The sequence below is a fragment of the Aquarana catesbeiana genome, linkage group LG02, assembly GCF_042186555.1.
Source record: "Aquarana catesbeiana isolate 2022-GZ linkage group LG02, ASM4218655v1, whole genome shotgun sequence".
Taxonomy (NCBI): Eukaryota; Metazoa; Chordata; class Amphibia; order Anura; family Ranidae; genus Aquarana; species Aquarana catesbeiana.
In genome coordinates this window covers 79,107,879-79,252,057 of record NC_133325.1, presented here as the reverse complement: position 1 = coordinate 79,252,057, position 144,179 = coordinate 79,107,879, and the positions used below count along the sequence as shown (strand labels likewise).

Here is a 144,179-nt window from a genome sequence, read left to right as displayed (position 1 = left end):
GTGCCATTGGCTCCCGCTGCTGTCAGTCAAACTCAGCCAATCAGGAGAGAGAGAGGGGGCGGGGCCAAACTGCAGCTCAGTGTCTGAATGGATACACAGAGCTGCAGCTCAGCTCGTCAGGGGCCAAATTCATCCTTGTTCTGAAAGAAAATGTAGATGCCAATATGGTTTGGTTAGAATACCCATATGGGAAAGGGAAAGTAAATTAAAAGTGAACGGCCATGCCAAAAAAATATACTCACATGCAGGGCTTTTTTTCTCAGAGAATAGGTGCAGGAACTCCCCCCGTCTGAGTCACCCCTTGTCTCTGCCCCCTACCCACCTCTGACCACCGTCCCTTGATTCCACCACCTACCAGTACTGCCCCTTTTAGAGAATACAGAACCAAGTATCATTTTGTGGTGCTAAATCATTTGTATTTTATGTTAATGATAAAAAGAAAAGCAGTAAAATATATCCCCTGCAGCCAGCAACAATAGAATCCCAGCAATAGATCCCCACACAATAGACTCGCCCAGCAACAATGGACTCCACCCCAACATCAATAGATTCCCTGCAGCAACAGCGTACCACCCACAACAAAATATCACACTCAGTAACAAAATATCCACCCAAGCAACATTAGATGCCCCCCCAGTAGCAACAACAGATCTCCCAGCAGCCAGCATTAATGGTTCCCCTAGCAGCCAGTAAAAATAGACCTCTCCCTCAACAGTAGATCCTTTACAGCAACATAAGACCCCCCCAGCAACAATAGATTCCCCATCAGCAACAATAGACCCTCACACAAAATCAGATGCCCACCAATAACAATAGATCCCCCAGCAGCCAATATCAATAGACCCTCCAGCACAACCCACACCCCATGCTATTACATATATTTAGTGCTGGAGGTGCCGGAACTGCTTTCCCCCGCGTTCCCGCTGAAAAAAAGCCCTGCTCACATGTAGCCACAAAATTGGACCATGCGATACCACATGCCAGGGGTCGGACATTTGAGCCTGGCCCGGGAGCTGAGAAGGGGACCCAACCGGAAGTCCGGGAACACACATGCCATCCCCCATGAAAGAATGGGACTTCTAGGATATATGAAGTAAAAAAAAGGGGTATATGTCTATAACAATATATTTAAACCCAGAGGTAAAAAAAATATATAAAGTGGGGCCCATGGCCATAGTGATGGAAAAAGGCTGTGGGTTTCCCTTCCCCATATGGGTATTCTAACCAAACCATATTGGCATCTACATTTTCTTTCAGAACAAGGATGCATTTGGCTCCTGATGAGTGGATAGAAGTCCATGAAATGCGTCGAGCCTACCCTGGATGCATCCTACATATATTGATATATTTTATATGGTTTTACCCTCCTTGAGATTCCAATTCATGTTATGGTCTGCCCCGTTACATGGAGGATCACGATGTACAACATTACTTGTTCATGCCATGTTGTGATATATACCTGTGTTTTACACAATAATACTTCGTATGTTCAATGCATGCAATGCTGTTTTTTGCCATGTCGATCATTGGTTATCAATAAACATACAAATGTTTGTACCTATGTAAATTTGATTGGTTCCACCATACACACCTCATCTAAAGTCCCAACCTCCCCCCTCTTATTCATATCGCATACCAGCTCATTATGAAAAACTTTCCTTAAAGCGGTGTTCCAGCTGAAAAAAAATTCTTTTTAAAAGTCAGCAGCTACAAACACTACGTCCATCGGATCGGGTCCTGGCGCCGCCATTCGAACTAAGGGAAATAGGCAGTGGAGCCTTGTGGCTTCACTGCCCGTTTCCTACTGTGCATGCGCGAGTCGCGCGGCTCTTTGTGAATGGCCGGCTGTGTTCTGAGACACCCACAGGTCCCAGAAGACAGCGTGCCCCATTCCCCAGAAGACAACGCGAGGAGGAGAAGAATGAAGACTACCGTGGAATAGGAAGTGACAGATTAGGACGATCTGCCTAGCAACAGCCTTTTCTGGTAAGTAAAAATTTTTTTTTTCAATTTTTTTTTCACATTTTTAGGAGCCTTTTTGTGTAATTTTTTTTTTTTAGGGTGGACCTCCGCTTTAACCACTTCCGGACCGCCCCCCATCGTTATACGTCGGCTGTGGAAGCTAGCTACCATAACCCCGGTAGCCTCTTCTTCAGCGGGTGGTCCACTTTCAGATTAAAGTGGTCTCTGCAGTGAATTCACTGAGAGATCACTTTAATTGGTGACAGGAGAGGGACCCCCCTCCTGCCGCTCTCCGGAACCCTCCGTCACTTACCGGAGCCGCCGGCAGCGGCGGAGGCGATCGCGTCTTTCTCCCCGTTAGGTATGGCGATGAGTGAGGGGAAGATGGCCCCCACCCGTCTCCATACCATAGCAGGGCAGAAGCGACTTCAAAACGTCACTTCCGCCCATAGCTCTTAAAGCAACATTTTTTTTTTTCAAATGACATTTCATTTTTTTGTTTTTTTAATTGCATTTTAGTGTAAATATAAGATCTGAGGTCTTTTTGACCCCAGATATCATATTTAAGAGGTTCTGCAATGCTTTTTTTCTATTACAAGGGATGTTTACATCCCTTGTAATAGGAATAAAAGTGACACAATTTTTTTTAAAGAACAGTGTAAAAAAAATTTAAAAAAAAATGGTAAAATATTAATGAAAAAAATTTCAACGCGCCCGGTCCCGTCGAGCTCGCGTGGAGTAGCGGCCAACATATGAAAACGGAGTTTAAACCACAAATGTGAGGTATCGCCATGATCGTTAGAGAGAAATAATTCTAGCCCTAGACCTCCTCTGTAACTCAAAACATGCAACCTGTAGAATTTTTAAACGTCGCATATGGAGATTTTTAAGGGTAAATGTTTGTCGCCATTCCACGAGCGGGCACAAGCGTGACATGTTGGGTATCAATTTACTCAGCGATACATCATCTTTCATAGTATAAAAAAATTGGGCTAACTTTACTGTTGTCTTATTTTTTAATTCAAAAAAGTGATTTTTTTCCAAAAAAAGTGAGCTTGTAAGACCACTGCACAAATACGGTGTGACAAAAAGTATTGCAACGACCATCATTTTATTCTTTAGGGTGTTAGAAAAAAAATATATAATGTTTGGGGGGTCTAAGTAATTTTCTAGCAAAAAAAATGATTTTAACTTGTATACAACAAATTTGAAAAATAGGCCCGGTCCTTAAGTGGTTAAAACAAAGCCCTACAGTGGCGCTCGCACACCGCTGAGACAGCTGACATCTTCCCCGGTGTTTCTACAAAAATAAACAGACACTCACCTGTCTAAGAATCCAGCCCCGTCCTCATCCAGTCGGATTCTTCATCATTCTTCAGGTCCCTGGCACCAGCATGTTAACTGTGTGTAGCCAGTGGTGGCTCCTTGTGGCTTCACAGTCTGCTGCCCACTGCACTTGTGCGAACCATGCTGCGCTGTGTGAATGGTACTGCAGCCTTCTAAGACCTGTGACATGTCCCAGAAGGTTGCGGGCAGAGAGGGAAGAAGGAGAACTTCGCCTAGAAGTGGGAGCAAGTACCTGCCAAAAAAAGGTAAACCCCCCCGCCCCAAAACAAAATTCAAAGAGGGTGGGGAGGGGGGAGAGGAGGCAGAGCGGAACTTCCCCTTTTTCAGTGAAGTTCTACTTTAAAAGGAAGAGTTTCAAACAAAATTCTACTAGTGTATGACCAGCTTTATCCTGTGTTTGATCCCTCATTTTGGTGTCTCCAGCTGCCTATGAACATGGTAGGGGGATCTCTAGCAGCCATAAGGGTGGCATGCTTTAAATATGGACTCTCACTAAGTCTTACTGGGTTACCCACTGAAACAATCAAAAGTCGTATTTATGCTTCAAGAATTCCCATGGTATTATTCCCAAATTCATTGGAATTTTTCTTTCACTTTGTTTTTATTGAAAAGAAAGAGGAGCAGTAGTACTCAATTCAAGGTAGTTGTCGTGCGAGTATACAAACATAGTCCTTACATAAATAGAGAACAAAGAGTGCAACAATAACTAAATGCTCTCTCCATGATGCACTACGCATGATGCACTACGCATAGAACATTAAACAAACCGTAATGGTAGCGGACAAACTCCAATAAGACAGCATTATATGCAAATATTACTAAACCTTAAAGTAAAGTGTGTATGCAAGATAATGTAACAAGAAGGCCCCTGAGGAATTAAATGTCTGTAGGGAATATATCTCGATCTGCAAAAATTATTGGGCGGGCGAGGGGAAAGCAAAGCTTTCCCCCACGCATGTAGCATCAGAAACGGAGGGCTGTTGTTAGCAGGTGAGAGTCAGGGGAGAAGTTGTAAAGGAAAAATCAAGAAAGAGAGGGTGCAGAAAAAGAGAGAAGGGGAAAGGTAAAGAAGAAGAGAGAGATACCCCAGAGGTCTGTAGCATTGGTGGTAAAATTTGGCAACATGTAGGCAGGTGGCCTACTGTATGTTTAGTTATCATCCGACTGCCCAGGTTAGGGGGAAAGGGTTAATGTTTTTGCAGCCTTTCCCGAGTGTCTTCCTGGGCTTTCTCTGGGGTCCAGCCTCCTTCCTAGGTTCTATAAAAGGGAAAAGGTTTGGATACTAGGGAGAACAACATCAAAAAGAGATGCTTAAAAAGTATGGGACACAAGCAGAGGCTTCCTGGGACCTCTGCTCCACTTTGGAGTGCTGAATTGTCAGGACACCCCAAGAACATGGACTTCTCCGTTCGGGTCTTCCCAAGTATGGACTTTCCCCAATGATGCGTCACTTATGCTGGTAACCTGGGGCAGCCACAGTTAGATTAAGTTAGAAGAAAGACATTATTCCATGTCATACATGTTGCGCCTAGTTTCTAGTAAAAGTTGTTTCAACTGCTCAGAGCCTGGTCTGAAGATATTTAAGAGGTGCATGTTGGGTCTTGGAGTATTCTAAAGAACCTGGGTCTGTAACAGAACTATGTGTAACACCACTACAACAGAGGTTTACTTGGCAATACAAGGAAGAGGAGGTAAAAGCCACGGGTAACTGCAAGGAAGAACAGCAACCATCGTTGGCGTGGTACCTGGTTTAGGTGACAGGTCCTCTGGTAGCGAGGGGGTCGGTGCTCTGACTTCCTCTCTAGCTGTCTGTCTCCACTGGTCACTGAGAGCAGACTCACCTGATCACTAGGTAAAAGAAGAAAATATTTAAGTGGAGAACACGCATAAGGTCAACGCTATGTGCTTAGAGGGACCTCATTCTATTACTGGGAGTGAGCTAACAGAGTTATGCTGAATGGTGGAGTGGGCAGTGGCTCTTCATGTCCCTTCAAATGCAAAACATATATCGGTACAAGTGTGTAGGAGATGGGAAGAAGCATCTTATGGATTGTATTTTTGTACTATACACAAGAGGCTAATCTGAGTTGGGGGCCGCCTTAATGTTTGATTTTTCACATGACCACGGCCTCCGCTTGGTCCAGGGCTTTTGTGAACATGCCTTCGGGCTAGGTGTTACCCCAAGTACAGCGCAGTTAGAGCACGCCCACAGACATATAAACTACATGTCTAATAAGCATGAAGTTGGTTGTCAAGAGGAAATCTGATCAAGCCAAGGTTGCCAAGTACACAAAAATGTATCATGAGTGTCATTAAGGGCCACTATGAGTTTCTTGTTGATGAGCGTGCCCTGTATATGTTCATTGGAATTTTTCATGGTAATCAGAGACTCACCACTGATGCCCCGCCTGTTAACTAAGTAAGTGAAGGTAAGCCACAAAAATTTTGTTTTGGTGTTATAATAAATATTGCTCATTAAGAATACCCACACTAGTTTGATTATCTTTTTCACCTCCAATGGTGTCCACAAGCACTAACACCATTTCCCATTCATCAGTGGACACCTCTGCTACAATGTACTGTAAACACATGGACCTAGGACTGGGCTTCCACCCAAGCGTTGAGAAAGACCTTTATCTCAGGGTGGAGACAGGTATATTCCCCACAAGTGCCATTGGAAGGTTGCGTTACCATTATCCTATGGTTTCTCACAACCTCAGCAAATGTATGTTGCACCACTCTTTATAGCTATAATACAATATGTTCATCTACAGTGCCTTGCAAAAGTATTCACCCCCCTTGGCTTTTTACCTATTTTGTTACATTACAGCCTTTAGTTCCATGTTTTTTTAATCTGAATTATATGTGACTGATCAGAACACAATAGTCTAAGTTAGTGAAGTCAAATTTGAAAAATATATACATAAAACTATTTTTCAGAAATAAAAAACTGATAATTGGCATGTGCGTATATATTCACCCCCTTTGTTATGAAGCGCATTAAAAGCTCTGGTGCAACCAGTTACCCTCAGAAGTCACATAATTAGTGAAATGATGTCCACCTGTGTGCAATCTAATGCCCTGTACACACGATCGGACATTCTGACAACAAAATCCATGGATTTTTTCCGACGGATGTTGGCTCAAACTTGTCTTGCATACACAGGGTCACACAAATCTTGTCGGAAATTCCGATTGCCAAGAACGCGGTGACATACAACACGTACGACGAGCCGAGAAAAAAAAAGTTCAATAGCCAGTGCGGCTCTTCTGCTTCATTCCAAGCATGCGTGGAACTTTGTGCGTCGGAATTGTGTACACACGATCGGAATTTACGAGAATGGATTTTGTTGGCGGAAAATTTGAGATCCAGATCTCAAATTTTGTGTGTCGGAAATTCTGATGGAAAATGTACGATGAAGCCTAGATACGGTCGGAATTTCCGACAAAAAGCTCCCATCGAATATTTTCCGTTGGAAAATCCGACCGTGTGTACAGGGCATTAGTGTCACATGATCTGTCATTACATATACACACCTTTTTGAAAGGCCCCAGAGGCTGCAACACCTAAGCAAGAGGCACCGCTAACCAAACACTGCCACGAAGACCAAGGAACTCTCCAAACAAGTAAGGGACAATGTTGTTTAGAAGTACAAGTCAGGGTTAGGCTATAAAAAAAAAATACAAATCTTTGATGATCTCTAGGAGCACCATCAAATCTATCATAACCAAATAGAAAGAACATGGCACAATAGCAAGCCTGCCAAGAGACGGCCACACACAGAGACGCAGCACAGAGACCTAAGGTAACCCTGGAGGATCTGCAGAGTTCCACAGCAGAGACTGGAGTATGTATACATAGGACCACAAGAAGCCGTATGCTCCATAGAGTCGGGTTTTATGACAGAGTGGCCAGAAGAAAGCCATTACTTTCAGCAAAAAACAAAATGGCACGTTTGAGTTTGCAAAAAGGCATGTGGGAGACTCCCAAAATGTATGGAAGAAGGTGCTCTGTTCTGATGAGACTAAAATTGAACTTTTTGGCCATCAAAGAAAATGCTATGTCTGGTGCAAATCCAACACATCACATCACCCAAAGAACACCATTTTTTCAGCAGTCGGGACTGGGAAACTGGTCAGAGTTGAGGGAAAGATGAATGGTGCTAAATACAGGAATATTCTTGAGCAAAACCTGTATCACTCTGTGTGTGATTTGAGGCTAGGACGGAGGTTCACCTTCCAGCAGGACAATGACCCCAAACACACTGCTAAAGCAACACTTGAGTGGTTTAAGGGGAAACATGTAAATGTGTTGGAATGGCCTAGTCAAAGCCCAGACCTCAATCCAATAGAAAATCTGTGGTCAGACTTAAAGATTGCTGTTCACAAGCGTAAACCATCCAACTTGAAGGAGCTGGAGCAGTTTTGCAAGGATGAATGGGCAAAAATCCCAGTGGTAAGATGTGGCAAGCTCATAGAGACTTATCCAAAGCGACTTGGAGCTGTTATAGCCGCAAAAGGTGGCCCTACAAAGTATTGACTTTAGGCGGGTAAATAGTTATGCACATTGACTTTTTCTGTTATTTTATCCTATTTGTTGTTTGCTTCACGATAAAAAAAAAAAATCATCTTCAAAGTTGTGGGCATGTTCTGTAAATTAAATGATGCAAATCCTCAAACATTCCATGTTAATTCCAGGTTGTGAGGCAACAAAACACGAAAAATGTGTGTGAATACTTTTGCAAAGCAATGTACATCTAGATCTAACCTATACTACACCAAGTTCTTCAAACTTTTTAAACAAGGGAGATTAAACAATGCCTAATGCCCTGTAGACACAACCGGTTTTGCCATTGGAATAAACTCTGAAGGTTTCTCTGACGGAACTCCGACGGAATTCCGCTCAAGCGGTCTTGCCTACACACGGTCACACCAAAGTCCGACCATCCAGAATGCGGTGACGTACAACATGTACGACGGGACTAGAAAAAGGAAGTGCAATAGCCAGTAGCCAATAGCTTCCGTGAGCGGTTTTCCTGATAGGAATTGGTTCCGTCGGAAATATTTAGAACATGTTCCATTTCTAGGTCTGCCAGAATTTTCGAAAAAAAAAAGTCCGATGAGGCATACACATGATCGGAATAGACAATGAAAATCTTCCGTCTGACTTTTTCTGTCAGACATTCCGCTCGTGTGTAAGCAGCATAAGGCTTGGTTGTCAGTGGGATTAAAATTACATGGCGCCCCATCATTGGTATTGGTAGGAGGAATAGTGTCCAATCAGTGGTGTGAGTGGAAGGAATAGTGCCCCATAATTGGTGTCATGGGGAGGAATCGTTGTCAGTGGGAGGAATAGTGCCCCATCCGTGGTGTCATTGGAAGTAATAGTACCCCATTGTTGGTGCCAGTGGAAGGAATAGTGCCCCATCAGTGGCGTCTGTAGAAGGAATGGTACCTCATCAGTGGTGTCAGTGGGAGGAATAGTGCCCTATCTTTGGTGTCAGTGGGAGGAATAGTGCCCCATCGTTGGTGTCAGTGGGAGGAATAGTGCCCCATCGTTGGTGTCAGTGGGAGGAATAGTGCCCCATCATTGGTGTCAGTGGGAGGAATAGTGCCTTGCAGTGGCGTAGTGTGAGTTGTCAGCGCCCAGGGCAAGGCAAGTAATTTGCACCCCCTAACTTGTGGACTTTTAGCACTCCCCGAGTCCTGTCCCTTCCCTTCCTACAATAGTACTAACCAACCGGATTCCTATACTGACCACTACACTACACTTCCCACTATACTGACCACTATACTATCCACTACACTATACTGTCCACTATATTGACCACTATACTCTACTGTCCACTATACTGACCACTATACTGTCCACTACACTACACTGTCCACTACACTAAACTGACCACTATACTATACTGTCCGCTACACTGTCCACTATATTGACCACTACACTCTACTGTCCACTACACTGACCACTATACTGACCTCTATACTGTCCATTACACTATACTGTCCACTATATTGACCACTACACTCTACTGTCCACTATACCGACCACTACAGTACACTACACTGTACACTATACTGTCCACTACACTGACCACTATAATGTCCACTACACTACACTGACAACTATAATGTCCACTACACTATACTGACCACTATACTGTCCACTACACTACACTGACCACTATATTGTCACCTACACTATACTGGCCACTATGCTATACTGTCCACTATACTGACCACTACACTATACTGTCCACTACACTATACTGTCCACTATACTGACCACTAAACTATCCACTACACTATACTGTCCACTACACAGACCACTACACTATACTGTCCACTACACTATACTGACCACTACGCTATCCAACCTACAGTATTCCTTTACTGACCACTACACTTTAAGACTCTAGCTGCTCTTCTACTCTCGCCCTCTTGCTGCTCCCTATCCCCAGACCGTGTCCACCCCCCCTTTTCACCTTCTCTTCTTTTTTCTCCATCGGTCTGGAGGGGGGAGGAGGAGGAGGATGAGGAGGAGAAGACAGCAGCTGGCTCGCAATCTCCATTTCTTGTGTCCCCCGTGCTCCACCATGTTTAGTCTCCGGTGCCCTGTGATTGGGCGTATGGGGTCATGTGCGGCGGCGGGGCTGACCTGTTAATGATTGCGGTTGCTCCTGAAGTCCCGCCTCCGCACATGACCCCATACGCCCAATCACAGGGCGCTGGAGACTGAACATGGCAGCCAGAGCGTAGGGACGCAGGAAAATAAATTTAGGAGGAGGCAGCCAGTAGTGACAGACACTGGCATGGAATTTATACCCCCTAAATGTTGCACCCGGGGCCACGGCCCTCTCCGCACCCCCCACGCTACGCCACTGGTGCCTTGTATCAGTGGGAGGAATAGTGCCCCGAGGCCCAGATAAAAGCAAGCAAAGGGCCCCACCAGGCCCGGAGACCACTGTACTACATCATAAGGGCTCTTCCATATGTCCTCTTATCTCTTTTTTTGCTGGATACTGGTGGATTCCTTCTTTTTTTTCCATACTAAAGACAATCCCCCAACATATACAGTATTTTCATTGCAATATACCCCAATACTTTTGTTGCACCTTGATTTTCATTTCCCTGTAGATTATAACTTGAGTACTGATTGTAAAAGCCTTGCAGGATAAATGCAATTTTTTATGTGTGCGTTGTAATCTGTTTTATAAAAAAAAAATATGACACACGAGGGGGCGCCAGCTAAGTGCAGCATCAATGGGTTTATTACAATTAAAAAGCCAAATGCAAACTCACAGAAATATAAAATCAAAGAGCAAAGTGCAGTCATGCCACAATGGATGGAAGCCATCCACCGGCAGCAAACAGTGTGTTGTCAGTGAGGAAACCAAGTCCAATGTTCCCGGAAGTGAGGAGAGGCACTGTGGAACACAGGGCAGGATGTGATGTCACACCTGGGGCGGGCTGGTTGCTATGGTAACATGTTTCGGAGCTCCTATTGGACTATCATGGTTTGAGAAAGGAGCCTTGCTGTCACAAGCGGTGGACGGCTTCCAGATAAGCTCTTTGATTTTATATTTCTGTGAGTTTGCATTTGACTTTTTAATCATAATAAACCCATTGATGGTGCACTTAGCTGGCGCCCCCTTGTGTTCCTTTTTTGTAATTTCAGAGATTCGTTCCTGTCTCAGGTGGAGCTGCCTACTGAAGTACAACACCCTTCCTATGTGATCTCTATGAACTCCTTATATACGTTTTATAAACTACCGATGCTGCAAAAGCGAATCTTCATATTTATCTAGGGGGTAGAGACTAACTCACGTGGATGCTGCATTAGCGTTTGTTTGCGCCACAATTTCAATTTGTTTGCACAGAATGAATGTACTTGTTGTCAGGTTTGGTCTGCATAAACCTAAGGTACAGCCTGTGTTTGCACCAGTGTAATCTTTTCCATTTCCATGGTAAATCTGAACATCGTGTCTAAACAACCCGCTTCCCATAGATCACAATTCATTGTTATGCTCCATAGTAAAACAAGTCACCAAAAGTTGTTATTTCCTTTGAGAGATTTCATCTCCCAGGACAAATGATGGATTGTGTTTTCATTTTTTCCAGCTCAGACTGACACTACAAAGACACCAAAGCACATTTCATGTCCCATAAAAAGAACTGCTTAATCTCCCCGCAATTTGTCCACATCAGTGCTAGTTAAGCTGATTTATTAGACAGAGCCACATACCTGCAAGCGATGTTTCCTGTGGGTAAGTGTGATGTTTGTGGTGTGAGGGGATCCACTGCGGTACAGGATGTGTCATTGGCGTGTCCGGACCTGAGCTCTGATCATTGTGCTGCTTGTTTAGAAATTTCCAAATTAACAGTCTCCCACGTAATTCGCTGCGCGGAGCGCCTTGGGGGCACCCCACCAAGACGAGCCGAGTCGCGTTGGCTTCGTCAGGTGTGCAGGATGGAAAATATCAGTTATTACTTTCAGGAACAGCTCAGGTTTTTGTTGTATTCTTTGTAAACACAGAACATAAAGTTTAGGTTAAACCCAATCGGTAAAATCAGAGGCATTTAAATGGAATTTCAAATATCATTTTTAGTCTTAATAAATCTGCAGCTTTTTATTAAAATAATGCCTGGTGATCCTGCCATTAGATACCAAACTTCAGCTTGGATGTTCCCATTCTCATTGTGCAGTATGGGATGTCCATGACAGCCCAGGCTCACAGGAAAAAAATTGTGATCAACATTGTTCAACCCAGAAAAGGACAAATTGCCTGCCTGCAAACAGAGGGTGCACAGGGCAGGGCTGGAGTCTAGAGATAGTGATAGGTGCTTAATCCCAGAGCATGGAGTTGGACTTTACAGTTGTTTAAATCTCCCAAGTACACATTATAATGGCTACAGTGCCTTAAGAAAAGTATTCATACCCCTTAAAATGTTCCACATTTTGTCATGTTACAACTTAAAGCATAAATGTATTTTATTGGGATTTTACGTGATAAACCAACACAAAGTGGCACATAATTGTGAAGTGAAAGGAAAATGATAAATGGTTTTCAAAATGTATTACAAATAAATATGTGAAAAGTGTCACATGCATTTGTATTCAGCCCCCCTCAATACTTTGTAGATTCCCCTTTTGCTGCAATTACAGCTGCAAGTCTTTTTGGGGATGTCTCTACCAGCTTTGTACATCTAAAGAGTGACATTTTTGGCCCATTCTTCTTTGCAAAATAGCTCAAGCTCTGTCAGATTGGATGGAGAGCGTCTGTGAACAGCAATTTTCAAGTCTTGCCAGAGATTCTCAATTGGATTTAGGTCTGGACTTTGAACCTCCACCTCCACCCCAGTTTCAAGTCTTTTGCAGACTCTTACAGGTTTTCTTCTAAGATTGTCCTGTATTTGGCTCAATCCATCTTCCCATCAACTCTGACCAGCTTTCCTGTCCCTGTTAAAGAAAAGCACACAACATGATGCTGCCATCACCATGTTTCACTATGGGATGGTGTGTTCAGGGTGATGTGCAGTGTTAGTTTTCCACCAGACATAGCAATTTGCTTTTAGGCCAAAAAGTCTCATCTGACCAGAGCACCTTCTTCCACATGTTTGCTGTGTCCCCTATATGGCTTCTCGCCAACTGCAAACGGGACTTCTTATGGCTTTCTTTCAACAATGGCTTTCTTCTTGCCACTCTTCTATAAAGGTCAGATTTGTGGAATGTACGACTAATAGTTGTCCTGTGGACAGATTCTCCCACCTGAGCTGTGGATCTCTGCAGCTCCTCCAGAGTTACCATGGGCCTCTTGGCTGCTTCTCTGATTAATGCTCTCTTTGCCCGTCCTGCCAGTTTAAGTGGGCAGCCAGGTCGGTTTGCAGTTGTGCCATAGTCTTTCCATTTTCGGATGATGGATTAATCAGTGCTCCATGAGATGTTCAAAGCTTGGGATATTTTTTTTATAACCTAACCTTTCTTTAAACTTCTTCAGAACTTTATCCCTGACCTGTCTGGTGTGTTCCTTGGCCTTCATGATGCCTTTTGTTCACCAAGGTTCTCTATCAAACCTCTGAGGGCTTCGCAGAACTCAGTATTTATACTGAGATTAAATTACACACAGGTGGACTCTATTTGCTAATTGGGTGACTTCTGAAGACAATTGGTTCCACTAATTTAGGTTAGGGGTATCAGAGTAAAGGGGGCTGAATACAAATGCACGCCGCAATTTTCAGATATTTATTTGTAAAAAAAATTGAAAACCATTTATCATGTTTCTTCCACTTCACAGTTATGTGCCACTTTGTGTAGGTTTAACACATAAAATCCCAATAAAATACATTTACGTTTTGGTTGTATCATGAAAAAATGTGGAAAATTTCAAGGGGTGTGAATACTTTTTCAAGGCACTGTATGTAGAAGTAATTGGTCCTTTTTCAAGTCGCAGTGGTGTGACGAAACGCATCAAAGGGTGTGGCCGATGACGTCATCACGAATGGAGCTGGAGCGATCCCACACGTGTAACTGATATTGTTTTCTTAAGGGGGCAGTAAGCTTGTTAAGGAGGCGTGCATACCGTGTGCATTGGGGTACAGGGAACCTACTTTGTGAGTGTTTTTTTATTTTGCTTTAATAAATGATTGGGGTTTATACTCTATGCTGCGCAATGAGAGATCTTTTATGTTTCTGAACTGATCCTCCTGGAGGAGCAAGTGGAGCAAACCGATATGAGAGTGTGATATCTGGTGCTGGAGAATTTATTGGTGGTAAAAAGCAGAGAGAAGATTTGGAGCCTGGTTTGTCAGATAACAGCAGCCCTGCTTAAAGGGGAAGGCGCATTAGACCTTACTGTAAAGTGGGTCATATATTTAGGTAAGCAGGCTGTTTGGAAGGTGGAGGAGCACGGCACGAGATGCATTCACATTTTAGGAGTTATTTGAACACTATTAGTGGCTTATTCATGATTTATTGAAAAGTGTGGTGTTTTATTGGAAAATTACACAGAAGACACATGGAATGAATTTGGGACTTTTTTTATTGAATAAATACACTCACCGGCCACTTTATTAGGTACACTTGTTCAATTGCTTGGTAACACAAATTGCTAATCAGCCAATCACATGGCAGCAACTCAATGCATTTAGGCATCTAGACGTGGAGAAGACGAATTGCTGAAGTTCAAACCGAGCATCAGAATGGGGAAGAAAGAGGGTTTAGGTGACTTTGAAGGTGGCATGGTTGTTGGTGCCAAACGGGATGGTCTGAGCATTTCAAAAACTGCTGATCTACTGGGATTTTCACACACAATTATCTCTCGGGTTTACAGAGAATGGTCCAAAAAGAGAAAATATCCAGTGAGCAGCAGTTGTGTGGACAAAAATGCCTTGTTGATGTCAGAGGTCAGAGGAGAATGGGCAGACTGGTTTGAGATGATAGAAAGGCAACAGTAACTCAACCACTCGTTACAACCAAGGTATGCAGAATACTATCTCTGAAATCACAACACTTTGAACCTTGAAGCAGATGGGCTACAGCAAAAATGTAGCATAGTGCTCCACTCAACCGTGCTTTTGGTGCCCCACATGGACTCTCTCTCACCATCTGTAAGTGACCAACTATCTCTAGTGTGGTCAGTAATGCTTGTGAAGCATTCCCCTGGTTGATCGATTTTCACAAGCCTTACTTACTGACCACACTAGAGATAACTAGAGGTTATATTGAGGGGCCAAATACTGTAGCTGCTGACTTTTAATATTAGGACATATACCTGTCCAGGAAACCAGCGATGTCCTTACCCGAGCCGATTTTTTGTCTATTGGGTGCTGCCATCTCCACTAAGGGAAACCAGCAGGGAAGCCTTGCGGCTTTCCATCCAGTTCCCTACTGCACAAAGCGCGCTGCTCTCTATGAATGGACCGGCTGCGGGGGGAGGAGGATGGGGGCGAACTTCTTGCTGAGTTTGCTGCTGGAAGTGGGAGGGGGTACCTGTCAAAACCAGGTACCTGCTCCCCCCCTTCCCCCCCAAAAGGTGCCAAATGTGGCAGAGTAGGGGAGGGAGGAGGCAGACAAGCGGAGCTTCCCCTTTTGCACCATTTCTCTTTTATTTCCATTAATCAATACCTAAAAATCATTATGCTGAATCTCTGAATTCTCTAACCAGAAATTAGAAATCTCTGCCCCTATGAAGGAATGATTGTGGTGTAAACTCTGTTACATTTCTGTCTGGGCATTGCAGCAAGTGATAGGTATTTTTTTTAAAGGCCAGAATTGCAACAGCAGGTGCAGGGGAATGGTGTGTAGTCCCATTAAAACAAGTGGTGGTGGCTACCATATGTATGTGTGTAAAGGGTAAACTGTTCAGATGACTGGCCCCAGTAACAGTCACTCCCAGCCTTCTGGTACTGTTGTTGTCCTGTGAGCTGGAAAATCCCTGTGCAGGGTGAGTCTGAGAGTATGTACGTCACACTTGCCCTTTAAGAGTAATGCACAGTTTTCTTCAAGAAGGGTCGAGAGGCAACAAAGTCAAGTGGGTGCGTCCATGAGGCTGGAATTACCAGTCTGGCAGCCCTGAGGGCTGAGGCCCAACTCTAACATTAAGGACAAGAACTTGACATAACTTTGCCTAGAGGAAAAGGCTTGTACCATTGTCTCAGTCTGTTAGAATAATATAAATTGCTAAACACTGGACGTTTTGCTTACAGTATCCTGTGTATAGTTATGTGTTTATTATATTCTTCATCCTTTGCACATGATCTCACCCTCAAATTCACTCTATGCAAATTAAATCTGCCCCCTCAGTTGTTTAGGCCACACAAACCTCAGGGTGCCCTGCATTCTACTAGAAGAGAAAACAGCCGATATGGCATTCTGGGATTTGTAATCCCTTCTGCACATCTGGGTGGTAATTGGGGGACCTGGTCTGTAACTCCTTCAGGCTGATTCCGTTCCATTGTTTTAAATAGCATATTAGAGACAATGATGAGACAATTCAGAAGACTCTGGACAAAACAAAAATGACCATACAGCTGCAAAAGGGCCCTCTGGGATTTGGGTACATGAAACGTGGGCCAGGCACATGCTAAGATCACGTCCAGTTGAAGCTACGTAACCAATGATGTTGCGAAATGCGTCGACGTAATCACGCTGTGCAGACGCCGACTCTGCCATCTCCCCCTCGGCATGGGAATTGAGGGATGCTGCCGACAGGAGAATTAACATGCCTCCTAAAGGAACCGCCAAGCAAGTCGCCATTAGTAGCAACTGTAGTCTGGGTAGTCTGGGTCTACAATAGGAATGGACTGTTATCCACCACGTCCCCATAGGAGCAAACCACAGCAGAAGCTATCCAACTAACAAACGGGTCAACTACGGTATAACTCAGCTACCAGTGACACTTAGGAGAAGCTGCCCGGACCCCCTGCAAACAAGAGGTGGTAACGTAACTCTACTGATTTCAGTCTCAACTCCCCCTCTTGTAGCACTAGCAGTGTGGTTGTGCTTTGTTTTAAACTGATTATGGGACACTTTGACATGTTGGAGCAGTTCCTGCTGATCTAATGATTGACTTTTGTTTCATCAACCAAGTCATCCCCAGCTAATCAGCTGTACCCTGCGACTTGTATGTGGCGGAGACCGCAGCAAAAATTCATGTGATTTTATCACCCCATATGCCCTATAGAGTTTTCTTCGCGTTATGTTCCATTACACTGCAGAGATGGATTCCTTTGGATCTCTTTGATATGCTTGGAGCATGTGCATGCAATGATTTTTGGTCCATTAACTTTATTTTTTATTTATTTTTTTGGATCCTATTTAGCAGTTGGTGACACAGCCAGTGGGGCCCTCTCAGTTGGGTGTAATTAGTATATTTTCCCATCTAGAATATCTTCCCCCCGGGGGACCACACATGCACAATGCCTCCACATCACTAGTTCAGACTCCTTTTTTCGGATAAATTTGATGTGGCGATTAGCCGTAGGGACATTGTGTATCTGTGGGAGTCTAGGCGCCTACACTTTGTTTGTTATATGTATCTGTTTGTCATTGTCTGTCAATTTTGTTCATCTGACTTATGTGCATATCGGGTGCAACGAGCACCCGGTGAGCACATTTTTCAGTGTATGGTGGATCATATTTTTTCGTACATCTGATGAATTTAATATTGCAATTTTATATATGTAATGCTAATAAACTATCAACTATCTTTTTAACACTACTCTCCCATTTATGTCCACTTATATCCATAGTAACTGTCTTTGGGCCTAGGGGAGTCACTTTCTTGTGCCTTCCTTAGACCCTTTCTTTCTATTTGAATACATGCTAAGATCCCTCCACTGTTTTCTTCTGGGGCCAGTGAGAAATTATTACCATATATACTCGAGTATAAGTCGTTCCGAGTATAAGTCGAGGCCCTAATTTACCACAAAAAATTGGGAAAAACTTATTGACCCAAGTATAAGACGAGGGTGAGAAATGCACAGCTACTGTAAGTGGAAAAGAGGGTCAACAATGCCCATTTGCAGCCTCACTGTGCCCATTTGCATGCCTCACTGTGCCCATTTGCAGCCATAGGTCCCCTGAACTTCAAACTCGGTAGTTAAGGGTTCCTAGGTGCCCCCTAGCTGCAGCCAAAATTTGGGGTCTCTGAACCCAAAGGGTCCCGAAATGACATTGCTGCAGGTGGACACAGTTGACCGAATTTGGGGCCCCGTATCTTGGGGCCACTTAGTGCTAAGAACCCCAAATTTGGTGTGCAAACCCAGTGGAACTAGCACCATAAAATATCCAAAGCTGGGGTTTCTAGCACCAAGTGGCCCCGAGATACAGGGCCCCAAAAATCGGTTCAGAAAATGTCAAGCACTTTTCTGTAGCAGAGAATGACATTTTCCGAACCAGCTTTGGGGCCCCGTATCTCGGGGCCACTTGGTGCTAGGAACTCCATCTATGGACATGTTATGGTATCAGTTCCACTAGGATTGCACACCAAATTTGGGGTTCCTAGCACTAAGTGGCCCCAAAGTCAGTTCGGAAAATGAAATTTTTTGCTGCAGAAAAGTGCTTGACTCGAGTATAAGTCGAGGGGGGCACTTTCAGCACAAAAAAATGTGCTGAAACACTCGACTTATACTCGAGTATATACGGTATACAGGATTTATATAGCGCCAACAGTTTGCACAGCCCTTTACAATGTAGGGAGACACTACACCAACAGTACAATTCAATGAGAAATGAGGGGCAGTCTGCTGAATGCCCTAACCACCATGCTCCTGGTGCTTACTATACAAGTGGCGTTAAACAACGAACACCTCTTTCAATCTCTGCCTGACCAGCAATAAGACAGAGAATGCTACTCCCCATTTCCTCAAAATTACATTTAAACAGGAGATAAAGGGAATGTTTAATGTCTGACCCCCGGGGCTGATTATGGGCCATGAGAGAGTTAAGGTCTTCAAAGAATCTAGTCTTGCATCTATATACAGGGAATAAGTTATTGTACTTGGTTACTAATTGAAAGTGTGGCTCAATATACACTATACTGTCAAAAGTATTGGGACACCTGTCTTTACACACACATGAACTTTAATGGTATCCCAGTCTTAGTCCAGAGGGAAGGCTGACCACAAGGTTTAGGAGTGTGTCTATGGGAATGTTTGACCATTCTTCCAGAAGCACATTTGTGAGGTCAGGCACTGATGTTGAATGAGAAGGCCTGGCTTGCAGTTTCCGCTCTAATTCATCCCAAAGGTGTTCTGTCGGGTTGAGGTCAGGGCTCTGTGCAGGCCAGTCAAGTTCCTCCACCCCAAACTGGCTCAACCATGTCTTTATGGACCTTGCTTTGTGCACCGGTGTGTTGGAACAGGAAGGGGCCATCCCCAAACTGTTCCCACAAAGTTGGGAGCATGAAATTGTCCAAAATGTCTTAGTATGCTGACGCCTTAAGAGTTCCCTTCACTGGAACTAAAGAGCCAAGCCCAACCCCTGAAAAACAACCCCACACCATAATCCCCCCTCCACCAAATGATTTGGAGGGATGGCCCAATACTTTTGGCAAAATAGTGTGGATGAGTGAGTTTGGGGTGGAGGAACTTGACTGGCCTGCACAGAGTCCTGACCTCAACCCGATAGAACACCTTTGGGATAATTTAGAGTGGAGAGTGTGAGCCAGGCCTTCTCGCCCACATCAGTGCCTGACCACCAGCGCTTCTGGAAGAATGGTCAAACATTCCCATAGACATACTCCTATACCTCGTGGACAGCCTTCCCAGAAGAGTTGAAGCTGTTATAGCTGCAAAGAGTGGGCCAAATCAATATTGAACCCTACGCACTAAGACTGAAATGCCATTAAAGTTCATATCCGTGTAAAGGCAGGTGTCCCAATACTTTTGTCAATATAGTGTATGTTGTTGCACAGAGGCCCTTTACTATATCAACCACTGATCTCCATCACTGACAGCAAACACATACTGAGTAGTACATTCCTAATTCTCCCATGTGTGTAAAACCGCTAGAGCAGTGTTGCCAACCGTCAATGTTCTTATTGGCAGCCAGTAAAAAACTGTCACTTTTCTCCTTGCAGTAAATGCCAGTGACAGAAAAAGGTTGGCAGTTAAAAATATGGCTGTGATGCACAGTTCCAGTCCAGAGCCAGCCGAGACCATCCGAGCGCCTGCTACAGTGTTGTTCGTGTGGCGCGGGTCTGGTGGAGGCAATGCCTGAGCGTAAGATGTCATGGTGCAAGAGATACGAGCGGAGCAGCTGGAGCCTTGTGTGTGGTTCTGCGGGACGGGAGCAAGGCAAGCCAGGAGCGGGACTGTCAGTGCTGTTTGGACTGAAGGGACCACCTGGCATAGAGAAAGACTGTCACTGTGACTCCGGAGGGGACGTGTCATCATCATCTGTGCTGCTGCACACTGCTGTCATTGTCACTGTGAGAGTCAATTTCATGTGTTTTTACCTGCCCATCCTGATTTCTTGCCCTCCGGAGTTGTGTCCCTAAACTACTTACTATAAAATAAAATATATTTTTTGCATTAATATCTACCTTAAATCACATTGCTAGGTGCATATTATACTTGTTTGTAGCCTAAATGCTGAAATTTGCACTTAAAACTGTAATTTTGTAACTTTTGGAAATAACAGTAAAATCTTGGCCTTGCCAGTAATTTTTTGGGTGTCGTGTCAGAAAATTTATTTCCGGCAGGTTGGCAAAACTGCACTAGAGCAATGAAAGTCCAAAAATATGTTTTTTTTTTAGTTAATGGAGGTCTTCTAGTGCAATTTTTTTGGGGGCAGGGCCTGGCCTTGGCAAATCCTACAAGAACATCTTCCCACTCACCATCACTATTTTTATGCTTTTTTTTTTTTCGTTATTTACTAATTTACATATTTATGTTTTTAAATATTTTTTAACAGGCTATCCCTAGCCTGGTTAACCAAACAGGGGCAGGGACAGCAAGACTGTAACTAAAATGCTTACAAGCAATCATACCATGGGCTACTGGGTGCCAAGTATATATGGAGGTATCCCAATACGCACTTGAGCTACTAGCCTGCCCTGCTGCAGATGATTTTGTGACCGAGAAGCTGAATTTGAATAAATCAGACCTGGATCACAGAGGACTACTAACCACCCTCTGTAGATGTTACTAATAAAATCGATACTCAGGGTCGGTTCACACTACAACGACTTGGGATCCGACTTGTAAGCCCTCAAGTCGCTTTACTTTGAGATTTGCATTATAGTCAATGAGAGCGTCTTAATTTACTCTACTTAAGTCGCTCTGACTTCAGAAAAGGTTCCTGTACTACTTCAATCCGACTTCTAGGCGACATGTACCCATAGAATTCAATGGAAGTTGCCTCCAAGTCAGATCTCCATCTATATTGAAGCGACTTTACAGGAAAAGAAATTAGTTTACCCAGGCAAACCCCTCCCTCCCAGAGAGCTGATTATTCTGTGATTGGCCACAGCCAAAGTCGCCTGTCCTTGAGGTGACTTGAAGTCGCGTTGTAAGCTGCTTAAAGTCGCGCTGAAGTCGCCTTGCAAAGTCGCGCTGAAGTCGTGTTGCCCCTGTGTGAATCAAGGCTTAGTGTCTAGAATTCCAATTATATTCAGTGATGCTTGTTTACACCTAAGCTTGTTGCTCAAAGCTTGAAATAGTACACTAGCTATTTTGGGGCAGAGGCGTGCATTTTCAGCTCCCGTAGACTTTAATGGGTGCTCCTGAAAATGTGCAGAATGCATTTTTTTTCTCACGCTCAAGTGTTAATGAGGCTAAGGTGTAACCTAAAGTAAATAGCCCATAAAAACACATGACAAGTGTCTTATCTATGATATTTAATGACTACAGATTAAGGTCTTATTTTTTACTGTCTTAGATAATAAATGCAGAGATCCAGCTTGTTAAGGTAATAGCACAGGGGATTGTACCAAGAAGGACGACGTGTGCGTGGTGCCCTGTGGTGAACCGCCTGCAGGGAGGACAAAGTTCACAGCAGTCAGTGTGCAGTGGCTTGAAGATGCAATCAATCCATTCATGTTACAGCCTGTCCTTCCTAACATCATTCTCACATACATGACTGCTCGGAATACATCAACAGGGCCTGATAATGCCACGTTTCCACATAAACGCTGAACAAACAGATTTCAATCTGCCAGCAAAGTAAAGAAGTAAAGGCTAAAGTAGAACTCTTAAATGGAACAATGATTATCAACAAACACTTACATATGAGATTTTGGGAACGTTCAAGTGTTTTTTTTAATGTATTTTAATCAGTTATGAGCAGAAGTACCTATATTGAAGGATCTACAGTGCCTTGAAGAAGTATTTATACCGCTTGGAATTTTCCACATTTTGTCATGTTACAACCAAAAACGTAAATGTATTTTATTGGGATTTTATGTGATAGACCAACACAAAGTGGCACATAATTGTGAAGTGGAAGGAAAATGATAAATGGTTTTCAACATTTTTTACAAATAAATATCTGAAAAGAGTGGTGTGCATTTGTACTCAGCCCCCTTTACTCCGATACCCCTAACTAAAATCTAGTGGAACCAATTGCCTTCAGAAGTCGCCTAATTAGTAAATATAGTCCACCTGTGTGTAATTTAATCTCAGTATAAATACAGCTGTTCTGTGAAGCCCTCAGAGGTTTGTTAGAGAACCTTAGTGAACAAACAGCATCACGACGGCCAAGGAACACATCAGACAGGTCAGGGATAAAGTTGTGGAGAAGTTTAAAGCAGGGTTAGGTTTTAAAAAAATATTCCAAGCTTTGAACATTTCAAGGAGCACTGTTCAATCCATCATCTGAAAATGGAAAGAGTATGGCACAACTGCAAACCTACCAAGACATGGCCGTCCACCTAAAGTGACAGGCTGGGCAAAAAGAACATTATTGAGAGAAACAGCCAAGAGGCCCATGGTAACTCTGGAGGAGCTGCAGAGATCCACAACTAAGGTGGGAGAATCTGTCTACAGAACAACTATTAGTCATTCACTCCACAAATCTGGCCTTTATGGAAGACTGGCAAGAAGAAAGCCATTGTTGAAAGAAAGCCATAAGAAGTCCTGTTTGCAGTTTGCGAGAAGCCATGTGGGGGATACAGCAAACGTGGCAGAAGGTGGTCTGGTCAGATGAGACCAAAAATGAACTTTTTAGCCTAAATACAAAAGGCTGTGTGTGGAGGAAAACTAACACTGCACATCACCCTGAACACACCATGAAATTCTGCAGCAGGGACATGGAAGCTGGTCAGAGTTGATGGGACGATGGATGGAGCCAAATACAGGGCAATCTTAGGAGAAAACCTGTTAAGAGTCTGCAAAAGACTTGAGACTGGGGCGGAGGTTCACCTTCCAGCAGAACAAGGACCCTAAACATACAGCCAGAGCTACAATGGAATAGTTTAGATCAAAGCATATTCATGTGTTAGAATGGCCCAGTCAAAGTCCAGACTTAAATCCAATTGAGAATCTGTGACAAGACTTGAAAATTGCTGTTCACAGACGCTCTCCATCCAATACGACAGAGCTTGAGCTATTTTGTAAAGAATAGGCAAAAATTTCACTCTCGATGTGCAAAAGTGGTAGAGACATACCCAAAAAGACTTGCAGCTGTAATTGCAGCGAAAAGGGGTGGTTCTACAAAGTATTGATTCAGGGGAGCTGAATACAAATGCACACCACGTTTATTGTTGGAACAAAGTGCATTGTAAAGTCCAATACACAGAACCAGGATGTGTAAGCCAGGCCTCACTTACCGACAGGCCCAGAACAATGCAAACTATTGTAGCAAGGTCCTGGGCCTCTTTTAGTCTAATGAGAACCTCCAGAGTTAGGGACAGCTGACATCCATCTGTGTACAGTGGGTCACAAGGCATAGTGGGTGTAATGCAAGGTAGATTCATGGGTGCTAGACACTTCTTGGATGCAAAGAGATTTATTTTCTCTTGAACAGAACTGTGGGAGAGAGGGTTAGGGCCAGGACACCCTTAGGTAATTGCAATGTTAATTGGCAGACTCCAAGACATCTACAGGTAGACAGCCACGCAGGGAAAGGCATCCAGCAAGACACCACATCTGCATGTGTAGGAGCATTGTCTCCTATGGCAACAGTCTTATAACAGTTGCTAACACAAGTTGTAACAAACTCCTTTACTTCCTCTACAATAACCAATCACTTCTTGTAGATTCTCAGCCCACTGAGCTCCCAGTCTCTCTCACTAGACTTGCTGGTTCACTGCCACTGAACCCCGTGAGCTCTTCCAATCGTCATACTTAGTATTTTCCTCAAGCGTTTCCCTGCTTCCCTGCTGGGTCCCTGGCTTGGCACTCCAGATACTCCTCAAGCGTCACCCCACTGACTAGGTCCCTGGCTTGGCACCTGCTGAAGTTTCCGGATTCTTCACCGTCCCTGGTTGATGAGAATACTGCTCCGGTACTTGCTTCAGCTACTCACTGTGGTTCCTGTTAATAAGGTGGTTGGTCCCTTAGCGGCGACAGCTTCCCCTCTACCTCCGACCACAGGTTCTCTCCGGCCAGCAGAACTGTCACTTTTGGCTGGACTGCAAGCCGCAGTCCCAACCCTACACTGCTCTCTTGCTTCTGATCACCTGACTCCATCCAAATATATAGATTCTCCCAGCAGTCTAAGGGGCCAAGAAAACCCCTGCCCATTGGCTGAGCAACCTCATATACTCCTAATCTGTCCTTGCATCGCCCTTATCTTATCTAATGTCACCAGGTACCCGGCCACCCAGCGACAGAAGAGAGAAGTGCAGCAATTCCAGACTTAGGGTGAAATCAATTTCCCTTAACAATTGGTCAGGGCAACTATACCTGGCAAATAAATTTAGGAGCAACCCTGCCTAAACATCAGGGTGCTACATCCTCCCCCTGCCTACAAAACTACGTCTCAGAGTTTGCAGAAAAATAATTTGAGCTCTCAAGCTTGAGAGCGAATGTCCTGCCAAAAACTGGGATGGGTGGGGAAAGAATAACAATTGCAAACAATGCATGTTGTGGAATAAACATACTCAGATACTTGAAGGAATGGTAATCCACGCAGGGTAGTTAAATATCAACATTACGTACAATTTTAAATGCAGCATACCATTCAGATAATTAAAGGAAATATAAGCAATGACTAACTATCCTATCTATCTAATATATACAGTAATGAAAGGGTATAAATGGTTAACGTTGTCATCATGTGGAATCCCTGTCTCTCCTTGTCCAAGGAAGGCGCACCGGTGCAGCAACACCTGAAAGAGAAATAAACAGCAATGCAAATGCATCCTATCCCTATAATAACACACACATATATATATATATATATATATATATATATTGCACCATAAGTGATTACATAGTTGTTAATTGTCCTTAGCCAAGGACAGCATAGCAGTGTAAGTACACCCTATAATAGGTCTGAACCATATACATATGGAAGTGGCCCCATTCTCAGCGGAGAATGCCACCCCCTTTCCATTGATCTAAAGAACTTTGCTTAGCATGTTCTATCAAGTACTCATAATACGAATAGATAGAGGTACACTCGGGTGTGCTCACGCCACCTGTGACCAACACTAGTTTTGATGCATGGGTTAGTCCTTTGTTCACATGGAAGATAAGAATGTTCCGCTTTGCCAAAGCTCATTCTATCTGACTATCTAAATACCCCAGTGTTCTTGACGTATCACAGTCCATCAAATTTTCACTTGGGTGGAACAATAGTTCCGAGCAGTTTCCCTTCTTCTTTAAGGGTAACTCCGGGGACAGAAAGGCACAGCTGCATTCAGGCAACAAGCAGCCAGGCCATGGTGCAAGGGACCGCACCCTTGAACACAGGTCCCCTTGCAATAGTAACCTCAGTCTGTCCACATGACAGGCCGGGGATTGAGGAACACTTTCTCTTTTGTTGAGGAACAAACTTGCTGAACGTCACATCAGCAGATTACTTTCCAGGGGGAGGCACACTGGCAACTTTCAGAACACTGGCCAGTATGACTCAAGTGGGCACTCCCTGTATCTGCTGGCAGCATTCAGTCCAGCAAAAGCTCAGCAGTACAGCCAGCAAGAATATTCTCCACTAGCAACAACTTTCGTGCAGAAATGAAGTGGCTTCCAGCATAGCGTCCTTAACTTCACACAGCACACATTTGTAATCCAAGGAAGTAGTAAATAGATACACTTCCATCAAGCTTACCAGTAGTACCGGTCTGGCAACTTCAAATCTTCTCCTTTTTTAGTTACCGTAGTAACAAAGAGTTTAATGTCCTTTTTGTCTGGCCTGCAGATAATCACACTGTCCAGATTTTACGGCCATAACCCCAGGTGTGCAACACTAAAACGTACCTTTCGGCCACCCTGGGTGACAGTTTCGGAAAGTCTATCTGAAGAGGGATCCGGAGGAAACTGCGCACAGCTTCATCCACCCATGGATCTCTTTATCCCAAATTTCCTTTTCTAGGCGGGGCGGTATGTAGGGATACAAGTTCCTGTATTCCTCACCCACTTTTTTATAATGATCCATTGTACCTTAGACGGCCGAGGCAGGGTCTTAGGGTCTCCATACCCAGGTAGGACCCGTGCCTCTGGAGCATGCTGAACCGGGTACCCAGCAACGACATTTGGCTTGCAATTAGGTTTGGTCACAGGCGAAGGCTTAGTAGTATGTACTTTGGGGACCCATCGGGCCCAACGATCCTCTTCAAAGGACCTGGTAATGCGTACTGATGGAGCTGCATTGGTAGACGGCTCGATTTTTACACTAGCAGCAGTAGCAATGGTAACTTCATCCTCCTCTACTTCACATATTTGCTCCTCATCACCGTCACTCCACTTCCCTGTCCAGGATAAAGTGTTCGAAAACAGTTCAGATAATCCTTCAGAGGGGACGTCTGAATTTGTTATGGTGGAGCACTCTGCAGCTGGAGGTAGTTGCGCTTGGCACTGGCTTTAACCGCCACAACCACGTTGTCTCCCTTAACAGCCACAGGTATTACCTCCCCTAGAGGCACACTGCTTTCACTTCTTGCAGGCTTACCCAACTCCGGTACTCTTTTCCCTGGTGGCTCGGACATCAGGGCGAGCAGATGGGCCCGACCACGGCCTCGAGGGGTGACTGGAGCGCTGGGTCCTGGGGCAGCCGCCGAGACAGGGAAAGCAGCTTGCTGCACGACTCGGGTGATGGCAGGTGGACTCTTGATATCACACTCCCAGCTGGGATAGCGACATTCTTGTCCCAATCTGCCTGCAGTATCCGCGGACGTTGAGCTGGTCAGACTACTTCAAGCAGGTGTCAGTCAGTACAGGTTTGGACTCAGGCCAAAACCAACGCCCGGAGCATACTTTCTCCAATCCACCATCTCGCTTCCAAACTGCGCCATCTTCCTCTCCAACCCACAACCAGGCACAGGTGGCAGCACTTCCTTATCCTCCCCTGCAGAGCGGGGACTCCTCCCCCTGCCATCGGATTGGTGCAGATGCTTTCTGGAAACTTTCACGGCCGCCTTCTTAACACTGCGGCACGCCAAAACTGTAATGAAGTCTGTTTTAACCCTCACAGCTCTGGTGGGAAGTGTCAAAAGACCAGTCTGATCCTCTCCCATGAGCAATGAGACTTTTTGGTTCTTCCCCACGTTGTTAGAATGCATAGTAACACAGTATATGAGAACTACAGGTGTTATTTGCCACTATCCCACAGAGCCAGACGAAATCCCGATGGTGCTGGAGCCAGCTGCCATGGGCAACTGCTGTGAGGAAAATGCCTTTGCCCCACGTTGGGCACCAAATGTAGCAAGGTCCCGGACCTCTTTTAGTCTAATAAGAACCTCCAGAGTTAGGAACAGCTGACATCCTTCTGTGTAGAGTGGGTCAAAAGGCATAGTGGGTTTAATGCAAAGTAGATTCATGGGGGCCAGACACTTCTTGGATGCAAAGATAATTATTTTCTCTTGAACAGAACTGTGGGAGAGAGGGTTAGGGCCAGGACACCCTTAGGTACTTGCAATGTTAATTGGCAGACACAAGTTGTAACAAACTACTTTATTTTCTCTACAATCACTTCTTGTAGATTCTCAGCCCACTGAGCTCCCAGTCTCTCTCACTAGACTTGCTGGTTCACTGCCACTGAACCCAGTGAGGTTTCCAATCGTCTTAGTATCTTCCTCAAGCGTCAACCCCACTTCCCTGCTGGGTCCCTGGCTTGGCACTCGATACACCTCAGGTTTCACCCCACTGGCTGGCTCCCTGGCCCCTGATTTAAACCTCGAATTGCCATGCTACCACATTGCAATTGCATGGCAATCATGGATTTAAATTAGGCGGTGAGGAGGCGACATATCACTTCCTTACCACCTGTCAAACACACTCAGATCACTTTTTTTTGTGGAGGTCAGTACCTGCTGCACTTATAAATGAGCCCTTAGTTGCATTCGGCAGTGGCAGCCTTAGGTCTCGTTAACACATAAAGTTGGGGTATGGTAAAACCCTGCTGTTGCGACTCAGTTGTACTGCCCCCAATCTCTACCTCCTTTTGATGCTGAGGCAGCAGCCAAAGGTGAACACATGCCGCAGCAGGAATTAAACCTCATGTTTGCTTTTGGTGGGTGCTAGCACCTGCCAGTCACAACCCATTCAAGTAAATAGGGCCACTCTGCAAGAACTCCACACTGCATGCTTTTGTGGGGTCCAAGGGGTTAAAGCAGGTGGTGAGAAAGCAACAAAATACTGCCTGCTGTAACCCCTTATTTGCTGTACAAGATTGCAGGTCAGCAAGCCCAGACTGCAATTTACCAGTCACCTGATCGTGATCTACATGGTGTTGCTGACCCCCAGTGTAGGGTGAACCTCCCCAGCAGGAACAACTGTCATTCAGCAGAGTAGGGATCAGCTCCATTCACAGAACAGGCACTCACAATAGAAGGGACCTATGTAACATGCACTTGATCCCCTGGGGATATAACAAATTTATTTTTTTATAACAAGGTTTTTGTTACAGTGTGGCAATACCTTTTCTTCTAAAAGTTTTGGCTTTAGGGACACAAACCCAATATGGCAGTGTTAAAAACAAACAAAACTCAATTTTGAGCTAAAATACATTGCACTATTCAAGTTTATGATGGCCACCTTTACGCTATGTGCTGGTTTCTGTGCTACCTTGCAGTGTTCTATTAAACCCAAAATTTTGAAGAAGAAAAAAAAAAAAAAAATCAGCACAAGGGACAGTACTTACATTTAATATGAAATGTCTCTTGTGCAGGTGTCAGCAAGCATAGAGGAAATCCAAAGTCTTCTTCGCATATCCTGCAGCTGTAATCTTACAGTACTGTGCGGGTTCATACAGCTGCTGGACCTGTCATATGCACTCCTCAAGAGTCCATTCATAGAATACTTTTCATTCATGGAAGCTACAGTAGAGCTTCTATGAATGGAAGAGTGGGTGGAATAGGCAGGCAAAGTCCGCACTCCTATTGAGTGCATATGGCAGGTAATGTGCTGGTACTAACCAATGCAGAAATGAAAGATTATAGCTGGGGGGTATGGAAAGGAGCAGAGGATTTCCAATATGACACCAGGCACCAGCACAAGGATCACTTGGCATTAAAAGGGTAGTAAAGCGCGCTCTGTAATTTTTAAGGCGTACCTGTAGGTAAAATGAATATCTCTTAAATATGCAGTTTAGGAGATATACACCCTGGGTGCAGCCAGTGACATCACCGACGCATGCACTCTGAAGTGCCAGCATACCTTGCCGGAACAGGGGGCTCTCGCGTGCATGCATAGGAGTGACATCATCACGGCCCCTGCCAAACACACAGCTGGAGCATGCGAACCTGGAAGAAAGACCGGGGGACAGCAAGTAAAAGCATCATCAGCTCGCTCCTCATCATATTTTGCCCTGCCCCAGGGCTTAAAGTGGTTATAAATTTTTTACCTTAATGCGTCACAAACTCGCCCCCTCACCCGAACCCCACTGTGATCCAGCACAGTGCATGAGAGCTGCGGCTCTCCTGGCTTTGTCCCTCCTCCATGGGAAAAGCAAGAGCAGCGAGAGCCATTGGCTCAGTGACAAGAGAGCAGGGGTGGGGCAGGGCTGAGCCCCACTGTTTGTGTCAATGGACACAGCAGCAAGGCTCAGGAGCAAACCCGAATGAGTGCCCCCATGGGTATCAGCTTTCTATTGTGCACCCCACAGCAAGAGGAGGAGCCAGGATCAAACTACCTGCTCAGTGCAATTCTATTGCACAGAGCAGGCAAATAGGCAGGTTTGTTAATTAAAAAAAAAAAAAAAAATTCCTGCTTTTACTTGGTGATTTCATGAGCAGGAAGGGTGTGCGACTGCTGGAATATCCCTTTAATTCTGCAACTAATTTTCAAAGATGAAGCACACGAAGGGCAAAATTATAACCAAAATATCTGATGAGCAACTTGAGAATTGTTACTACATCCATCAAAGCAGATATTGATGCGTTTGTTTTTGATAAACTGAGTCAAATATCACATTCGTTTTAGGCTGTCCTTTTACTTTTATAATAAAAAATATCCCAAAAAATGTAAGTTTTATTACTCAGATTGGTACATTATCTATACCAGTGATCGTTAACATGTGCTCTGCCCTACTTTTTCTGCTCATCAGCTATCCATGTTGCTAGTGTTTTATGTGTGGCTCTAGACCAGTGATCTCCAAACTGTTGACACTACTCCCACTGAATCCAAAGATGGGGTCAGTAGGAAGAATAGCGCCCCAACGGTGGATGGGGCACTATTCTTCCTACGGACCCCAACAGTGAATGGGACACCATTCTTCCTACTGACCTCAACAATGGGGCATGAATGCCAGGACATTTTCTACTCCCACTAGCCACAGTGTGGCCCATCTGAAGCACAGTAAACTGGTCCTTTGTTTAGAAAGTTTGGAGACTCCTGCTCTACACAATTCCTCTTTTTCCAATGTGGCCCAGGAACGTCAAAAGGTTGGACATCCCAGATTTAGAAACCTAAAATCATCATTAAAAGCTGGCGCGCGCACGCCCCTGCTGCACTGCAGGGGTGCCGGTACTTGTGGCCAACGGTTGCGCATACTTTTTGCAGGAAAAAAAGAATGTACATTTATTACTTTTTTTTCCCCCACAGGAGCCTGCATTGCACCTGTGATCAGTGGATTACGGGGGCAGTGTCAGGCTCTTGCAGTACTTCCTTCATCTTTTTCAGGTAGAAAGCTGGAGGAGGTGTCAAAGGACTATGAATGCGCTGATCAAGGGGGTGAAGGTTGTGGTGCTTAGCAACATGTTCATTAAAAGGGGTTCTAAATTCAGAAGGATTTTTGTTTATCTTAATGCATTCTATGCATTAAGATAAAAAGCCTTCAGCCCCCCCCCCCCCCCCCCCCAGCCCCACCAATACTTACCTGAGACCTCTCTGTCCACTATTGTCTCCACCGTCCTGGACTCTCCCTCCTGTTTGGCCAAGACACAGAAGTGGCACAATTGGCTCCCGCTGCTGTCAGAGTCAGTTAGCCAATCAGTAGAGAGAGGGGGCGGGAGCTGCAGCTCAGCTTGGGTGCCCCCATAGCAAGCAAGTGTGGGGTCACTCAGGAGGGAAGGGCCAGGAGCAGCAAAGAGGTACCCGAGAAGAGGAGGATCTGGGCTGCTCTGCAAATCAACTGCAACAGAGGAGGCAAGTACTTTACAATCACTTTAAGGCAAACTTAGCCTTTAAAGGATAAGTTCACCATTACGGAAAAAATAAAAGCACATTTTTGCATGTAAAAAAAAATGTATTTTTATTTTTTGTAATGAACCTGTAAAAGCATTGCACCCACAAACAGCGGATCATGGGTGTAATGTCACAGTCCTGCAGACTGTCTGTCCGTACCTCTGATATGGCCAGGCAGTTGCAAGCAATAGGAATGAACTACCACAACGCCGTGGTAGTTCATCGAGAATTACAAGCCGACAGCTGCAAAGGCCCTAGGACCATGTCGTTTTCTCATTAACGTTTGCTGCAGATTGCGACAGCTAGCGGGAAGGGGGGTTGAGGAGGGAGCAGGGGCCAGTGCATCTGTAACATGTTACACCCTGAACATGGGTGTAACATAAGGTTAACTTATCCTTTACTCAAAGTAGTAGTCTGCCAGGCTAGGATTATGAAAGAGATGGGGAACCCTATGAAAGAATACAAAAACAAGTTCTGTGGCATGCCGCAGCGAACAGTGGGCACAGCCAGTGGGAGGGTCTGAAAGGGGGGATTGAACAGAATCTGTGCCTGCGGCATACACAGTATTTTGTGGGTACAATGACTGTGCTAACTACTGCACACCAAAACGGACCGTCTCAGAGGCACAAATAAACCTCAGCAGGACAAAAAGGTTTTTTTTTTCTAAATTAAAACAATTCAATTTCATGTGTTTTAATGCACATAAAAAGGAATTTGAAGGGGGCCAAGAGCAATAGAAGGTAGTTTTATGAATCAAAGCAGAGTTCCACCCAAAAACTTAACTTCTGCCTTAAGTGTAGGTGACCCCCTGAAATGCCACATTTGGCATGTCATTTTTTGTGGGGGAGGAGCGGGTACCGTGTTTTTACGGGCACCAAGCTCTCCCCCCCTCCTTTCCTGCAATCTTCTGGGACACGTCTCAGAAGATATCACGGCTCACGCATGCGCAGTGCAGCCCTGCTGTGAAGACAAAGCAGGGCACCTACAGTAACAATGCCGACACCGCGGATAGGAGGGGGGAGACAGCCGAGGCTTTGTGCGCCCGCATCGCTGGTAAGTGGGACAGGTGAGTGAATATTAAAAGTCAGCAGCTACACTTCTTGTAGCTGCTGACTTTTAAATGGGTGGGACTCAGCTTTAAAGTTCACTTATTAAAATAAGTGCACTTTTTTTTTGCAGGAAAAAAAAAAAAGTGCATTTCCTTTTTTTTTTTTTTTTTTTTTTTTTTTTTTGGAGCCTGGAAATCATTGCACCAGCAAATAGTTGATGCAATACAGGTCTCCTGCAGACTGCCAGTATACATTGTACAGCCAGACCATTTCACACTGACAGGAAGAGTAAATGAACTACCAGAGCGCTGAAAAGCACTCTGGTAGTTCATTGAGAACTACAAGCCGCCAGCTTGTAATACTAAGAATACATACTTGAATAGAATTTATCTATTTATTTTAACAAGGGTTGTTAAAGTCCAAAATACAATAAGAAAGGGTATGTCACACACCACTCCAATATACAATTTAGTATATTTACTTTACTCTCCCGTGGGACAAGAAAATCACATGCACAACGAAAGAATGACAGTTTTGGGCATCCTCACCCCTTCGTGAGTTCAAATAGGTACACAAGTGTAACAGATTCACATTTATCCCTCTGTAAGAGGAACACATTACCAGGCAACCAGTGTAAACAACTGAAAAGCTAAAGCCAGATTATGTATCGGCAGTTGCAGATACAAAGGGTTATTTTCTCCAACAATCACTCACTTCATAAAACACTGAATGTAAAACATACCAAATAAGATCAAAGCCTCACTCCAAAAAAATTACCCTCAGTAGGGACCCTCTGCATTGCAAGGGTTAAAGTGGTTCTAGAGGCAGAAAAACCTTCTGTGTGCAGCAGCCCCCCTAATACTTACCTGATCCCCCTCGCTATCCAGTGATGTACACAAGTGCCTCGGCCATCCGGGACCCTCCCCTCCTGATTGGTTGAGACACAGCAGTAGGACCATTGGCTCACGCTGCTGTCAAAGTCAGTTAGCCAATTAGGAGAGAGAGGGGGCAGGGCCAGACCACAGCTCCGTGTCTGAATGGATACATGGGGCTGCGGCTCAGGTGCCCCATAGCAAGCTGCTTGCTGTGGGGGCACTCCATGGGAGGGAGGGGCTAGGAGCACCAAAGAGGGACCCGAAGAGAGGAGGACCCGGGCTGCTCTGTGTGAAACCATTTCAGAGAGCAGGTAATTATAGACATGTTTATTATTTTTAAAGAAGAAAAGCCTAAAAACTTTAATATCGTAAGTGTAAAAGCCCCGTACACACGGTCGAATGTCAGGAGACATCAGCCGGTTCAAAAAAAAAAAACAAACGGCCGACATTCAGCCCATGTGTATGTGAGCCGGTCCAAGAGAAGGCTTCTGTCGGACGAGCATGCTGGGAAACCAGTGGCCAATGGGCTCCCGATGACTGAGCGCTCTGACCGGAGTGTTTTGGCAGGGTTAGTGTGTACCAGGCTTAAGGGTAATAGAACAAGGCGTAACATCATTGGCCTTACTGCAGCAGGCTCTGTCCATGTGTAAGAAAATCTCTGCCCCCCAGTCTACCAAGAAAGAACAGAATGCAGTGCATGACGATGTCTGAAGAGGGCAAACAGATCATACATGTAAGGTAGGGGAAAAATTCAATAGGGAGGTGCGATCGTGGATAGTGGGGTAGGAACCCCCCTTCTATCCATAGCTGCCTTATTACATTTCAGGGATTTTCCAAAGAGGCTCATCTTTTCATGGCATGCGCAAAGGCACCTTTCCCCAAGAAGGGTCAGCCAACCATGCTCTAATTCAGCATGTAGCGAGAAGCTGAAAAATGAACTTGTAAAATCGTCAGAAGTCTAAGATGTCCGAATCTCCCTTGACTTGTGCAAATGTAGGTGTGCCAAGTTTTTCAGGTTGTAACTCATCACATATAGTCAGGTGTGAAAGGGGCAGAAAAGAGTTTACGCCTGTTGGTACCCACCGTTTCCAGTAAAGGCATAAGCCTCTGGAAAAGATCAGATAGAGTGGCAGAGAATTCTGCTTTAATCATACATGCCACATGTTGCACATGAGGGAGCCCAAATCAGGGCTATGGAGCAGTGTCAGTAAGACCTTGCTCTGGAACAAGGAAATTGTTATCAACCCGAGAGGAACTTGGCATTTCCTCAGGGCCTGCTGTGGACTTCTTGCCATTTGTCCCATGTACTCCTGCTCCCATGCACCTATAATCTGCCACTGCTAAGTGAGGATCCTCCCCCACGGGGTACTCTTGAAAATATGTACCGAGGGGGCTCAGTGTGTGAAGGAATTGCAATTACCCAGGTGATGAGAGTTCCCAAGTTGTGCGACGTTATATTTTGTTTAACCGATTCCCGACCAACCGCCTCAGTATGTGGCAGGTTGGCTCCCCTGCGCGAGCCGTTGTACCTATGCGTTGACTCGCAGGGTAGGGATAGCTGGCGCGTGCCCCCGCTGCACAGCAGGGGTGCCGATGCTTGTGGCTGACGGTTGCATTGACCGCTGGCCACGAGCGATCGTGAGCAGGAGAGACAGTACCGGGACGACTGTGTGTAAACACCCACTTCCATGTTCTGACAGGAGTGACAGATTGTGTGTTGCTATTAGCTAGGAACCACGATCTGTCACTTCCTCCAGTCAGTCCCCTTCCCCTTCAGTTAGAATCACCTCCCAGGGAACACAGTTAACCGCTCGAGTGCCCCCTAGTGTTAACCAATTTTATAGCATTGATAGCTGTATTAATGCCAATGGTCCTAAAAATGTGTCAAAATTGTTCGATGTGTCCGCCATAATAAAAATCGCAGATCGCCGCCATTACTATTAAAAAAAAATTAAAAATGCTATAAATCTATCCCCTATTTTGTAAACGCTGTAACTTTTGCGCAAACCAATATACGCTTATTGCGATTTTTTTTTACCAAAAATATGTAGAAGAATACATATCGGCCTAAACTGAGGAAAAAATGTGTTTTTTTATATATATTTTTGGAGGATATTTATTATAGCAAAAAGTAAAAAATAATGCGTTTCCTTTAAAATTGTCACTGTTTTTGTTTATAGCACAAAAAAGAAAAACCGCAGAGGTGATCAAATACCACCAAAAGAAAGCTATTTGTGGTACAAAAAGGACGTCAATTTTGTTTGGGTACAACGTTGCTTGACCGCGCAATTGTCAGTTAAAGTGACGCAGTGCCGAATCGCAAAAAGTGAAGGGGGCCAAGAAGGGGGTAAATTGTTCCGGGGCTGAAGTGGTTAATTGCAGCAGCCAGGTAGCCCTCGACTCCCCACTAGGTGCCAGTCTCATTAAGGTTTGTGGACTTTGTATGTGACCTTTAAAGTGGTAGTAAACTCTGTACTACCACTTGTACCAACAGGTAAGTCTATAATAAAGCTTACCTGTAGGTACTCTGGATATCTCCTAAACTTCCAGTTTAGGAGATATTCAGAGTGCATGCAGCCGATGACCTCAGGAGTAAAGTCATCGCAGCTCCGACCAAACATATAACCGAAGCTCCTGAAACAGGAACAGGGGAACATATCAGCCATCTCAGCAGTGACTTTACAGCGCTTGAGGGCTTCGTTCCAAGGGAAGAATTTCTTAATGTACTAGTATGCGATGCATACTAGCACAATATGCCATTGCGTTTTCTTTATTTTTTGAAAATCGGCGGTTTACAACCGCTTTAAATGTTGACTAAATCAGTGTCGATATCCCGTGCCTCATCATACACTGTTGATGCTCCCATGCTCAATTCCATGTAATGTTGAAAATTGTTAAAGAAATAAAAACCTTACTTTTCCATAACTAGCTTGATCCATTTTAAAAATCCCCAGTTTCAATTGTAATACAAAAGTCAAAAAACACACATACAATTAGCTATTGTTTAATTTTCTAATAAAAAAAACAATTAACGTGTACAGTAAGACATGATTATTTAATATTAAATGTACAAAAAATGGGTAAGGTGTCCATCCAATTGCAATAACACTCCTCAAGGTTTAAAAAGATTAAAAACAAAACAAAAAAAAAAAAAAATAATTGCTTCATCTGATAAAGCAATTCTTTATATCATGATTCTCTGGGGCAAAGAACCTTGCCCAGATTAAAAAAACCAAAAAAAAAACCAAGTCTGACAATTGGCTGGTGATAACATTATACAAAATACAATAAGCCCTCGATACAAAACAGTATATATACTATAGCTTTGAAATTAATGTAGAAGGCACATTTGAAAAAGAAAAAAAAAAAAATAATAAAACCACATACAATACAGACTAGGAGGTAGGTGGAATGATTTGTTCGGTATGTCAAACTTACAATTCTATTTTCTGCTATTATCACTTTCTAAAAGATTTTTTTGTCCCCCTAAACCTCACAGAGCATAAAAATACATCAAAACGTCCATGGAGCAGTGATTGGCACTATCACACTTCCTTTATCCAGCCAGCATTTTAAAAAAATAAAAGATGCTAAGTAACATACTACTTACATAAACACTCTATTATTTTGAATATACCATCTTGCACTGACCCAATAAAAAGACTGCACATATTTTAAAACCATACTCCAACAAGCGCAACGGAGGATCACATTAAATACAAACCGTCGGATCCATTTCACATCTGCCACATTCTTTCATTGTTCTTTAAAATGGGAAGAAAAAAAGGAATAAAATTCAAGCTAGGACCAGTTAAGCCATACTGCCAAAAGCATCCACCAGTTTGTCCACATGGGAAAAAATTCCATCATTTATAGTCAAAATTCAAAAATACGATCATGTGGTAAACAGGAGTAATCATGTTCTTGGGGAGGATATAAAACAGGAGCTGAAAGGGGTAAATAAAGTGTAGTGCATGATATTTACATATGACTGGAAAATGGAATATCTACTGGTATAAAGACAATGTGGCCCAACACTTCCCAATTGCTTTACATAAAAATACTTGAAGAGGCAGCTATGACATTGAAAATATTGTTGATACCTTACGCTCGAGGGTGAAAACAATGTGTCAGCAATAACAAAGCAGCAATGAGTGAGAAAAAAAAAATACTAAAATGAGACAAAAAAAAAAAAAAAAAGTCAAGTCTTAAAAAGATTTTGTTCATTTGGAACATAAAAGTCTGCCAAGTAGCCTTGTTCAGTTTAAAGATTGTAGGCACCCTTGATTAGCAAAATCCTTCAGGAACTAGAAGCTTCATTGACCATGCCAAGAAACTTCTGGAAGCTTCTATAACCATGTAAGGAAACTTTCCTTATCCAGTTTGGTGCCAGCCAGAACAGACTCCATGTCATTTAGGATGTCAGAACTCAAAGCTTCTTGCAGGCTTGGCATAAGTTCCTCGCCTTCCACATTCATTGCCTCCCCTTCTAAAGTACCAAGGTCCACATTTGTTCCTGGAAGTGCTTCCAAATAGTCAGGGAATCTGTTCGGTTGGGAGGGCATACTACTTTGGTTGATTGCATCACCTGTGGATGGAAACATATGCAGGTCAGTTGGAAACTGAGTGTAATACGTAGACAGGGGAATATTTACAACAAAAAACTGTAAGTGTAAAGTGTAGCCTACTTTAACCATTTTAGCTCCAGGCCATTTCTACCACTTTGTTTTACATGCAAAAATCATTTTTTTTTTAATAGAAAATTACTTCGAACCCTCATACAGTATTTGCGTATTTTTCAAACACTTTTTTTGAAAAAACAAAAAAAAAAAAAACTTTCATCTTAATGGGAAAAACCCCCACAAATACATAACGCAATTTTAGTAAAATATAAAAGATGTTAAGCCGAGAAAATAGATACCAAATATGTCACACTTAAAAACTGCATGATCGTGAAATGGCTACAAATAACGTAGATGTTACTATCCATAGGCAACGCTTTAAAAGCCTTTACAGGTTACCACTTTAGTATCACAGGAGGAGGTCTAGTGCTACAATTACTGCCCATGATCTGATACTTGCGGTGATACCTCATGTGTGGGATGATTGCTGCGTGTGGGACAGACGCACGTTTGATTTTGTGCACGAGCACGGGGCAGTTTAATTCTTTTTTTTATTGGTTCTTTAATTATTAATTTTTACACTGTTGCTTTAATTTTTTTAAAGACTTTTATTGCTGTCACAAGGAATGTAAACATCCTTGTAACAGGTGCTCTTATTGGAGAGATCTGAGGTCTATTAAGACCCCAACGCCTACTCTGCCATTAGAAGCATTCAAAAAACACCAAGATCAGCGTTTTTGAATGCTTTTTTTTTTTTTTTTTTTTATTTAATGGTGATGACACCTGGGTAAACCCACAAGTGATGCAAGGTCATTGCGTCGAGGTTACCATAGTGGTGAGCCGATCCCACTGCTTGCAAAAGCAATCCAGCAGCTAGTAAGCCGCTAGGATTGCTTTTATGTTTATGTACCCATGGAACACTTGAGAAGGACAGATTAACAGGAGGGCTCTGGAAGTAGACTACCACCCTCACCAACATCAGTTTAGGCAAGCAGATGTCTCACCAAGAATGACAGGTGAAGAGACCGCTGCCAGTACATAAAGCAATGTTAACGTGCATCTCAGTCAACTAGACAGTGCACTCCCAAATCACATTTCTCTTTTCTCAATGAGAAAGCTTGCTCCAAGAGAAAAATCTCTGTACAATGAGTGAAAATTATTGACCCAGCCAGGCCAAATCTTGCCCAAATCTATGCACTGGGACCCTTCAAAACCAGAAAATATAGAACAGAAAGCCATTGTTTATCATAACCACCACAATGTACAAATATAATATGAGATTAGGCACACATTAACAGAAGCAGCAATTCTTAGATGTAACAACCTTTGCTAAAAATTGTAGCAAACGTTTATAGGATATGGAGTAGTCATACATCTTTACCATGTGTTCAGGCACCACCAGCAATCATTTTTACATCCAATCTAAAGCAAAGAAATCCACCCACCTGTGTCCATTTCATCAACACTGTTAAGGAAGTCATCGGGGGTCCTAGGTACACTGTAACTACTCATACTTAATCCGCTATCTGTGCTTTCATCTCTGGAGTGATACGTGCCACTGCAAACACAACACAGAATGTGTCAGCCAAGATACAAAAGGAAAGGATATAAGAATATTGTCTTGTACAACTGTCCTATGCAGGAAGACATTGGGGCAAAAGGTCGCAAGCATCAGGTTGCATGATCCGCTTTTTAAATACTATGAACCCACTTTCATGTACATATACAGGTGCATCTTAAAAAATGTATTTCAGTAATTCAATGCAAAAAGTGAAACTAATTTTATATAGATGTGTTACACACAGAGGGGGTTATTTACGAAAGACAAATCCACTTTGCACTACACTGAAAGTGCACTTGGAAGTTCAGTTGCTGTAGATCTAAGGGGGACATGCAAAGAAAATAAAAAACAGCATTTTAGCTTGCACATGATTGGATAAAATCAGCAGAGCTTCCCCTCATTTCAGATCTACCCCTTAGATCTACAGCAACTGCACTTCCAAGTGCACTTGTACTGCAAAGTGGATCTGTCTTTCGTAAATAACCCCCAGAATGATATATTTCAAGCATCTCTCTCTTAATTTTGATGATTATGGCTTACAGCTAGTGAAAACCAAAAATTCAGTATCTCAGAAAATTAGATTATTACATAAGACCAATAATAAAAAAAAAAAAAAAAAAAAAAAAAAGGATTTTTAATACAGAAATGTTGGCTTACTGAAAAATATTGTTGAATAATGGCAATTACACGTTCCCACGAAGAAGCCAATGTTTGGCGAAACATGTAGGGATCACTACCAGTAACTACCATAGGCATATGGATACTTTGGCCGGTATTGGCAATCACATGTTTACTCTGTGGTTTAAGCACCTATGATTGTCCTGTCCAATTTTTTTGTGTAATAAAAAAAAAAAAAAAAAAAAGGTTTTACATTTTGAACAAAATTGTATTTTTATATATTCTTAGGCACAGTTATAATCCCAAATTCCAATCCCTTCATTTACATTTTATTAATAAAAGATGGATGGATGAGGTGCCAGATCCTGAGGTCACTCAACCCATACCCTGTAACAATGTAACAGAATACACATTTTGGCCTAAATTTATGAAGGCATTCAATTTTTTTATTGGATATGTATTATAGCAGAAAGTAATAAATATATATATTTTTTAAATTGTCAGTCTTATTTATAGCGGAAAAACAAAAACAAAAAACAAAACAAAAAAAATGCAGCAGTGATACCAAATACCGACCAAAAGAAAGCTCTATTTGTGGGGAAAATGTCAAATTTTATTTGGGTACAGTGTATCATGACCGCACAACTGTCAGTTAAAATAACGCAGTGCCATATTTAAAAAAATAGCCTGTCATGAAGGGGGGGTAAATCTTCTGGAGGTCAAGTGGTTAACATTGATTTTCTCTTGTCAGGAGAAACCTTGTTTACAATAAACCAGTGTGCATGAGGCCTAAAATGTCCAGTTAACTGACTGATCCGCAACTAGCACAAAGCATGCTTCCTGCAGATGAAAATCTCATCTCACTACCGAACAAGTGGACTCATCACAAACCTGTTGAGGAAAGGATCGGAACTGTTCATGGTCATTGTGCGGAGCTCTTGAGTTATTCCTGATGAACACACTGGGTTCTGAGTACCACCATCTTGTTCCATGGTTGGGATCTGACTACGAAGAGCTAGTTCCTGTAAAGACAAATGAACCTGTGTACTATTAAATTCAACAAAGACCAGAAAACATATATAGCCAGTCAAATTGGAAGACAGCAGAAAATGTCTGTTCTGTCTAATATTCTTGATTTCTTATTTCTTCCCAAACTATCAATACTACAGTTATTAAACAGTCTTAGTAGTGCCATTCGTGATGAAATGTTACAATAAAAGCCAATTCAGATGATCCTGTGGCTTTATGGGATTTTGTTTTCTTAATTGGTTACTGAAACAGGGATGGACTAGATTTCAATACCTAAAGTGTTACTAAACCCAAGACCCTGCATTTACTATATCTGGTCTCCCACAGTACTCAAAAACATGGAAAATACTGTTAGATACTTTTTCTCATCAGCAGTATATAGAAGTCTTATGACTTCTATGAGTGTCTGGTTAAAGCTTGTAGGATTTTTCATTCTACTCTGACTGCCCTATGAGGCTGCATGACCCCTGACCCCCTGTCTGGACAGTGCCGACAGGCCCTGTGCTGATCATATGCATTTTCCCCAAGAGAAAAACAAAAAAAAAAACCAAACATCTCTCTAGCAATACACCCCAAACTGAGCATGTGTAGAGTGCCCCCAAGGCTCTGTACTTTCAGGAGATGGATTGGGGACAGTGAAAGGGGAGGAAAGGTTTAAGCAGCCTTTTTACACAATGCGCAGGATTAATCCCCTAGGTCCCACAGTGAGTATAACAAGCGCGCAAGTAACTTTAAGAACAGCGAATAGTGAAGGTGGGCACCAATGCCATCAGCTAAGTAAAAATGGTGGGCTAAACATTCAGTCACATCACTTTAGAAATATGGGTAAGCACTAGTTAACCACTCAGATAAAATTAAGATTTTAAAGTTAACCCGTTTTATCTGCTAGAAAAAAAAACGCAGCTAATGAAAAGCGAGCGCCATAAAAAGGTGCCAACATATACCTACTTAATTGAATGACTAGCCCTCCACAGCACCTCTGCTACTCCCAATTGCTTATTGCAGTATCAATCTAATGAGAACTGGAGCATAGGCACTCCCCATCCTAAAACACACTAATCCCCATTGATCGGGCCTTTGAGGTGGCTGAAGACTCAACTGCAATGTTGTACACAGGTTAGACTAGTCAAGGCTTCAACGTTCAAAAGCCAACTTAAAAGTTGAAATCCAGCAAAAAGGATTTTTTTCTTTTAAGGTAATTTATGGACAGAGTGGAAGAAAGGATTACAGGCCCTGTCATGTTTTTATTGCTGTGTGCTTGCTGGAAACTCCCCCACCAATTTCATGTCCTGTTGGGAACACCTCCCCTCACTTCCTGTCCCTCTGACAACAGGAGCTCCCTTTCCTTTTCCTTTGCTTTCATCCTCTCCGCATCAAAAATTGAGACAAAATTGCCAATAAAAAAAAAAAAACAAAAAACAAAAAGGCTGCTCTGCCATTTGACACTAGATCTTGGTTTAGCAGGGTAACACTGATCTGACCACAAGTTTTCATTATGTCAGTAGCTCAGGAGCAAACCTCACACTAGTGTATTGATTGTTTGAGGTAACCAAGTAACAAAAACAACTTTTGCAAAACTCATCAATGTTGGTTTATGAAGATATCTGCAATTGAAACTTGATTATCAGCCAGAAACTTGGCAGACTGGAGTTTATTCTGCTTTTGGTTGCGTATAGTCACACAAATTAAGAGCATATGGGACATAAAAATAAACAAACCTACAAGAGCTCAATATGTGCACACTAAAATATACTATTTGTTTTCCTGTTTCCTCTTTTGATGCAGTTTATTACTGGGGTAAATGTCTGTTTAAATGTCACAACTATCTCCATGTCTAATAAGAGGACAGAAAACCCCACACCATGACACACAGACAGGACAAACATGTAAAGAATAACAAAAGGCAGCTTCTAACCTGTGGCCTCACCTGCCGGAGCAGTTCTTGATGCTTGAGTCGGAGGCGTTCCTTCTCCATCTGAAGCTGCTGCAGCCTCATCTGATTGCCCCCTCCTCCCATGACACCACTCTGGGGGCTCTGCGGGGCCAGCGGAGGAGGAGATCTCACCGGCGCGCTCTGACTCAGCCTCTGTTGGTTCATAGCTGTAAAGAGAATAATAAACCATCAGGGACACATGCAGTCTTTGAAAATGCTCATAATGTAAATTATGTTATAGCAGTAGCAATCCATCTCAATATCTTATGCAATATTTCACTAAAAATCTGCTACTTTTTATTAATTGCTTCCTGCCCAGCCTATAGTCAAACAATGGCTGAGCGGGAGTTTTTCCCATTCTGGGTGGACCTCTTCCCAGTCACGGGCCGTATTGCAGCACAATTTGTCACCTGCTGTGTCCACCAGACATGGCGGGTGACCGATCATTGCACAGGGCCTGCCCCAGTACTATGTGATCGCGGTGACCAATCACAGTGATTGCATGACAGTTGTACACAATGCATGGCTTTCATTCATAGCCATTCACTGTGTACTAATGTGATGATCTCCGATTGATCACATGGTATAGACAGGACAAATCACAGTGCAACTGTACCATGTGACAGCTGTGGCCAACAACGGCTTTCACAATAGTACACAATTAATGTATGCCATTCCAAAAAATTGCTTGCAACAGCGATCACTGTTATAAAAAACAAAAAACTAAACAAAAAAAAAACAAAAAACTGATCACCTCCGAACAGTACAGCGTCACTATGGATAAGACTGTACTGCTTTTATCACAGTATGCAATATAAAAAAAGAAAAAAAAAAAAGAAATAAAAGAGAATAAAAAAATACTTTCACTGCAACTCCTCCTAAATGAACTTATACTAAAGTAAAAGCTCAAGGAGACAGCGAAGGAAGAAACCAGCAATGCTTTATTTCCAATGAATTGGGAGTACATGTCAAATTGCTGAAGACCTGCTGGGGTATCGAGGAAAGAAGAAGGCATCCTAAGTTCCTCCAACCTGCCTCCTTGGCGTTTTCTCAATTTGTCTGTTGCATGACAATGGACACTGTGGATCCCTCACTGAGTTGGAAAAGTTAGTTCTTATGTAATATACCTTTGGTTCCTAAGCAAAAGGGGACTTCTCAGCCTTTCCCCTAATTTCCCTTTGGGATTATTAAAGTATTCTGAATCTTGGATGATTTTAACATCAAAAACGTCCCCAATAAGGAACAAAAAAGCAAATTGTTACGCTTTCCCAAAATCCTTCAAATAAAAAAACATAACCCTCCCAAAAAGTCAAAAAAAAAAAAATGAATGCCAAAAGTTCCTGATCTGCTGGGCAGGTGATACATTCGATCACCTCTGTCCAGTTCAGGAGCATACATGAGAGTATTGTCTCCTTTCAGAGGCACAGCTAACATGAGAGAGCAGGATAAGCACTTCCTTAGTTCTTAACATTTGTCTGGCTGCTCCTTAATACACCCGGTGTACATGACCCAACAACTCTAGCATGCCACTGTATTTAAAGGATGCAGGATACTAATTTACATATTGCATTTATATATTTTAATACAAGGGCACCCTTAATACAGCTACTTGTTTGCACCTGGTGCTTTTACCTGGTGGTGCTCATTCTTTAAACACCTTCAGAAATAGGCACCCCATTCACCAGATTCAGAATACTGTGAGCATGGATTTAAAGGGCCTGAGCAACAGCCATCCATTAGAGGAATCACCTCATAGGCTACCCCCTCGTTTATAAAAGATCTGTCATATGAAACAATGCTCTGTTTGTTTAGGTGGGTTAGCCCAGTTTCTCTCTAGTACTTTTATTTTCAGCAGGTCATCATGACATCAGAAACTTGAATATATGCCAAGAGGTGAACAGCCACTCTACTTGGCAAACTCCAGCTCCGCAAACAGCCCACTTCAAGAGGCTTTTTCTGAAGTCATTGTGTCTTGAGAAGGTCTATTTTATTTACCTTTGAGGCAGAACAATGGAAGAGAAGAGAGTTTGTAGACACGGAGGCAGCTAAGACTGAAGGTTCTGTATGTGTCTAACATGTGCAAAGAGATGTGCACCAATTAAACATCAAGCAGAACAGCATGTAGAAGGCTCTGATGGAATCAAGTCTGCCCCACCTTGCTGCAGGGCGCCTCCTCTGCAAGAAGTGATAAATCCAACACATGTGCAGGCACCGATACAGTCCCGGTAAGGACACATGTGTCATAGTGGCTAAGCAAATGTCTGCTAATACTGTTAGATCAAAAGCTTTTATACCAATGGTGCCCAACATGCGACCATCTGACCCAGCCACCTATTGGGGCACCAGAAGGCCCCTGTGCTCCAGTACAAAGACAAAGTCTGTACTGTGAAGCAGAGTGAAGGGGTGCATAACTAGTAGATGAAAACGCCCGTGATTTTACCGTGCTTATGGTGTGTTTTTCATAGGTCACGTGACAAAAAAAATGCATCAAAAACGCAACACAGGTGCATTTTTTATGCATTCTTGCTGTATCTTCAGTGCATTTTTTTAAATTTAAAATTTTTAACACACTTCAAAAAAGGTGCCGATAATGGCCAAAAACACATTCATATTCATTTAAATTCATGATATTAATTAAAAAATTTGAATACAATTACTTACAAAAATCTATATACATTTTTAAAAACCATCAATATCTGTTTCGGCCAAGTGCATCCTGTATTTTCGCTTTCGGCACCAGAATTTTAATTTTGGTGCACCACAACCCACCAGGAAAAAAAAGATAAAAATAAATAAATAAATAAATAAATAAATAGGGATCTGGGGGTTACCAGCACTGCTACTGACCCCCACTGTGTTTGTGTGGGACATGCGAAGACCGACACCAATGCTGGGGTTACTATTCTTACCAATGACACCAACGCTGGGAGTTATTGTATCCACTGACACAAACTCTGGGGGTTTTGAGTGTGACCACTGACACAATGCTGGGGGTGACTATATCAGCCAACACCACAAATACTGAGCGTTGCGAATATTGCCACTGACACCGAAGATGGGAGTTCTTCATCTCCCACTTCCTCTTTAGCGTGGTGCACTGTGATAGGCTGCAAAAATTGCAGCAGGATGAAATTTTCGGCAACCAAGGTGTGTTACAGCCTATTCACTTTGAATGGGTTGCCTGACTTGCAGTAGAGCTATTGGCAACATTTTTTTCCCCCCAATAAATAATGTGATCCAATAAAGGATGTGATCCTATAAAGAATAAACTAATCATATATATAAGTGTCCAGTAAACCACACAAAATATAAATCAATTACTGTTCTTCCAAAATGCTTGTAGATTTCTGGACATGCTGGGAAAAAAGTCAAATACCACCCATTTGTATTGGATCACTGTGCTATATTAAGGTTGATGGTAGCGCTTTATTAACTTTTTCGTGATATCAGCACATAACACAATAATAGCAGTCACTATCATTTGTTCATCTTATTATAATTTTTGGTTCACAATTTGATACAATTATTCACATCAGCGCTTTAGTAATTTTTACACAATTCCCCCCCCCCCCCCCCCCCATTTTGGATAGAGTAAGGGAGGGTTATAACCCGTGTCTTTTTTTTTGTTGTCTGTGTCCCATTGCAGAGATTTCTGTTCACTTCCTGTCCCTCAGCCAAACAGGAAGTGAGATGAAATCCCCGCAGAGTAAGGGAATTCCGTGGGGACTCCCAGGTCACCAGAGCTAGTGTCCCCACTACTTTACTGGGGACAACCCAAAATTTGGGATTCTCTTTTACTTTCAATGAGAATGGAATTTAGGAAAAAGAGGGTGAATCTCCCTAATGGGGGCACAGACAGCAATATTAAAAAAAAAAAAAAAAAAAGGAAGGACATATGTTCTAATCCCACTCCAGTCCATTTAAAACTTTAAGAAAAAAAGTTTTGTTTATACTTTAATGCACAGCGCCTCAATAGAAGAAAAAAAAACCTACCACTGTATGGTCCTCATGAAGTGTCAGGGGCCACACTTGGAGGTTAATTTCCAAGTTGGCCACCATTGCTCTGCAGCATTGTATTTTCCCTGCTTACATCACATGCACCTGAATATGACATCAGGATCAACTACAAGACACATTACGCCTGTTAGTGTTGCACACCCCATCTGAACTCCATGCAGACATCAAATTGCTCTGCTCAGCATTCACCCAAATCACAGAAGAATCTATTTTGGAGCACACTATGCATGATAAATAAAAAACTGTCAAACATTACACAAACCAGAAATCAATTCTTCTCTGCTTAATAGTAACAGTACATGCAATATTTAGCAGTTTCCTAGAAGTATACATCCCTGGAATAAGTCACACCCGTTATTCATTATTTTCCCTCTACAGCACCGCAACACTTTGTAGCCACGTCAGTACTTGCCCTCACAGGAGCTTGCGATCTCCTGTCAGATACAACCTCATATCCTTATGGAACATTCTGCATCGGTCTCGGGCTGCGCTGGCCTGAGGGAGGTCAGACTGCGTCTAAAGTCATTGGTTAGCCTGAGGCTAAAGTTGGTGCTATAATTACACTTTAAATATTTTTTCCCTATGGGATTACATATTCGAGTCTGTGTTTAAAGGATTGCTAGATCGAAAGATCTTCTATCATGATAATCTTACTAAAGAGTCACACACTATGGGATTGAATGAATGATTGTCCGTTCTTTTTTTTTTTTGCATGCTAGTCTCATATCGAAAATAAAGATGTTACTCAATTTATGAAAATTCTCGTACGACAAAAAACAACTTCAGAAGTGATGTAATGTATTTTTGGTTGATAACTATACTGATTAAAAAGCAAAAATCGGACGTTCTGGTATTGAACGAGAAAAATTTTTGCGTCTGTCACTTTGGATAATTTTGGATGAACTGTCGTGATCGGCTCTCGAAAGCTACATACCAATGATCAGCTTATTGTACGATCTGTATTTTTTTTTTTTTTTTTACAGTTTTCTGATGGTGTGTACTAGGCTTTAGGAGAGCTGTCACTGAAGGCCATCTTTAGAATACAGTGCGGCCTTCCAAGACGATAAGGAACACTTGCCCCTTGCTGCACATGCCACCGACCTCCACTAAATGTTCACATCTTAATCTATTATAAATCTGCATTTTTCTGGCACTACAAGTCAGGTAACAAATACTCCCTAAATATTACAGCAGACACTGAATGTTAGGGTTCTCTAGTAGTCAATGAAGCTGGCTCAAAAAAAAAAAAAAAAAAAAAAAAAAAAAAAACACATTCTGTTGGCTCATGGATTGGACAGATTGGCACCTGAATTCCAAATGAAAGATGATCTTCACCCAATAAAAGCCAAGTAATTTGTTTTGACTCCCCCACCCCCCCTCCCATTAAAATGGATTGATTAAAAAAAAAAAAAAAAAATGAATTGCACTCCCAGATGCCTCTGATGGGACATGTGCGCCACCATGATGCATGTAGGCGCAGATGTGCAGCGCGGCTTAGAGAGCTGTGGGCCCATCTATGCACATGTGGAGATTCCCTGCACATACACGGAGAGACGCCACAAACACAAGGTCCCGGATTTCAGGGTGTACTGCAGGTTCCAAAGGCCAGGCACATCTGCACAGGCACAGGATTTTCAAAGATGGTGGCGCCGAAGGGTTGGGGTGGATTGGAAGCCATTATGTGTGACTGAAGTTCCTCTAAATTTGATCATGCCTGTGCTTCGTCAGATTCGGCGACCCGCACTTCTCCACAGTAAAGATACAGTGAGCAGGCGGCAATTGGACATTTTGTTACACCCACTGAAATCTTGCATTTCACACTTATTTTAAACAGTAAACAGCTTATATGGTGAAATACAGTTTTTAGAAATCCGACGGACTGTTTAGATTTTAACAGCAGCGGCGAGCCTGCTGATCTCACAGAACACTGCTGCTTTTATAATTCAACGTGTAAACCGTGCAACGGATTTCTAAAGACTGTATTTCACCATATAAGCTCCATTTACTGTTAAAAATAAGTGTGAAATGCTAGTCTCCGGTGGGTGTAAGAAGATGTCTGCTTGCCAGAGTGTGGGGTGTAGCAAGATGGCGGCAACAGAACCTCACTTCCGTTAAAAATTCTGACAGGTCGCCTAATCTGATGAAACACCTGCATTACAGAAACTGACCTCTTTGCAGCTCCACCCACATACCTTGCTTTAAAACTCATTCTCTCCTTCTCATGTTTCCTAGAGGATTGCCACAACTCTCAGCAATTTTCTTGGAACCCCCTAAATTGGGACAGCGACCCAAAGGTTGCAAACCGTAGCGATAAACTAACCAGGGCTCAACTTGCACAGTGCAATTACTTTTCTAAACGTGCTTACAGGAGAACAGCGAACGGGGATGACCTCATTATTGTGCTGCCATGCCTTTGCTATCCAATCACAGGCTCCAGGTGGGTCCTAGACTAGACTAGACTATTGCTCAATTGCAATATAGTCTGCAGGGAAGTCCAAAAGCATTGCGTGCTGCTTGGCCTGGAAGTCTTAAAGTCTAACTGAATAGAATTACGATTTCTTTGGCAGCTAAAACACCTTCCAAACATGCATTTCATTTGTGTACTTAGCAGTCTGCCTGGTGTTCAGCTTTAAAATATGTCCGACAAACAAGCCATAAAAAACTTTGGGCCTCGTTCTTTTTGCTGTTTTCTTTCCACTCCTTAAAAACCCAAAATGTATTTAACTAGCACGTGAAATGATGCCCAGACCTCACAGGCAGACCAAAAACAAAAAGCTCTCTGCTCTGGTTACAAGGAGAATCAGGACATGGGGGCAGGGGAGAGATTACAACTAAAGTCTCCAAAACAAAACCCCCAATTAACTACCCAGATCTTGGCAAACAACCATTTCTGTCCCGAAACAACAAAGAGTGGAGGAAAAACTGTCTCAAGTGATAATTAATGCTTACACCAAGACAAATAGTAATTAACAGGAGAGACAATTACGGGACTGTGGAAGTTTCCAGGGGGAGCCTCTTGTGATCTGACCAAATGATTTACCATTGACAGATCCTCACTACCAGCACAAACTACAACTATTTAAATATAGTAACTCGACCGAGGAACGAAGATCGGCTGTGACACAATGTGTGTTATGTCTTTACAGCTTCTTCCATACATTAAAAAGACATTCAATGTCTCAATTCTTTCAAATGTTGCTTACGCTCCATTCGCACCTCAAAGTTTTGTAGCTGGAAGCTCCAAAATGCTGGAGTAGAAAAAAACAAAACAAAAAAACAAAAAAAAAACCAAAAAAAAAAAACACAATTATTCTCTATGGAGATGGTTCACATCTCCTGAAGCTCAAAAAAGTTCTGGAGTTTTTTTTTTGTAGCTCGAATAGGCAAGATTTGAGCAATTTCGGCGTGTTTTTTTTTTTTCCATAAAAATGCTCCATTCGCGCATTTTGTCATGCGTTTGTTTGCACAATTTTCTGCTCAAATTAAAGAATTGTAAAAATAAAATAGTAATATACGAATAAATAAATGTAAAATACACAAATAAAAATCATAAATCAATGAATATGTAATACATATATAACCCTATACCTTAAAAATGTAAACTTTTTTAAATAATTTATTTTGTGTTAGGCTCGGTTCACACAGGGGCAACACGATTTCAGCGCGACTTTGTACGGCGACTTCAACGCGACTTCAGCGCGACTTTAGCAAATTACAACGCGACTTCAAGTCGCCTCCAGGCCAGGCGACTTTGGCTGTGGCCAATCACAGGATAATCAGCTCTCTGGGAGGGAGGGGTTTGCCTGGGCAAACTAAATTTTTTCCCTGCAAAGTCGCTTGACTGTAGAGAGAGATCCGACTTGGAGGCGACTTCCATTGATTTCTATGGTACAGGTCGCCTACCAAGTCGGATCCAAGTAGTACAGGGAGTACGCTCTGAAGTCGGAGCGACTTCAGTAGTGTCTATTAAGACGCTCCCATTCACTGTAATGTGAATCTCTTTCTGGGGCGACTTGGGGCGACTTGAGGGCTTACAAGTCGGATCCCAAGTCGTCCTAGTGTGAACCGAGCCTTAGGGTGTTTAGTTATTTTATTTCTTTGAGGGTTAGGGGTGAATTTATTACTTAGTATCCATTTATTGAATGTATTATTTATTATTATTTGTGTATTTAATTAATAAAAATAATAATAAAATAGTATTAACACCCTAATAAAAAAAAAAATGTAACCCCAACACCTAATCCTAACCTTTACACTAGTCCCCAACGGAGGGAAAAAAATAAAAAATTACCGGTGATAAATAAAAGCTAATACAAGAGCTAAGAAGGCTGAAATACATAGCAACAAATGATGCAACAGATAATCGTTCGTCAAAGCTCAAAAACACTGCAAAAAAACTTGCCAAGATCACAAAAAAAAAAAAAAAAAAAAAAAAAAAAAAAAAAAAACACACTCAGACACTATTCTCAGGTGTGAATGCAGCCCAAGAGTTGGTCACAGACATTACAATCTGTAAAATCTATACAATATAGATCTATACAATTTTCTTTAGATGGACCAACAGACTCCCACTAAAGCCGGCCCTAGACGGAGCGATTTTTCCTGTAACCACGGGTCAGTGTTGATGGGGTAATCCCTCCCGCAGAGCCATTGTGATCTCTTGGTGGGGGTCGGGGTAAGCCGCCCCCACCAGGAGAGCACAACAATTACTGCTAGTGCCTATAGTAGCCGCTAGCAATGATTGCATGTAAAATCCAACAGGTTGGTTGTACCCAAGTTGATCGACGGATCAACTTTGGTACATTGAGCTTGCCCATAAATAATTTGAATCTCAACGGGTTCCTGTTGAACCGAACGAGATACGACCAGTCTATGGCTGGCATAAGGTTCAGTTCATGCTTGTGCATTTTCAGGCTTGAGTGTTTGTCCTAGCCAATGGAAAGCTAGTTACCAAGAAGGAACTATACAAAATTAAGTTTTCAGGTGTTTTTCGTACGCTCGCACTGAAATCTGTAGGGACCAAAAACAAAACGACTCTGCCCTGAAGAAGCTTGTGTACTCTGGAGCTTCGAAGTGACGAGGTTCAGGCAACGCGATGCTCAGGTGTGAACGGACACCACTGAATATAACAAATCTGAATGTTGTGCCTTCAGGAAAGCACACTTCAAAGTCACTCAGGTGTGGAAAAATCCTTAACGGCTTCTACAACTAAAGAAGATTTCCAATTACAGTGTAATGTATGTGGCTGCCTTAAAGTGACTAAACTGAGAAGCTTCCTACCACTGACCAATTTATATTTGCCTTCGCTGCATTGACCCCACTACAGAGACACTGGAGTGTTTGCCAGGGTATAGGTGAGCATGTGGCTTCTGAAGACCCCCATCTCAGCTTTAGCAACTAACCACCAGGCCCAGCAATGTCAACCCTTCATTGCTCTCGGAGTCCACCCTATGTAAACTACATGTTGGAGTGGTGAGGGAGTGCAAGAAGTATGGGTGGCTTTAAAGAGATGGATACTTAGCCCTCAATGGGTTAGTGTGAAACGCCCCAAAAAGGAGTGTCCGAATGTTTGGAAACCCCCCCCGATAATGTATTAGACACTAACCAGTGCGCCCACTGGGCACGCTGTATAAACTGTAGGTAGCCTCAGCTAAATACAGTAAACGGCCTTGTTTTCCAGCAGCGAAATGAGACCTTCCCGTCTCACAACCGGAACAAATTAAAGTAGGGCTACGCGGTGCTCAGCCATTCATAGGCATCTTTGTGAATGGATACAAAGGTTCTTCTGATTGGCTGAGGCGGACAAGCGAAGTCACAATCGTTGACTTCAGAGACTATAAAGCCATCTATGAATAGCTGAGCACCGCTCAGCTTAACCATTTTGCTGTAAGTACGAGACTCTCACCTGGAACACATAGCTGTAATACTGTATGTAGCAGAGGCTACGCGCAGTTTGCATAGCAACCCAGAGGGCACACCGGCTAGCATACAAGAGTTTGTTTGGCCCAGTTTGGCCCTAATGAACATGTTAAAGGACATTAAACCTGAAGATCAGATTTAAGATAACAGAATTTACGGCCTATCCCCTGGAATTGGGTTAGTCTTAGTACTAAACAGAAAAAAAAAACAAACTACCATCTCATAGAATTTAGCTGACTTTAAAGTGAGAAAAAAAAAAAAAAAGGTAGAGTTAAGAGTAACCTTACCTTTTTACAAAACAAATAAGTCATACTTACCTGCTTTGTGCAATGGTTTAAACACAGAGCAGCCCCAAAAAGTGGTTGTAAACCCTTTACAAACACTTTATACTACAGGCAAGCCTATAATTAGGCTTACCTGTAGCTACACTGGATATCTATCCCCGCATTGCTGACGTCATCGGCACATGCGCACTTAGACCTCTTTCACACCGAGCCGCCCATAGCGTCGGCGGTAAAACGTCACTATTTTTAGCTGTGTTTTACCGTCGGATTTGCGGCTCATTTCGGCCGCTAACGGGGCGCTTTTACCCTCACTAGCGGCCGAGAAAGGGTTAAAACCACCCGCAATAGCGGTGCTTTGCCGGCGGTATCGCAGTGCTGCCCCATTGATTTTAATGGGGAGCAGCGGTGGAGGAGCGGTAAACACACCGCTCCAAAGGAGCTGCTGGTAGGACTTTTCCTGACGTCCTTCCAGCGCACCGCTGGAGACAATGGAGCAGCTGAGGGCCGATTGCAGGCGCTATTTTTAACGTTATAGCGCCTGCAAAATGCCCTCGATGTGAAAGGGGTCTTAAGCAATGGCATGTACGTGCCGTTGCTTAAGTTGTACTGTGACGTTACCAGCGGCTCCTGCGCGCATGCACAGCATCCAGAACCGCTATACCCGGAAATGACCCCCCCCGGGGGAGATGTCGGCCACGGGAGCGGTGAACGAGGACCGCTGCGGGGGCTTCGATCTCAGGTAAGTAATTCATATTGCGCCAGTATGCTATGCATACTAGCTCATCATGCCTTTGTCTTGCAGTTTTTTTTTTTGTTTTTTTTTTAAAAGGGTTTACAACCACTTTTTGAAACAGGTAAGCCTATAATAAGGCTTACCTGTAGCTACCCTGGATATCTTCTAAACCTGCACGGTTTAGGAGATATCCCCTGTATCTGCATGTGCCAACGTCATCGGCACATGAGCACTTGAAGCAAAGGCAGTACGTGCCGTTATCGGGGCTCCCGTGCGTGGGAGCGACGTGATGGCAGCTCCGGCCAACCACAGCGCTGGAGCCTGTGATACCCGGAAGCAACTCCGGGAGCTGGCCGGAGCGATGCGGGGGCTTCGATCTAAGGTAAGTAATACATAATGAGCCAGTATGCTATGTATACTAGCTCATTATGCCTTTGTCTTGCAGGTTTTGTTTTTTTTTGTTAGTTTTGTTTTTGGGTTTACAACCACTTTTAAAGTTCACCTTACGAAGCAGTGTTAAATGTAAAAAAACAAAACAAAAAAAACCCCTGCAAATAAAAAGGGAACCCCACTTCACTTGCTCCTTTAACAAATGCCTTTCATATTTGAAGTTACTGAAACGCTGGCATTCTAGTAGACAATCGCCCTTTCATTCAACACAGATTACATTACAAAATAGGATTACAGAAGAATCTGGGGTCAGTGTCTCAGAAGAGGTAGAAATCACTCTGTTTTGATGTTCCTCTTTAAACATAGGTCTCACAGTATATTTATTTTCTAGACAGGCAGAGATCTTTACAATGGTATAAAGAATTTAGTTCTCACACCTTTATAAAGAACATTGTCAGGGCTGTATAATCTGAACGGACATTGCTCTGTAGTTTTAGGGCTTGTTGTACACAGAGCACATTGATAAGGAGATGCATGTTGAGACAAACCATTTACCACTGACAGGAGTGCTTACAACGATCAGTTTTTATTTATTCATGTAAAACCTTTATCCCAAAAGGAAAAAACTGCAATGTGAGCTGGCCTTTGGCTTCAGCTTGTTAGTGTATCTAAATCTGCTATTACATCTAACACTCCCCTCCCCCAGGCTGACAGTGCTGCTGTCCAAAAGGTACCCCCTGTTCTCACTCATCCAGAGTAGAGGCACTCCAATACAGATGTGTTACTGGCTAGATCACCAGGTGAGGGGAAAAAAGCCTAAAAAAAAAAAACCTAATGCAGCCATCGCATTTTAGTAAGCTGCTATACATTACATTTTCGGTTTTGGGTTTAATACTGCAGACTATGTGCTCAACTGATCTTATGTCAGCAGTCATTTAGAACGGATGTCTAATGTACTGCCTGATAAAACAGGGAGCCACTGCAGGGGCAGTCCACAAATCCAGACCAAAAATACCATCAGCAAAACATAGCATAATAAACACATACAGTACATGCTGCTCATTAATGGAGGCCAGCAATTCTGCTCGAGTCCCGGTTCACACCGATGTGGTGTGAATTCGCAGTGAATTCTGTGCGGATTCTGCACCGCATCAAAGTCGCCCCCTGTTCATGCAAACCGCTGCAGGTGTGTACGTCAAGTTAAAAACACTGCAAAATCAGTTTTCAAAATGCAGTGCGATTTGTAGAATCGGATCCCATGGGTGTGAACGCCTATGTGATCCGATTCTGGTGTGGCCAAGAAAAAAAGGGTCCTTTGCGTTTTTAGTGCAGATTCGGTGTGATTTGAGCCACACAGAATGGCTCAAATCGCACTGAAGAATCGCATGTGATTTGAACAGGAATGTGGTGCGTTTCTTGTTCAAAATTGCATGCTGTTCCTGCACCGCATAGGAACCGCCACCATGGGCTCACCAACTCCAGTCCCATTGGGCTGTAATGGGCAGCGATGCTTTGTGCAGTTCCAACACACAATCTGCCTTGCGTCCTATTGTGTGTGCAGAGGGGGAAATAAAAGACTTTAGGGTTGATCTACTAAAACTAGAGAGTGGGAAATCTGATGCAGCTCTGCATAGAAACCAATCAAATTAGGTTTTGACCAAAAGAAAAAAAATTTAAAAAAAAGAAAGAAAAAACTGGAAGAGGGGGTCCAGCCAACCCACGAAAAAATTAAAAGTCAGCAGCTACAAATACCGTAGGCTGCTGACTTTTAATATTAGGACACTTACCTGGCCTGGAATCCAGCGATGTCGGTTCCCCAGCCGACATTTCCATTGGCTCTCGGGTGCTGCCCCCCCCACCATTGCCTGTAAGGGAAACCGGTTCCCTATTGCGCATAGCGGTGCTGTGTTCTGTGAATGGCTTGGCACCACGGCAAGATCACCCAGAAATGGGAGCGGGGACCTGTCAAAGCCAGGTACCCGTTCCCTCGCCCCCCGAAAGGTGCCAATTGTGGCACCGGAAGGGGAGAGGAGTCAGATAAGCGAAACTTTCCCCTTTTGGGTGGAGCTCCGCTTTATCTAAATAAGCTGAAGTTACAATCAGATTGGCCAGTTTTAGTAACTCCATCCCTTAGTATTTTTTTTTTTTTTCTATTCTCAGCATGTTCCAGCACACATCCCAACATGCTATTTTTAAAAAAGCCATGCATTGCAATACCTCACACGGCAGCCCATATTGTTCTGCTTGGTGCAATTCTATTACTCAGCTCATCATTATGATAATATACTGATGGTAATGTACTCTCTAGGCAGCCCGTGTAACCATTTCTCTGAGCAGTCATTTAGCAAAGATGATGACAGACAGGAACTGGAGAGAGAATTATGAATCCTTATATACCATCATGAAAATAAGTAATGACAAGCACGTTTAACACCTAAAAATGCCCTGACATACACTTCAACTAGTTTTCAGGGTTTAACTATGCTTTACAAGCATGAGCTGGCAACTTGTCTTGTGAGTTACGGAATGACTGCTTCTGTCAGGATTCTGAAACAGATATTTTACTTTAGACCGAGTCTCTTTAGTTTAAAGCAGGGTTCCACCCAAAAGTGGAACTTTCGCTTTAAGCACTCCTCGCCACATTTCACATGTCATTTTTTTTTTTGGGGGGGGGGGGGGGGGGGTGCTTAGTTTTGAGTGAGACTTCCTGTTCCACTTTCTGCTTCCCCCTAGGCGGCCCCTCTCTCTCGGCAATCTTCTGGGATACGCGACAGGTCCTAGAAGATTGCCTGTCCACCGTGGAACAGGTAAGTGTCTGTTTATTAAACGTCAGCAGCTAAACTTTTTGTAGCTGCTGACATTTAATAAACAAAAAAAGCCTGGTACTCCGCTTTAAGAATGATTATACTTAAATGAACAGACAAATGAAAACATGTATAGCCATTATTTCTCTGTTTTGAATAGAACTCGGAAGGGTTAAAACACCTCTAGGTTATTTATTATTAGGGGTGCAACGGATCGTTGCCGATCCGTACGGATCACCCTCCGCGGATCGGCACACCGGAGCACTTTTCGGCCTCAGCCATAGGAAAGGCCGCGGCTTCGGCCTAGCTCCGGAGCCGGCGGCCATCTTAGTACACCCGGAAGCGGCCGCTGTCTCGACAGGAAGTGACGTTTCGTCGCCGCCATCTTGCTACACCCCACACTCCTGCACAGTACAATAATGATAGAGTGAGAAGGGGACAAGCGGACATCTTGTTACACCCACCGGAGTTTTAGATTTAAAAGCCATTTTCAACACAAAACTGAGCTTATATGCACAAATACTGTATTTATGCATATAAGCTCGGTTTTGTGTTGAAAATAGCTTTTAAATCTAAAACTCCGGTGGGTGTAACAAGATTTGTGTGTTTTTTTTTTTTTTTTTTGCTGATCCGAAAATGATCCGATCCGTGACTCTGATCCGAGGATCGATCCGATCCGTGAGATTTTTGATCCGTTGCACCCCTATTATTTTTTTTGCTTTCCATTTACCACTGGGGGAAATTTCCCTTCACTTCCTGTACTGGAGATTCGACAGGAATCAGAGAAAATCTCCCAGATTGTGGGGAATTCCCACAGACAGTTATCACTGGAACCAATGTTCCCAATGGAAGATTTGCCCTTACTACTTGTTCTGGGGACAACTGTACAACCTTTGATTTGCGCTCACTGTTACAGTGACAGTGGACACCAGTATAGGGGCACACAAAAAACAAAACAAAACCACTAAGCTGACATACTCTAATCCTTTCCCACGCTATCCAATATGAAAAGAAAAGAAAAAAAAAAAAAAGTCTAGTGATACACTTAAAGTGTAACTCCACTTTCGTGGGCAAAAAATATATATATAGTGTACACAACTCCTATTGTAATTGAATATTAAAAATTACCTTTCCCTCAATCTGCAGCCACCACAATTTTCTGAAAAAGCAATGCAATATGGCTACCAGAATGTGTACAGAATGCCACCCCCCCCCCCCCCGAGAAACATTTCCTGCTTGTGATTGGTTCACTGATTTTTCCCAGAAGTCTGCACTAAGATACCAGGCATCCCCTAGAACAATAATGTCATTTTTGGTGAGATACTCCCAATAGGAAATCACGTCTAAAAGGGATGCAAGCCCAGCAGCTTTCCTCAGAACCCTGCAGGTGCACAGCTGATTGATAATTATGAAACCACTCCCATTACATTCACTTTCCCACAGGGGCACAGAGAAACGCACAGGGTTTCTTCAGAACAGAAGGTTGGAATCTGCAACAAAGTTTGTTAAAATCCTTGCAATGTACATAGATCAGACAGAGGGGGAGTTTTTTTTTTCTCTCAACAAAAGTGGAGTTATGCTTTAATGGACTGCACAGACTAATGGCTGTCCAGATCTGTCAGAGAGCCTCTTGTTGCCATTGACCGATCCTCACTACCAGCACAAACTAGAACTATTTAAATACATCAATTCAACTTCTGGGGAACTAAGATCAGCTGTATCACAATCTGTACTAAAATTCCCATTATATCTTTACAGCCTCTTCCATTAGACATTCAGGCCTCGCTCGCACCATGTGCAGAGACGTCAGTTTTTCTGCACGCGTTCTGCAAGGGCACAAATAAAGCTAAAAACATAAAAAAATTGTTCTATGTGGCCCTGGTCACAAAACACTGATATCACGTGTGGATTTTTTTCTGCGCAGTAATCTGCAATGTGTATAAAACTCACTGAAAACGCACAAGAAAACTGATGTAACCTCGTGTCTCTGTAATTGAAATCTGCACATCAGTTTCTATCAGTTTTTCTGCAGGTATTGGTGTGAATGAGGCCTCAAGGTCTGCCTTGAGTCATTCAAATAATGCTGAATTGCTTAGAGCTGGCTCCAGACATTACAATACGATTTATCATTTTCTTTAGATCTACCAATGCTACTAAAAGCATCTATCCCTCATATATGAAGTCAGAGGCTCTCGCTAAGGCTCGATTCACACTTGATTCAAGCATTTTATCACGCATTTTCAGGCTTGAGTTTTTTGTTCTAGACCATGGAAAGCTAGTTACTAGGAGAAGGCATCTTAAACATTTTTTTTTTTTTAAATGCATATTTTCAGGCGGTTTTCGTACGCTCACACTAAAATCTGTAGGGAATAAAAACAAACGACTCTGCTTGAAGCAACATGATGCTCAGGCGTGAATGTGCACCACTGAATGTAACAAATCTGAATGTTGTGCCTTCAGGAAACCACGCTTCAAAATCGCTCAGGTGTGTTAACAGTCCTTAATAGTGGCTTCTACAACTAAAGATTTACAACTGAATTGTAGAGTATGTGGCTGCCTTAAAGTGGTTGTAAAGGCAGAAGGTTTTTTTATCTTCATACATTGTAAGCATGAAGATAAAATCCTTCTGTGTGTAGCAGCCCCCCTAATACTTACCTGAACCCAACGATGTTGCACGACTGCCTTGGCCGTCCGGGACTCTCCCTCCTGATTGGCTGAAACAGCAATGGTGCCATTGGCTCCCATGGTTGTCAAAGTAAGCCAATCAGAAGAGAGAGGGGGTGGGGCCAAACAGAGGCTCAGTGTCTGAATGGACACTAGGAGCTGTGGCTCGGCTTGAGTGCCCCCATAGCAAGCTGCTTGCTGTGGGGGCACTCAATAGAAGGGAGGGGCCAGGAGCATCGAAGAGGGACCCAGGCTGCTCTGTACAAAACCACTGCGCAGAACAGGTAAGTATAACATGTTTGCCATTTTAAAAGAAAAAAAAAAAAAAAAAACACTTTTGTATCACTTTAAAGAGACTAAATTTAGAAGAGCCCTGACCAATTTATAGATGGTGAGCATGTGGCCTCTCAAGACTCTCATTCCAGCTTTAACAGCCAATCACAAGGCCAAGCACTGTCAACCCTGTGTAAGCTTCGACATGGACTGTACATAGGGGTGACTACCAAGCAATGGAGTGGTGAAGGAGTGCAAGTGTGGGTGGGTCAAGAGGTGGCCTAAAGAGATGACAAGCTCTCTCATGTGTAGAGTGAGCTCTATGTCAATGGCTTTGGGCTTGTGGTGATGATCTTAGATTGTGTGCCCACCGTAGCATTGGCAGAGCAGAGTAGGTCTGGCCATAAGGGGGATTACTTTGATGAAGTTGGCCAGCTTAACCACTTCAGCCCCGGAAGGTTTTACCCCCTTCATGCCCACTTTTTGCAACACGGCACTGCGTTACTTTAACTGACATTTGCGCGGTCGTTGGACATTGACGTCCTTGTTTTCCCACAAATAGAGCTTTCTTTTGGTCGTATTTGATCACCTCTGGTTTTTATTTTTTGCGCTAGAAACAAAAAGACCGACAATTTTGAAAAAAAAAAAACACAATATTTTTTTACTTTATGCTATGCTATATAAGAACAACGAATTTCTTCATTAATTTAGGCCAATATGTATTCTGCTACATATTTTTGGTAAAAAAAAAAAAATACCATATATTGATTGGCTTTGCGCAAAAGTTATCGCGCCTACAAACTATGGGATATATTTATTTAATTTTCTACTAGTAATGGCGGCGATCAGCGTTTTTTAGCGTGACTGCGGCATACTTTTGGGAGACCAGTGACATCAATACAGTGATCAGTGCTAAAAAAAAAAAAAGAGCAGTCACAGTATAAATGGTACTGGCAGGGAAGGGGTCAAAGGGTTAAATGTGCTCCTAGGGGGGTGCTTTGACTGGGGAAGACAGAGATCCATGTTCCTGTTCAGCAGGAACACAAGATCTCCAGCATCCACACTCAGAACGGCTGTCTGCCTTGTTTACATAGGAGAGGTTGAACGGCGTCTGCCTCCCCTAAGAACGATTGGAGTGATCGCCAGACCCACTGATTGAAGAGGGTCACTGCAGACCCAGTGCACAAAATCACGTACAGCTATGAGATTTCGTGCAGGAGGGCTGCCCTGCTGCTGTACATCCGCGTGGGGCGGTCCATAACAGATTAAACATGTACTGCAATATGCGTGAACTAAAAATCTGTTTTTCATTGTGAAGTTTGCTAGGACGGCACATAGCAGTGTGCAGAGGGTTCATCCAGTATTTCTCCCTAGTGGTGACACCGCAGTGAAAACCTGACAGAGATCCTAACTCCTCACAACTCTTATCCAAAAAACAAAAAAAAAACAAAAAACAAAAAAAAAAAAAAAAACCACCACCACATATACATTTACTTTGAAGAGGGCTGAAGGTATATTACATTTCTGATATTTGCACTTCAATCATACAAAGAACCAGATTCTTCCTTACCAAATCGTGGGTCTAATCGTGGGTCAAGCCATGATGTGGACTTGTTCTTGTGGTTTATGTAGTATATCTCTCCTTCTTGAGTGATGGCCTGCTCCCAACCATCTGGTAAGGGACCTATAGAAAAACAAACATTTTACAGCCACCACCAACTTATTGCATTGTGGCAAAGCATGAAAATATTTGTTAAAGAATATCTAAAACACTTTCTGAATGAATGTAAAGCGCTCTCTGACTGGACGAGGCAGGACAGTGATGTCACGTTCTCCACCTCGTTCAATCAGAGAACGCTTTGTATTCACTGAGAAGATGCAAAGCAATTTTCCGTGCCAAGTAGCCGACCTCTTGCATTCAGAATGCAGCAGGGCAGCCGTTCAGCTCAGGGTAACCCGATTCAAGTGGAGATCACTTGAGTAGTGGTGTCTATCTCAGTGATTTCCAGCTTCCAGGGGCATTGGCCAGGTATTGTAAATACATAGTTACATTGATTAATACCTGGAATTCTTATTTAAAAGGTAAACTCTGGGCAAGAAAAAAAATTCCTTTTAAAAATATCCCAGTTTGTGTGCACCCAATGCCTTTGCAAACCCAGTTATTAACTTTGTAAAAGTAGCAGTGACCTCCTCACTGCGGTGTACAAAGCCTGTGCAGAGAGCAGAGCTGTGGGAGGGACCCAGCAGCCCCCGCCCACTACAGGCTGCCTGCAAAAAGCTCTAGGAGGGGGCGGAGACAAGACCGGTTTAATACAGGAAATACCGGCACAGAAGGAAAGTGTTGCAGTTGTTTCATATTGAATTACTCAAGATTTTAAGATACACTATATTGCCAAAGTATCGGGTCGCCTGCCTTTACACGAACATGAACTTTAAGTTTGAGTTGGCCCACCCTTTGCAGTTTTAACTCTTCTGGGAAGGCTGTCCACAAGGTTTAGGAGTGTGTCTATGGGAATGTTTGACCATTCTTCCAGAAGGGCATTTGTGAGGTCAGGTACTGCTGTGAACAAGAAGGCCTGGGTAGCAGTCTGCTCAAATTCATCCCAAAGCTGTTCTATCGGGGCTGAGGTCAGGACTCTTCCTCCACCTCAAACTGGAGCTTGCTTTGTGCACTGGTCCAAATCATTTGGTGGAGGGGGGATTATAGTGTGGGGTTGTTTATCAGGGGTTGGGCTTGGCCCCTTCGTTCCAGTGAAGGGAACCCTTAAGGCGTCAGCATACCAAGAAATTTTGGACATTTTTATGCTCCCAACTTTGTGGGAATAGTTTGGGGATGGCCCCTTCCTGTTCCAACATGACTGCGCACCAGTGCACAAAGCAAGGTCCATAAAGATAATGATGAGTGAGTTTGAGGTGGAGGAACTTGTTTTTCCGCACTGTCACCAGTCAGTGTCCCTGATGACCGCCACACCTATTATATGATGATGCTGTACTGCACTGGTGACAGTATGTAAAAAAAAAAAAAAAAAAAAAAAAAATTAAATTTTCCAAAAACTTATGACAAAAGACAACTTCAAAAAACTCTCTATGCCTCTTACTAAACACCCTGGTCGGTCTGCTTTCCAAAAAGGTGTCATTTAGAGGAAATCTGAACTGTTCTGACATTTTTGGGCCTCAAGAAAACTAAATCTATATCTATATAGAGATCGGCTGTCAGCAGATCAGGATCAATTTTCATATATATACCATAGTTTGTGGACTTTCCTCTAGCCTAAATAATCTACACTGATTTGGATTATATTCACCAAAGAAATGTAGCAGAATACACTTTGGTCTAAATTCATGAAGAAAGATTTATTTGCAAAATTTTGAAACAAAGAAAATCTACATTTTCAGTTTTTTCATTTATTTAGCAAAAAATAAAAACCCAGAGGTGATTAAATACCACCAAAAGAAAGCTCTATTTGTGTGAACAAAATTATAAAAATATCATGAGTACAATGTTGCATGACCGTGCAATTGTCATTCAAAGTGTGACAGAGCTGATAGCTGAAAAATGGCCTGGGCAGGAAGGGGTAAAAGTGTCCTGTATTGAAGTGGTTAAAAGAAAACCAGCCCTGAGCAAAGAGAAGAACATCTACCCCTCATTCATAAGGGCCTCATCTCCAGGAAATTATTAACCCCAGTCTAACCAATCCTGCCCCTTTTCTCCCCCTCTACTTTCTTGCCGTGTGACAACAGTTATACTCAGCTAAGTCTGCTGCCCAGTCCCCTTGAGGGCGCCACTTACGATCACTAATCCAGAGCTACAGCTGCACTCACGTTGTCCCAGCCCCTCCAGCCCACCCTTGCCTTGACGTCACTCTGACTCCTGAAAGTACTCTAGCCATTGGACAGCCAACAGGAAGGGTCCGTGTTACGCAGGCAGTGATGTGGACACCCAAAGCCGGACCCACAGAAAACATGCCTGCGTGAATGAGGCCTTAAACTAAATTTAAAGTGCAACCACTTGGACTGCATAAAGCATTCTATGCATTAAGATAAAAAAACCTTGTGTGTAGCAGCCACCCTAATACTTACCTGCACACCATTTCTATCCAACAATGTGTACGAGTGCCTCAACTGTCTGGGACTCCCCTCCTGATTGGCTGAGACACGGCAGCGAGTGCCATTGGCTCCCGCTGCTGTCAAAGTCAGTTGGCCAATCAGGAGAGGGGCGGGGCCGAACCACAGCTCCGTGGCTGCACGAACACACGGAGCTGCGGCTCGGCTCAGCTCGGGTGCCCCTACAGCAAGCTGCTTGCTGTGGGGGCACTCGACAGGAGGAAGAGGCCAGGAGCACAGAAGAGGGACCTGAGAAGAGGAGGATCCAGGCTGCTTTGTGCAAAACCATTACACAGAGCAGGTAAGTATAACATGTTTTTTTTTTTTTTTACTTTAAAAATAACAAACACGAGACTTTAGTATCACTTAAGGTTGGAAATAAAAGTTTGATCAAGGAGGAGTAGAGAGAGAGCAAAGATGAAATAATAAAAAAGTAGCAAAGAATTCTGCAAAACGCTTTACATGACAGGACACATGTGTAGGATTTTTGGAGTGCAACTCTTTCAACAAGGAATGCAATTTAAAAAAAAAAAAAAAAAAAAAGACTGCAAAGCTCAGCTGGCAGATTCAGGTCTGCGTAGGAGAGGTATTCAATAATTGCTCCAGGAATGATGTTTGAAAAGTGTGGTAAAGGTAAAAGTAACCTATTGTTCCTAGAAACCAACCACCTTCTTTGATTTATTTACAAACCTGGAACAAAAATAAGTTTGAAGATGTCGATTGCTATACCTAGTAAGAAATGTTCCCTTCAGCGGCCTTTATATATCAGGAAGTTTGTTGGCCTTATTTAGGAAAGCAACACGAAGCACAGTACTAGCTGCAAGGTGTAATGACCCACAGAAAGTCAATGAGATTTAAACCATACTAATGAAAGGTAAATTCTCATTGGTTGCCTCCTCCCAATTATTGAATAAGCCTATGGGGAAGTAACTTTACTCATTACATGAGCTACAAGGGACTCCTGGGAGCTTACAGCACTATGCACAGGCCTGCTCACCAAAGATGACATTTCCCAGAAAGCTCCAATATGACTCTAGGGCAGTGATGGCGAACCTTGGCACCCCAGATGTTTTGGAACTACATTTCCCATGATGCTCATCTACACTGCAGAGTGCATGAGCACCATGGGACACGTAGTTCCAAAACATCTGGGGTGCCAAGGTTCGCCATCACTGCTCCAGGGGCATGAGGATCATTAGCATGCAACCGCGCAAAGTATAATTCACGATTACCAATATTCTGGGTGCACAAAGTATGCCTAAGGCCCCTTTCACACTTATACGACTTCAAAGTCGCGCGATTTTACTGCAATTCCGTGGCCGCTATTTTGCCGCGATTTGGGAGCAGTACTACTTTGTAGGACTTTGCCACAACTTTGGCATTAACCATTCTCAGCTTGTGCTTACAAAGTAGTGCTGAAATCTGTGTCTATATTATTCAGGTACGATTTGCATGCTACTTGAGGGTTTAACATTGAGGTCTATGGATATCAACTCGCATGGAAGTTGGACCAAAGTAGTGCAGGGACTACTCTGAAGTCGACACGACTTAGTCATGCCAATATGAATGGTAGTCATTGAAAATCAAGGAGAATGACTTGTCATACGATTTTGCAGTACAAAATCGCGGGACAAGTCGTATAAGTGTGAAAGGGGCCTAAAGCTAAACTTTCACCTGCTTATATTTTGCCTTCCCTGGTTCCTCATTTTGCCCCTCAACACCTTTCCATTTTTTAATACATACCTTATTTTAGATCTAGTAATATCACTGGGTCTCTGTGCTTCTCAGTGAAATGCAGGCACGTCATGGTAAGTGGGAGGGGCTGCCAGGGTGCTGTACATAGCTTCCTGAAAACATCACAGCACCCTCAAAACTCCTCTCAAGAGCCCTCAACCCTAATGCAAGCAATGGGCTGACTCTTGGGAGTAGTACTGAAAAAACAAAAATGTTTTGATGGGAGGAAGTCTGTCTGGAGGAGTGGGTGGGTAGTTGTATGCAGGCCGTCTTAAGCAACACCCACCTGTGATGCTGAACCTCCATGATTGAAAGATCTGAAATTCAATGAAGAACGGTGTGCAGTCTGAACGCAGATAGTGTGCTTTCGGGGGCCCAAACACCTGCATGCTGGTCACATGAGGATGAGTAGCTAGGTTTGTGCAGCCGCCGCATCCTGAAAGACTTCAATGGGCTGCCTACACACTGCACCTGGGGGCCGAGACAGGCTGCAAAAAAAGCCCAGTCAGAAAACAATGTCTTGGTGGAGACACTCCACTTATGTTGCAGTAATCTGTCAGTTTTTTTTTTTTATTCAACCCGCTGGTTGGTTGGTTGGATGAAAAAAACAAAAAACAAAACACAAAAAAACAAAAAACAAAACAAAAAAACCTGAAAGTGTGTAACTCACTTTGACAATTGCATAGAAAGCGATTTAAATGCAGTTTGAACTGAGTTTTGGGGAATCCTGGAGTTCTGATTTAAGGATGGAAACAGCAGCAAGCAAGGCCTTGCTGCTCTCTGTAATTAAAAATGGATTCCACCAATCAAGGGCCCCCTTTCATTCTGTAACCTGCAGTATGCCTGGTACACACGATGAGAATATCGGATGGATGATCGGATTTTTTTTTTTTTGCATGCTGATCTCATAAGGAGGATAATTAAAGTTACGAAAATTTTCGTACGGCAGAATGAAAATTCGGAAGTGAATAATGTATTGTATTCTCGGACAACTGTACTGATTAACCCCTTGCCAACCATATAAACAGATATACGCCAGCAAGGTGGCTCTGCTGCACCAGATCACGTACTATGTACACTATCTGGCACTTCCGGGTAGGAGGCGCACTGCGATTAAACACAGATGTCAGTCAGCGCTTGCTGGCCAATGGAATACTGCTGGAACCCGCCAATCATGCGGAATTTACAGGCAGAACCCCGTCCTGTCGGGGGGGGGGGGGGGGGGGGGGATGGAATTTCTTTCCCCACAAAGCAGAGAATAAAATCCATTATTTGCCTTAGTGAAAGCACCACACACTGTTTACACTAAAACACTGGCTAGGCTCACATTTAACCATTTTATTGTCCTGGATGTTTAACCCCTTCCCAGCCAGTGTCATTAGTACAGTGACAGCGCATATCTTTTAGCATTGATCACTGTATTCGTGTCACTGGTTCCCAAAAAGTGTCAGTGTCCAAATGTCCACCGCAATAATGCAGCCCCATTGTAAGTTGCTGGTCTCCGTTATTATTAAAAAAAAATACAGTATATATCCCATAGTTTGTAGACGCTATAACTTTTGCGCAAACCAATATACACTTAACGGGAGGTTTTTTTTTACCAAAAACATGTAGCAGAATACATATTGGTTTAAATTTACCAAGAAATTAGATTTTTACATTTTTATTGGATAGGTTTTATAGCAGAAAGAATAAAATATTGTTTTTTTTTTTTTATAGCGCAAAAAATAAAAAAAAATGCAGTGGTGATCAAATACCACCAAAAGAAAAAACGGGACAAATTGTTTGGGTACAGCATGACCATGCAAATGTCAAAGTAACGCAGTGCCGTATTGCAAAAAATGGCCTGGTCATGAAGAGGGAGGGGGTGTAAATCTTCCAGAGGTCAAGTGGTTAAACATAAATCGTAAGAAAAAATTTCGTGCATCTTCGATCGGATAAATTCACATGAATTGTCGTGATCGAAAGCGGTGTACTAATGATCAGATTATTGTACGATTGCTTGAAAAGCGGTATTTATTGTACGATTTTCTGATCATGTGTAGGGGCCGTTAGTCTCTCCAAAGAAGGAGATAAAACCAAGCAGATGAGTCAAGAAAAGCTCACAATCCTGACAAACTCTGGCCGTCATCTAAAACCAAGTGGTTTTCTCTAAATTAGAAAGTGAACTTTAAGCAGGGATTTTTTTACTACCTCTGCTGGAGGTCATGGAGACAGATTTCAATACAAACATACATTTCCTGTGCAAAGTATAAATCTCTGCAAACAGGTCTGTATGGAACACCATGAGTAAATGAGAGCCGACATGAATTTAGGACTGGCACCATGGGACTGTGGCCTACCATGGGCATGGCAATTCTTCACCAGTGGGAATTAAAGAGGATCAAAACTTGGGTCAGCCTAAACCAACTTGTCCGCCACAAGGCAGTGGATCCTGTGGCGTTCTGGGCCACGTGATCTAAACTTATTACATTATGCCGCCGACAGCAACTCTGAATCATAAGAGTCAACAGCAGCATAGTCTTCATTCAGCCTGTACTACGTAGTGCCTAGCTGCAGAATAGGATTTAGCACAGGGTCCGAAGTAAGCGGGCTGCTGAATACCCGTGTTAAAGCGGATTTTTTTTTTTTTTTTTTTACTGAAGCCAAAAGTTATGAAAGCATGCATGCGTGTGGTGTAATGGTTTATCCAGAAGATATCCAAGCTGCTGTGAAAGTATAATGTAGGTCCTGGGATTCTCCAGTGTCTCATGGTTTCAGCATTGCTAGCTTCACTGCTCAGAGATCCCAGGCTTTCCACACCTACCCCTTAGTTGGTCTAATATTTGCATAAAAATATACTGGATACCTCTTTACACTGCTATACCCTTTCAAGCAAACTTTGCAATAAAAAAAAGGGATATTTAGTTCACACATATTGCAATACAAGTTTAAGCTGGCCAACTAAGTCAAAGTAATTCCTCTTTAGCCAGTGGCAAAAGAGGGATTACTTTGACGCAGTTGGCGTCAAAGTAATCCCTCCAGCTTAAACATGTATTGCAATATGTGTGAACTAAATATCCCTTTTTTTTTTATTGCAACGTTTGCTTGAAAGGGTATAGCAGTGTGCAGAGGGTTCATCCAGTATTTTTAGTGTTACTATGTGGTCACACTCCATTAGCACCTGGTAGATTATATGCATGGACAAGCTATTGGGATCTGAGCACAGGTATATCTCGTTTCTTTTCAATATTTGCATAAGGGGCAGAGACCATCACTGCAAGAACAGTGAGAACCCTCCCAGTTAGTTATTCACACTTCTCAATTAATAGAGAGATGCATTTTGTAAAACAGGAGCTGATGAAAAAGAGTGAGACACAGGGAGGATTAAGGTGGGGTTACAACCATCCAATTACACCCCCAGTTCTTGGCAACGAAAGCATTTCCTATAGAGAACTCCTTACATCCCAATCACAGAACTACCTGCCTGGAGTTTGCAGGTTCTCTCTGCCCATGTGTGGGTTTCCTCCCACACTCCAAAGACATGCTGGTAGGGTCATTGTCTCCCGTCTAAACGAGCCCTAGTATAAATGAATGTGAGAGTTAGGGGGTCTTAGACTGTAAGCTCCTTTCAGGGCAGCACTGCCCTCATCACCTCTCAATAGTGCTGATATACAGACTAAACTGGATGGCATAGGGATTAGATGAATTATGGATAATCCACAAGGCATCACAAAGGTGCAAGTAAGCTGAGTGCTAGCAAGAAAATAAAAAAATCCATTCAATAAACTAGCCCATGCAGACAATGGGCCCCACTAGTGTAACATGCACTGTAGCGTTTGTAAAACTATTGGTTTACTGGAAATGCAATTCCTGTACATGCCCATCTTCTGGCTCAATGATAGGACACGGAAGACATTAGCAGCTCAGCCCCCAGCATCACAGGAGCAAGCATGCTTTACGGTTAAACAGTGGTGTAGTGGGTAGCACTCTCGCCTAGCAGTAAAAAGGGTCACTGGTTCGAATCCCAACCACGACACTACCTGCCTGGAGTTTGCATGTTCTCCCTGTGCCTGCGTGGGTTAACTCCGGGTACTCCGGTTTCCTCCCACACTCCAAAGACATGCTGGTAGGTTAAGTGGCTTCTGTCTAAATTGGCCCTAGTATATGAATGTGAGTAAGGGACCTTAGATTGTAAGCTCCTTAAGGGTAGGGACTGATGTGAATGTACAATGTATATGTAAAGCGCTGCATAAATTGATGGCGCTATATAAGTACCTGAAATAATAATAATAAATAAAAAGTCATGCATGTGCAGTGCATGCTTTCCCTATCGTGGCAACGCTGAGCTTAGTACTGTACACATGTACAGCATCTGAACCAAGAACCCCTCCCTACTCCTGTGATGCTAGGGGTGAGAGCTTAGTATCCACCCATTCCTGGTAATAAGCCAGGACATAGTAGTGCAAACATTGGGAGTATTTTGGCCAGGCTTCATTGGTCACAGAAAAGGCCTACAGGTATAGCATTTGCATTACATAACATTTTTACAAACGGTACATTTTTAGACATTCTGGCTTATTTTTACGGATCTAAATTTGAGCTGCACGATTCTGGCTAAAATTAGAAATACGTTTTTTTTGCGTAGGATAAAGATCACGATTCTCGCAGTGTAACATCTTTCACATTATACAAAAAAAATTGGGCTAACTTTACTGTTTAGGTTTTTTTGTTTTTTTTTTTTAAGTGTATTTTTTCCCCAAAAAGTTGCGTTTGAAAGACCACTGCGCAAATACAGTGTGACATAAAACATTGCAACAATCGCTATTTTATTCCCTAGGGTCTCTGCTAAAAAAATATATATATATAATGTTTGGGGGTTCCAAGTAATTTTCTAGCAAAAAAATACTGATTTTAACTTCGTAAGAAACAAGTGTCAGAAAAAGGTTTAGACTTTAAGCGGTTAAACTTCCTTCATTTACACACTGAAGTTCATCCCTTTGATCTAAGAAGGAAAAGTTACAAAGCTTATAGTTCTCTACCAGCACTGACAATGTTGTGAAAAACTTGGCAAACTGCCCAAGTGAGCAGAGAACTCTCTACAATTGTTACATGAATGAATCGTGATGGGGTTGAACTGAGATTTTTTTTAACGATTAATCGTGCAGCCCTAATCTAAATGCAGTCAAATTTAATGGGCCTGTACACACAAGCACAAACTTGCGCTGTGTATAGGGTCAGGGCAAGGGGGAAAAAAATAAAAATAAAAAGGGGGGTACAAAAATCTGCATGGCTACACATGGATTTTACATGTGTATACGTGCATGTACGATACAGCCCAAGAAAACCTTGAAAATTTTAGTAGGCGCATGTGCAGAAACGTGTTGATGCATGTATTTTTATACAGCCCATCTTTGCGTTTTAATGCAGAAATCTGAAGTTCATACATCAGTGTCATGTGGAAGTACCCTTAAGCTGGGTACACATGGTCCAAATATCGGCTGGTCCCTCTGTCAGAACACAAAGGCACAGCGGAAGAGATCACGGCACTAACATTGTTTGTGTTAGTACTGCACTCTATTATGTGCGCTGGCTTGAATGAAAAAAAGAAAACTGAATGTGTGAACCAGGCATTGGACTACTGGGGCCCCTTGTCTGCATGAGCCAGTTTAAGCAAAAAGTGAACAAAGCCTTTAGCATGGACAATACATGACCTTTGATGACAGGTAAGAGTGTCTGCGTTCTACAAACAGAAACATTAAAAACACACAGTGTGAGGATGATGTGCCTACAAACCTGTTGGGTTCATGAGGTTTGGCTGCACTGGAGGGCTGGTGGGGGCAGTGACATTCATCTGTGACAACATTGCTTTTCGAGGGTCTTGCCATGTGGTGGTCTGTTCAATATGACTAAAGGAAAAGAAAGCAGAGCATTAGGTTTGTTATAAAAATATATTACAACTATTCTAGTTTGTATTTTTTTTTTAATGGGTTTTCTTGTTATAGTATACAAACAATAAAATTCTAACAGATATGGAGACAATTAACATTGTCAAAAATAAAAAAGGTATAAAACAAAAAGATGAATATCCCTATAAAATACAGGTACACTACAATCAAAGAGACCAATGCAAACATATAAATTATATCAAAGGTATAAAACAAATTGACATCTTGTTCTATCTGATCTTGAACAAGCTTAAAATACAAATTCAATTCAAATACAATTATTTTAAGTGTTAACTATATCCGAACACAAGGGAAAGTGCTACATATCGAGAAAACACGGCACAAGAGTCAGAATGCATTCTGTTCTCAAAGTGTATTTTTCAATACGTAATAGTTATAACACTGCAAAAGTGATCCAGTCGCCAAAACGAAAAAAAAAAAAGATGAACTAGCTGTCCCCTGTAAAAGAGGAATATTCATTTATCTACAGTCAGTAAGTTAAAGTGTTACTAAACCCACAACAGTAAAATAAGACTGTATATGCAGTAAAGCATGCTCGTTATACTCACTGTGGAACCTAAGGGGTTAATACTCTACATTGTGTAAAAAAAGCTGCTTGATCCTGTATGCACAGATCCTCCTCCCTGCACTGTCCCCCTGGACAAGTCCAGATAAGACAGATCCTTTGGAGTCAGGCTGCACATGCTCAGTTTGGTGTGTATTGCTAGAGAGGTTTTTTTTTTTTTCCTTGGGAGAGTGCAGCACAGGGCCAATCGGCACTGTCCAGAGGGTCAAGAGCCCTGCAGCCTCATAGGACAACTCAATGCAGTATGAAAACTTCTCCTACAAGCCTCACCAGGAACTGATAGAAAATCACACAAGACTCATATATATTGCTGATGAGAAAACGTAAATTAGCGGCTTATATTTACTAAAATAATTGCATCTCCATGTTGTGTGTACTGTGGGAGACCAGATATAGTGAATGTAGGGTCCTGGGTTTAGTAACACTTTAAAGCTTCCCTCTATTTGCATACAGGACAAAGCAGTGATACAGGGGTATAGGAGAAGCTACAGCATCCAGCGTGAGAAAAGTTATCCAAAACACCAGAAAGCAACACTCCCCAAAGTTCTGACAGACTGAATTTTACACTGTTGGATAGATGGTCAAGTGGTTAGCACTAGGGGTCCTCTGTTCAAATCTCAACCACGGCTTTATCCGCATGGAGTTTGCATGTTCTCCCTGTGCCCGTGTGCGTTTCCTCTGGGTACTCCCGTTTCCTCCCACCCTCCAAAGATTTGCTGGTAGGTTAATTGGCTCTTGTCTAAACTTGACCTATGTGTATGCATCAATGCATTAAGCTCCTTGAGGGCAGGGAGCGATGTGAATGTACAATATATATGTTTAGTGCTGCATAAATTAACAGCGATATAAAAGTACCTGTAATAAATATACCAATATTCCTCCTCTTCAATGGGCTGCAGGTTCAATTTTTCCACTGGGTGACAGGGTCACTTCAAGAATGAATTGTAATAAAGGTAATAGGTGCAACCATATTACATAACTAAATCTGACAGCTAGCTGGCATGACATCCCACGTTTTGTTCCCAATAAATGTAATCTTGTCGGCTCAGGAACACCCAAACGTATGCACACACATAGTACCAGACTCAAACTTGGGCACACCCCTTCCCCACAAACACATACTATGCATGTGTGGGGTGGTGCCGACCCAACTCTACATTTGTATAATAAGGATCCCCCTATAGATGGGCAACGGCTTCTGACTTTGAGCCCTACAGGGTAAGAAAATGTCACACAGTGCAAACTACATTTATCAAGAAAGCCAATCAAAACATAATCCTTAGGCGATTCCTCTGTAAAAAAAAAAACACAAATCTTATAAGCTCCTCACTAAATATTTTTGGGATAATTTTTGAATGCCAATGAAAATGCTCCAAAATGTACACCGATATACTGGCTGAAACAGCTTTTTTTTCTGCCTATGGGGCCTTAAACAGTGTATGTAATAAACCCTAGCAATGTACGTATTTGTTCTTTTCTTGTCTGTTATATATACTTCTGAGTGGGTGAAATATTTGTTACAGAAGTGCCAAAACTACCTGTTGATCCTCCCACAAGTCTTAATGGCCGATAAAAGTAAAAGATGGTGTGAACGCTGCTTCACAGTACCATGAACGTTGTTGCCCTTGGACAGGTGGTGTTTTACCAGCAGGATAACCAGGTGAAAATAAAGGACATACAAAAAACACTAATGCAGCCACCACATCTACGGAGCGATAAGCTGCATTAGATTATATTTTTGGTTTTGAATTTAAAAAATATAATTTACCCCAACAATGGCGCACGTGACTATCCCCATTCTCCATGTATAGTGTGGAGAAGGCCTTTAAGTGGTTAAGCAACCAATATAAAATCATCCCATCCCCTCTAATATAACAATAAGTGTCCCTGTGCTATATAAAAAATATGCTCGTCTGTACCTATATCTAAGCGGCTCCCGGCGATCACGTGACTCCTCGGCTCTCTTCTCTGCCCAGCTTGACAGCTCCAGCGGGTGGGGCCAAGCAATCCCGCCGACGTCAGCCGGGGAGGAGGGGAAGAGGAGAGAGCCGAGGAGTCACGTGATCGCTGTGATATTAGGTACAGGTCAACATATTTTTTATATAACACAGGCACACATTGTTATATTCCAATAAGTGTAGAATAAAATGGAAAGCGGTTTTATATTTTTGCAAAAGTACATTAATGTGATAGTAAAGGACTTTTTTTTTTTTCCCCAAGTCATACTTACCTCCACTGTGCAGCTAGTTTTGCAGAGTGGCCCCTAACATCCTCTTCTGGGGTCCCCCAGCAGCTCTCGCAGCTCCTTCCCACATCAGATAACCCCCTAGGACAGTGATGGTGAACCTTGGCACCCCAGATGTTTTGGAACTACATTTCCCATGATGCTCAACTACACTGCAGAGTGCATGAGCATCATGGGAAATTTTGTTCCAAAACATCTGGGGTGCCAAGGTTCGCCATCACTGTCCTAGGAGAAGCGCTCTTCCGAGGGGGTTACCTTGAGGGCGCGCTTCCGAGTCCAGCATTTGCGTCCACAGAGACGAATGCTGGACTCTGCCCCGCCCCCGCGTCATTTGATTTGACTGACAGCAGCGGGAGCCAAAGGCTGCACTGCTATCAATCTATCCAATCAGGACACGAGACACCAGCTAGAGCTTGTGTGCTCGTCCCTGAGGAGAAAAACACCGGGTTCAGGCAAGTAAAACTGGGGCTCTGGGGGGGCTGCAGCATGAGAGAAGGTTTTTCACCTTAATGCATAGAATGCATTAAGGGGAAAAACCATGAGGATTTACAACCCCTTTAATGCTATATTAGTACATAGGGGCGCTGGAATTTAGAAAAAAATAAAAAATAAATAAGTGAACAAAAGGTGAACTTAACCTTTATTTGTATATGGCCAGCTTTAGCAATGCTGCTAATGCTTCCTGTAGCAGGAGATGGCCAGCAAGTCTAAGCCTAGAATACAGAACACTGTTAGAACACAGACAGGTGTTAGAAAACTGTCTAGCCCTTTGGTTAGATGTTTCATGAGCAATGCAGAATTGGAATTACATCAGCTAAAACCTGTAAACTTGCAGAGCTTTAAAGTATTACTAAACCCACAACAGTAAAATCAGTCTGTATATGCAGTAAAGCATGCTTGTTATACTCACTGTGGAACCTCAGGGGTTAATCCTCTGCATTGTGTAAAAAGGCTGTTTGATGCTGTATGCACAGATCCTCCCCTCCCTGTACTGTCCCCCTGGACAAGTCTGGACAGGGCCTTTGGAGTCAGGCTGCACATGCTCAGTTTGGTGTGTATGGCTAGAGAGGTTTTTTCTTTTCTTGGGAGAGAGCATGTGATCAGCATAGGGCCAATGAGGACATGTCCAGACAGAGGGTCAGGGGTCCCTGCAGCCTCATAGGACAGCTCAGTGCAGTACGAAGAAACTCCTTCACCAGGAACTGATAGAAATCACAAGATTGCTATATACTGATGAGAAAAGTATTTGGCAGTTTATATTTACTAAAATAATTGCATTTCCATGTTCTGTGTACTTTGGGAGACCAGATATAGTGAATGCAGGGTCCTGGGTTTAGTAACACTTTAAATTAGAATCTGTGCCATATTTAGGAGACTCAGTACCAGGCAGTGCTATCTCCCATAACCTGCACAGATCACAGCATCAAATATTTATCACACAAGAAATTAAAAGCACCTTAACCTCAAAAATTTGATTAACCTCTTAGCAAATAGAAAGGCATAGGTGGTCATACACAGAAAGATTGTTACAAGATGAATCCAAATCACATGACGATTGCCTTGATGAGAAACAGATGCTGGTGACTGGACAGACATGTGAGCCCCAATGAAATATGAGGTGCTGGAGTACCAGCTATGCAAACCCCGTCCCCCTTCACCCCTCACCAGTGTTACAAAAAAAAGACAAACGATAGCAGAAAGTGCATGTACTTGGCGTGTTCCCACCTCAGCGAGACACACGCTATATGTGCCTAAATTAAAAACCGCTGAAAATGTAGTTTCCTAAAATGAAATTTCTTATTCCGACTCCCCCCCAAGCCCACCAGTTACTTGAGTTGGAGAGCGCTGTCATACTGGGGAAGGGCACTGGGAGACTAGAGCATACAGCCGAAAAAAAAAAAAAAAAAAACGAAGACAGGAATGACAAGAACTGGGCTTTGTACGAAATTACGTGAAGCGGATCATCTTCTGAAAATATAAGGATTATGGGGCGGTGAATCACAGGCCTGGTCACCTTAAATAGCTTCCTTGTTCACGATGGGTGAGCAACACATCCAGTTTTGAAGGTATACTATAAAAAAAAAAAAAAATTCTAATATTGACTTAGTAAATAAAAGCTTCCTTATCCTGCCCTCACTCCTGGGACAAAGCGACTCTGTGGACACACACAGCTAAACATATGGAGTAAACACCGGCCTAGAATGAGTCACTGTGCTCACAAAGCCAACACCACTGGCTATGGGGTGTTCAGGACTAAGGCCATGTACTAATGGAAGGGCTCCTTCACAGCAGCTTTATGTTCTATGCGGTACAAAGCACAGGCAGCCCTTCATATGGAACTCAACGACCCCTGTGCAGAACATATTGTCTCCATGACGTAACATGTTCCAGCATGGAGCACCATTAACCATGTCTACAGGTCTCCATTCTACACGGGAACCAGTGAACCTCGTGTGTGTAACTGCAAACCTAGTCCTCTATATATATATATATATAAAAAAAAAAAAAAATTCTGCTCAGCTCCTGAAAAGTGACGTCTGCCCTAACTCTTTGGTTGGAGTGTTCTCATATACTGAGAAATCCAATTGTTTCATCATAAATGGACCACTTCATCTACATTTTGCACAAGCAACTAATACTTGGTTTTTCCTCTAGAGTAAAAAGAGAAATATATTTTATATAAATAAATGACAATATTAGAATATACACATACATGCACACACAGTAGAAATTGACAGCATGGATGTGCGGGAATATCTGGCCATGTATGGTACCACTATTGGTACCACTAGGCTTTAGTATTCTAATCATCAGGTGAGCATACAATGGAGAAGAGCACTGAGGAGTGGGTTCTTTGCACATAGGATAAAAAATTGTGTTGAACACAAGAAATTTAAAAAAGGAAGAGGATCTCATGTGGTGGATTGTCACGCACAATGGATTATTAGAGACGTTTTTGAACATTTAAGAGTCATTGGTTGGATGAAGAGTTGTGTCTTTGTTTCTAGAGTCATAATTTATTGAGGCACTCATTTAAGAGGGACCATTTTCACAATGTGTTATCTTATTTTATAATTCTATTGTACAATTTTATCAATTTCATGGGATTTAGTATTCATTAATGCAGGGGCCGACAAGTTTCGTCCTGGCGCCTGAGCTGCGGTCTGAATGCTCCCTAAATGCTGTGTGCCCCCCCCCCCCCCACAATGTATCCCGGGGCTCCCACAGGACTGCCATAGCAGGTGCCGCCTGGTAGAGGGAAGGGAGGGGAGCTGACCTGTGTCCGCTCTCCTCCCCTTCTAGTTGTTGACCCAGAAGCGACGTCTAAAAACATTGATTTCGATATACGTTCCATATCACCGTACACAATGTAATGAAAGCAATAATTTTAGCACCAGGACCTCTTTCGTAACCCTAAACTGATTACCTATAAAGCATCGCCTATGGAAAATATAGGGTACTGACATGTTTAAAGGAGAGGACCAGCCTGAGCTCATTCGGCTAGGCTTCTCCTATGGGTCAAAGCAGTGCAACCCATTTTGCACTCCTGTGACCCGTTTTCAGCAGAGAGCGGTTTGAAGTCTGCTCTCTGCTGACGTCACCAAGATCAGTCCCAGGCACCGCGTCATCCTGACTCTGGAAGTCTGGATCCGCCAGGTGGCTGGACTGATGGCAGTCTCAGCGAGTCGCTGAGATGGCCGCTGCCCGCCCCTCCACAGCTCAGCGCTCCAGTGAGCATGGAGAGGAGCAGAGCAGGAGAGCTGCTGATTGACAGGCGGCAGCAGCAGCAGCTCTCCTGCCTTTTACTGAAAAGGTGCGTTTCCTAGACCTTTGCGGCAATAGGTGACCTAAAAATTTGGAACTATCCCTTTTTTTTTGCTCTAGCGTGCCTGCTTTCAGAAAATACATGTTTGGGGGTTTTATGTAATCTTCAGGCATAAAATATTTTTTTTTAAACGTGTGCCAAAAAAAAGAAATTGCAAAAACGACTGGCTGTGAAAGGGTTAAAGGATAACTTCAACTTCAGGAACATGTTCTATGTTCCACCCATAAGATTTGTTAGTTTAAAAAAAAAAAACAAAAAAAAAAAACTGGCTTCCAACTTTTTTAGCTGGCTCCTAGATTCAAAGCAAATTGGTCAAGCCCTGCATTAATGTGATACGATTAAGCAATGCACAATATATATTTTCGGCAATATTTTAGCTGTGGGTGAAAAGCAGTGTGTGCAAGCTTGATGACACTTAGGTTTGTTTTTGTGCAGAGATTGTTTTTTGATATAAATTAAATATACTTCACTTATCCTGGCCCCCTGCCTGCTGCGGGTGACGTCACTATCCTTCCAGAGAGTTTCTGGAGTATCTCAAGTTTTGCAAGAAGACGTCCCTGCACTGTGCTGAAAAGTCTTCTCACTAGATTTGGGATACTTACACATTTGCTGGGATCTTGTTGAAAGGATTGTAATGTCATCCAATAAGAAGGTATACCAACTAACATTTTTCCCCACTGTTTCTTTTCTTTGTTTCTCCCCCCCCCCCCCCCCCCCCAACTTTAAAGCTGCTATTAATAATCATGAGTGAGATGGTATACCCTGACATTGAAGTCCGCTTCAAGGGTTGGAAATCTGTGACAGACGATGTGTATGACATAATTGTTACAAATAAGCCGGCAGAACTGTACTACATAAAAAGCTCCCTGCACTCCATTACATCACCATTATATTTGATGTTATGACGGCAGTGCTGGAGCGAGCAGAGCATGCCACATGTTGCCGGCCATTCCAGCACAGACTCTTCGGGGGGTCCCCAGAGGATCTGACTCAGCAACTGCTTATATGAAGCAAACCATTTGCTCTCTGTTGCTTTTCTTTTCTACTCTGCTGAACAAAGCCAGCGCTGACCTCCCTGCTATGGAACAGCTCTCCTTTTGAGAGGCCCCCTGTGAAGGTCACAGAGACCAGCTTGGAAAGCCTTGATGCCTTATTTCCTCGTGACGCCAATGGATGGCTTCCCTGCAGTTACAGATCTCCAGCACTTATTGCCCGGCTAGTCCCGAGCACAGTCATGGATACAGACACAAAAGGAGCTTTAGGTGAAAGGGTGGCAATAAAAGGAGTGACATGATCTGCTTCTTCCTCCTTCAGTGTGCTGCATAGCTGTACATTTACTGGGGATGCCCACACCGCAGGACTAAATTCATACTTTAACCATATTAACCAAAACACTGACCTGTTTCCCCCGGGAAGGAACTGATCTCTAAAGTGGCATAACCAAAAAATACATAACGTCCCCGAATACACCAAGCTACTAGTCATCTATGCATTTTTTATGCAGGGAAATAAATTCTAGATAAAGTTAAAAAAAAGGGGAACTTTCAGAACCCACTCCCCTCTTGAGGGTCCAATAACCAGCATTAATACAATGACTAAATATTAACATACATATGTGCCACAACTGTCCTAGCAATGTGGAAAAGAAGAGTCAGGTCCCTACTTCACTAGCCCATAGCATTCTGGGTAAAAGCAAATCTGCTGTATTTTAATATCTAAAACAAAGGGCCACAATGAATTCCACGCTTAGAGAAAGCTGTTATAATATGCGTATGCACCAACTGCAATCGTACAGCTGACAGTCATGCAATGTTGATTGTGGAAAGTCAATTGTCAATGAAGTGAGAAAAAGAAAAAAAAAAGGGTAAAAAATAAATAAATAAAAGAGCCTTTAAATGTTTATTTTTACCTTTTAAAAAAAAAAAACTTCACTCACATTCGACTTGTCTCCATTACCACCTAGGTGAGAAGGATGAGTCATCCTACCAGGATACCAACATCACAAATTCCAGCAAGCATCGGCTTCCACACAGACCAGAAACATGCGTCGGGCCCCCGTCATCCGGAGCCCAACTGCAAGAACCAGGAGGACTCCCAATGACAAAGTAAACAAAGATGGCGGAACAAGATGGGAAGTGCAGTGGAAGAGTGTTGGGAGAAAAAAAAAAAAACAACCCAGGACTTATTGAGCTTTGTGAGTTTATCATTTAGGCTCTGTTCACAACTAGGCATTTTTGGGCTGTAAGCCTCAGCTCTAAAAACACCCAACAAGACAAATCCCATTCATTTCAATGGCCCCGTTCACATCTGAGCGTTCTGTCGCCTGAAGCAAAACTCCCATTGCTCAAAAAAGTACAGGAGATTACAGGCGTGTTACTGCTTTTACGTTGAACCTTGAAAAGGCCTGTATAAAAAAAAAGCTGCAAAAAACGCCCGGAAAATAGCAAGATGTGAACAGTGCCTTAAGGGCTCTTTCAGAGAGGGGGCTGAGACCAGTCCTGGGGGGGCTGAACCACTTTTTGCTGCATGTGCATCCACCTCAGAACTGCGTGCAGGCAGCTCATAGAAATGCAGACAGCAGCTGCACAGACAAAAACATGTCAAAAGTCGACAATGCTGGCCGGAACGGGCGCACAGATTTAAACGTACACGCGGTGCATTATGATCTGTGCACTCGCTACTGCCTGCATGTAAATCTTTGACATGCGGTTGTGTATGTTCAGCCACCACTTCTACGGGCTGCCTGTGCACAAGTCCAAGGTGGATGCACGCGGAGCAAACAGAAAGCTCAGCACAGAGGACAGATCTCAGCGCCCATCTGAAGGAGTTCAAACAAAACGAAAACTTAAAAAAAAAAAAAAAAAAAAAGGAGGGAATTATGGGGTTTTACTGTGCATGGGTAGTAGAAGTTCCTCCTTAAATAGCAACATAATAAACAGACACTACAAACACAGGAAAAAAAGGCTTCCTTAAACAAAACAAAAGTTTTGCTTTTCTAACAGATCAGGGGATTTTTCTGTACTTGGAGCATTCTGCAAGACAGGGAAATGTACTGGAGAGATGTCCCCAGACACACACTTTGGTGATGTCCATCAGATCCAGGCAATCAAGTAGCTCTGCAAAACAAAACCAAAGAGAATTCCCAGATCAACTTGGCAGCCAATCTGCTACCAACGGAATTATCCTAACAGTTTGCGTTAAAAACGGGGGTTTAATTAGAACACATTTGCAAATACATGCGTAAGCTGCAGAGCCACTCCAAGGCACCCCAATATTTCTGCAGTCCTAAGTCTTGTAAATTTAGGAGAGCCTTCACAGCGGAAGCAGATGTGAGGGGACACAGTGGACAACCTTTTCTGCCATGTGCTGGGTGTCCAATGTGCCTTTAAGGAGAGGTTGGCTACTTCCAGGCTCACCTGCCCCTTATCCATTAGAACGCATGTGCTTCCACTGTGGAGGCTCTCAAAGTTACACGAGTTAGGACTGCAGAAATATCGGGGTGCCATGGAGTGGCTTTGCAGCTTACACATGTATTTGCAAATGTCTGCTGACTATACCCCTGTTTTTAAAGCAAACTGTTAGACAGGAAAATGCGGCTGGTAGCAGATTGGCTGGCGAGTTGAGCTGGGAATTCTCTTTGGTCGTGTGTTGCATGCGTTGCCTTTCCATGTGCTCCTTGCTGTGAAGGCCAGTTATAGGAGGGGGCAGTGGCCAGTTAAGTAGCTCTGCCTACAACCACAGATCCCACCATTTTACCGAGAGCGCGTGTCCTGCCATGGTGTCCGAGTGCCAACAGCCACAGACAAAGGAATTTCACACATTTCCTAGTTTTAGACCAGCGAGGGACAGGTTTTATATACAGCCAATGTTCACTTTAGTAAGGATCAGTTCTGTAGATAAAACAGTCATGGCTTGTTATTCAAGAATAATTGTGTGTGACAGAGTGCCAAGCAATCCCTTTAATGGTTTTGAAATTACACCGTCAGACAGTGATACACGCAGATATTTACTGACTATGAAGCGCTAACCCTCAACAATATGTGTCTGACTTAACCGTAAGGGAGGGGGAAGGAGGAAGGACAACTTTTCATTAAGCCAGTATTTTTATGCATCAGCTTCCTGCAATCCCTGTACAGCAGAACGCATATTTGCTGAGTCAGCACCCATCGCACAATGCTGTCAGTCTCCTAAATTTGCAAAAAAGATTTTATTTTTATTTTTTAAATAAGGGGCCCTGTAAGTCTATGCCATAATGTGCTGGTATGCACCTCATACTAGCACATTATGAAAGACTTACCTCCCAAATGGAAACCTCCAGCGTTGAGCTGTCACTGCCTCCCCAGTGTTTCCATCTCCACCTGGTCTTTCTTCTGGGTATGTAGAAAAAGGAAGCCCGAAGGCTAAGGCTGCGCTGGAATCAACTATCAGAAAAAACATTTATATATGCATATAAACACAGCTGCTAGCACCCCAAAGTCTAATACAAAACGCAAACAAATATACACACACTATATATATATATATATATATATATATATATATATATATATATATATATATATATATATATATATATACACACACACACACATATACACACATATATATATATATACATATATACACACACACACACATACTATATCTATATCTAGATATATATACACACACACACACTATATCTATATATATATCTATATCTATATCCACACACATAACAAATGCAGCGATAGTGACATAGCAAGATTATAACCTTTTCAAATGAAAAAGCTTTAAAAAAAAAAAAAAAAAAACTAAAGCAGAGTCCCAACAAAACTCCAGTCCATAAATAAAAACAGCTATCCGTGTTGGGTATAGATAAGCTGTAGAGGAGGAAACCATGGGAAATCCTTCATACAATGTGCATTCAGCTCCACACCCAATGGGTAGGTAGCCTGCCAGCTCTCCATGACCACTAAAGCTCAGGGAAATCAGTCTCCCCAGGACCCTTAATGTTGTCTGGAACTGCAGCTTTGCTGGTAACACTCGAAAATAAAAAAGAATTGCTCCCACAGTGCAGTACTTTATATAAAGGAATTTAATAAAATAAGTGGGTTGCACTCACAAGATAAAAGCCGTTCACAAGCAATACAGCAGCATGTCTCATAATATAAAGCGCTGCGTAAACTGTCGGCGCTATATAAATCCTGTGTAATAATAAGAAGAACCATGGCATCTACACAGGCTTCGCTTCACTTCCTAGTTCATTTGCCCATCAACCTCCTGAGAGGAAAAAAAACAAAACAAAACGTGATGACGTCACCATCACACGCTCCACCTTTCTTCTGGGCTTGCTCTCTCCAAGTGTTCGAATTGCTGGGCTGTGATGACATCACTTCCTCACATGCACACAGGCGTCATCATGGCCTGGTGCTACCTGCAATCATAGCACGCTAAGTGATGTCGTTGCCTGGAGCCGATGTAAATAGCTACTAAAGAGGTAACAAGTTTAGGCGGTTTTCCAAGGTGGATACAGGTAAAACCTATAAAGTTTACCTGTAGGGCAATATTTAAATTTGGAGTTTAATATTATGCAGGACTTTTGGTGCGCTTTTAGAGACACCAGAAATGCCTGATCTAATAGAGGTCTATGGAGAAGCACAGGCAACCCATACAATGACTGCAGATACACCGCGCTGCCGCCAAAACGCAATGCGGCAGTGTGAAAGCGCCCTTATACATAAAGAATTCCAGCACACCAGCTAATGAGTTACAAGTAAAACCATTTACTTGTAAAGCATACGGGGCCCCTTTTATTGCCTTAAAGTGGAAGTTCATGCTAAAACCAAAATCCCTGCATCTATAGCCACAAACATTCTAAACACTAACCTATCAAGCCCTGTGGGGGAAAAAAAAAAAAAATAAATAAATAAATCAGTATACATACCTTTTTCTGTAGGCGATCCAACCCGATCTCCAGCAGCGGAAGCTCTGCAGAGGACACGGCCGACAACAGCTGTGAAATTAATGGGGAGCAATGTCACCAATAGACTTGCTATGGGGCTTCCATTGTCGGATATGTCCTCTGCACCCGCCCACACAGCGAAGCCGCGGCTGACAGCTCAGCGTGGGATCAGAGCTTCCGCCACTGGAGGAGATCGGCTGGGATCGCCTGCAGGAGAGGTATCTATACTGATTTTTTTTCTTCACAGGGCTAGATAGGTTAGTGTTAGAATGTTGGTGGCTATACAGTAGATGCAGGGATTTTAGTTTTAGCCTGGACTTCCACTTTAATGAGCCCTGTGCAGTCATTAGGGTTATGCTACACAAACCAATCATTTTATACTTCCAGGTGGGTAGCTGGAATGCTGAACTCTTCTGCATATCTGAGATGCCTCTACTGTCGTGCACATTTACTGCAGCAAAGTCTAGCAGTAAGGACCTTCCACCGCCCCAGGAGAGTAAGGAGGACAATTTGAGGTCAGAGAACCTGCCTGATCACAAGGGGTGGAGGCTTTAGGTAGGAACAGGGACTGGGTATCAAAAACGAACTAAACCCGTTTTCTTCATTGGAAAGACTACCATGAACTTGCTCTTGTGGTGTTTGAGGAAGAGAGCAGAATCTTTATTCGAATCCTTCCTAGAGCTGCACGATTCTGGCTAAAATGAGAATCACGATTTTTTTGCTTAGAAGATAGATCACGATTCTCTCACGATTCTCGCGGCGTAACATCTTTCAGATTAAAACAAAAAATTGGGCTAACTTTACTGTTTCTTTTTTTTTTTAATTCATTGAAGTGTATTTTTTCCCAAAAAATTGCGTTTGAAAAGCCGCTGGGCAAATACAGTGTGACATAAAATATTGCAGCAATTGACATTTTATTCCCTAGGGTCTCTGCTAAAATATTTATATTGTTTGGGGGTTCCAAGTAATTTTCTAGCAAAAAATATTGATTTTTAACTTAAGTGTCAGAAAAAGATTTAGGCCTCTTTCAGACGAACGATCCGTTCAGTTTTTTTGGCGGACCTGAACGGACCCTCCATAGATCTCTATGGAGCGTCGGATGTCAGCGGTGACATGTCCGCTGACATCCGACCCGCTCCGATCCAAAAAAGTGTAGCGGAGGAAAAACCTACTTTTCCATCCATCATCGGATCGGGTGACGATGGACTCTACGGTCCGTCGTCATCCAATCCCCCATAGGGGAGAGCGGTGCTCTGACAGGTCCGTCGCTGCACAGTGTGCACAGACAGACCTGTCATCTTCCTGCTCAGCGGGGATCGGCGGAGCGATCTCCGCTGAGCAAGCGGATGTTCACGGGGCGGATCATCACGGATCCGTCCCGTGTGAAAGAGCCCTTAGACTTTAGGTGGTTAAACTTCCTGCATTTACACATTCTTTAAAAACTTGGCAGACTGCCTGGACTTTTTTTCACACAGAATTTTATCCCCTTGATCTAAGAAGGAAGTTTATTTACAATGTTTCAAGTTAAAAACTTGGCAGACTGCCCAGATGTTTTCTTTTGACAGCTGAGTGAGCAGATAAGTCTCTCCACTTGTTATATGAAAGAAATCAGCAAACTCTGCAATAGAGATCATCACGGGGGTTGAATCGAGATCACAATTTTTTTTAACGATTAATTGTGCAGCTCTAATCCTTCAATTTTCTTTTATAGATGAACTTCAGCCTTACCATCAGTCTTGCACAGGGCATTTTGATATTTGCATTACAGCCCATTGTTTGCATCTTGACAGAAGCACTGAGGCAGGGGGCTGTGATGTTTTTAGGAACAGCATCTTGTAGGCCCCTTTTACCAGCTGTGATCTGTCTGCATTGCATAGAGAAGCACAGAGACCCAATGGGTCCTAAAGATGATATCATGAAAACAAATGATAAAAAAAAAAAAAAAACACTTAAGCAAATTGATTGGGCAGAAAAGAATCCAGGAAGTACAAAATATATGCAGATTAAACGTCTCCTTTAATAACAGATACTATATACTAAGCAGGCTACATATGGTACCAGAAGAGTAAAGCATGGCGCCATTCATAGAAGAAATACGTACGTTAAACTGATGTCCTGTTTCCAAAAGGTGGGAGCGGCATATTGGGATAAATACAAATACAGATGAAGACTACCATCCCTTTGAAATCTGCAGCCCGTTCCGCATGATTACCATTTGTATTGGTTTATGGTGTGGTTATTAACATCCCTGTTCTCTGGTCTCTCTTTATAATGGGTGTGCCTTGCAGAAACTCTGCCTACCACTCCTGCCCGACAGCAGGCATGTATGAAGATTGCAGGGTGTATTTAAAGGAGAGGTTTTGCCACCTGGTTGTAGCAAGTGGGGGAATGTGAAATATATGCAAAATTCCATATTACCAAGGATAACCAAAAAGGACATGCAAACACAGATCATTTTCCTTAATCTACTTTCAGACTTTAGCTTTTAAGCACTTTTGGAGCATTTGTATGCTTTTTTTTTTTTTTTTAGGGCATTTTCAGGATTGAGTATTAAAATTCAGCCAATGAAAAGCTAGTTACTAGGAGAGGCAAGAAATCAGGCAAAAAAAAAAAAAATAAAATAAAACCCTCACTTCAGGTGCTCCCATTAAAGTCTACAGGGACCAAAAGGAAAGGAGTGTGACTGCCTCAAAGAAACGCATGTACTTTAAGGTTCAAGTGACAACGCTCGGATGTGAATAGGCACCATTGGATATAATGGGATTCTTAATATTGAGCGTTAAAATGCACTTCAAATCACTCAGGTGTGAGCGGGACCTTAAAGTACAACTCCACTTTTGAAAAAAAAAAAAAAAACACATTCCTCTTTGTGTGATCAATGTACATTAAAAGGAAGTAACAACCTTCGTTGCCAATTCCTACCTTTTGTCATTCTGAAGAAATCCCTATATGTTCCTCTGTGCTGAGTGGGTCTAATGGGAGTGGTTTCATAATTATCTATCAGGTGTGCACCTGCACAGTAATAATGAGGAAATCTGCTGGGCCTGCATCCCTTTAGGTGTGTTCTTATAGGGAGTATCTCACAAAAGGAAAGGTAATTTTTTATTAACATTCAATTACAATATGACTTGTGTTGAAATTGTATACGCTATATTTATTAAATTTTTTTCCCCACTAAATTAGTTACCCTTTAATAACGCAAAGCCAAGCACAGCATAAAGCAGTCCATACAAACCACCTCCAATTGTTCTTGCTGCTCTGGTTTAATGAATACTGAAATGTGACTGGCTACGATGAGTTATGATATGTTAAGCCTAACATTTTTCGTTCAACCTAGGGCTGGGAGATTTTCTTAAAAAAAAAAAAAAAAAAAAAAAAAATCTTCGATTCTCTTAAAAAAAAAAAAAAAAAAAAAAAAAAAAAAAAAACACCTCGATTCACGATTCGAATTGAGGTTTTATTTTTTCTTTGGAAACCGTGCCGGTCCTGAGGCGCTGCGGGCATGAGCTTTTAGGTGAGGCCGCAGCTTCGGCCTAGTCCGCGGCGTCCGGCTGAAGCCTCGGCTAAAAGTTCATGCCCGCAGTGCCTCAGGACCGGCGCGGTGAAATAAAAAAAAATCTAAAAAAATCGATTTGTTTAAATTTTGAATCGATTTGACCTCTCAACTCGATTCAAGATTTAAAATCGATTTTTTTCCCCAGCCCTAGTTCAACCCACAAAAAAAAACAAAAAAAAAAAACTGCAGATCAAAGTGGCTGTACTAACAATCCGTTGTTAGTACAGCGATCTCCTCTGCTGTTCTATTGTGTTCTGACAGGGGCCGGCCCTCCCTGCCAGAACACAGCTGATCGGAAGCCGGTCTGCTGCTGGTTTTCCAGCATGCTCGTCCAACAGAAGCATCTGACCGGCTGCCATACACAAGGGTTGAATGTTGAGCGGTCTTTACTGAACCGGTCCAATGTCGCCGAAGTATGTACTAGGCTTAAACCAAAATTCTGCTTTAAGGCTATGTTCACATCTGTGTGTTCTTTACGGCGTTTGCAGATCATGCACTACAATCCATTTAACATTTTTTCCTATGGGTCCCGTTCAGATTTATGCTGTTTCCTGCAACATGTTTTTTGGGATAGTGCAAGGACTTTTTTTTTTTTTTTTTTTTTTACACACACACACACACACACACACACACTTCAATAGAATTGCATATAAAAGAAAAAAGAAAAAAAAATGCAAATACATGTGTTTTCCCACATGACAACAGACTCCACCTACTAGCAATGCCTCCTAGATTGTAATCTCTATGAGCAGGGCCCTCTGATTCCTCTTGTACCAAATTGTAATGTAACTAATGTCTGCCTTCATTTTGTTAAGTGCTGCGCAAACTGTTGGTGCTATATAAATCCTGTATAATAATAATAATAATAATAATAATAATAATAATAATAATAATAATAATAATAGATAATATATATAATATAAATTATAATTATATTATTATATATATGATATTATATATTATACAATTATAATTTAATTATAATATATTATAAATTATATAAATATAATAATACATAACAAAGTTCGGAGCGGTTAAGTCCTGCTTTAAAGAAAAACTCTAGGCAGAGAAAAAAAAATATTTTTTTTTCTTAAAAAATAAAGTGTAAGCACCTGAGTTTGACCTGGTATCAGCCTCTTAAAGTCTCTGTACAGCAGGGAGACCTAGGCCAACAGACTGATGTCATCTAACAGCAGAAAATCTAAGTAAAGCCACTTTAATTTCCAATGGGCCATTTCTTTCCATCCTGGTATTTTTTTTGGATGCAGTCTTGCGTTAAATGTTATTTAACCCAGTTAGGTCCTCCAAAAATAATAATTACAAGAGGTGACTAAAGCCAACCATAGAGGGTTTAAAATTTGACCTGTTCTGCAGGGACCGGCTAAATTTCGATCCATCAATGGGCAGGGCTGGTAGTACAGTACAGAAGTCGATCTCTCAACTGACTTCTGTACAACCAGCTGGTTTGGTTTTTCTTTTGCTTGATCAGTGCCGCTGGCTATAGCAGCTAAGGCAACACTGATTACTGTATTCGGACGGTGGGGAAGTCTCCCAGTTGTAATACAATAGCTCTGCAGGAGCGGGTTGAACGTAAGGAAAAAAAAAAAAAGAAGAAAAATATATTTATATAAATAATCTTAGGCCTGCCTAAAGCCACACACACACACACACACACACACACACTGAGAATAAAGCCTCATACACACAATGAGCTTATCGGACAAATGATCGTCTTTTTGGGATGCATAATCTCCATATCGAAAATGAATAGGTTACTAAAGTACGAAAATTCTCGTACGACAGAATAAAAATTCCAAAGTGATGTAACGTGTTGTAGTGTATTTTTGGATGTAAACGGTACTGATTTAAAACAAAAAATCATACGGTCTGGTATCGTATGAGAAACATTTTCATGTTTGTTCCTTTGGAACATTTTGGACGAAAGTTGTGCACAAACGATCAAATTATTGCCTGATCGCTTTGAAAAGCGGTATTTTTTTTTTGTACGATATTACAGACGAATGATCGTCCCGGTTTTTCTCCGCTTATGGTGCTCTAAAAACCAAGCAATCAGCAGTCTTTGATCGCTCCGTTCTCAGCCTTATGGCCCGTACACATGATCCGAAAAGTGGACGAAAAATACCTCTTTCTAAGCGGCCATACGATATTTGGATCGTTAGTACATAGCTTTCGAGAGCTGATCACGACAGTTTATCCGATATTATCCGAACAGACAAATAAAAAATTTTCCAGATCATACGATTTTTGTTTAATCAGAACAGTTGTCGTCCGAAAATACAATACAAATACACAACATCACTTCACGAGAATTTTCATAACTTTAGTAACTGCTCCATTTTCGATATGCGACTAGCATGCAAAAACAAAACAAAACAAAACAAAAAAACAGGGGGGGAGATGACGATCTGCCATCCGATTTTGGGATTACGTGTATGTGTACGGGCCATTAGAGCCTGCGGGGGTCAGATGCATCACTGGACCAATGCTGCATTCACCTAGGTATGATTTAAAACAAACAAAAAAACACAAAAAAAAACAAAAAAAAATATGCAGGCTTATATGTGCAGGCTTGTTCATTTCGACTTGACAAGGGGCATGGAATGTGCTTAACTGTGCACAGAGGATGTTTGAGTTAAGTACATATCTACTAATCTATTAATGAAATCACAAAATGGTGCAAATTTTGTCTTATTTTGCACTTTAAGAGGGAAGTCTAATCTTTGAATAAAACGTTAATAAAACCAACACAAAACACATCATTTTTCAATACTAGGTCATTTGTTTGAACACTGTTTGTACAAGCATTTCTGTGGGCATTGAATGTTTGAGGTTTTTGCCCAATCTTTTTCATGTGCTTCCATTAAAGTCTATTAGGGCCAAACATGCTTGATGCCCGTAGCTTAAAAGAAGCTCTGGTACAATTCTGAGCTACAAGTGACACTATGCAACAGACGCACCCGAAATCTATGGGACTCGGATGAGCGGTGAGCTCAGGTGTGAATGGGCCTAAATCGGTTGTAAAGACTTTCCCCCTAAACAAATCCTGCTTCTCCATCATTGTGTATATTCATAAAACAGCGTGTTTACAGCGCCGGAGAGCGGAGGAAAACGTTTGTTTTCCCGAGTGCTCAGCTTTTGTGATTCTTGGGATGTCAGCCTTTTGCCGGGATTAATCAAACAATGGTACATTATGTGTTGAGTCAATTAAGCATGGAGGTTTTTACAAACTTGAGTAGCCCATTGCATGTGACACTGTAAATATCCCCAACACAATAATGTGGGATTTGTCCGTGGCACATAAATCCCAACTGCCGAGCTGCCTCAATGAGCGTCACTCCCATCTCTGCTGCCCCAGCATTTTAATGCCAGCCAGATAAAGCTTCACTCTGCAGACAATGCAGCTCAGAGCACTTTAATTCAAATATATATATATATATATATATATATATATATATATATATATATATATATATATATAGTGCTCCACCCATAACAGGAGTGCAGACTTAGTTTTCAGCTTAGCATCCACATAGACTGGTTCCACGTTACTCTCGCCCCCACAACTTATTGTATACACCATGCAGTTCTCAAAACCAACGATCAAATCTGTAATTTCCTTTGCAAATATTGCATAGTGTATTCTCAGCCTCAGTTTCCAGAGATTGGTCACAATGTCATTAACAGCACCAGACATCCCTACAATATCAACACCGGTCCGTGATGTCATTTGTAAGCCGATTTCTGTTGCTCCCATCATCAATGCAGAACTAAACGCACAGGCTTACCGAGGACTAAAAAAAAAATCTGTTAAAGTGGAAATTCACTCTCCCAATCAACACTGATTATTTTTAATCCTCATGTTGCTAGCATTAGTAAATAGATAAGTAAATGAGATACTTTCCTGTTTTAAACTATTTTTTTCCCACATTTCTTCAGTTACTTCCTGGTTTCTTGCTTAGGCAAATGATGTCATATATCCCAGGAGTCTTCAGGGAGGAGGAGGGGTTTTCTGAGCTAAAGCACACCCTCCTGCATGCATACGTGAGCCAAAGGCAGGAAGTAAACACTACATGCATATTTGTCCTTACTTAGACCCCTTTCACACTGGGGCGGTTTGCAGGCGTTATTGCGCTAAAAATACCGCCTGCAAACCGCCCCTAAACAGCCTCCGCTGTTTGTTCAGTGTGAAAGCCCTCGGGCTTTCACACTGAAGCGGTGTGCAGGCAGGGCGGTGAAAAAAGTCCTGCAAACCGCTTTTTTGGAGCGGTGTATTCACCGCTCCTGCCCATTGAAATCAATGGGATAGCGCGGCTATACCGCAGCAATAGCCGCGCTGTATGAGGGATTTTAACCCTTTTTCAGCCGCCAGCGGGGGTTAAAACCGCACTGCTAGCGGCCAAATACCACTGCAAGAACGACGGTACATTTTTAGCGCTGTTGTACCGCCGACGCCCCCACCGCCCCAGTGTGAAAGGGGCCTAAAAGCGGGAGTCGTCCCCCCCCCCCCCCAATTTTTTTTTTTTTAAAGTCAGCAGCTACAAATACTGCAGCTGCTGACTTTTAATAAATGGACACATACCTGTCCCAGGGTCCAGCGATGTCGGCAGCCGAAGTCGATCAATCGCTCAGTTGAAGCGTTGCGGCTTCACTTCCTGGTTCCCTACTGTTCATGTGCGAGTCGCGGTGTGCGTCCTAAGTCTCCGCTATCTCCTAGGACCTGTGTGTTTCCCAGGAGACAGAGGGGGGAAGGGGTGCGACTCCCGCGGGAGTCTGTTCCCGGAAGTGGGTGCAAATACCTGTATTAGACAGGTATCTGCACCCCCCCCCCCCCCCGAAAAGGTGCCAAATGTGACACCGGAGGGGGAGGGTTCCGAAAAGCGGAGGTTCCATTTTTGTGTGAACCTCTGCTTTAAGATGGCCAAGACCAGAAATGCGAACTGGACTGCGAATAAACAAAAAAAGTGAACATATTCCTCCATCCACGCTATACAGCAAGATAAACAATTTCCCACTGTGACTATTCTAATTCGATAGCTGGCCACACGGGCTGTCAAAATACCTGAACAACAGTTGCAACTGATTGGTTCAGCCACTGTTCGCCTACAATTTTTTGTTTAGAGGGCTCAGTCGTCAAAAGTCAAATCGAACGATCAACTTTTGTCAAACTGAGGGGAGCCAGCAGGCATCACCAGCCATGACTTGCATAGGTCGGCTTTAAGTTATTACACAAAATCAGGCTATTTCCTAGAATAGACAGACAGTCTTTGGAATTTACACACAACACATACTATATTTATGTGTATGTACACCCTTTTGACACATTTCTGCTGATCCAGGATCACACCTGGATGCTGGAACATCCTTCTGAATCTCAGTTAAAAACGAGTTTATGAAAAAAAAAAAAAAAAAATATGTAAGATTTAAACCCATCTCATGACAAGAGATAGGGAGGCCTGGGGGAGGGGAAAATAAACAAAAAAAACACCCCACAGAAAAATTGGTATAAACAGTTTTTTCAAAGCTTTTTTGTTTCCCCCCCCCCCCCCCCAGAAGAAAGGGGGGATGTGGAATATGTTATTTTACAATGGTAAGTAATACATCTATGACATGGTGTTCAAACATGGTGTTAGCATGAAGTAATACGATTTAAGACTTTACATAAAAGCATTAAATTATTGCACGTTCACTCAGCTGAAGACAAGCAAATCTTGGAATACAATTCAAGTAACACTACTTCTAAATGCAGTTCTCAAACAAGATATATGCATTTCTGCCACTAGGAGGCACTGCAGGGGAAAGGCTCCAGTTTAGTTTGCTTGTGGGCTTCATCTTGTACATCCTACAGTTGGGTGAATGTTGGGATACAGTAGATAATAGTTTGTCCTCTCAGGCCATAATTGACAGGTAAGAAGGTCAATTTGTCCAACAAATTGGTTCATTTTTTTTTACCTTTAAATGATTCCCATTAATGTTCTCCACCATCACAGCATAAGGTTTCCCTATAGTAAATAGTTTTTTCTTTTCCTCCTCTCTGTGAAATGGTGAGACCAACATCTAGAGTTTGGAAACATTTCCACAGTGCAATTTCTGCAATGCTGCAATCTGCAAATATTGTAAGAAATATGCTTTTCCAAATGCAACAAGGATGGCAAAAAAAAATACTTCATGAAATTAAATGAATGAAATTCCAAGTAGCTCTTCCCTCCACAAGTTCTCATTGAGGAAACACTTTCTGCTGCTTCGATCTTTACAAAGTGTTTCTTCACCAGCAGCATCTTCAAGTAAGAAAGCGTTACAAACCACGGCCTCCTAAAAATACACAATTCCCTTAATTTATAGATACAATGACACCTGAAAAATCAGGGAAACAAGCTCTTCATAGAGCTATATATGCTTGTGGATAAGCATTGTCGATAACTGAAAATGCATATTGGCAGGAAGCTTTTACATTATTACGAGGGAAAGGGGGGTGCTTACCTGTTCTCACGTATAGGTGAAATGTTCTTAAAATATACAGTCCTGGTTATTCCATTTGTAATGAAAAATTTTAAAAAGCAAGTTTAGGTTATTTACTGAACACGCTGTACTTTTATTTCAAACATAATACTTTTGTATGCTCTGCATTTCACCTTCCCAATATAACAAAACGACTTTCATTTTACTACTTCACACTGAAGTTTTATTCAAGTTTTCGAAACGTTACATCTCTGCTCATGACCTAGTCAGAATGTTCAGTTTACCTTGTAAAGTTATGTGCTTTCAATTTAGGAATAAGCTTACACCTCTGAACACTGGGTTTCGCTGGCATAGTGCTAACTTTTTGACAAATGGACTGTGAAAGGTTATTCTTGTCCACTTATGCGTTACAAAAAATATACCAAAAGACAAACAGAAGAACTAAACATAGGCAACATTCCCTGCATATATCTCAAGGTTATATTTTAAGTTTTGATTGTGTACCAAAAGATTGTAGGCTCCAATATACAGTGCCTTGAAAAAGTATTCATACCCCTTGAAATTTACCACATTGTCATGTTACAACACTTTAAAATGTGGAAAGCTAACACTGCACATCACCCTGAACACACACCGTCCCCACTGTGAAACATGGTGGTGGCAGCATCATTTTGTGGGGAGGCTTTTCTTAAGCAGGGACAGGGAGGCGGGTCAGAGATGTTGGGAAGATGGATGGAGCCAAATACAGGGCAATCTTAGAAGAAAACCTGTTAAGAGTCTGCAAAAGACTTGAGACTGGGGTGGAGGTTCACCTTCCAGCAGGACAACGACCCTAAACATACAGCCAGAGCTACAACAGAATGGTTTAGTTTAGAGGTATCAAACTGGCAGCCCTCCAGCTATTGTGGTCCCATCATGCGTCTGCCTGTGGGAGTCGTGCTTGTAAATGTCAGCCTTGCAACGCCTCATGGGACTTGTAGTTCTGCAACAGCTGGAGGGCCACCAGTTTGAGACCTCTGGCATATTCATGCGTTAGAATGGCCCAAAGTCCAGACCTAAATCCAATTGAGAATCTGTGGCAAGACTTGAAAATAGCTGTTCACAGATGCTCTCCATCCAGACAGAGATTGAGCTATTTTGCAAAGAAGGATGTGCAAAGCTGGTAGAGACATCCCCAAAAAGACTTGCAGCTGTAATTACAGGGAAAGATGGTTCTACAAAAAGTATTGACACAGGGGGGGCTGAATACAAATGCACACCACACTTTTCACATATTTGTAAAATATTTTGAAAACCATTTATTATTTCCCTTCCACTTAATTATGTGTCACTTTGTGTTATCTCAATAAAATACATTTACGTTTTTGGCTGCAACATGACAAAATGTGGAAAATTTCAATAGGTTTAAATACTTTTTCAAGGCACTGTGTAAAAGGAATAAAAGTAAAATGACATGACAAGCACCACAGACCACATGAAAGGTGAATTAGGCAAGACAGACAATCAAGATGTTTAATATGTATGGAACCCTAAACCTCAGTACTGCCTGAGGCAATGGTGATTTTTAAATAAGGAGATTCAAGTGCTTAGGAGCAGTACAATCCAATCCCCGCTGTGTAAATCGGTGGGATCTTTAAATAAAAATTTTACAGAATGATAAATAAACAAAACAATTTACAGTAAATTCAGGGAATTACATGTTAGGTATATTTTATATAGTACGCATGATAACAATTCAGAGCCATTTAAAATGAGCAATTTGAGTGATGCTGAGTGGATTCTGAAGCTGATAATGGGGCAGCCAGCTCCAAACATTGTTAAATTAAAAAAAAAAAAAAAAAAAAAAAAAAAATTAACTTAACTTGGCAACAAAATTGGCAAAATAAAAAGAACCTTTTAGAGCCGGTTCACGCAGGGGCGACTTGTCAGGCGACTTATCCGCCTGACAAGTCGCGTCCCGTTCTGTACAATGGAACCATTCTAATAGGAGCGACTCAAGTCACTCCGACTTAGAAAAAGGTTCCTGTACTACTTTGGGGGCAACTTGCATTGACTTCTATACAGAAGTCGTTTTGCAAGTCGCCGCTGAAGTCGTGTGCAGGTCGCCCGAGGCAGTCGCGCTGCAAGTCGTGCCGCCTCAGTGTGAACCGACTTTAACAGATTAGTTAGTTTTTCCCCCCCAAAAAAAATCATCCTGAGCTACTTCATAGATTTTACAATATTGTGCATTACAAATTCTATCAAAGATTTGTCTTAAAGCCAAGTCAAAGTATTTAAAAGCATAGGGAAGACCTGTGAAGTTGATCGATCAACTTTAGTACATTCAGCCTGCCCATACATGGTTTGAATCTCAGCCAGTTCCTGCTGAACTGGCTGGGACTGGAACGGTCTATGGGCGGTGTCTTGCTGTAAAAGTACCCCCGGCGGATAAGGACCCCCTGTACTGCGCTTGCCCCCTTACTGAAGCTTGATGAAAAAAGTTCCCCCGCAGCGCTTGCGCAGTACGAAGCTTGCCGAAAAAAGTTCCCCCGGTGGAGAGACACAGAAAATAACTAAACATACACCGCTGAGAGTCAGCTGTACACCGCGCCTGCGCAATGAACACCACATTCTAACAGACGCTCCGATGCTACCAGACAATGCCGCATGCTCCCGATGCTCGTGAAAACAGCTCTGCCCTTTAATTTAATATTTGACCTCTTCTGTAGCATCCGCCCCTTACCACGATATGACAGTAATACACCCGCTCCTTGCAGAGTAGCACGAGCATCCGGAGCGTGCGGCAGCGTTGGCCACAATGTCCTGCTCATTGCGCAGGAGCCGACTACAGCTGACTCACAGCTGTTCAGCTTCGGAGATTTTCGGCGGCTCCCTTGTTGTTTGTACTGCGCAAGCGCTGCAGGGGGGTCATTATCCACCGAGGGGAACTTTCTCAGCAGAATACCGGCTTAAGAGTAAAAACACCAGAAATACTTCATGTACTCAATACTCCATGTAAATTATGACTATAATGGCAATCAATCCCACATTTTTCAGTACGGCCTGCATAGTTCTCTTCCATAGAAAAACACTGTAGTGAACATAGTAAGCCCACATAGTATTTACTTTATTAGCTGCTTATAAACATACTGTGCCATCAACTCACTCTTCCTCCAACAGAGATTATTTCAACAATTCAAGTCACTGGGCATCCATCAACACCACATTATCAAACCAGATTAAAAGTTCACCTTTCTGACCCTTCAGTGGCTTAAGCTTTCCTTTGATGGGAAATGAAGGGCTATTACTGTTTACTATTTATCCTGCACACAAATGGCCCAGAGGAGAGCGTTTTCTTTCAGGACAGGAACAAAAGGGAAATGGGGAGTGGAAGGAGAGGTCAACCATCTAACAGATCTCTGCCAAGACGCCTAAATTACTCTGCAGGGTCTAATTGAAGGATTCGGAATTGTCCAGGAGATACATGGCTACAAGCTGAAGAACAGAGGTGTGACTTATTGGTCGGATGAAAGGCCCGACACACTAAACTGGCACTTTCCAGCAAACTGGTCACAAGAAGCAGCCGGTACTTATTTAGAAAAGCCAGTCAGTTGTATCCACACAGCTCATAAAAACTACTTTAGAGGGCTGAACAACTGGAGTCCAAACACCAAAAAGTTAAAGTTGGACATAGACTTCTAGATATTTATTCTGCCTGCAGGCTTAAAGGATTTTTAAGAGATTCCCCCAGTGCCTGCTGTATTTACCTTGGTGGGTGATGTGAGCTGTCAGTGCCCATGCAGCTGATGCCGTGCTCCAGGGAATCCCCACTCTATTTCCCCTTCTTTCTATAGGGCATCCGGGATGATTAGTGCCAGCATATGACCTCTGATCTGTCTCAGAAGCCCTGCAGAACAGGAAGAGACGGGAATGCCGATCCCTGGACAGCTACATGGGGGTACTGACAACGCCTCACCCATAGAAGTACTGCAGGGATCTGCCCATTCACACCAATGGGAATGTTTTATGCTCCCTTTAAAGCCCCCTGGTGGGTTTTATGTAGGGACATGCAATGCAGTGTTACAACACACCCCATGTTTACTTTACTGAAATAAATCTATACATTCCCATCAATTCTAAGCAACACAGCGTGCTGCAATGTGGCGTAGTGCATTGCGCTGCCTTAAAAATACAAAAAGGGAGAGCTGGATAAGTAGGTATGTATGCATTATTATAAATATATCTATCTACCCATTTGGCTTTGTCAAAATGTACCTTGAAGATTCTTCAAGGGCCACATGGAAAAAAAGGTGTTAGGCCCCTTTCACACTGGGGCGGTGGGTGCGTCGGTGGTAAAGTGCCTCTATATTTAGCGGCACTTTACTGTCAATTTTGCGGCGCTATTCGGCCGCTAGCGGCCGAGATAGCGCTAAAATCAGTGATTTGCCGGCGGTATAGCCGCTCTGCCCATTGATTTCAATGGGCAGGAGGGGTGTACACACCGCTCCAAAGATGCTGCTAGCAGGACTTTTTTTAGCGTCCTGCCAGCGCACCGCTCCAGTGTGAAAGCCCTCGGGGCTTTCACATTGGAGACACAGCAGCGGCTCTTTCAGGGCGCTTTGCAGGTGCTATTTTTAGCGCTGTAGCGCCTGCAAAGCGCCCCAGTGTGAAAGGGGTCTTCTGGTCAGATGAGACTAAAATTGAATTCTGTAGCCTCAAAACCAAACGATAGGTCTGGCGGAAATCTAATACAGCTCGCCATCCACATTAGAGGTCGATCGATATGTGTTTTTCTCTGGCCGATATTTACAAATCGGGGGGGCCGATGACCGATAAATGATGCCGATTTTTGCGGCTGATATTTTAGGCCGATTTTTCTTTTTTGACCCTGATCTCATAAAATCTAACAGTTAAGTGCCTTAGATTGTAAGCTCCTTGAGGGTAGGGACTGATGTGAATGTATAATGTATATGTAAAGCGCTGCGTAAATTGACGGCACTATATAAGTACCTGAAATAAATAAATAAATAAGTGGACTGGGCATGCATTGTGGAGAGGTATGGATGGTGCTGGGTGTGGATGGGGATGCATTGTGGAGAATGTAGATGATTGAGTTGCATTGCGAAAATGGTTGAGGATGAGAGTTACATTGTGAAGAGGTTCACCACAATGTAACTCTCATATACACCCAGAGTCACCCTCATCTATTTTCACAATGCAACTCAAAGCCAGATTGTCAGCCTCAACCAGGTGTCCCATCGAAGGAGATTAAATCTGCAGGCAGCAGAGGGGGCACAGCAGCACACATTACATTTTTGTGACTTACCCTTCATGTTGCTTTCTGGTATTTATTGCATACACCTGATAGGGCTGGGTGGAGGCAGATAGATGCTGATGAGCTGACCACCAAGGAAGAGGAGCTAGTTAGTGCTGGGCGCGATCACTTGCTGGGGGGGGGGGGGTTACTAGTCAGACAGGCGGCGGAGGCTCGGGCTTGTTTAATGACCCACTAATGATGCTTTCGCCCCCTTAGCTACAGCCCGCCAGAGGAGGGAGGAGGGGGTGCGGTGCTAGTGAAACTTTACCCTTCTCTTCTCCTATAAGGGCTGCCCTCCGCACAGGCTATCGATGGCACGGGTGAAGGATTAATTTCACGTGCTGCTGTAAGGGAGCGGGGCCCTGGTCAGTCGGGTCCCTTACATCAGTACTGCTGCTGCCTGTACCCCCTGATGACACCCGTACGGGCCAGGTAAAGTGTAGTAGCCGTGAATTGGCCTAATTTGCATAATTGTCAGATGCCGATTTCTTAAAAAAAGTCCAAATATCGGCCAATATATCGGTCAAACTTTAATCCACAAAACACCATTCCTACAGTAAAGCATGGAGGTGGTAATATTCTGTGACAGGGGTGTTTCTCTGTAGCAGGGACCGGAGCACTTGTCAGGATAGAAGGAAAAACAGATGGGGCAAAATACCGTCAAATTCTTGAGGAAAATCTGCTGCCCTCTGCCAGAAAGTTGACAGTGGGAAGGTGAACCTTCCAACATGACAATGACCCAAAGCACACAGCAAAAATTACCACACAGTGGTTGGAGAAAAAAATTGAATGTCCTTGCATGGCCTAGTCAGAGCCCAGACCTAAACCCCACTGAAAATCTGTGGATTGACTTGAAGACTGCAGTCCACAGTCACCATCACCATCACATTTAACTGAACGTGAGCAGTTCTGCAAAAAAGAGTGAGCAAATATTGCAAAGTCTAGATGTGCAAAGTTAGTAAAGACATATCCCAACAGACTAAAGGCTGTAATTAAAGCAAAAAGGTGGTTCAACAAAATATGGACACAAAGGGGGGGGGGGGGGTGGTAACCCTTTTTCCAACTTGGCGATTTTGTTTTTGAATTTTTTTTTTCTGACATGTTGATGTTTTGTATCTTACGTGGATGTTCTAAGCTGCAACAAAATATAATTTTACTGGAGGGCGAAATTATATATATTTTTTAATATCTATATATAAACACACACTTTTTTTTTTTTTTTATAGGGCAGACTAGATGGACTAGATGGTTGCCGCCACTCTACGTTTCTGTGAGTCATGGGATAATGGCACTTGTTTGCAACACTATGCCACTACACCACCTCCAAATGCTTTTAGTATTACTAGGCAACAGCACCACTCTGGTGACTCACATTCAAGACCCTCACTACCCCCCTCATGCCATTCGGCTTACAGAACAGAACGTCCACTTGTTCTACAGCAACTCCAAATAGAGACAAGTGAAGGTGTCGTCATGTGCCGTACACAACAGAAGAAAAAAAAAAAAAAAAAAAAAGCAGGTTTCAAAGTTGTATCAAGGTTAATGTGCGCTCTGAATACAGAATAAAAACTGAAAAAAAGGGGTAAACCATTATCACAATCATCTCAGTGCAATATTGCAAAAATTAAATTAAATTGGAAAAAAAAAAAAAAAAAAAAAGGGGGGGGGGGGGGGACTACATTTGCCAACAGTTAAAATGGGACACGTGAAATGAAACAAGGTACTGAAAACGTGCTCAAGTTAGAATTAACTTGGTTTACTTTTTAAAGAGATATTTAAAACAAGATAGTATTATCTTGTTCACAGAAGGTAAATAATCAGTAAATAGGAACTATTTCTAGGAAGATGCACCGAAATTGTGGTGGTCGAAACATATCAGCCGAAAATGTTAGATATTGTCGATGAGAGAAAAAAAAAAAAAAAGTGACGATGGCACCAGAACACGCACAATTTTACTATGCTTGTGGTGTGTTTTTCATAGGTCACGTGACTCAAACTGCAGCAAACACGTAACACGGGTGCGATATTGATGCGTTCTTGCCGTGTTTTCAATGCATTTCAATGGGGAGGTGTATTTTTGGTACAGTTTAAGTGACCAAAAATGCAGCAAGCAGGATTTTTAACACAAAGGAAATGCAACGGACCAGTGTGAAGACATACATAGAATTTAAAGGAATGCATTTACCTTTTCCTGCACTAAAAGGTGCCAATAACTTCATATTCATTTAAATGAAATAATAATTAAAAAGTGGAATATAAAACGCAAATTAATTATATATATATATATTTGTTTTTAAATTTTTTTTTTTAAACTGAAATTTTTGGTTTTTGGCCAAGTGCATCCTCGGTACCAAAATTTCCATTTGCTGCACCTCCATTTCATATGAATCTTCCATATTTAATACATATGAACGGTAGAGCAAAATGTGTATGGGGGAGGGAAACACCCACCCGCAGTGCACCAACACTGACTGCAATGTCTTAAAGCCCCTTTCACAAGGCGATCTACGTTCTGTCCCAGCAGACGATCCTAGACTGGTCCCCTCCTGGTTCAAATGTGAAAAGAAATGGATGTTGCATAAAGTATGCAACATCTTGAGATAGGGATTTGCCTGGATCTGTTTTTCCCTCTATGGCTGAATGTAACTTCGGCCATAAATGGTTCAAACCTCATACAGGCAGGCTGAATCTAGCAAGTTATTCGATCAAGGTAAAGCCGCTAATAATCACTGTCTTTTCCCAGTGGCGACAGCTTCCCCCGCCAGGAGTGATTCCCCTGTCAACATTGTGTTGATGGGGGAATCGATCGAGTGACTCCATGGTTGCAGGAAAGAAATTTGGTGCATATGGCCTGCCTAAGCAGACATATGCCAGCTTATATCTGCTGGCAGTCTGAAAACAGGTAAAAACATGTAGTCAAGCCATGGTTTTACTGCCCCCCCAGCCATCTACTGGAATTTTTTGTTTCACAGCTGCGCCATTTTCAACTTGGTCTCCGGCATTTGCCAGGCAGTACCGCCTTTCAAACTCGCCCCTTGAGATCAAGATCGCTGGACAGCAACCATGAGCCAAGCACTTGATTCGCAATTGCAACATAGTCCAACAAGAATAAATTGCCCTTTGGCAATTAAAAAAAAAAAAAAAACACAATAAAGAGCTACCATGAGGTTGCACCTTTATGCATTTACAATCCCTTTAACAAGATCTGGGCAGTACACCCACCTTCAACTATGAAGAACGTTCAAAACAATAGATCTTGTAAACATTGTCTGCTGGCATTTAGGGCCATTTAGACAAAAAAAAAAAAAAAACAAACAAAAAAAAAAAAAAAAACTTGCTGACAAATATTTGGAGTTTAGTGTGAGGCAGCTACACAACAGGATGAGCAGAATCCACAGCAGAGCTACTGAGTGGAGTGGCTGACTTTTGGAGCACAACCTAATAGAAGACATCTTTATCAGACTAGAGTTCTGCTTTAAAAAATACATCATTGTAATTAAAACTGATCAGAAAGTGGGACTTAATGGGGAGTCTGAAAGAGGAAACAGACAGCCTCAGATGAATTGCCAACAAAGGTTGGAGTAGCACAGGAGGAGCTTTGCTATGACTCAGAACTGAATCACACTTCGGGATAAACACATGTGGGAGAGATCTGCACTTTGGAGTAAATGCCTCTGCCTATCCATGCTGCAATGACATGTTACTGAAGAACTCAAAAGATAATCATCATCAAAGAGCACCGAGATCAGATAAGGCAGATCTGTCTGAACTACCTTGGCAACCATCATCTACAGGCCACATTGGGCAATACACCAGTATAAAAGCAGGTCCTTCTATAGTGCCGTCAACCTATGCAATGCTTTACATATACCAGTACATTCGCCTCAGGCCCTGCCCTCAATGAGCTTACAATCTAGGGTCCCCAACTTACATTCATACAACATTAAGGCCAGTTAGCCTACCAGCATGTCTTTGGAGTGTGGGAGGAAACCAATGTAGCCAGAGGAAACCCACACAGGCACAGGGAGAACATGCAAACTCCAGGCAAAGAGTGCTGTGGATTGCAATCGACGATCCTTGTGCTGCCAGGCAGAAGTGCTAACCACCGCGCTGGCCAATGACATCAGATGCCGGAAGGTGTGGAGGTGGCATAGTTACAGGTTTCAAGGCAGCAACGCCTCTTTCTGAAGCCTGTCAGGCTGTTAAATGGTTATTGCGGTCATGTGCTCTACTATATGCGCACTACAAATCCCATAGTCCCAACTCGGGAGCGAGCAGGAGAGGGCGCCTGCACATACACTGGGGCCATGAAGAACCACCTAACAGGAAGTTAGATCACAGCATAAAAAATAATTTGGAGGCGGCAGAGAGCAATATTGGGATTGAAAAGATTTTTTTTTTTTAAATTGGGTGTTTGTCACTTTAACACTTGGCATCTTATTGCACGAATATTACTGTAACCAAGGATAGGTGCTTTACCTAAAATTTCTGATACTAAGCATTGCACCTGTATACAAACTCAGAAAATTAAATCTCTTCAAAGAATTTTGTATTTAAAAAAAATAACCAGGCAGCTTATAAGGAGCATATATGCCAGTGAAAAAAAAAAAAAAAAATGATATATATATATATATATATATACACACACACACACACACACACACACACACACTTTAAGCTGTCATTGTGTTAGAAAATAAATAAAAGTCAACTTTTATATACCTGTAGCATGGATATTTGGATGGAGTTGGCTGTCTGCCAGAATACCTGAACAGTGGCTGCATCCGATTGGATGCAGCAGCTGTTTGGCTGACAAGCCAAACAAGGCCATCCATGGAGTGAATTTCGTATGGCCAGCTAAAGAGATGGCACAGAGAGCTGGATGTTCTTAAAGTAAACCCAGTATAAAAGGGTCATTACAATACACCGCAGAACGCTGCTGACCAGGGATTTTATCAGATAACCTTTAGGTTGAATATTTCCTATTCATGAAAACGTTTACACTTTAGAAGATTGCTTTTTTTTTTTTTTGCATTTTAGAAAGATTGAACTTTGAAAACATCTTCAACCTTCGTAAACCTTTGGTGTTGGAGGTGTCAATCAGAAAGTCTGAATAACCTGTTTACAGCCGCACTGATTGTGACATCTTTGTAGGCCTGTCTTGGCACAATCACATGCTGTAAACCGTGTGTATCTGTCCTCTGAATGACGGCTTTTATAAACAATGGTGCATGGTATCAACACAGGCCGTTATCTTATCCTCCTCTGTTCTACAAGCTTTCCATGGGCCAGATAAATCGGGGAAAATTGCATTGTTTAGAACTTTCTGCTCTGGCTTATGGCAGCCAAAGTAACCTGCAACTCATCAAATAGAAGAAAGGACACATTGTGGAACTCTGCGAACTCAATTAGTAACAGGATACAAGTCCTCCGAAATCACTATCTCTACATCGGATCACTGTCTGGAGGATGCCATGAGGTCCTACTGATCAGTGGACACTTCAGAGGGCAACACCCCATTCACACTTTTGCAACTTGTCAAGCGACTTTGGACATCAAAGGCGAATGACAAGTCATACCCCATGTTTTCCAATGATAACCATTCATATATGTGCGACTTAAAGTCGCACAGACTTCAAAGTCGTTCATGCGCTACTTTGGTTCCACTCTCATGCAACTTGAGGGCCATAGACTTCAATGTCAACCCTCAAAAGTTGCACCTGAATGTGTTGCATGCAACAGTGGGCCCGACTTTACAGAGGGACAACAAGTCGCACCCAAAGTCTAAGTGCCAGTGCACTGATTCCAGCTGCAATGTTCTGCAGACTGCAATGCAAATATTTATTAAATGCATTTTTATTATTGTTGGTGCATTTATTACATTTCTTGCAAAAAAAGCAAACTCTCTGCCTTTAAGGAAGAGCCAGTCTTTCTAAAAAAATACTCCAGGCTCTTACAAGTATGTTTCATTTTTTGATAGTTCTTAGAGCTTTGAGAAAGGGAAACAAAAACAGATTTTGGAACATAGATTAAACAAAAAAAAAAACAAAAAAAAAAAAAAAAAAGGATCCTCCATTACTAGCCCTCAATACACATTCTATACTCTGTATGTTGTGCAGGGAGAGCGTCACACCGGTCATAAAAATAAATATGTATGTATTGCTGGCACTGATAATCTCCTTTTGGGAATGTCATTTGCCTGACCACATTGCTTCCAGTACTTTTCAAATCAAAAACCATAGACAAACACAGGGGTAAGAACTTATTGAGTTTGACTTTAAAGTTCAACTCCCTGTCTGGTAGGGAAGAGGACCCGATCTTTCTCTGCTACAATTTCACTTACAGGTCTCTCCTGACCATCTCTACCCTATTACTAAACCATCTGTCATTCTGCATTCTCCTCCAATCAGCAAGCCCTTTGCACTGCAGCACACCCGATTGGCTACTTATGCTGCTCTGCTGTGAAGTGAACTGCAAGTCAAATTCAGATACTTTACACTGCTTGCATTTATTAACCATTTGACCCCCCCCCCGAGAGCCAATTACCAAATTTTGGTCATACGTGTAAGAAAAGCTGCATTTTTGGTAAAAAAAAAAAAAAAATTTAGAACCCCCAAACATATATTTTTAAGCAAAGGCCACAAAAAAAAAAAAAAAAAAAAAAAGCAACACCCACCATTTTATGTCAAACTATATTTGCGCAGCGGTTTATCAAATGCAAATATTTGGGAAAAAGAATACTTTAATATATTTTAGTGCACAGGGGCACAAAATAGCCATCTTCCCCTAAAATATGAGGTTATGCTGAGTAAATTGATACCAAACAGGTCATGGTTTAAAATTGTGCACGCTTGTGGAAAAACATCGAATTGTATAAAATTTTCCATAGGTGGCACTTTAAAAAGACAGGAAGTCTGGCCCTAGAACTCACTCTAACATTTGTGGCGATACTTCACATATGTAGTGCAATCACCATTTACATGTGCAGGACCTACGTAGGTGCGCACTCATCTTTGCACATGAGCACAGTAGAGGGGGGGTGTTTTAAATATTTTTTTCAATTTTTTTTTTTTTTTTTTGCAAAATCTTTATTAAATTTTTCATTAGCATACAAAATTAGCCCACGCAGGGGCCAAACCTTGCAAAATGTTTTTTTTAACATTGTCTCTAACTTTTTTTTTCCTATCAACTTCATTGCCGTCACAAGGGATAAACAACATCCCTTGTGATAGCGTTGGCTGTGACAGATCCATTTTATGGAAAGATATAGAGTCTTTGAAACCCCTCATCTCTCCTCACTGTAAAAGTGATCAAGTGGCTACATAGCCGCTCGGATCACTTTTAAAGAGAATCGTCAGTTGCAAAAATTAATACCGGGATAGCGGTTGTAGCTACAACCATGATTCCGGGTATATCCAACTTAATGCAAAAGCTGTAAAATATACATTAGTGGCACGGAGATGGCTAAATTATTAGAGCTGTATTAATTTGTATTTTCTACTTCTGCCCAGAATAAAAGCAGCATTAAAGCAAACCTTATATTGCAGCTTACTAATTCATAGATGTGATTGCTGCATTCGTTTAGGCTTTCTTCCTAATTTCAAATGGTGATCCAGCCAGGATGTTTGTTTTTCAAAAGAATAAACTCTTATAGATAGATGTAAGAAGTTACAGGGATGAGGAAAACCATTTAATACTGATGGGAGTGCTTACGCTGATCAGCTTTTATTTAAAACCTTTATCCCAAAAAAATAAAAATGCAGACACCACATCTAATAATTGGTAAGTTGCAATATATTATAGACACTTAAAACTAGTATATATCCTTAACTGAAAAAAGGTACTTTCTATAGCGCACAGCATCCTCCAAATCCCTTTATTTTTTTGGGGGGGGATGCTGAGATCCGACTTCCTGGTAAAGGGTGGCTACATCTGTTCTCCATGGCCCCACAGTATGTAGGAACGTAGTCATCCTCTCTCTCGCCCCAGAGATGGACTATGGAATGTATAGCATGGAGCAGTGCACATGACCACACACTGCTGGTTTCAAACAGAATCAAGAGGAAAAAGGAGGGGTTCAGGAGCTTATGGGAGGATGTTACAAGGGCACAGGAAAAAACAAACAAAAACAAACAGCAAGAACAATTTTATGAAACATAGAATCCAGGAATAGCAAGTAGTGTTGCATAGATTTTTTTGGAGAATAGTAATATTGTTTAGGGTCACTGTAACCATCTTCTGTTCATGAATGGACTGAAAACCTCTTGTACACAAAGTAGCTCATAAATGTATGTTTTATTGGAATCCAGTGGAAGAAATGAGCAGTTACAAAGCGGACAACTAAGGTATTATGTTAGAAAACATGATTAATGGAATGGAGTCATGCAATAAACGCAGTCACTGAGCTTTGAACATGTTAATAAGTCACCACCAACAAGGCATGAAGTGCTCAACTGCAGAAGCTCAGATGATGGAAAGGCCTGTGTAGGCTGAGAAAAACAAGCTGGAGGCTTAGGTATAACAGAATTAATTCTTCTTCCCCACACCGTCCAATAAGAATTCTGGTATCATTTTAAAGCAGAACTAAACCCATCGATTTAACAGTTTCAAAAAAGTTACATTCCTGGCATGCCGGGATTGCCAACTGTCACATTGGTTGTGCCCTCAACCAAACCATCAAATGGCTGGTGTCATAAATGATCATATGTGCAGCACCATGGCAACTTCAGACGAAACAGAGGCCAAGATGGCAGCTTCCTTGGCTGAAAAGGCTGGGGGGGGGGTTTAGTTGCACTTTAAAAGCTGCACTAGGAAAATGACAGTTGGAAGGGTAGTACTTGTTGCCACTTTACACCTTTGAGATCACCAATTTACCCATCAGCCTAGGCTATGGAACACCAAAATCCAACCTGGATTATTAATATTTAGCCAGTTACAACCATACATTGTAAAGGTTTATCGACTGAATTTAGCTTGGCTGGAGATGCAATTTAATAATAGTTAATTAAAAAGATTTTGTAAATTAATGCAGAACTTCACTCAAAAAGTGTTTGCTTCCCCCCCCCCCAGCCTGTAACAGAGATACCTGCTGCTTCCACTTTCGCAACCCTCTTGAGGTGAAAGAAACAACATTTTAAGTTAAAGTTTCTCTTTAAACAGTGAGCAGAAGGGTTAGGATTAGGGACCAGCACAAGGCCGAACCTATCTGAACTATCCCAGCAAACAGCCAATCATATGTGGAGACGATATTCCCCACCCCACAGCCAAACGTATACAAGGGGTGCAGCTGCAGGGCAGGAAAGGTCTCCATCACTTATGAATGGCTGTGAACACCGACTGCTTCTTGGTAGGATAGCTTATTTGGGTTCTGACTCAAGTCCAAACCCACCCGAGATCATCCCTGGTTAAGATGAGTCTTGATAACACGCTGCATTTTAAAGATTGATTTTTTTTGCAGAACTTCTAATTAAAAGACAATACATGCCAGTACACCAGCAGTATCATCACACTCATGTAACACTCGCCCATTTAGTGTAATGTAGTTTGATTGCATTTTATGTGTTGCAAAATGCACACATCTGAAATGACACATTTAGCCAGATTCCCTTACATACAAAAAGTCCAATATACAAGATATTTCAAAACCACATTTAATCACATAAAAAAAATCAAACAGACCAAGGAAACCTTAACCACAGTGTACATCTACTATGGCTAGACTGACCTTGGTTGCCTTCATGCATGGGAGCAATTTTACTGAAAGTACTGATTTGTGCAATGCGTTAGAGCAGCCCATTAATTTTGGTCTATCAACTGTCCGGTCCTACACAATTTTCTCAACAATGCACAAAAAGCACATACCTCTGCAGCAGGCTGTGGAGGTTAGCTGGGATTCCATAAACTTTGAAAAGCAATGAACATCTACATTACAAATGGGAGGCCAGATATTTCAAGGTTTGCATTAAAGTTACAAAAATAAACAAGGGGACGAATAAATGGGCAGCACAGGAGGACACTGTGCACATCCTCCCCTTTTTTTAATAAACCTGCAGTGTCCACCAACCCTGGTGTGCAGGGTCCGTATAGTACGACCTATATACAATAAGTTGCAAGGGCACGGCAGGGTGTATATCACAAACTGGGTCGAGCAGGGGATAAAATTGATTGATGGAGTAGTTTTTCCCCAGAGTTGTCCTTGAAAGAAGACTGGCCATGGGATATGAACTGACAGGTGAGACAACCCCTTTTCCTACAATGGACAATGCCCACTCTATTGTCAAAGTAAGTTCTAATAGCCATACTTCTCTCCTGCTTATTGCTTCTGGGTTTATTAGGAGCAATGCGATTTTTAATGGTATGGGCTTTCAGGAAAACCTGAGGTACTGATGGCAAATGAGGACCCAACTTAGGGTCAGAATATAACACTGACCAGCGTTTCTTAAATCACATGGGTGATGGTCCTGAATTTGCCATTAAAGCGCGTGATGAACCTAGCGTTGGGTTTCGTCATTCCCTGTGGCCTGGGGACATTACCACCGGGACAACGATGTTTGGCAAGACATGAATCAGACGGTTCCTGGAGAAGTTCCTCAGGGTAGCCCTTCTCTCTGAATTTATCAAACACGATCCTGCTCTGTTTAATTCTTATCCCAGGAACAGTTCCTCTTGAGCAGAAGGCACTGTCCTCTAGTGATATTACTCTTCCAAGACGGGTGGTAGCAGCTACCCAAAATGTAAATACAAGTTGCCACCAACTGGCTTGGAGTGATTAACGGCGACTATAGAGTCATTATGTGTAAGCTCCAAATCCTAAAAAAAAAAAAACAGATGGTCAGGGTCAATGACGTGTGTGAAAGTAAGGCCCAGGTTGTTGGTGTTGCAATATGCAACAAATGACAGTTACTATCCCAAATGATGAGCACGTCATCAATATACCTGCCATAGAAAACAAGGTATTTCATGAATGGGTTATTTGCCCAAATTGAATGTTCCTCCCAGAACCTCACTGTTGGTAGGCATAGCAGGGTGTAAAAATTGCACCCATCGCTGTGCCTCTTATTTGTAGATAAAATTTGTCCAGGAAGTATAATTATGTTCAAGGCAAAACTTTGTACCATCCAACAAAAACGGGGCCTGTCAGGGGTTGAACTGTAGATAATTAAACAAAAAAAATGGGAGAGGGCTTTGAGGCCTACCTCATGAGGGACTTAGGTATATAAAAAAGGTAGCAGATGCCCACAAATAATTGCTCTCCCATTTGTAATGTTGAAGAAAGTCAATAACGTGATCAGAGTCCCGTATATAGGAGGGGAGCTTTTGCACAATGGGTTGGAAGAACCAGTCTATATACTACGAGAGCCCACTGGTAAAACCATTGGTTCCAGCAGCTACAGGTCTACCAGGTGGGTTAACCAATAATTTGTGCACCTTAGGGAGATGGTAAGAGTACGGGGTGCTACAATTCGTTGGTAACAGAAACTGGCCTTCCGGTTGCTCAGTACAGCATCTTGGATTGCCTCCTGAACCAAATGGTTTTTAAAAGCCAGTTGGAATTCAAGGAGAGGATCATTGGGCAAAACAAAATAAGTACTGTTGTTGGAAAGCAGCCCGAGAGACTCCTGGAGATAATCAACACGGTCCTGGATGACCGTACCACCACCCTTGTCTGCTTGTTTGATGGTAATGTTGGGATTCGACTCCAAGGCCTTCAAGGCTTGCCGTTCTGTGGGAGGTAAGTTGAACTTATGATTAGATGCATTGTCACATATGTTTATTAGGTCTTTGTAGACCACTTGATAGTAAATTTTAAGGAAAGGACCTCAAGACTGGGAAGGATAAAAAGTGGAACATGGGCGAAAAGGTGCGAGACTGGTGGGTCAAAACATTCCCCTAATGGTTGACTGTCAATATGGCCCTCCTTCCATAATTCCCTCTGTTGATGACCAAGACCCCTCAGTTTTAGCCAACTTATGGGGGTTATACTGGAGGTGGGCACATCCGGGGAAATGGGCCGAGATGTATCCTGGTTAATATAGCGATGTTGAAACGCAAGATTCCGTATAAACCGATCAAGGTCTTTAAAAGAAGACTAAAATTTGTTGGCTGTGATGTGGGGTTCAAAACTAAGGTGCTTTTTTAGTAGAGAATGTTCAGCTTCACTCAGGGTTTGGGAGGAAAGATTTTAATGGTGCCGTTGCTTTTTAGCTGCTCTTTCCTGTCTCGTTTCTTTTGTCTCCATCCCCCACATCTACCTCTCAGAACTTTTTTTTCTTCTGTTGGACTGGTGGGGGACAAAAAGAATCATCTAAGATGGATGGGTTACCCAGAGAGCCTGAAACCAGAAGAGGGGGAGGAACATTAAGACTGGGATCCACTAAATCAGGTTTAAAATGAAAGGGGGCTAAATCTGTTGGATAAGGGGATAGGAGCTGGGTGGTGGACCTGGCACAGAATGGGGCCAACTGTATTATGGTTATTGGCATCTACATTACCTATATATGAAGGATCAATGATGGCATCAGTAGAAACCATGGCCTTGCCAAAGGCAGAGCCCACTTTTTTGTATAATGTGACAGAGGTTACCCTAAGAATCAAGACAGAATCTAGATCTTTATTCCAAGCAAAAAATTTGTGATTCTCATTTTTTCCAGAATTGTGCAGCTTTAGAACCAACTCCATCAAACCTGAGTATTGCCATTCTGCACAAATGTAATCACTGGAGATCACAAACTACCAGAAGCAGGCAACCTCTGCAAATGTATAGCCATGGAGTATAGAGTACAGTTATCCTTTAAAGTATAACTAAAGGCAAAACTTTTAGTTTTGGATAGAGTGCAGAGGGATTAGAGCACATGTCAGTTTTTATTGCGGTCTGTGTCCCCGTTAGAGAGATCTACCCTCTCCATTTGTCCTGTTTACCATTGTCACTGAATTTGAAAGTAAAAGAAAATCCCAAATTTTGGATTGTCCATAGAAAAGTAATAGATTGTGACTCTTCCAATGGGGACACTAGTTCAGGTGACCTGGGGGTCCCCAAGGAATTTCCTTAGTTTGCAGGGATTTCCTGTTTGGCTATGGGACAGGAAGTGAAATCTCAGCAATTGGACAAAGATGGAGGAAAAAAAAAAAAAAAAATCTGACAGGTGTTATAACCCTCGCTTGCTCCACCCAAAATGAAGGGGAAAAAAAAAAAAAAAAAAAAGAAAAAAAGAAAAAGTTTTGCCTAGGTTTTTACTTTAAACTTATCAGTATGCCAACTTCCTCCCATCATGCACACCTTACCCTTTCTTTCACCAACACCAGAAACTAGTTTCATCAGCAGACCAGGAAGAGTTAAGCTGCTCAGCAGGTCAGCGTGTGATCCCAGCAGGGAGAGATTTAAAAAAAGCAGTCTTTATTTTGCTTAACAACCTCGTTTATATCCAGGCCTTTTCTCCATCAGGGCAGATCCTTCACAGCTAGAAGCCCTTTCAATCATTTACTTAGGATGTCTGCTGCAGAACAAATGCTCTTGCTCATGCAGATGAGCTTGCCAGACTTCTGTGTACTTTACAGTCTCAGGGTCCTCATTGTTCTCTGTGAAACATGAGCCCTTAATATGGAAACCAGGGCAGCGCAGGAAGATAAAGAGGAAAAGATCAATATGTGCACTTTTACAGGCACTTTCCTGGAGAAAATAACTGCAGTGTTGCACAGATTACAAAAAAAAAAAAAAGTTAAAAAAAAAGGAACCCAATTCATTTTGTTTTTCCTTGAGAGCAAAGGGAAGCAGGCTGGGTGGAAGCTTAAACAACAAACATTAAAGAGAACCCCAGGCAGAAGTAATCTATAGCACTTGCAATAAGAGTACTCTGCCCTTTACATGTACCCCTGCCTGGGTGTCTTTCCCTGGATATTATGCAGAGAAAGCCTGACTGACTATCTCCCATATACAGTGCTGACCTTTTTAGTCCTAATCAAATCTGATTTGTATTAAAGCCGTCCCCACCGGGAGAAGACCGTGTTGCTAGCAGCTATAGCATCTGCTAGCAATAATCGCAGGTAAAACCCGGCTTGCTGGTTGTATCCAAGTTGATTAACTTAGTACATTCAGGCTGCCCATACACTGTTAAAACCTCGGCCGGTCCCTACTGAACCACCTGAGATTCGAACAGTGTATGGCCTTAGTGAACTGACTGGCCTCAAGTGATCTACATGAAATGAAACAAATCCTCCTACACAAGTTTTACCTGTTTATCTGCATCTTTATATTGTAAAGTGCTGCGCAAACTGTTGGCGCCATATAATTCCTGTATAAAACTACTACTACTCAAATTGCAGGGGACAGGGTGCTGAAGCTACACCAGGAAAGGAAAATTACGTTAAGTAACGGTTTGGTTAACACTGCTAGTGTGAGCACACACTTGATTATCATGCCTTTAGATACATTTGTGCAGGACTGGCCCTAGAAGCATAAAAATCAAGCAACATTACATCTATGTGTATGTGAAAGCAAAGTGTATGCATGTGTTTATGCAAAGCACATAAAACTAAAACAATGGGTACATATAACTGCAAGTACAAGACCAGCATGGCACAGTTCCCAGAAATGTTAAAAAATGAGACAACCATAATATGGCATGTAATCATCCAGGGGCCTTTATCCTTAGGTGGGCACCTGTAGTTAGTGATGCACCCAGGGTTTTTAGCGTTGTGCCAAAAGAAAAAAAAAAAAAAAAAAAAAGTGTTGATAATGGCTGCCGAAAACGCATTCGATTTTACCTTACTTTTGGTGTAGTTTTCATAGGTCATGTGACTCAAAAAATGCTTTAAAAACACAACATGGGTGCATTTTTGATGCTCTATTGCTGCATTTAATGCAGCTTTCCAAATATGCACCAAAAATGCAGCACGCAGGATTTTTAACACTGCTTCAAAAAGGTGCCGATAATGGCCAACAATTTTATATTCATGATATTAAATTAAAATGTCGAATACAAAATATATACATATACATTTCAGTCACGTGCATCCTGAATGTTCAGTTCCGAAATGTTCATTTCGGTGAACCACTAAGGGTACTTTCACACTGAGGCGGGGGTGCATTGGTGGTAAAGCGCACCTAGTTTCGCGCTTTGCAGGTGCTTCGGCCACACTGCCCATTCATTTCAACGGGCAGGGCGTTTTGGATACACCGCTCCCAAACATGCTGCTTGCAGGCCTTTTTTTTTCCTGTCCCGCAAGCGCACCGCCCCAGTGTGAAAGCACTCGGGCTTTTACACAGGGGAGGCATGAGAGGCGCTTTTTAGGCACTATTTTTAGCGCTAAAATGCCTAAAAAGCGCCTCGATGTGAAAGGGGTCTAACTGTAGTATATGGCAAGAAATCCATAGTTTTCCTTTCATTGCCTCCAACTTATTACTTCTAATAGGATATCCTGCAAGCTCCAGACAGCAGTTCCTCCAGTCTGAATTAGGCTGGAGAGCGAGAGAGGTGCTCAGAGAAAAGAAAAAAAAAAAAAAGCACATATAATGTATTCCAGTAAAGCACATAATTCTGTATTTGTTGGATGGCGACTTACTTGAGAAAATATCTTTGTCCTGATGGGGTTTTGGCCATCTCCCATCCTGGTGGCAGGGGAACGTCATCTGGGATTTCATAGGAAGACTGTCGAAGATGCTGTCCTGGTGGGGCAGGACCTGGAGGAGGAACCACACCTGGCGGAGGAAGTGCACCGGGCGACACGCCGCCGAGCTGCAGGGAGGCTGGGGAAGAGTGAGCGCGAACATGTTGGGGAGTCAATGCACCCGCTGAACCTCCATCTGTGCTGGCCTGTAAAGAGGCAAGTGCGGTGTTAAAATTAAAAAACCCCCACACAAAAAAAAAAATAACCACCCGCCCACCACCACACAACCACACTGAGGATTTGCCATATGCATGACTCTTACCTACATAAAGTCCAAGTCAGTAGCAAAGGCTACTGCAGACTCTTCCTCCAGCTTTCTGCATACCAAAGGTACAGATTTTTAAGTTAGAGAACTGAAGGAAGTGTCAATGGATTAGGAGTGCGGTAATCCCCAAACTTTGTTCCATTGGGAACTACGGTGCAGACAGAATAGATCTCTGAATGATGAGGCTCTGAAAGCAAAGCCCAACCATGTCACACCCAAAATACAAGTGTAACATGATCTAAAAGATGTGTTAGCCTTTAAATCTAAAAGTTGCCCATACACTATGAATTTCATCTGGTTCATTAAGAAGCAGCTGAAACTTACTCTGCGGGCAGCCCTGTTGTCACCCTCAAACCCAACATCATTCGATTAAAAAAATTGAAGGATCCCAGACGGAACAGTTTCAGCCAAACTGCAGTTACATCCAATCAGATGCAGCCACAGTTCAGGTATTCTAACAGCCACTGGTGCCAGCTGTCAAAATACAACCGCTGCAGCAGAGGATTTGTCAATCAGCACCGTATGAAAAAAATCTGGGTTTGTCCAGCTTGAAACTTAACTGCTGGTTCTTCTCTGCACTTAGCTTTCCAGGTACACCTGACGTCACCATGCACGAGGACTGCAGCCATGTTGTTGGTTAGAAACTCTATGGTTTGGAACGACATGCTGATTTTATCTCAATTGTTTGAGTATTCTGGTACGCTTAAATGCTAAATTGCTTTTAATACTACACAGAGTTGTGTCAGCGCTTTCAGCCAATGGCAGAGAGCCCTGATCTGAGTTGTTTCTGTTCTGCCTCCTGAACTTTACATGATGTGGGGCCCCATATGACAGAGTGACCAATCTAGAAGATTTAAAAAAAGGTCAGGAAGTTGTCTGGAGATTTTGACCTGTGGTTGGTGTTGAATTGAGCTCCTGTAATTAGGTGATCTACAACTGAGGGTAAGAGGCTCTGTGTGCTGTGGTGCCAGTGGAGGATTTTTTCCCATCACCCTTTGCGTTATAGTGCACTTATTTGAAGTGCCTTTTTCAACTCTTAACACAAACATTTGGACTTTGCTTTTTCATGTGAAAGTGCTGCATTCTTATTTCCATTTATGTTATTTGTTACCAGAAAATTGTGCTAGCTGCTTTTGCACATTATTTGTTATCCTAAGCACAGGTGAATTCAAATTTTCCAGGTACACCTGCCTACTAGAGGGTAGAGTAATGCCAAAAAAAATTTCCTTAAGCCGGATACACGGGCTGAATGTTGGATTTAAAAAAAAAAAAAAAACGTGTGCGCATGTCGGTCTGGCCGGCTTCTGTCAGACATGCATGCTGGAAAACCAGCATCCAACAGACTTCCGATCAGTGCTTTCAGCCAATGGCAGAGAGCCCTGATCTGAGTGTTCGGGCAGGGCGGGGGGCCTCCCCCTGTCAGAAAAACAAAAATCACTGAACTAACCTTGCACCAATGACCAACATGTAGACATAGGCATTGCATATATGAGCTGCAATTTGACATGCATGAAGGAACTGACAGCGACAGCTAGACAATATGATGGCTATATGTACTCTCTCAAAAAGAAAAAGGTTCACAATAAAGGGGGGGGGGGGGAGATAAGCGGGACTTCTTCCTTTCTTAGGAGAAGTTATGCTTTAACTCCTGTGCAATATCCTGTAGGTCTTGTACTTCTAACAGGGGATCCAGTGCTGCGATAGGACCATATACCTCAGATAGACTAGACCTAGATAACCAGTCTAAAGTTCAACAGCATGCAGTTGTAGTTTTTCTCGCATAAGAACTGTAATACAGCCATATTTGTGTGAACAGCCTAAACTTAGTTTTCTTGCCAATACCATTACAAAACACTATGTTGGGTAAAACTACCGTCTTTGTTTTGGGCATCATTGCATGTGCAGCCGTTTTGTACCAGGCTTCTACCAACTAGAAAGACCAATGTGAGAGCAGCAAAACTTGTTAACGGTAGAGGAAGATCATAGCGTTGAATAGAGAACACAGACAATTCTTTGCTGCTATTGTCAAATAATCAGGAAAGGAAAGTCAGCCGTTTCCTTCAATATGAAGTGAACATTCAGGGTTGAGGAACAGTACTGCCAAAATCAAACACAAGCATAAATCAAATATGAAAGGTGTAAACTACCATCTGCATACTCCAAGTCATCATCAACTCGCTGACAGGTCCAGAAGAAAAAAAAAAAAAAAAGTAAGGCAGCTCCCCATATTTCCATCCTCAGGAGGTTACCCTTTAATGTACATTTACAGCCAAACCTTTTTTCTTTTTTTGATATAGTGGGAAAGGGTTAGAACCCCTGACAAGTTGTTGCTTCCAGGGCTCCACCATAGAGATTTACCCTCAGCATGGGACATGGAAACTAGTGGTGATCACTGGAGTAGCTCTGCCTACTACAGTCATTTCCAACTTTTAGAGAAAATCCACAAGTATGGTATATGTAGAATTACAATGGCCCAGGCTGGATCAACTTAAAGTGGTTGTAAAGCCTTAAAGCGTTTAACAAACAAACAAAAAAAAAAAAAAACACAAACACAAGATTCTGTTTCTTTAAAGCATGTTTTAAAGCGCAGTGCTTGTGCTGTGTAATTTGGCACCTTGTAACACCTGTAATACCTGGCTGATCCTGCCTAGCTATACAGGTAAGGAGCTGAGATTAGGAGCACTCTCTTAAAGGGAGTGCTCCTAATCTCAGCTTGTTACCTATATAAAAAGACACCTGTCCACAGAAGCAAATCAGATTCCAGTCTCTCCACTATGGCCAAGACCAAAGAGCTGTCCAAGGAGGTCACGGACAAGATTGTAGACCTACACAAGGCTGGAATGGGCTACAAGATCATCGCCAAGCAGCTTGGTGAGAGAGTGACAACAGTTGGTGCGATTATTCACAAATGGAAGAAAAAAAATAAAAAAAAATAAAAAAATATCTCCCTCGGTCTGGGGCTCCATGCATCATCTCACCTCGTGGAGTTTCAATCATTATGAGAACGGGAAGGAATCAGCCCAAAACTACACGGTAGAATGTCGTCAATGATCTCAAGGCAGCTGGGACCATAATCACCAAGAAAACAATTGGTAACACACTACCCCGTGAAGGACTGAAATCCTGCAGCGTTCGCAAGGTCCCCCTGCTCAAGAAAGCACATGTACAGGCCAGTCTGAAGTTTGCTAATGAACATTTGAATGATTCAGAGGAGAACTGGGTGAAAGTCTTGTGGTCAGATGAGACCAAAATCTAGCTCTTTGGCATCAACTCGCTGTGTTTGGAGGAGGAGGAATGCTGCCTATGACCCCAAGAACACCATCCCCACCGTCAAACATGGAGGTGGAAACATTATGCTTTGGGGGTGTTTTTCTGCTAAGAGGACAGGACAACTTCACTGCATCAAAGGGACGATGGACGGGGCTATGGTGGGTTTGATGTAGATCATAATTTTTAAAGAGCAACTGTCATCTCTGTCCCATGGTGGCTCCTCCTCTGACCCGCTGTTGACTCACTAACAGTCCCATTCACTTTAATGGGACGGCTGGTGATGCGGCGGTAACACAACAACAAGGGGAGGGACGTGGCGGCAGCAGGTGAGTGGATGCCCGCTAACAGGCGCTGCCGTGATGGATCTGAAATGACAGGAGCCCTTTAAATGTAAGGACTCATTCTTGCTGGTAGTTAGAACTTAGAATCTTTAAAATTTGCAAACAAAATAAAAGGTTTCCTATTTAGAATAAGCTGTCAGATTAGTAAATATTCCCAAACTGGGTCTCTTTTATGGCCTGCTGCCATTGTGCTCCTCAAGGGAGGAATACAGCACTTCAAGCTATGTGCAGAAAGATCACAAGGTTTATCAGCTGCTTAGAAGGTTTCACTTTCATGTTTTACTGCTTGCTCTTCCTCCTCACAGGTAGAGCCTGGTACAGATGTATTTTTCTTCAAATAATCATACAGTTTGTAGTGTACATAGATTTCCAAAACAATGGGACAAAGGAATATTCCTGAACTTTGTTTTATCTCATGGTTACTGTGAAATTGTGTGAATGCATCAATGCAGTGCATGTTATCTCAGCTTGCAGAGCTTGGATTCATTGAATGAGTTTACCAAAAATGTAAATATTGCAGAATATACAGCCTCATGCAACATAACTAAGCTCAATTTAATGCTGAATAAACTAAATTATTAATGTATCTTAAATAGAAAACTATCATTTAGATAGATTTTTTTACTTCGAAAGCATATTAAAATCAATTTGAAAAAAAAAAACAAAAAAAAAAAAAAAAAAACAACACCACCACAATTTAAATCATCGATTTTTATCCACCCTGGATCTGACCCAAAACACACGGCCAAGACAACAAAGGAGTGGCTCAAGAAGAAGCACATTAGGGTCCTGGAGTGACCTGGCCAGTCTCCAGACCTTAATCCCATAGAAAATATGTGGAGGGAGCTGAAGGTTCGAGTAAACGTACGTCAGCCCCAAAACCTTAATGACTCGGAGAGGATTGCAAAGAGGAGTGGGACGAAATTCCTCCTGAGATGTGTACAAACCAGGTGACCAACTACAAAAAACGTCTGATCTCTGTGACTAACAAGGGTTTTGCCACCAAGTATCAAGTCATGAGTTGCGAAGAGGTCAAATTATTATTGTTTTACTCATTAAAAAGCAAATCAATTTATAATTTTTGAAATGCGTTTTTCTGGGATTTTTTTTGTTTTTATGTCTCTCACGGTTAAACCTAAAATTAAAAAGTTAAAATTATAGACTGATCATTTCTTTGTCAGTGGGCAAACATAAAAAGTCAGCAGGGGGATCAAATACTTTTTCCCCCCTAACAGTAGCTATAAAAAATATATATATTTTTTTTTTTAAAAGTGTTTAAGTTTTACTTTAACCTCCAGAAGATTTACCCTTTTCACAACCAGGCCATTTTTAGCGATATGGCCCTGCGTTACTGTAACTGACAATTGTGCAGTCATGTGACGTTGTACCCAAATAAAAGGTGTATTTTCCCCACCAAACTTTGGTGGTATTTGATCACTTTTTTTGCGCAAAAAAAAAAAAAGAAAAAGGAAGACAATTTTGAAAAAGAAAACCCAAACAACATTTTTTACTTTCTGCAATAAAAAAAAAATTGAAAAACAAATACATTTCTTTATAAAATGTAGGCCAAAATGTATTCTGCTACATATTTTTGTTAAAAAAAAAAAAACAAAAAAAAAAAAAAAAAAACCCAAAAAAGGTATAGCATCTACAAACTCTGGGATATTTTTTATTTATGTTTTACTAGTAATGGCGGCGATCAGCGACTTGGGGGACCAGTAACACTAATACAGTGATCAGTGCTAAAAATATGCACTGACACTGGCTGGGAAGAGGTTAACATCAGGAGCGATCAAAGGGGTAACTGTGTTCCTAGCCAGTGTTTTTCTAAACTGTGGGGGGTGCTTTTACTAGAGGAAGACATGGATCCTAGTCCCTGCTTTGCAGAGACACAGGATCCATAACTTCCCTCCTATCAGAACAGCAATGTTTACACCCTCTGCTGGATAGATCGGTGGGAGCTGGTGGACATAAGAGTCCGTGGTACCCGCCAATGGGCTCCCACTGTCTGAACACAGCGGAAACGAGCCTGCAGTGGCGGCACGCATGCATCCCCCCTATCCAGAAGAGCCAGATCACGTATATATACACACACGCGATTCTAAGCAGAGGTATCACCCTGTAGCAGTAAAACTGCAATAGGACAGACTCTAAGCGGTTAAATTTATAAAGTTGCCATCTAAACCAGGGCAATGGCAATAAGTCGGCTACACAGAGCACAGCAGCAATGAGCAATAATATATAATACAAGGGTAAACTACACACAAGGTGGCATAGCCTTTATCGGAAATAACCAGAATCAGTAGCTAGATACATAATGGACTTCAGTGGTTACTTATCTGGGATACAAAAATTGATCACAGCTCAAGGATCCCCCTAGCACCATCTGGAGGAACCTTAGGATCCCAAGGAACCATGGTGAGAAATGCTGCCCTTCATGGCACTTTCAGATTACACAGATCTCAGAGTACTTTGGACCAACCTCAGAGTTTCACACAAAGTCTACATAACCTTGTATGACAAACTCTTTCAGTTATTCAACATCTCAGGGCCCCCATGGTCAGGTATTGTTGTACTGTGACATTAAAGAGATACTACATTCTTAAAAAAAAAAAAAAAATAATGTTGTTATACTTGCCTGCTCTGTGTAATAGTTTTGCACAGAGCAGCCCGGAGCCTCCTCTTCTTGGGTTCCTCACCGGCACTCCTGGCCCTTCCCCCCCATAGAAGACAGCTTGCCATGGGGGCACCTGAGCCGAGCTTCTGTGTGTCAATTCAGACAGGAAGCCCAGGCTTGGACCCGCTGACTTTGGCACCCGCTGCTGTGTTAGCCAATAAGGGAGATTCCCCGGACAGCCAGGGCTCTTATGCAACATTGTTGGATCGAGATGGGGCTCGGGTAAGTATTAGGGGGGCTGCTGTACACAGTTTTTTTTTTGCATAGAATGCATTAAGATAAAACTGCTGCCTTTTTAATGTTTTTTAATGTTTATATAAACATGCAAGATATTAGGGGAGATGCTACGGAACCCAAGATTTTCTCTTTCTGCAACAGAACCCAAAGGATCTTGGCTTCACAGATGAAATGCATCGAACAGAAAATGGTCACATGTGCTACACATCATTACAATGCTGTATGATTTCCAGCAGCAGGTCAAGTGTTCCAAACAGGACTCTGCATTCTCCTTTCAGCCCCACATCCAATCACGTTCCAAAACTTACTGCCTCAACATCTCCAAAACACGCCCCTTCCTAACCAATCACACCACAAAGATCCTAATCCCACTCTCTGGTTATTTATCACCTCCACTACTCCAACTCCCTCCTCATTGGCTTACCTGTACATAGGGCTATTGGTACACAAGATCAGAAAATTGTACAAAAAAAAATACCGCTTTCAAAGCGATCATACGATAATCTGATTAGTACACAGCTTTCGAGAGACCATCACGACAGTTCATCTGAAATTATCCGATCGGGCAAGCCTGAAAATTTTCCTCGTACGATACCTTTAGACCCGGTTCACACACGGGCGGCACGACTTGCAGGTCGCCTCAGCGAGGCGACCCGCAAACGACTTCCGCGGCGACTTGCAAAACGACTTCTGTATAGAAGTCTATGCAAGTCGCCCCCAAAGTCGTACAGGAACCTTTTTCTAAGTCGGAGCGACGATTAGAACGGTTCCATTGTACAGAACAGGAGGCGACTTGTCAGGCGATTAGGTCGCCTGACAAGTCGTCCATGTGTGAACCGAGTCTTACGATACGATAACTTTAGTAAGCTTTTCATTTACGATATGAGATTAGCATGCAAAAAAAAAAATCTCATGTGTACCATTCCCCTCACCCCACCTTCAGTCCACCATGAATACTGCTGCCAGATTCCTCCACTAACTGCCACTCACCCAACAAATTTAAATTCACAAAACTAACAACTTACTAAGCCATCCACAACTTGGCCCCCAGCTACATCACTAACTGCTTGCCGACCAGTCGCCGTCGTTACACGGCAGCAGGTCGGCTCTCCTGCGCAAATCGCCGTAGCTCTACGGCGGCTCGTGCTCGCAGGTCGGGCGGACTCAATTACAGAGGTAGAACGGGGGAACTGCCTTTGTAAACAAGGAGATTCTCCGTTCTGACATGTGACATGACCGGGATCTACTGTTCCCAGTGATCGGGAACAGTAATATTCTGTCATGTCCCTGCCAGCCCACCCCCCCCAGTTAGAACACACCTCTGGAACCCATTTAATCGCCCCTAGTGTTAACCCCTTCCCTGCCAGTGACATTTACACAGTAATCAGTGGCTATTTATAGCACCGGTCGCTGTAGAAATGTCAATGGTCCCAAAAAAAAGTGTCTGATCTTTCCGCCGCAATGGCGCTGAAAAAAAATTGCATATCGCCGCCATTACTAGTAAAAAAGTAAATAAAATAAAGACGCCATAAATTTATCCCCCTTTTTTTTTTTAGAGGCTAAAACTTTTGCGCAAACCAATCAATATACACCTATTGAGATTTTTTTTACCAAAAATATGTAGAAGAATAGATATTGGCCTAAACCGATGAATACATTTGTTTTTTTAGATTACATTTTTTGGATATGCATTATAGCAAAAACAAGTTTTCTTCAAAATTGTCGCTCTTATTTGTTTATAGCGCAAATAATAAAAATCGCAGAGGTGATCAAATACCACCAAAGGAAAGCTCAATTTGTGGGGAAAAAAAGACATCAATTTTGTTTGGCTACAACGTCGCACGACTGCGCAAGTGTCAGTTAAAGTGACGCAGTGCCGTATCGCAAAAATCCTTCCGGAGCTGAAGTGGCTAACCTAGACTCAAAATACTAACCAAATCGTTCTCTTCGATCCTCCCAAGACCGCCTGCTCTCTAGCTCCCCCTCATCACCTCCTATATGCTCGACTCCGGAACGTCATCCATCCTATGGAATTCCCTACCCCAATTTGTCTGACTATCTCCTACTCTATCCACTTTTAGGGCCCTTTCACACCAAAAGCAGTGGGATGCAGGCAGTAAAAACAGACAGTTGCGCTGCATTTTTGCCAACCCCCATGCTGCAAAGGCAGCCGTACATGGGTACATGGGTATACGCATGCGGTCCTACTTTGCAAAAATTATCCGCCACAGAGCATTTAGTGGGCAGCACCGTTCCCCAAATGGGACCCATCAAGTGAATGGGGCCGCCCCACAACTGCATGCAGCTGCAGTGCAGGCTTTTAGGGGCTATAACAGGCAGTGACATAAACACCTTCTCACTGCCTGTCAAATGCCTCTGAAAAGCAATCCTTTATGGATCACTCTTTAGAGGGCTACCGCTAGTGTAAATGAGACTTTAGAAGGCATTTTTACAGTCATAACCTACATAAGGATGTAAGGTTCCCTTCTCCACTAGCCACCAATTATTGTTGCAATGATACCGATACAAGTATCGGTACAGATACCAAGCATTTGCACAAGTACCTGTACAAATGCTCCGATGCTTCATCCGATACCTGGGCAGTCAGGGATGATCGGTTCAGCTGTGAGGGGGTTACAAGCACAGATCTCCCTGTATAGCTTTCAATAAAGCAGCTGACAGCCACTACTGACACAGAACACACGTCATCAGTGCTGCATATTAGTGCCACTGTCACATGACATTAAAAAAAGTATCGGTACTTGTACTCGGTCTTAAAAAAAGTGGCATCGGTGCAACCCTACCACCAATATAAAGGGTCCCTTCCACTGCTGACCACCAATGTAAGAGGGCACAACAATTTTCACTGTCTGCAGTTCTACGGGACATGATTTGCTTCTAACATCCCCCTTTCTACTCCTCCGCTCAGCTCTGATTTAGCAGGGGATCTTGTTCACAGATTCCCTGTTGAATGGAGCAGACAAGTCTCTGTGAAAGGACCCCGAGGCCGGGTTCACACTATTGTGTGCGGTTCTCCGCATCCAATTCAAAACAGCAGGAGATCTTGACCAGCCCCCTATGGAGCCGGTTCACATATCTCCGATGTGGCTCCGGTGTGAATTTGCACAGGAGCCCTGTGTGTCTTTTGGTCGTTTCAGGTCTGAATTCAGCTTTCGGGCTGAAATCTGACCTGAAACAGTGAACAGGGACACACCGGACCCCTGCTGTGAGCCGCATGGGAAAATAGTGTGAAACCGGCCTAAAGGAGTGTCGACAATGCATGGTATACTGACGACCCTCTAAAAAGCAACCTGCATTGGATCACTTTCAGAGGGCATTTGACTTCTTACATCTGCTTTAATCCTCAAAATGCTGAACCACCCTGCCGCAACGCAATTGCGGTACAGCCTGCCAAAGGGGACATGTCATTTAACAGCACGGGTACCAGCCCTGAACAGCTGTATTGCCTTGTTCAGGTGGGTGGTCCATAAAAAAAGCATCTCATCCACCTTTCCTTTTCCACCCCCCTTGTGAACGAGCCCCAACTGTGGCAATAGGTTTACTTTAAAGGAGACAAACTTATTCATGTCAACCCAGTCAGAAAAACCTAGCTAGGATATTTCCGGTCCTCCAAGGCCGTAGAGTAGAGCTGCACGATCGTTAAATAAGCGAGATCACGATTCTACTCCCTCCCGATCTTAAAGCGGAGTTCCACCCAAAAACGGAACTTCCGCTTTAAGTGATTGTGACCCCCTGACATGTCACATTTGGCATGTCATTTTTTTGGGGGGGGAAGCGGATACCCTCTTTTTAGAAGCATCCTGCTCCAACTTCCTCCCAGGGCTCCACTGCGCCGGAAGTTCACCTCTCCCCTCCTCCAATCTTCTGGGACACGTCACAGGTCCCAGAAGTTTGCCCGGCCATTCACAGCACTCATACACAGTGCGTGCCCGGCTGTGGAGCTACAGCCGGGCGCCCACATTTACAATGCCGGCGCCACAGAGAGGAGGGGCAGAGGAGCGAGTCTTCGTTTGCCCGCATCGAGTGTCCAATTATTAAAAGTCAGCAGATACACTTTTTGTAGCTGCTGACTTTTAAATGGGTGGAACTCCGCTTTAAAGCATCTCCTCGATTCAGTGCAGAGTTTTGAGTTCCCTGCTCAAGCCGACAGCCGTTAAAAAAAAAAAAAAAAAAAAAAGTGCTCACTTGACAGAGGTGCCATTCAGAGAACGTCTTGTACTGTTCTCAGTGAATGCAAAGTGTTCTCTGATTGGACGGAAAAGAAGGGGGTTGATGTCATGATCTCCATATGGTCCAATACAGAGAACGCCTCCCCTCCCCCTCAATGAATAAAAGGTTCTTATAGTGGAGCTCCACCCAAAAGGGAAAGTTCCGCTTTAAGGCTTCTTCTTTAGCTCCTGTTTGTGAAATGGAGCTTTTGAGAAGGAGGGGGGTGGGTACCCCATTTTAAAAAAGGCACCCACTCCCACTTTGATCACCTTATGGAAGTTTTCTGGGACACATGACAGGTCCCAGAAGACTTCAGGACCAATCACAGAGTGCATCGCCGCTCGAGCAGTGGGCACCCAGCTGTGAAGCTGCCACAGCCAGATGCCCATAGTGAAGATGCCGGCGAGGGAGGACACAGATAAACACAACAAGGGTAAGCACACCACTGCATTGTGGGACAGGCAATGCCATGCCCTTTTTTTCCCCACAAATAGAGCTTTCTTTTGGTGGTATTTGATCACCTCTGGGATTTTTATTTTGCTATAAACAAAACAAACAAAAAAAAAAACAATTTTGATAAAAAATATATATCTGCTAAAAAGCACATCCAATAAAAACAATGTAAAAAAAAAAAAAAAAAAAACTTAATTTCTTCATCAATTTAGGCCAATATATATTCTGCTACATATTTTTGGTAAAAAATCCCAATAAGTGTATACTGATTGGTTTGCACAAAAGTGATAGCGTCTACAAAATAGGGGATATATTTATGGCATTTTTATTTATTTACTTGTAATGGCAGTGATCAGCGATTTTTAGCGGGACTGCGACATTGCGGCAGACAGACTGGACACATAGCTGACACTTTTTTTGGGAACCAGTGATATTATTCAAGTGATCAGTGCTATAACATATGTAATGACACTCTATAATGACACTAGCAAGGAAGCAGTTAACATCAGGGGCGATCAAAGGGTAATGTGTATTCCCCAATTGTGCTTTCTTACTGTGGGGGGGGGGTGGGCTCACTGCATGGACACCGTGATCCATGTTCCTGATTAGCAGAAACACCAAATCAAAATGTCCGTGCCTGACAGAACAGCAGTCTGCTTTTTTACATCGGCAGACTGTCGTTCTGTCTCTGGGGAGCAATCGCAGATGGTCAGCAGACATCAAGTCAGTCGGGCCCGCTGATTGGCTCCCCCTGTGGCCAATCAGTGCGTGGTCGCGGCTCCAGGGTGCGCCCCCCAGTGGCTATTGAAAAAATCATGTACAGGTACGTGATTTTGCGCAATGGAGATGCCTTGCTGCAGTATATGTACGGCTGGCTGTCGGGAATTGCAGAATTAAAAAACCTTACACTCACCTATGTAGATGCAGCATCGATCCGCTGCTGCATCTGTCCCCTGCCGCCGCCTCTTACCTGAGAGCTGAGCGATCAAAGGCCACTGATCGCTCAGTTCTTGGGTCTGCTCTGAGACCATAGCAGTGACTGCCAATCACCGACTCACTGCTCCTCCAGCTCTCACTGCTGGTCAGGCATTTGGCCAGATACAGACATTACTGTCAGAATCCCTGCAGAGCCTGGATCGGCTCTGTGATATCAGGCGACAGTGGACTTTTAGCCCGCTGCCGGCTGATTCTGGGTCACAGGAATCCAGAACAAAGTGCACCCCTTTTTACCTACAGAAGTATGGCCAGAGGAGCTTTGGCCATACTTCTCTTTTAAGCTGGCCATACATGGATGAAAATTTTATCCACATATGGGCACTATGGTTGTATAGAAGAAGTCGATCTACCACAACTGCCCTGTTGAATTTTATCCACGCAAACAGCGGTTTAGGCTATAGCCTGCATTGCCGATCACTGTATTCTGATGGCAGGGAAGTCTCCCCATTGTCAGAATACAATGACACAATGAGGGGAATCCCCTTTGTCAGGGATACAGGATAACATATATAGTCATAGTAGTAAAGCATGTGAATGTATTTGTATAAATGGTTTATAAAATTAATAAAAGAAGATTGAAAACAATGAGAGGAATCCTCCATCCACCTTGAATGTATGGATGGGGGGAATTGGGTCAGTGTTTTCAATGAACCTGAAAAAACGGATGTGTGTATGGGCTGCCTTAATGGCGCCCGTTTTCAAGCAGGCAACCCCACTGGTTACTTTACAGAAGGGTACAAGATCCAGAAGACTGTGAGGATCACTGTAATAACAGCAACTACCACCAAGACTTAAGCAGGTTTGGGAAAAAAAAAAATATATATATATATATATATATATATATATATTTTTTTTTTTTTTTTTAAAGCCATACCTGGAGTTCACCTTTAACACTCTAAGAACCCGACAGTTATCTAATAAACAACTAGGAAAAGAGGAAGATCATAAATGAATCAATTATTTTAACACTGAAAAAAGACACACACACACACACACACACACACACACACACACACACACACACACACACACACACACTAAGCCCTTACTTAAAATACACTATCCTTTAAGGTTTCGTGGACCTTGAAAGTCACCGCCATCTCCCCAGCCTCTCCTCAGTCTTTATGGCCGACAATATAAATAGGTCTTGCCCTACTAAATATAGATTGCTGATACAATGTGAAATCTCTCAGGCTCTGCGCCTTTTATCTCCAGCTATTGAAGACACGGAATGTCTATCTCCAGATTAGTGAATGGCAGAACCTTTTTTTCAAAAACGCAACTTGTGCTGTAGCAGATCATTAAAAACAACCCCATTTCTAAACCTGCAAGTGCAAACTCTCATACTGTGCACAAGTCAGCAGTTCAGCAAGCAAAACAATGAAATGCCGAGTCTAAAGTACACTGAAGATCTTTAAAAAAAAAAAAAAAAAAGTTGTGAATGCTTATGGAAATTTCCGGCCCCGCTGCAGATTAAAGTTTTATTTATCCATGAGAAGGGCTTTTAACAAACGCTGAGAACTATGACAAATCACAGAGTTGCTTTTCGAGCAGAGAGAGCGAGAAAGAGAGAGAGAGCCTGGGTGGCCATGGGCAGAGGGAAGTTCGTTTGTGATCATCATATTGGGGGAAGGGAAGTGTTACCTCCTCCTCCATCCACAAACTAAAGACAGACACTTCTATGTACACCCAAAGGGTGGTCTCTATATACTCACAATCTATATACCACACAACTATTTTTTATTTGGAAGTAGCAGCAGCAACCAACTGGACTTACAAAGCTTTTTTTTTTTTTTTTTTCAATAAATCAACTGCAATCCATCAGTAAATTGATTCCAAATTAGTAGCTCTTAGCTCCGTCCTAAAAACATTCCTATACTCCCAAGTTCTTTTTAAAGGCAGGCCCCTCCCCCTGGATCTATTCCCTCCTGCGTTCCACCCTGGGGCCAACAACGGGAAAGCTGGAAGCCAGGACTGATCTTCTACAAAACAAATCGCAGGGTTTTTTTCCCCCTCTTAATATTTAATTGGTTGAGCCCCTTAGGAGGAAAAAGAAAAAAAAAAAAAAAAACAAGCTAAACCAATTTAGAAAGTGATGAAAACAGAAACGTATTAAAACTTGTACACAGACAGAGGTCCTAACTGCTCCACAAGAAAACTTTTCTTTCCAAAGTATGTCATTTTTTTGGAGGGGGGAGGGGGAGAGAGAGAGAGAGAGAGAGAGAGAGAGAGAGAGAGAGAGAGAGAAATTGGACATGTAAGACTTTTTATATTTATATTTTTATACTTGAAGACATTTAACTGATTTTTTTTTAAATACTGGAAGATGACATTTTATTGTTTTTTTATATATATTTTTATACTGGAATAGGATTTTTTTATATATTTTTATGCTTAAAGAGGACATAACATTTTTTTTTATACTGGAAGACACTTTTTTTTTTATATATTATATACTGGAATGGGACATTTAACTCCCCCCCCGCCCCCCTTTAATTAGAATTGGATATTAAACTGTTTATTTTCACTATTATAATAAAGTTAAGTGATTTTATTCAAGTAGATAAGTGCAAAATAACTTTTCAAGTTGTGAACCAACAGCTTTGTACACAATATACAGCAGTTTCAGAGTACTTTGTTAATTGAATTTAACAATTCCCCCTTTTGAAAAGTCCTACACAATCAAAACATGTTTGTTCAACCCTATAAACCTGAAAAAAAAAATTATATATATATATTTTTTTTTTTCAGGTTTATAGAGTTGAACAAACATGTTTTGATTGTGTAGGACTTTTCAAAAGGGGGAATTGTTAAATTCAATTAACAAAGTACTCTGAAACTGCTGTATATTGTGTACAAAGCTGTTGGTTCACAACTATATATATATATATATATATATAAATATAAATGTGAGAGAGAGATAGATAAAACAAAAAGGCTACAAATTCAGTTTGAAAAATATTAACAGCTTTTTATTTTCGTAAAAAAGTTCTAAGAAATGAACACACCTTTGCCCACTCCTACAACCCTGAAATCAAGCTTGGCTACCAATCCAGTTTAGGAAAAAAAAAATTAAAAAAAAAAAAAATTAAAATCCCGTTCTTCAGAAATTTTCACTAAACTAAAACGTTTCAATTATATAAAAGCCAAGACTTGGCCAAGCGTTTCTCCTTTCATTCCCAGATCTACAAGAGCACGCTTGTGTCCATATTAAACAAAGCCTTTTGGAAAACGTTAGATTCCGTAGCCAGAGGTGAGATCTGGATCCAAGCGGAATTCCAAGTTTTCTGCTAGACAGGTTTTAAATAGCTGGCGGTACCGTCCTCCCCCCCCCCCCCAGTGCCTCTAGCAGTGTCCGATCTCCTGTTTCAAAACTGCAACTAATAGTCTGGTGTATTCAGAGTGTGCAGACCAGACTCAGCAAAGTCCAGAGAAGAGGAATCAAAACAAACCAATCATACACGGTCAAAGTTAACGTCATCCGAAGGGATTAAAACTGGAAAAAATGGCTTAACCTAAAATCAATATGGTGAGCGGAAAACAAATAAAAGGAATTGTATTGCAGGAAGACTGCAGATGTGGACGGCACTCAAGGAGTTAAGTCTTCAAGGCTGAGCTAAAAGATCAGAGGCAGCTAGGGAACAAACCATATAAAGCTATTAATAAATGACTTCCAGAGCACCATTACTACACAGGACCCGCAGTATAAAAGCCCCAGCTCCCTTCTCCTCCCCCACCTTCTCCCTCTCTCAGATGTGGGAGTTACAGGACTGTACATGCAAACTTCTCCACCCCCCACCACACTGCCTTCAGCTAGGAGTGGAAGAAGCTGCTTCGGCCCTGGAGAGAAATGGAGACGGATTGCAGGTTGCTCTTACTTTTTCACTCACCAAAAGCAACTTCTGAAAATCACACCGGCTATTCACAGCCACCAAATGGGCAACCACCCCTCTTCCCAACACCTTCAAAAACTTCAAGAGCCTGCCAATTAAAAGTCCATTCCTGTTTGTTTACTTTTAATTATGATTCATCCCCCCCCCCCCATCAAATCTTTCCCCCACATCTATTACCTTTTGTACCACCCACCCCCTCCCTTTAGAATGTAAGCTCTATGAGCCGGGCCCTCCTGTATTGTACTGTAATTGTGCTGTCCACCCTCTACATTGTAAAGCACTGCATAAGACTGTTAATAATAATTTTGCTATATAAATCGTGTATAAAAAAATAATTTTAAGCTGCAAATTTGTGATTCTGTTACCAATTTGGTAAAACTGTCGCTAAACTTTAAATCAAGTTTCTACATTTAGCAGAAAACTTTGACGGGGGTTCCTTTACCAGAGAACAGACGGATCTCATCCAGCTGGTTGAGTCTGATTACGTAGACCCCGTTCACATTGGAGCGACTTGTCATGAGGTTTGACAGGTCAAATCGCATGACAAGTCGCAGCTTATTGCCGGCAATCGCTATTCAATGCGGTGCGACGCCGATTTTGCGGTTCCGCACTGATTTAAAAAAGCAATTCCTGCCTTACTTTAGGTGCGTCTTGAATAGATGCCTGTTCATAAAGCCGCACAGATGTCTTCCAAGTGGCAGTGACAAGCGGCTTTGAAAATTGTGTGATTTCAAAGCCGCAGTCAATGTGAACATGGGGCGTAGACTGAATTAAAAGGGAAATACTGAACTTATGGAAATATTCAGAGGGTCCTTTTTTTGGGCTTGTTCACAGAAACAATTCGGGGGTGGTAAAACTTTGCAGTTAAGTCTCACCCTTAACCCCCCCCCCCCCCCATAGCTGCAGAGGCAGCAGCCAGGAGTTTTACATATGCCGCGTCCATGATGCTTTGTTTCGTGTCCGTGGTAGAAATTATACCCCCATGTTTGCGGTTGCAACATCAGGGGGTAAAAGCAGGCGATGAAGAAGGGATACAACTCCTCCTCACCACCTGTCAAATGCTCTCTGAAGAGCGATCCAAACACAGATCGCTCTCCAGAAACCAAAGCTCATGTGAACGAGCCCATAGGCCAAGCTCACCTGGGTGTTGACTGAAATACTTACAGCATTAGTTTATGTTTTGTGCAAATTTCAGAGGCATTAGAAAGCCATTTATGAAGCGTTCAGGGTGCGGCGGGGGAGGGGGGGAGAATAGGAAAAGAGCCCCCCCCAATAGCGCTCTGCAAAACACACACCCAATACCTTGGGCCCTGCGCACGCCATAACTAGGGATGAGCTCACACATATCCAGATCCCAGTCTGGACCCACTTGAGCAATCCCCGCCAGGAAGCTCTCACTGCACCGGGCCAATCAGTGGCCGACGCATTACCCATCCCGTATGTTAACACACCCTTTATATGTGCGGCTGTGGAATGCCTCCGCCGGTTATGATTGGCCCGGTACAGCGAGAGCTTCCTGACGGGATCACTACAAGTGGGTCCAGATTAGGAGCAGAACACACCCGGGCTCATGAGCTACAAATGAGACATGAAAGCCCATTTAATAGATGAGGCCTGTTCACACTGCTGCACTCTACCACAATTTGAAAAAAAAAAAAGAAAAAAGAAGAACACACACACTCTGGTCCATTTTTTGTTATTATCTGCACTTAAGGGGCCCCTAGAAGCCAACGGTAACCACAAAGACCCCCTCAATGCCTCTGTATGGGTTCTCCGCCCCTACTAACAAGCCTGATAGAGAGTCTGAGGAGACAATAAAAACACACAATGTGTACTGAAGGACGCCTTCACACCTCTGCGACTTCCAATGACCAAATGGAAGCTTCGCAAGTTGTAACGCCATCAAACGTTGAAGGCAAGATCAAAACAGATGCAAAGAGACGCCAGTGTAGCGGGCAGTCCATGATTGGAGAGGTTTATTTAGCGCCTGTCCTCCTACCCCCGGTGTGACCGTGTTATTAGCGGCCCAGGCGATGGTCCTGTCAATGTTCTGCAGGATAGCGAGGCTGGGCTCACACCTATGCAGGTTGCTCCTCACACTTTTGCATTTTTGGGATGTGTGTTGTCATGCGGGAGAAACCAGCAAGAATGCATCAAAAAAAGCGAGCACTGTGTTTTTTTTTATGCAATTCCACCGCATTTCCACTGAAGCTTATGGAACCAAAAATGCAACCTTCTGCAGGCAAAGTCCCTGACCCTTTCCAATAAAAAAAAAAAAAATGCACGGATGTGAACGTGACCCATAGGAAAAACCATGTTATGGACTGTAGTGCCTTTCTGCAAAACACATAGGTGTGAGCCGGGCCTCATATTGGGACTGTGAGAAGAATGGAGGGTGAAGGTTGTGAAGGAACACTGACAGCCAAAGCCAAGAGCAGCCCGATACAGCCAAGGAGATCTAAGGGGGGGGGGGCAATGTTTTAGAAAGTAAAACCAGTTTTGGTGAAGGCCCAGCAGGACTCAGAGTCAATAGGCCCAGAGTGGCAGTACGGGGACACTGGGCCAAACATCTGGTGTTGGGGGACACTTGGTGTTTATCAGGAGCGCACACTGCGCAGCGCCCCCCCATTATAACCTTCCTCAAATCTCATCACCTCCCACCACAGCTCAACAAGACACAGCCAAATTCCATCACATCATCTACATGTGAGAGAGGTGGGGGGGCATGCTAAGGTTACAGGAGGAACTCCCCCCAAACTATTAGCCCCTCCCCCATAGCATCCTATGGGGAGTTAACATGAACAAGGAGGATTACATTGTGTCCAGTGACCCCCGCCACAGGTTCTCACCTCCCGGGACACCAGAGTAATCCAAGCATTCTTCTCAATATACCCCCCAAGTCTCAGCGCCCCCTACAGGCTGTGATGTCACCTGCACCCCCTCCATCCATGGAGGCCAAGTCCAATCAGCACGCAGCAACTCAGACATGGGAAACCAATGGAAGCACAGCAGGCAGTCAGGTGACCCCCCCCCCCACAGGCGAGCACCCCAACCCCCCCGATAGTCAGGTGACCATTCAGAACCCCAATCCACAAGGTGACCATTCAGCATCCCCCACAAGCCAGCTGACCAGTAGGCAACCCCCCTCCCCCCAGTCAGGTGACCAGCACGTCCCTCATCCTCCCCCATAGGTGAGCACCCCATTCCATCAACAGTGCAACCCAATCAGATGACTGCTGTGCCCCCCCTCCCCCTATAGTCAGGTGACCATTCGGAACCCCAATCCACAAGGTGACAATTCAGCATCCCCCCCCCCCCAAGTCAGCCGACCACAAAGCAACCCTCCCCCCCAGGTGACCACTAAGCACCCCCCATAGTTTGATTACCACTCAGCACCCCAATACCACCCCCCCCATAGTCATGTGACCAGTGCTGAGCCCCCCCCATAGTCATGTGACCAGTGCTGTGCCCCCCCCCATAGTCATGTGACCAGTGTGCCCCCCCCCATAGTCATGTGACCAGTGTGCCCCCCCCCATAGTCATGTGACCACTGAGCCCCCCCCCCCCCCATAGTCATGTGACTAGTGCCCCCCCCATAGTCATGTGACTAGTGCCCCCCCATAGTCATGTGACCACTGAGCCCCCCCAATAGTCATGTGACCACTGAGCCCCCCCCCATAGTCATGTGACCACTGAGCCCCCCCAATAGTCATGTGACCACTGAGCCCCCCCCCATAGTCATGTGACCACTGAGCCCCCCCCATAGTCATGTGACCACTGAGCCCCCCCCCATAGTCATGTGACCACTGAGCCCCCCCCCATAGTCATGTGACCCCAGAGCCCCCCCTGGCGGTGTACCTGGCGGGAGTGGGACTTGGGTTCGGGCTGTTTGAAGAAGGAGTCGGGAAGTTTCCTCATCCTCATAGGTAAGGTTTGGGGGACGTTGGCGGTTTTGGGGTTCATGACGGCGTTGAAGAGCGCCTCCAGGTCCGTCTCCGAGTCCCCCCGCACATGGACGATCTGGTGCCCGGCCGGGGGCGGCTGAGGGGCCGACGAGGAGTTCTGCTGGGCTCCGCTCTCCATCATTATACAGGCGATATAAGGAGGTAATCCGCGGGGGGGAGAGAAGAGGCGCTCACTGTCCGAGCATGTCACCTCCCGGGGGGGCCCGCACTCCTATCCCGGGGCCCCGACCACCGATCCGAACTCCGCCACTCACTGCGACTAAAACTTTCCTCACATCCCAGCGGGAGCCAACAAACTTTTCCCGCACCACGTGACCCTCCGCCACGGGACACGCCCAGCGGACGGAGCCGCCCAGGGCGGGAGGGGCATGCTGGGCAAACCACGCCCCCTCCACATCGCTGTGCAGAGAGGAGGGGCGGGGCTGGGGGAGGGAGACCACCCGGGACTGTGAGCTCAGAGCTCCGTGTATGGGGAGGAGGGGGGACAATGATCACACCGCTATAGGGACTCCAAGATGTACAGGGACGCTGGTTACCTACACACCTCTCCGGAACTATTTGTTTAAAGCTGTTGAAAATTACTTAGAACCCCCAAACATATTTTTTTTTTTTTTTGTAGCAGAGACCCCAGAGAATAAAATGGCGATCGTTGCAATATTTTATTTTACACTGTATTTGCCACGGCAATTTTTGTGGAAAAACATTATTTTTTAATAAAAAAAACCCAAAAAAGTAAAGTTAGCCCAACTTTTTTGTATAATGTGAAAGATGATGTCACGCCGAGTAAATAACAATAACCAATATGTGACGAACGCGGGTGTCTCACTCGTGACGAAGGACCGGCCAACCTCACACCACGCTGTCACTTACGTAACAATGCCACTCTCAGCTGCACCCAGAACAAAGATTTTCCAGCTTGCGGGACCACAATCTAGGTGCCAGCAGCCTGAGAACGATTGTCACTGGGCTAATCAAACAATTAACCCTTTAACTGCCACCACTGACGTTTGTGAAGTGTCAGAACTTCCATCAACTTAAAAAGCCCTCACTGGACCCTCACCGATCTTAACAACCTACGTCCCATCTCCTTACTCCCCTTCTCCTCCAAACTTCTTGAAAGACTGGTCTACAACCGACTGAGCGACCATCTGACCATGAACAAACTTCTTGATCCTCTTCAGTCCAGATTTCGCCCTCAACACTCTGCGGAAACTGTTCTCCTTAAACTCTCAAATGACCTACTAACAGCTAAACCCAGCGGACGCTATTCTGTACTTCTTCTCCTGGATCTCTCTGCTGCCTTTGACACAGTGGACCACCCCCTCCTCCTCAATAAACTCCACTCCTTTGGTCTCCGTGACTGTACTCTTCGCTGGTTCTCATCCTACCTATCACACCGCTCCTTCAGTGTCACTTACAACTCTACTTCCTCCTCTCCTCTTCCTTTCTACGTTGGGGTCCCCCAAGGTTCTGTTCTTGGATCTCTCCTTTTCTCAATCTACACTTCTCCACCTTACCAACCGCTCAGTGCCTGCCAACCCTCTCCTCCAATCCCTACACTGGCTCCCAATCACCCAGTGAAATAAATTCAAAATACTAACCACAACATACAAAGCCATTCACAACTCTGCCCCGAGCTACATCACCAATCTTGTCTCCAAATATCCCCCAAATCGTCCTCTCCGCTCTTCTCAAGACCTCCTACTCTCAAGCTCTCTCATCTCCTCCTCTCATGCACATCTCCAGGATTACTCCAGAGACTCTCCCATCCTCTGGAACTCACTCCCTCCACTGCTCCGGCTATTCCCTACTCTTGCTACCTTTAGGCGATCCCTGAAAACTCATCTCTTCAGGAAAGCCTATCACGTCTCCAACTAATCTCCTACCACTTCCACCAGCTCATTCCCCACAGTTACAACCTTTTGTACCACCTGCCCCACCCTATTAGATTGTAAGCTCTTCTGAGCAGGGCCCCCTTAATCCTCTTGTATTTTATTGTATCATAACTGTATTGTCTCCCTTTTATATTGTAAAGCGCTGCGTAAACTGTTGGCGCTATATAAATCCTGTATAATAATAATAATAATAATACACCACCTCCCAGGGTCAGTTGATTGCCTCCCATGGCTTTCAATATCATCTCTACGCTGATGACACCCAAATCTATCTCTCCACCCCCCAGCTCTCTCCATCTGTCTCCTCACTCGTCACCAACTTACTAGCAGACATATCAGCCTGGATATCACATCACTTCCTCAAACTCAACCTATCCAAAACCGAGCTCATGATATTTCCTCCCTCAGGTGTCACTTCCCCTGATTTCTCTGTCAATATAAACGGCTCAACTATCCACTTGTCCCCCCACGCCAAGGTCCTAGGTGTAATCCTGGACTTTGAACTAACCTTTCAGCCCCACATCCTATCGCTATCCAAAATTTGCCGCCTCAACCTCCGCAACATCTCCAAGAGATGCCCCTTCCTAACCAATGTCACCACAAAGCTTCTAATCCACTCCCTGGTCATCTCCCGCCTCAACTACTGCAACTCCCTCCTCGTTGGCTTACCGCTAAATAGGCTATCTCTCCTTCAGTCCATCATGAATGCTGCTGCCAGACTCAACCACCTCACAAACCACTCAGGGTCTGCTATACCCGTCTCTGCCAATCCCTCCATTGGCTTCCACTCAGCCAACTAATTAAATCAGTGCAGCTGATGAGGCTGCACTGGTGGGCACTGAGGTGGCAATGGTGGGCACTGATGAGGTGGCACTGGTGGACACTGATGAGGCTGCACTGATAGGTGAAGGAGAAAAACGATCTGTTTGCAACATTTTTATAACAAACTACAAAAAAAGTGTTATTTTGCTTTCAAAATTTTTGATCTTTTTTTGTTTCTTTAGCAAAAAAAAACCCAGTAGTGATTAAATACCACCAAAAGAAAGCTCTATTTGTGTAAAAAAAATAAAAAAATATGATAGAAATGTAATTTGGGTACAGTGATGGATGACCGCGCAATTGTCATTCAAAGTGCGACAGCGCTAAAAGCTGAAAATTGGTCTGGGCAGGAAGGGGGTATAAGAGCCCAGTATTGAAGTGGTTAATCTTTTTTTCTTTATGACTTGTAATAGTAAAGATCTCTTGAAATAGGAATAGGGCATGGCAGGTCCTCTTTATTGAGAGATCTGGGGTCAAAAAGACCCCAGATCTCTTATTTACCTTGAAAAGCAAAAAATAAATAAATTAAATTTTACCTTTACCGCTGAGACATTTTTTATTTTGTAGACAATTGCCTACAGAACAAGTATCTACTGTGGGCAGTCGTCAAGTGCTTATTTCATGGATGTCACCTAGAGGGACTCCAAGGAGCTCATGGTTGTCACCTACAGGGATACTGTATCTATAGGGACCCTGATCTGTCCATGGTTGTCACCTACAGGGATACTGTATCTATAGGGACCCTGATCTGTCCATGGTTGTCACCTACAGGGATACTGTATCTATAGGGACCCTGATCTGTCCATGGTTGTCACCTACAGGGATACTGTATGTATAGGGACCCTGATCTGTCCATGGTTGTCTCCTACAGGGATACTGTATGTATAGGGACCCTGATCTGTCCATGGTTGTCACCTACAGGGATACTGTATGTATAGGGACCCTGATCTGTCCATGGTTGTCACCTACAGGGATACTGTATGTATAGGGACCCCGATCTGCCCATGGTTGTCACCTACAGGGATACTGTATCTATAGGGACCCTGATCTGTCAATGGTTATCTCCTACAGGGATACTGTATGTATAGGAACCCTGATCTGCCCATGGTTGTCACCTACAGGGATACTCTGTGTATGGAGACATCAAGAAGTGCAGGGTTGTCACAGAGATACTGATCGGTCCATGGTTGTCACCTAAGGCTGTACTCTGTGTATGGGAACACCAACAGGGACACTATGTGTATGGGGACACCTACAAGGATACTGATTGACCAGTGGTTGTCACCTACAGGGATACTGTATGTATAGGGACCCTGATCTGTCCATGGTTGTCACCTACAGGGATACTGTATCTATACGGACCCTGATCTGCCCATGGTTGTCACCTAAAGGGATACTGTATCTATAGGGACCCTGATCTGTCCATGATTGTCACCTACAGGGATACTGTATCTACAGGGACCCTGATCTGTCCATGGTTATCTCCTACAGGGATACTGTATGTATAGGGACCCTGATCTGCCCATGGTTGTCACCTACAGGGATACTGTATCTACAGGGACCCTGATCTGTCCATGGTTATCTCCTACAGGGATACTGTATCTATAGGGACCCTGATCTGCCCATGGTTGTCACCTAAAGGGATACTGTATCTATAGGGACCCTGATCTGCCCATGTTTGTCACCTACAGGGATACTTTGTGTATGGGGACATCAAGAAGTGCAGGGTTGTCATCTACAGAGATACTGATCGGTCCATGGTTGTCACCTAAGGCTGTACTCTGTGTATGGGAACACCAACTGGGACACTATGTGTATGGGGACACCTACAAGGATACTGATTGGCCAGTGGTTGTCACCTAGAGGGACACCCAGTGTATGGGGACACCAAGAGGCCCAGGGTTGTCACCTATAGCAAAGAAACACAGCATACAAGCACACTGTAAGCCCATGACTATCACCTACAGGGGTACTCTGTGTATGGGGATACCTACATGGATACTGATTGGCCAATGATTGTCACCTACCTCTGTATTTGGGAACATCACCCTGGACACTGATTGGTCCACGGTTGCACAAGGACTATCTGAATCCTTCCTTTCCTGTATGACAGATGCCATTCCACCACAGATCGCTTTTCAGAGGGGTGGCAGTGCAGCCACACATATGAACGAGCCCTTTTGGAGAAATGGGCTGCACACATGCCCTCAGTGTACTTATATACACTCACCAGCCATTTTATTAGGTACATCTTACTAGTACTAGGTTGGACCCCCTTTTTCCTTCAGAACTGCCCTAATTCTTCATGGCATGGATTCAACAAGGTGTTGGAAACATTCCTCAGAGATTTTGATCCATAGTGACTCGATAGCATCACGCAGTTCCTGCAGATTTGTTGGCTGCACATCCATGATGCAAATCTCCCGTTCCAACACATCCCAAAGGTGCTCTATTGGATGAGATCTGGTGACTGTGGAGGCCATTGGAGTACAGTGACCTCATTGTCATGTTCAAGAAACCAGTGGTGAGATGATTGGAGCTTTGTGACATGGTGTATTATCCTGCTGGAAGGAGCCATCAGAAGACTGGGACACTGTAGTCATGAAGGGATGGACATGGTCAACAACAATATTCAGGTAGGCCGTGGCGTTTAAACAATGCTCAATTGGTACTAAGGGGCCCAAAGTGTGCCAAGAAAATATCCCCCACACCATTACACCACCAGCAGCCTGAACCTCTGATACAACAAGGCAGGGTGGATTTCATGTTGTTTGCGCCAAATTCTGAACCTACCATCTGAATGTCGCAGCTGAAATTGAGACTCATCAGACCAGGCAACGTTTTTCCAATCTTCTATTGTCCAATTTTGGTGAGCCTGTGCGAATCGTAGCCTCAGTTTCCTGTTCTTAGTTAACAGGAGGGGCACCCGGTATGGACTTCTGCTGCTGCAGGTTCAATGTGTTGTGTATTCAGAGATGGTATTCTGCATATCTTGGTTGTAACAAGTTGTTATTTGAGTTACTGTTACCTTTCTATCATCTTGAACCAGTCTGTCCATTCTTTTATGACCTCTCACATCAACAAGACATTTTCCTCCACCACAACTGCCGCTCACTGGATATTTTCTCTTTTTCGGACCATTCTCTGTAAACCCGAGAGATGGTTATGTGTGAAAATCCCAGTAGATCAGCAGTTTTTGCAATACTCAGACCAGCCCGTCTGGCACCAACAACCATGCCACGTTCAAAGTCACTTAAATTCCCATTTCTTCCCCATTCTGATGCTCGGTTCAAACTTCAGAAAGTTCTCTTCAACATGTCTAGATGCCTAAATGCACCGAGTTGCTGCCATGTGATTGGTTGATTAGCAATTTATGTTACCAAGTAATTGAACGGGTGTACCTAATAAAGTGGTCGGTGAGTGTACTGTGCAACACACACAGTTTTGCCAAGGTTGTTTGGCATCTTCCGGTTTAAAGGTGACATATCATCTCCTAGCCACCTGTCAGACACCCTCTAATAAGCGATCCACATTGGATCGCTTTTCAGAGGGGAGGCAAGGGTTGCTGCGCATCTGAATGAGCCCTAACATCAATCCTTTCCCCCTCCTTTGACATACAGTTTTCTTTTCAATTTTTTTTTTAATAGTCCCCTTAGTTCTGGGTGTCTCCTCTTGGTGAGAATGGCGTACCCATGCAGCCTCTTGGGATACCCACATCACGCATCCCAGGAGGCTTTGTGACATTCTATTGAAAATGCATATCTGGTGTTACGTGTCATTGGGGGGGGCTCTGTCTTCTTCTTGTTCTTATTGCTGGTTCCCTGATGGTGCAGGATCCAGTGTACAGCAGAAGAGCAACAGATCACTACAGAACAGGGGGGGGGGGGGGAGTATGTTTCTGCGGATGCCACAGCAAAAAAAAACTTAAGGAGCATTTAGAAAAAAAAAAAAAAAAATACAAGGGGGCGGGGGTGTTCCTCTTTAACTTTTGTTGTCAGACAAATACTAAATACATTTACTGTACATTTGCAGTTTGGGGGGGTGGTAAAACCCCATAGTTAAGACATGTTTTATCACTCCCGCTCCTAAGGGTGTCACTGCCAAAAGCAACTCTGGGCTAATTCCCCATTGAAGCAGGCACTGCTGCTCCTCTGAAAAGCAATCCAAGTGTGTTTGACAGGTGGTGAGGAAGTAATATGTTGTCTCCCCACCACCTGATTTAAACCCATGATTGCCGTGCAATGCATGCGATTGCGACACGGTAGTACGGCAATTAGAGGTTTAAATCAGGCGTGAGGAGGCGACACTGCGCCCAGTGATCTTTGACTTCTCCCGTGTTGTTCAGGAAGATCTCCACTTCTTTAAAGCGGAGTTCCACCCAAAAGTGGAACTTTCGCCGATTTGCCTCCTCCCCCCCCTCCAGTGCCACATTTGGCACCTTTTGGCACACTTGTCCGGGCCGTGGCCCATGACGTCACCGCTCTGCTCCCTCCCCCTGTCGCCAGCCAGTAGCAGAGAGGATCGGAGCCTCGCGCATGCGCAGTAGGGTTCCTGGCGTGAAGTCATAAGGCTACACTGCCGGGTTCCCTTACTTGCAATGTCGGCGGCAGCAGCTGATGGAAACAGCTGCGGTGCCGACATCGCTGGACTCCAGGACAGGTAAGTGTCCTGTTATTAAAAGCCAGCAGCTGCAGTATGTGTAGCTGCTGGCTTTTAATTTTTGCAGCGGTGGGCAGAACACCGCTTTAAATTTGCCTACCCCTGTAATAGTGGAAAGGCTTATTCACACCAATGTGCACTGTGTCACAATGCATTTTTTTTTTTTGAGTCATGTTGCATTTTTGCAGCGCTCAGGATTTTGGCCTGCAACAGTAGGGGAGGTTTACTAAAACTGGTGCCCACCGAATCTGGTGCAGCTGTGCATAGTATCCAATCAGCTTCTAACTTCAGCTTGTTCAATTAGCCCCCGTTCACATTGACTGTGGCTTTGAAATCCTGTGACTTCATCTGAAATCAAAGCCGCTTCTCAGTGCAACTTCGGGTGCGACTTTGAAGACATCTGTGTGGTTGCATGCACAGATGTCTATTCAAGTCCCACCCAAAATCACCAAAAATAGTGCATACGTCACCGCAAAGTCGACATCGCACCGATTTGAACAGTGCAATTGCCGGCAATAGGATGCGGCTTGTCATGCGATTTGAACCTGTCAAATCGCACGACAAGTTGCTCCAATGTGAACGGGGGCCTGTACACTTTTTTCGTGTAATAGTCACAAGTAGGAATTGAATAGGTAACTAAAGTCACGAAAATTCTCGTACGACAGAAAATAAAATCGGAAGTGATGTCATGTGTTGTAGTGTATTTGTATTGTATTTTCGGACGACAACTATACCAAGCAACCAAACGAAAATTGTACGATCTGGTATCGTACGAGGAAATTTTTCATGCTTGTCCGATCGAATA

The 144,179-nt window shown here is 43.1% G+C and overlaps 1 protein-coding gene across 4 annotated transcripts; it reads right to left on the bottom strand.

The window, feature by feature from the left end:
* Positions 1-36,457: 36,457 nt before the first annotated feature.
* Positions 36,458-136,354, bottom strand: YAP1 (Yes1 associated transcriptional regulator). Of its 4 annotated transcripts, none has more exons than XM_073613067.1 (8): positions 135,895-136,351; positions 115,570-115,820; positions 71,930-72,042; positions 61,887-62,000; positions 43,227-43,399; positions 41,162-41,292; positions 39,537-39,649; positions 36,458-38,057 (listed from the first exon to the last, which is right to left on the bottom strand). In XM_073613067.1, the coding sequence occupies exons 1-8, from the start codon at positions 136,120-136,122 to the stop codon at positions 37,819-37,821; spliced, it is 1,362 nt and encodes a 453-aa protein (XP_073469168.1). In that variant the 5' UTR covers positions 136,123-136,351; the 3' UTR covers positions 36,458-37,818. The 4 variants fall into 4 exon arrangements, with proteins under 4 accessions (XP_073469168.1, XP_073469167.1, XP_073469171.1 ...); XM_073613066.1 differs by having other exon boundaries at positions 43,215-43,399; positions 135,895-136,350; XM_073613070.1 differs by lacking the exon at positions 61,887-62,000 and having other exon boundaries at positions 135,895-136,354.
* Between the last annotated feature and the right edge of the window lie 7,825 nt (positions 136,355-144,179).

Excerpts from the sequence above, each read along its gene's own strand:
- YAP1 (XM_073613066.1), bottom strand. The coding sequence starts at position 136,122 with ATGATGGAGAGCGGAGCCCAGCAGAACTCCTCGTCGGCCCCTCAGCCG. Across the intron at positions 72,043-115,569 it reads GGACAAAGATATTTTCTCAA|TCATATTGAACAGACCACCA; the intron begins GTAAGTCGCCAT and ends CTTTTCCTTTAG. Across the intron at positions 43,400-61,886 it reads ACGATTAGACCCACGATTTG|CTATGAACCAACAGAGGCTG; the intron begins GTAAGGAAGAAT and ends TTCTCTTTACAG.